General features: G+C 42.8%; 3 protein-coding genes across 7 annotated transcripts; 2 read left to right on the top strand and 1 right to left on the bottom strand.

Annotated features, from left to right (window-relative positions):
• Window positions 1–51709: 51709 nt before the first annotated feature.
• Window positions 51710–55391, bottom strand: LOC120027955 (suppressor of cytokine signaling 6-like). 2 transcript variants are annotated; one of them, XM_038973049.1, is made up of 2 exons: window positions 55061–55391; window positions 51710–53817 (listed from the first exon to the last, which is right to left on the bottom strand). In XM_038973049.1, exon 2 carries the CDS (start codon window positions 53792–53794, stop codon window positions 51953–51955), a length of 1842 nt encoding a protein of 613 aa, XP_038828977.1. In that variant the 5' UTR covers window positions 53795–53817; window positions 55061–55391; the 3' UTR covers window positions 51710–51952. The 2 variants fall into 2 exon arrangements, with proteins under 2 accessions (XP_038828977.1, XP_038828978.1); XM_038973050.1 differs by lacking the exon at window positions 55061–55391 and adding an exon at window positions 53904–54782.
• A 13256-nt stretch (window positions 55392–68647) lies between these two features.
• Window positions 68648–130143, top strand: LOC120027804 (rotatin-like). Its single transcript, XM_038972844.1, has 49 exons — window positions 68648–68783; window positions 69105–69292; window positions 69694–69889; window positions 70511–70597; window positions 76036–76126; window positions 76217–76331; window positions 80962–81112; window positions 81616–81790; window positions 81885–82075; window positions 82192–82307; window positions 82945–83112; window positions 83194–83406; window positions 83666–83778; window positions 84086–84212; window positions 84383–84508; window positions 84799–84915; window positions 85435–85574; window positions 88535–88706; window positions 91164–91263; window positions 91671–91759; window positions 91861–91978; window positions 92390–92486; window positions 92597–92662; window positions 92821–93012; window positions 98969–99211; window positions 100328–100472; window positions 106376–106551; window positions 107700–107919; window positions 109089–109217; window positions 110177–110287; window positions 110924–111082; window positions 111370–111447; window positions 111834–112023; window positions 112256–112350; window positions 113797–113890; window positions 114202–114403; window positions 114571–114658; window positions 114952–115102; window positions 115469–115606; window positions 116089–116294; window positions 116625–116730; window positions 118313–118404; window positions 118591–118668; window positions 119088–119214; window positions 128243–128427; window positions 128717–129023; window positions 129478–129581; window positions 129676–129745; window positions 129874–130143. Exons 1-49 carry the CDS (start codon window positions 68753–68755, stop codon window positions 129951–129953), a joined length of 6753 nt encoding a protein of 2250 aa, XP_038828772.1. The 5' UTR covers window positions 68648–68752; the 3' UTR covers window positions 129954–130143.
• A 627-nt stretch (window positions 130144–130770) lies between these two features.
• Window positions 130771–142302, top strand: cd226 (CD226 molecule). 4 transcript variants are annotated; one of them, XM_038972859.1, is made up of 6 exons: window positions 130771–130967; window positions 132147–132503; window positions 137405–137785; window positions 139825–139924; window positions 140727–140781; window positions 140940–141997. In XM_038972859.1, the coding sequence occupies exons 1-6, from the start codon at window positions 130901–130903 to the stop codon at window positions 141048–141050; spliced, it is 1071 nt and encodes a 356-aa protein (XP_038828787.1). In that variant the 5' UTR covers window positions 130771–130900; the 3' UTR covers window positions 141051–141997. The 4 variants fall into 4 exon arrangements, with proteins under 4 accessions (XP_038828787.1, XP_038828788.1, XP_038828789.1 ...); XM_038972860.1 differs by having other exon boundaries at window positions 132147–132515; window positions 141757–141997; XM_038972861.1 differs by having other exon boundaries at window positions 130772–130967; window positions 132147–132515; window positions 141682–141997.
• The last annotated feature ends 1877 nt before the right edge of the window (window positions 142303–144179 follow it).

Raw genomic sequence — 144179 nt, 5'->3', positions numbered from 1 at the left:
TCATATATGATACCAGCTGTTTGTTTAAATCAGGTACCTGGGATCCAGGTTTTATTTGGGTGTGCTCAAACTATTCGGTAAATAGCTTCAAATGCAAGAAGAGTAGCTGGGATCCATGCTTGTGTTCTAGAATAAAATCCAATAGATAAGGGGATAACATAACATACTAAGCCAGATGTTATATTCCGCGTGTGTTTTTTCGGGTTTGGGTTATTTTATTTATTGCTGCTGTGCTAATCTGTCTGGGCAAGGCATCCGGAGACAGCCATCTCTCTCTGAGCTGGAGATTAATTGAGGGGTTCCTTCTCACACAGACAGACAGACACAGACACAGACAGAGAGAGAGAGAGAGAGGGAGAGAGACAGAGAGAGACAGAGAGAGACATAGAGAGACAGAGAGAGAGAGAGAGAGAGAGAGAGAGAGAGAGAGAGAGAGAGAGAGAGAGAAATGGGGTTTAACAGAGCACAGCAAAAGCTTTCCCTGTTTCATGAACAAAATACATAAACCAAGACACCCATTCCTTTAATAATATTTCAAGATACATGCTTCACTTTTTTGCGAAATTAAGCCCGTTTTTTCATTACTTTATTTTTTTTTTTACTTGCAGCCTTGGCAGAATTTTGCTAACGGAATTATGGAGCAATTTGCTGTGTCTTTGATGTGGTAAATATGAGGCCCTGCTGAAGAGTATATAAACTAGAGGGAGGAAGCAGCAGCGATCAAGGTTGTTATACTGTACTGATGCAAGCAGACACAGCACAGTGGCAGATGCAGCCTAAACACACAGTGAGAGACAGATATAGAAATAGAGGGAGAGAGAGAGACAGAGAGAGAGACAGAGAGACAGAGAGACAGAGAGAGAGAGAGAAAGAGAGAGAGAGAGAGAAAGAGAGAGAGAGAGAGAGAGACAGAGAGAGAGACAGAGAGAGAGACAGAGAGACAGAGAGAGAGAGAGAGAGAGAGAGAGAGACAGAGAGAGAGAGAGACAGAGAGAGAGACAGAGAGAGAGACAGAGAGAGAGACAGAGAGAGAGAGAGAGAGAGAGAGAGAGAGAGAGAGAGAGAGAGAGAGAGAGAGAGAGAGAGAGAGAGAGAGAGAGAGAGAGAGAGATGGATGATAGAGAGGATGATACTTTGGCTGTTGAGCTTTCCATGTTGAAAACTGCTTAGTCCAGAGCAGGATCCTCATAGGGCCGATTGTACCGCTGTGGATAGAAACATGATGACTATTCTGCAGGAGAGAGAGAATGAGGGGGATGCTGACTCTGTAACCTCCGGAAGAGGACAGGAAAACATGGGGATGAGGGGGGAAGGCTGTGGGGGGTCATAGACATGATAATGAAGGGAAGAAATGAAGAACATTTATCTGCAGGGAGATGAGATCTCTAAGAGGGTGAGATTAGAGTGTTAGTTTGCTTTCCTCACACCTCTATCTATTCCTTATTAGTCCCATGTTTGTTTGTGTATGTGTAGGCGAGGCTTGCATATACAGTTGAAGTCGGAAGTTTACATACACTTATGTTGGAGTCATTAAAACTCGTTTTTCAACCACTCCACAAATTTCTCGTTAACAAACTATAGTTTTGGCAAGTCGGTTAGGACATCTACTTTGTGCATGACACAAGTATTTTTTCCAACAATTTTTTACAGACAGATTATTTCACTTATAATTCACTGTATCATAATTCCAGTGGGTCAGAAGTTTACATACACTAAATTGACTGTGCCTTTAAACAGCTTGGAAAATTCCAGAACATGGCTTTAAAAGCTTCTGAATAGGCTAATTGACATCCAACAATGCCACTGTTTATAATGTTTACATACCCTACATACCCTACATTACTCATCTCATATGTATATACTGTTCTCTATACCATCTACTGCATCTTGCCTATGCCGCACGGCCATCGCTCATCCATATATTTATATGTACATATTCTTATTCATTCCTTTACACTTGTGTGTATAAGGTATTTTTTGTGAAATTGTTAGATTACTTGTTAGATATTACTGCATGGTCGGAACTAGAAGCACAAGCATTTCACTACACTCACATTAACATCTGCTAACCATGTGTATGTGACCTATAAAATTTGTTTTGATTTGAGATCATTTGAGTCAAATTAAGGTGTACCTGTGGATGTATTTCAAGGCCTACCTTCAAACTCAGTGCCTCTTCGCTTGACATCATGGGAAAATCTAAAGAAATCAGCCAAGACCTCAGAAATAAATTGTGGACCTCCACAAGTCTGGTTCATCCTTGGGAGCAATTTCCAAATGCCTGAAGGTACCACGTTCATCTGTACAAACAATAGTACACAAGTATAAACACCATGGGACCACGCAGCCGTCATACCACTCAGGAAGGAGTCTCTCCTAGAGATTAACATACTTTGGTGCGAAAAGTGCAAATCAATCCCAGAACAACAGCAAAGGACCTTGTGAAGATGCTGGAGGAAACAGGTACAAAAGTATCTATATCCACAGTAAAACGAGTCCTATATCGACATAACCTGAAAGGCAGCTCAGCAAGGATGAAGCCACTGCTCCAAAACCACCATAAAAAACTGACTACAGTTTGCAACTGCACATGTGGACAAAGATCGTACTTTCTGGAGAAATGTCCTCTGGTCTGATGAAACAAAAATAGAACTGTTTGGCCATAATGACCATCGTTATCTTTGGAGGAAAAAGGGGGAGGCTTGCAAGCCGAAGAACACCATCCCAACCGTGAACCACGCGGTTGGCAGCATCATGTTGTGGGGGTGCTTTGCTGCAGGAGGGACTGATGCACTTCACAAAATAGATGGCATCATGAGGGAGGAAAATTATGTGGATATATTGAAGCAACGTCTCAAAACATCAGTCAGGAAGATAAACCTTGGTCGCAAATGGGTCTTCCAAATGGACAATGACCCCAAGCATACTTCCAAAGTTGTGGCAAAATGGCTTAAGGACAACAAAGTCAAGGTATTGGAGTGGCCATCGCAAAGCCCTGGCCTCAATCCTATAGAAAATGTGTAGGCAGAACTGAAAAAGCGTGTGTGAGCAAGGAGGCCTACAAACCTGACTCAGTTACACCAGCTCTGTCAGGAGGAATAGGCCAAATTCATCCAATTTATTGTGGGAAGCTTGTGGAAGGCTACCCGAAATGTTTGACCCAAGTTAAACAATTAAAGGCAATGCTACCAAATACTAATTGAGTGTATGTAAACTTCTGACCCACTGGGAATGTGATGAAAGAAATCAAAGCTGAAATAAATTATTCTGTCTATTATTCTGACATTTCACATTCTTAAAATAAAGTGGTGATCCTAACTGACCTATAACAGGGAATTTTTACTTGGATTAAATGTCAGGAATTGTGAAAAACTGAGTTTATATGTATTTGGCTAAGGTGTATGTAAACGTCCGACTTCAACTGTGCCAACTACATTTTTTTCACTCAAACACGTTTTTCCTGTCATTGCAATTCTCTTGTGTTGTTGGTTTCAGAGTTTTGGGTTTTGTCATCCAATCTGGGTATTGTGTTCGGATGCATTGAGTTTGGTTTCCTGCTGTTTGTGGATCAATAGGCTATAGCGCAGCTACATTGGGGAGTTCCTTCTTTGGTATGGGTGACACAGCTTGGCGGTAGTTTGGAATTAAATCAGGGAGGTTGGTGGTGGAGGGAGAGGGGGGGGGAGATGATGAAGAGTATCAATCATTCTGTCCCTGGTGTGAAGTTATTTGTGGGTGGACAGAATCAGCAATATGAAAGTTCACTTGTTTTCACCACAAAGGGATTTGTGGGTGAATTTAGTTTCCCCACGTTTCCAGGCCTTTGGACAGATGAGACTTAACCAGGTGAGGAAGAAGAAAAAGAAGCTGGTGTCAAAAAAACAAACTCCAAAGTGCCTCTGTGCTAGTTGGGCTGTTGTTGTTTTGCACTGAGCATTATTACTAAAACCCCAGAGAGACCTACCTGCTCTCCTCATCACAGCGACTACGGATTGCCGTGTCAAATCTGTCTTATAGCTGCTGTTATGCATTATTGTTTTCTGGCGATCGGGACTTCTGAAACTGGACACCTTCCCTCGTCACGTGACCTGTTGTAATTGCTTCACCAATTCAGGAACAAACCTGCGTCCTCTTTCCTCTCTTTCCTCCTCTTTCTCAACTGTTCTTTCAGTTCATTTTTTGGTATGTGAGAGGGATCACCCAATTCCCTCCAGAAGAGATGTGATAACATTACTGTAGAATTGCCCTCGCTGCTGTCTCGGCATTAGAGACACTGGTGAAATAAGATTTTTTAAGTGAGACTGATTGAGCCCAGGTGGGCAGGAATCTTGGTGTGTCAGAGTCATTTAGCCAGGGATAGACTCATAACTCTTCAATCAGATGGATGTGTACAGGAAGAGGAGAGCTGAGGGGCGATACCTGACATTGTGGCTCTCTTCCTCCACTTAGAGTGGGTGGCAGGTACTACAACCAGGTGGATGGTGGGCGGGGCTAGGGGGGAGGGTCTGACCTATATCAAGGTGAGGTAATCATTATATTTCTAACCAACAAGAGAAAACTAGTGATGGCTCACACATAATGAAACATTTATTAGTAGAAATTACAGTGACTCCCACCTCACAGCAATCGGATCATCTGTACGGCTTAGCAGTTTTATGTAGATGCATAGCACGGATGCAAATTCATACGTCTCTTCAATTTAGAAGGAGAAAAAAGCAAAGACAATTTGCATATATTTTCCATAACACATACATTATCCCAGATAATCGCCCAGGCACCCTAGCTCATTCCCCGGTGGAACTCCTGTAACTAAGAGAAGCACACGTACAGCCAATGGTTATTCATTATACTGGTTCCAGGTCTTATGTAACAGATCACAGTATCATCAACCTAGAACTAAGACGTTTACATTTTGATGGAATCTAAGTGCAGAAACCTCTGGCCTTTCACCAGGTGGTAAAATCACACTAATGACACTACGGTTATTTTATTTATGAAAATACATTTCAGGACAGAGAAATCTTACCAATTGATAACCTCAGATTTTTTGGGGTTATCAACTAAAATAGCAATAGACCATACCAATGTAATAGCATTGTTCTTACCTTTCAGTACAGCATAGTTACAGTGTTAGTGAGCTGAGTTAGCTGGAAAATATGTGAGAAAAGAGATCTATCGGAAGATAGATGGATCTACAGACAGAGTGAACTAGACAAACAGACAGGCAGATAACCATACTTTCTATGGAATGTAAATATCTCATGCATAGAGACGCCCAAGCACCCTTATGAAGATGAAACGTTGTGGATATGCATTAATGATGACTGAAGACCGTAGGTTTACCTATGACATGATCATTATGGATGAGACTTGGTGGTTTTTAATAACAACCTACTGTTTCACTCTATTGTACATCTTCATGTGATTGGTGCATTTCCTTTATACAGTCATATAAATAACTCCATCATTATGTGCCAGATAATGTATCAGAGATGAGGGGAGGGGCAAAGAGAAAGAACGAGAGAGGCAAAAGGAGCGAGAAGTATAGAGATAAAGCGAGCGGTTAGAGAGAGAGCCTAAGAGAGATAGAGGTGGAAATAACGGTAAAGATCAAGGAGTGACAGAAAAAGACAGAAACAGATGGAGAGAGAAAGAGAGAATGACAAAAATAAGCAGCTAGAGACAGAGAAAGAGAGATAGACAGAGAGAGAGAGAGAGAAAGAGAGAGAGAGAGAGAGAGAGAGAGTAGATGGTAGAGAGAGCGAGAGAGAGAGGCAGACAGAGAAAGAGAGTAGATGGGAGAGAGAGAGAGATAAAGAAAGCGAGAGAGAGAGTAGTTGGTAGAGAGAGAGAGAGATAGAGAAGAGGGTAGAGCGAGCGAGAGAGAGATCGATAGATCAAATATACAGACCACAAATTGTAATTGGCTATACTCAAACTCTTCAACATTATCCTCACTACAGGTATTTTCCCCGATATTTGGAACCAAGGTTTGATCACACCAATCTATAAAAATGTGCAGTATCATAAATAGCAGACTACGTACATAATTTCTTTATGTACACAACTTCCTAAGCAGAAGCCAGTTGGATTTTTTAAATTATCGTACAACAGACCACATTTACACCTTCCACACTCTAATTGACAAACAAGTAAACCAGAACAAAGGCAACATCTACCCCTGTTTTGTAGACTTCAAGAAAGCATTTGATTCAATTTGGCACAAAGCACTTTTTAGAAAGTGGTATTGGAGGGAAAACATATGACGTTATTAAATCAATGTACACTAAAAACCAATGTGCGGGTAAGATTTGCAACAAGCAAACAGACTTCTTCTCTCAGGGATGTGGAGTGAAACAGGGCTGCCCAATAAGTCCAACACTATTTAACATCTACCTTAATGAATTTGCAAAAACATTAGAAGAATTGGCAGCACCTGGTCTCACCCTACACAACGCTGAAATCAAGTGTCTGATGTAAAGTAGATGACCTGGTGCTGCTGTCTCCTACTAAGAAGGGGTTACAGCAGCATCTAGATCATCTGCACAGGTTCTGTCAGACCTGAGCTCTCACCGTTAAACAAACAAAAAGTATATAATGATATTCCCAAAAAGATCAGGAATGAGAAATATAAATTATATTTGGACATAGTTCTATTAGAACACACTAAAAACTTAACGTATCTAGGACTAACTGTCAGCAACACAGGTAACTTTGACATGGCTGTGAATGAGCTGAGAGACAAAGCAAGCAGAGCATTATATGCCATTAAATGAAAATTTGAATCTGGCTCAAAATGTTCCAATCAGTTATAGAACCAATTGCTCTATATGGCACTCTCTAATAATGAATGTACCAAATGGGACAAACATCCAGCAGAAATACTGCATGCAGAGTTTTGCCAGACTGTCTTGCAAGTGCAGAGAAAACCTCCAGATAACGCATGTAGAGCAGAATTGGGACAAAACCCCTTCCTTATTCAAATAGAAAAAAGAGCCATCGCATTTTACAACCATCTAAAAACAAGTGACCCCAAAACATTCCATCACACAGCTCTACAATGTCAAAAATCCCCTCAGCCAGGTGATTCTGAGGCTCAGTTCACTAACCCAAACCAACCTCATAGAGCCTCAAAACATCACTCAGAAAATCTGGCCCAAACAAATCGTCACAAAGCAAAAAGAAAAATATATCACCTATTGGAAAGACACCACACAAAAAATCTGAGAGACCTTCCCTGCTATTTGGCTCTAAACATACAGTAACATGGTGGCAGACTATCTGACCACTGTGACTGATAGAAAACTGAGGAAAACACTGTTTAGGTACAGACTCAGTGAGCACAGTCTGACTATAGAGACCGGTCGTCACAGGCAAACCTGGCTGCCCAGAGAGGACAGGCTGTGCTCACTCTGCTCCAGGGGAGAGGTAGAGACAGAGCTGCATTTCCTATTACACTGTGACAAATACTCAGACCTAAGATAATATTTCTTTCCCAAAATTATCATTCAGTACAAAGAATTTGAAACTATAAAAGATGAAGAAAAAATCAAATGTGCAGTTTTGGCAGCCAAATACGTGTCCTCCTGTTACAACCTGAGGGACGGCCAGTGAAAAGTGCAATGTAATGTCAATATTCTTTCATACCATGCCATGTGGCTTCTCAGTCATGTGGAGACTGGTCTACTACTATTGCTTTAATGTATTATTATTCTCATTAATATTTTTGTTGGTCCCACCATTTTTGTTATATGTATACTTTGACAATGTAAGCAATTTAACTTGCCATGTCAATAAAGTCTATTGAATTGAATTGAAATTGACAGAGAGAGAGTAGATGGTAGAGAGAGAGAGAGAGAGAGAGAGAGAGAGAGAGAGAGAGAGAGAGAGAGAGAGAGAGAGAGAGAGAGAGAGAGAGAGAGAGAGAGAGAGAGAGAGAGAGAGAGAATGATAGAGAGAGGATGATAGAGAGAGAGAGAAACAGAGCAGCTTTACGTGATGGTTTCCTCTCAGCACGATGTGTCTCTCTCTGCCAGCCCACTCTACCACAGATCAATCATTACATAGACTAATAATCAAATACACAGAATTGGCCGCATTGTATATCAGTCCTCTAGAGCTACTTTTGTGTGTGAAGAGTGAGTGTGTGTGTGTGTGTGTGTGTGTGTGTGTGTGTGTGTGTGTGTGTGTGTGTGTGTGTGTGTGTGTGTGTGTGTGTGTGTGTGTGTGTGTGTGTGTGTGTGTGTGTGTGTGTGTGTGTGTGTGTGTGTGTCTGTGCGTATGTCTGTGTGTTTAAAGTGTGAAGCGGGGACTGGCACAGAGCACCGAGACACTCGAGTAGAGCGAGGGATGGATGGGGAGCAGGGCTGACACGCTGAGGGGCGATGAGTAGGGTGGACTCAGCTTGCAGAGGGGCCTGGCATGGACCATGTGTGTGTGTGTGTGTGTGTCTGCGAGGAGGCACGACTCGAGCTCTCCTCAAAAGTAGTTGGCCCTCATCGGATCAGATTTCACCGTGCCAGATGCAAATGAGCTCCAGTGAGCGTGTGCAAACTCATCTGGCTGTCCCCGCATCCAGCGAAGAGGTGTCATAATATTACAGCTGATAAAACCTTCTGCTTCTCTGTCCTCCTCTCTTTGAGAAAAGCGCACAGCAGACGTACGCACAGAAGGAATACATCTGGATGGTATTCGCTTTAATGTAAATGACAGCTGTCTGTTATATTCCTTTGGAGATAAAGCTGAAGTGCTCAGGGCAAGTTCTCCATCCATTCAGCTGGTAATAGTAAGAGACATCAAGGTGAGCTCTGTACGAGGCTACGTTTCTGGTCTAAGAATAAGCATCTGAAGAATGTAATGGAAATATCACTCAAATTGTACATATATAATATGATGACGAATATACATGGACTTAGTAGGCCCTGATGAACAGTTGTAAAGGAAAAATATAGCTCTGTATGCAGTTATCTTTACCCTTATATTTGTATGAATCCAGGGTTTTGTAAATGCAGTGCACTTCCAAGTCACAACACATCTGTGGATCCTCCATGTACAGTATGAAGACTGATCCATGGATTCCTCTGCCTGTAAATGCCTGATATAATTCCTATATACGGAGACAAGCATCCATAATTGATCTGATGAAAATACTTCCCATAGGCACCAACCACTGCATTGTGAAAAGATCTGTTCTTAACATCTACTGTGTGTTATGCATTGACCCCTTTCTCTGTTTCAAATAAACAGTAAAAGATTGGAAATTCTACCCTCTGACACAGAGCACAGTGTATATGTGAAATAAGCCACACACACACAAACAACACACAGATCAGTACTCTAAAGGCTTCTAAACCAACATCACCACAATCAAACAGCGTTGTGGTAGAGGCTGGGGCAATAGTCAGTAGAAAAATGGCCTGACTAACTGAAAGCCAAACCCTCACAGCCCTCTGGGACCGTCCCTTTTGTACACAGAGCGTGCCGAGTGCTCTGTATTTACAGAGAAAAATCTAATTCTACAAACGACGCGGAGGCTCCTCGAACACCGCTGTCGCCTCCTTGTGAGTGCGAAGCATGGTGGCGAATATGGGAGGAACAGCTTGGCTGCATCCCACAGGAGCAGACCTGACGACTATCTGCATCTGGAGCTGAGAATTGTCATTTTAAAATATTCCGAAAGGGCTCTTATGAGAAACACTCTCCCTGAGGCAGAGGTAGGCCCTGCCTGCAGCCAGCATCAACACAACCGCAATAGCACTGGGCTAGGCTGGGAGGATGCTATGGTGTGTGTGTGTGTGTGTGTGTGTGTGTGTGTGTGTGTGTGTGCGTGCGTGCGTGCGTGCGTGCGTGCGTGCGTGCGTGCGTGCGTGCGTGCGTGCGTGTGTGTGCGTGTGCGGGGTGGAAATGTTCATGGCCGTTCAAAGTCTACATACTATAGCAAAATTTGAATGTTTATTAGAAATATTGGAGGCGTGAACTCAGGCCCGGCGTCAGGATAAAGTGACTAAGGTGGCAGTTGAAATCGGTGAGGGGGCACAATTTTGCGGGGTTCTTGCATTAAACTTCCATTAAATTCTGTTTATATCACTCTATACCACAATAAACATAAAGTTCAAATGCAGAGACTCCCAGACCATTGAGTGCTGCTTTTTGAAGTGGTTGCGAAATCTGTAAATCTGTAACCAATTTCCGCTTCGCTGTATCAGCACAATGGACAGCACCCTACACAGTAAAGCAAGGCCTATTTGACAATGAATATAGGCTACAAGATAGATAGGGTAATTCACCCTATTAAAAACAGCCTATGTGAATGCAGTTGGATACAATTAGTTTTTCTTTCCATGGTGCAGTGCATTTCAAATGCTCCTTGCTTGATGATGCCTAGCGAATAATTTGGTTCTGTCGATAGCATGCTTCCAGTTAGAATATCCGCCTTGGGTGATGGCCTTGTCTGCGTTAGCATTGGACCCAATGCAGACCTTTCAACATGGGAACTAAAATGCCGCATCTGCAGTAACCGAGTATTCCAGCCACTCTCTTCCTATGAACAGGTTGCTATTAAATGAACGTTTTTGGACAAAAAAACTAGTAAAAGGTTCTAGGCTAACCTGGGCTGGCTCCTCTGTTCCAAGATCTTCAGGAACAGGGGGTAGAGGGGGCTGTGGAGCCATTATCCTGGCTGCACTTTTGGAAGGGTGGTGGGCTCTTCAAGTGGAGCTAGCTGGAACTCGGCAGCATCATCGCTGTTGGACTTGGCGGCAGCCTCAGTGGTTTTATTTCTGATATCCGTCGTGGCAGTGGTAGCTGGTTAGCGCTAAATAGGCTAATAACACATTTTACAGATAGCTAAGAAGCTAACTAACGTCTGTACAGGTGGGGTGTGGGGCAGAGTTGAGTGAAACAGCTTCAACTGTAAACTTGATTGACCCCTTATAAATGTAAATTAAATATTACAGACATATCTCGTTATTCATGTAGCCTACCATGTTGTTCACGTAGCCTACCACAGATGAGCTGCTTTTTTCCCCTGCTTTTTATTGAAACAAAGAAGTCATACCTAACCGCCCAGTGGCTTTCCATCACAGGAGGTTGGTGGCACCTTAATTGGGGAGGACGGGCTCGTGGTAATGGCTGGAGCGGAATCAGTGGAATGATATCAAATATATCAAACACATGGTTTGATGCCTTTCCATTGGCTCCGTTCCAGCCATTATTATGAGCCGTCCTCGCCTCAGCAGCCTCCACTGCTTTCCATAGCCCCACTACACATAAACACACACACACTCCACGGTGCGCTCTGTTCATGGTACTGATACAGCACAGTGGAGTTCCAGAGCATGCTCCAACCGGTCACTCAATCATTTAAACTTTTTTGCTATTTTTATAAATGGACATAAAACTGAAACTGAGGGTGCACAAGTTTCAACTGAGTGGGCTAAGCCCCCTTTTGCTCCTTCGTGGAGCCGGGCCCACATGCGCTTCGTTATAAATATCCTCTTAAATATGCTCTTCATGGGATATACGATAAAGTAATCCTTCTAACCCCCCCCCCCCTTAAAAGAGTTAGATGCACTATTGTAAAGTGGTTGTTCCACTGGATATCATAAGGTGAATGCACCAATTTGTAAGTCGCTCTGGATAAGAGCGTCTGCTAAATGACTTAAATGTAAATGTAAATATACAGTGCCTTCGGAAAGTATTCAGAGCCCTTGACTTTTTCCACATTTTGTTACATTACAACCTTATTCTTTTTTTAAATCCTCAGCAATCTACACACAATACCCCAGAATGACAAAGCAAAAAAAGTTTGTAGAAATTTTAGCAAATGTATGCTAAAATTTTAGGTGCCTTTGCCAAAAGGTGCCTTTGCCAGTAGATTGGCCACCGGGGGTTGATGACAGGCCCAGTCCAGTTTCAGTGGAAGAGAGCATTGAGGTTGATGACAGGCCCAAACCAGTTTCAGTGGAAGAGAGAGTCAGGCAAGGCCAGGATGCCAGACCAACTTTTGATTATTTCAAGAGACCCAAGTCAGATGACCTAAAAACATTTTTTTTGTTTTCACCCTATGCAAAAGATGCCACCAATAGATGCCACCAATAGATGCCACCAATAGATGCCACCAATAGATGCCACCAATAGGAAATGGCTGTCATACAATGAAGAAAGTCATGCGTTATACTGTTCAATTTGTATGGCATTTGCGAAGCCTACTGACAGCAGTATTTTTATGAGTGGAATGACGGATTGGAAACATGTTCACCAAAGGGTAGAAGAGCATGAGAAGAGCAACATGCACAGAAGTAGTGCAGAGGCATACATTTTAAGGTCCTCCAAAGCAGACATTCAAATTCTGCTCAGCGGCAGTCAGGTGTCTGCACACAGAGACCAGGGTCTCTATGTTTAAGTACTCCTCACACTATCAGCCATACACCGACAGGCCAAAATGAAGACAACTGTTTGAGTGAAGGCAAGAGGATTTACTGAGGCTCTTCTCCAGTATGAGACGATACTGACAGCTCAAATATTTCTTTGGATATTTGAGAACAAGTCACCACTGTCCAAATACCTGCAGACAAGTGGGATGGACATTCTGTCTGCCCATTGAATGGTTGTGGCTACACTACAAACCCTAAAAAGCATGTCAAGAGACTTTGACAACATTAAGGCAGCTACAGACACATTTGTTCAGTTTGCAAATAAGAAGATCAAAGAACAGGACGAGGACACAGAGCTGGAGGAGGTGGAAACCTCTCTGCCACAGAAAAGGGCAAGAAATAAGAAAATCATGTCTGGAGAGATGGCTCAAGATGAAGCTTGGACAGAGGCAGAGAGCCTATAAAGTTCAAGTCCACAATCAAATTATGGACACAGTCACAGATAGTATCCACAGGCGATTTCTTTCTCATGGCACTCTATATGCTGACCTAGCCCTTCTGGACCGTAGAACCTTCTCCCAAATAGCATCCAATGGTCTTCCCTAGACAGCCCTTCAAGAGCTCAGCAAATGTTTGCTTCGATTTGATAGCCGAGTTGACAATTTGCAATTTGCAGTGTGAGCTGAGGAGCCTCGCTGTACAGTGGAAAAGACTGAAAAGTTCAGGATTGGAGGAATACATGACCAGGACAGTGGAAGATGGTCCTGATGGTAATGAAGATCAGGTGAAAATGAAGAATAAATGCTGCTCATCCTGCAAAGAATGTCCACTGTGTTGTTACCAGATGCTGAGACGGTACAACCTGCTGACTGATGCAGACCATACCCTTGGCCTTGGATACAAGTTCCTCCTCACCCTCTCAGTTACCCAGGTAGCTTGTGAGCAAAGTTTCTCTACCTTAAAGTATATCAAGAGCAGACTCAGGAGCACTCTCTCACAGAACACCTAGAGGCCTTCATGCTGATGGCCACCGAGAAGGACATCCTAATGGTCCTGGATACTGACATGGTTACTGAGAAGGACATCCTAATTGCCCTGGATACTGACATGGTTACTGAGAAGGACATCCTAATGACCTTGGATACTGACATGGTTACTGAGAAGGACATCCTAATTGCCCTGGATACTGACATGGTTACTGAGAAGGACATCCTAATTGCCCTGGATACTGACATGGTTACTGAGAAGGACATCCTAATGACCTTGGATACTGACATGGTTACTGAGAAGGACATCCTAATGACCTTGGATACTGACATGGTTACTGAGAAGGACATCATAATGGCCCTGGATACTGACATGGTTACTGAGAAGGACATCCTAATGGCCCTGGATACTGACATGGTTACTGAGAAGGACATCATAATGGCCCTGGATACTGACATGGTTACTGAGAAGGACATCATAATGGCCCTGGATACTGACATGGTTACTGAGAAGGACATCATAATGGCCCTGGATACTGACATGGTTACTGAGAAGGACATCATAATGGCCCTGGATACTGACATGGTTACTGAGAAGGACATCATAATGGCCCTGGATACTGACATGGTTACTGAGAAGGACATCATAATGGCCCTGGATACTGACATGGTTACTGAGAAGGACATCATAATGGCCCTGGATACTGACATGGTTACTGAGAAGGACATCATAATGGCCCTGGATACTGACATGGTTACTGAGAAGGACATCATAATGGCCCTGGATACTGACATGGTTACTGAGAAGGACATCATAATGGCCCTGGATACTGACATAATGATCCATAGAATTGCAGAGAAAAGCTTTTGAGAAAATTGTTCCTCCAATCAGGTAGTTGTGACATATTTCCTATAACTTGCTTACCATTATTTGACTCCTACATTTCTAATGTCCCTTTTTCCTGTCTGTAATATTACTGTCCAATACTTTGACAGAGTGAAGCCAGCCAGCTGAACCTGAGCAGCAGTTAGACAGTTGTATGTCTCAGTGAGTATTGTGGATATTTTAGAATCTCTTTTTCACTCTAGGCTTCATGTGATGTGAGGTAGTTCAATCATGACAAATTCAGTGTCTGTTCTGTAGAAGTTTTATAGCAATGTGCAGCGTTTGTGTGTGTGTTCTGCAGCCTTTTTAAAGTAGTACTGCAATAGTGATCAATGGTTGTGATGTAGCTAGGTAGTTGTATTAGGGGCTGGCCGTGTGTGTACGTGCGTGCATTAGTAGGGCGGCTGTGGTGGAGTATACAGGGGCCGAATGTTTTTCAGCGGCAGGGACTGGGAGACTAGTCAGGATCGAGGCAAAGATGAACGGAGTAAAGTACAGAGAGATCCTCAGACTAGGGTGAAGGTTCACCTTCCAACAGGACAACGACCCTAAGCACACAGCCAAGACAGTGCAGGAGTGGTTTCGGGATAAGTCTCTGAATGTTCTTGAGTGGCCCAGCCAGAGACCTGAAAATATCTGTGCAGTAATGCTTCCCATCCAACCTGACAGAGCTTGAGAGCATGTCTAGAGAAGAATGGGAGAAACTCCCCAAATACAGGTGTGCTAAGCTTGTGGCGCCATACCCAAGAATCAAATCAAATAAAATAAATGTTATATATAGCCCTGCTTACATCAGCTGATATCTCAAAGTGCTGTACAGAAACCCAGCCTAAAACCCCAAACAGCAAGAAGACTCGAGGCTCTAATCGCTGCCAAAGGTGCTTCAACAAAGTACTGAGTAAAGGGTCTGAATACTTATGTAAATATAATATTTAAGTTTTTTTAAATACAAAAATCTAAAAACCTGTTTTTGCTTTGTCATTATCGGGTATTGTGTATAGATTGATGAGGGGAAAGAACAATTGAAGCAATTTTAGAATAAGGCTGTAACGTAACAAAATGTGGACAAAGTCAAGGGGTCAGAAGACTTTCCGAATGCACTGTACATGCATAATGTGATCCATGAGTGTGGAAAACTTTTGCATTTCCCCTGTTCATAACTGTTATTTCCATTTTCTGAAGAGGTTGTTTACCCTTTGGGAGATTGAAACATGTACAGTTAAAGGGGCAATCTGCCTTTCAAACAATAACAAAGCAAACACCCAACCACTGTTATTGGTAAGCAGCTGAAAGATGGGGTTGGAAAAATGAAATCATTATCAAATTCCTAGAGAGAGCTATGGATGCAAGGACTGACCATCCATGATATCAAAATGATAGTTTCAACCATGTTTAAAGGCTATACATTGTTTGTTTACATTTATATTGTTTACAAACCATGGAGTTAAACATGCTTATATTTGGGGTTCTGGTGGGGATCCAACAGTTGAAATAACTTCATGAGGCATTTCTAAGTTATATTCTTCAAGAATAAATTGGTATTTAAAATTCATTTAAAAGTCTAAAAATGGATGTAGCAAACGCAGACTGCTCCTTTCAGTGGGATGTTTCCACTGTAGTATATCATCGTGGCTAAATGTCCTTGTCTGCAACAGCTATTGTAGATAAAGAGAGAGTACAGCCTTGCCAGACAACGTTTCCAATTAGTGATGGTATTGAACACAGTGTTTGCTTCCAGCAGTAGTACAAAATATAGGGCTGTCAGTTAATCAATGAACTCAAGTTAACTTTTTGTAATTTTAGTGCACTCATTTATTTTTTCACGATTAATCGCATTTTCTGAAAGCATTCAAAATACACTGCAAACATCCAAAATACATCAGCTACACAGCTAAAGACAACAATGTGATGTCAAAACAAGTTGAAACTGAGGTTAAAGAAAGCCTGCTTCATCAATCTACCTGATTTTGCTTACAGTTACTCAGGACAAAATCAAGACGTCAACATTATTGTAATGCTTTGTGAATAAAAAATCCTAAATTAGAGCACATTATGATTTTGCGATGAATTGTGATTAATCACAGCAAATCCCGCGATTAACTCAATTACCTTTTTTACCAGCCCTAAAACAATCTTCTGTTTTCTTCTCCAAATGGCTTGTGCTAATATGACAACAGCAGAAAAACCGAACAAATCTCAAAGCAAGTGGCATAGATCCAATGGAAGGAGGGATAATTAGCAAACAAATGAATGGTGATATAAACTGAAAAGCAAAATCACACTTCCAATCCAATGACATGTATATTTATAACCAGAAGGATAAATTATAAATGTGCCAATACGCTGGTACTAAATTACCACGTACAACCAAAACCCCGACCTCTTTTTCATCGTTATCGCACAGGAATTAAACGTGTGTTTCAGGCAGACTGGGTGAAGTGAAAACACAACACTGGAGCTGTTACATATTCCTCCCCATGGGAATAAGATATGTGCACTAACGATGCGGAACTTGCAAATATTCCTGATACTGAGGCAAAGCTACTGAGCTACTGTGGCAGTGTCAATTAGCAGGCTATGCTGCTTTAACCTGTCAACAGGATATCTGAGCTGCCTTTTATCAACGAGAACACTGACTGCCTATCTGAGTGTGAGAGGAGGCATCATATTTAATCATGTGCTGGTACTGGTGGGGTTGGTGGGTTTTTGTGTGGGGGTTTTTGGTGGCAGAGTAAAAATATGTCCGGGCTGCGCAGCCATGCCGCCCGCCATGCAAAGTCCCCAGACAGCCTGGCGTGCTGTGTTGTGTACTGCAGATTAACAAAGGGAAAAAGGGAAGTCAAGACTGTGACACTGAGGTAAAATGAACAAGGGGACACAATAGCATTGCCAAAAAACTATACACAGGAGGGATATGAAAGTAGTGAGTCTGCATTCTGGATTAAGAGATGGAGAAAGGGGAGTGGAAGAAAAAAAAACGTGGTGAGCTGGTCACATTTGGAAACGCTTTCCTATTTCTAACTTCTCTGCCATATAATTTTGCTAAATCCTACTAAGAACAGAGTGATGCTCGGGTGGCCCTATCCTTTCAGACAGTTGAGGATGACAGCAAATCAGTGCTCTTTGAAGTCTGGAATTAGTCATCGACTCACTGTTTAGAATTTCTAACTGTAGATTATGTCAAAAGAACAGTTGAGGCAATGACGCAGCTAATGATTTCCATTTATGAAAATCAATTGTTGTCATTTTGTGACCTTGGGACTATAAGGTTATATCTGACATTTTGGTCAAAAATGTGTTATTTACAAAGTGTTGCTCTTTAGGTGGTCCTTTACATGCAAGATGAGTCCGATTTCTTTGTAAGTAAAGTTACGATGAAAAACAAAATCTGAACGTTCTATCTGTGCGCACACCTTTTAACTTGGTGTTATAGGGTTCTAAATGATTTAAACCAGGATCGCCTGGAAGCAGTTTGGCTGGATATATTATTACCAAAGAGAAAACCAATCTGTGTAGGGGCTCTGTATAGACCTCCAGACCAGAGTGACTTTCATGAGATCCTTGAAAATGTGTGTACTGCCTACTGTGACTTTCTAAACGCTAAAGTAATTCTACTGGGTTATGTAAATACTCATGTATTGAAGATGAGCTGCCCCCTGTATAAGGCCTTGTCAAACATTTGTTTGACTCACTTGATAAATGAGCCCACAAGAATCTGTGACACAAGTCAGACTGCCATTGATCTCATTATGGTACCAGATAATCACAAGATATTCCAAAGTTGTGTCATTGCATATGGAATTAGTGACCATTTCTTAATACAATGCACTAGGAAAGTGAAAACGAACAGGTAAACTGTCACAATACCATCAGGACCAGATCCCTCAAATACTATGACAAAGAACAATTGAATGAACTGCTAGGACAGGTAGACTGGTCCAATGTTATGGATAGTGAGGGTGTGGATAGAGCATAGGAACTCTTCCAAGGTAGATTTCTCAGTACTGTGGACAAGCTGGCACCCTTAAGTAATGAGGATCAGACAAAGGACAGAACCCTGGATCAGTAGGGAAATCCTTACTTCCATCACCATGAGAAACGATGCTCTAAAATAGGTCAAAAATACCAGATTCCTCCAACATGGAAAGATACCACAAGAGTTGAAACATGCTAGACGTGTTCCTTTAAACAAAAAAGGAAGCAAAGTTGAACAAGGGAACTAGAGACCAGTGTCAATCTTGAGTGTCTTGTCAAATGTTTTAGAAAGAGCACTCCATGAACAGATCACAAAGTACAATGATGACCATAACATTTTATGTAATATGACCTTCAGTCCGGTTTTAGGCAGTCTTATTCTACCAACACTTTTTTACTACATTCGATAGATTGTATCAAGCAAGAAATTGACAAGGGCAACTTCTGTGGAATGGTTATGCTTGACATACAAAAAGCATTTGATACTGTGAACCATGATATTTTGTTGTACAAACTGATAGCAATTGGTTTACTTTTTCTTTTAATTCACTAAATTCCTAAAGAAAATAATGTAAAAACATAAAAATGGTGCGGTCTGCTTTGCATAATATAAGGAATTTTAAATAATATATACTTTAAATTACATTTACTCTTGATAATTAAGTACATTTAGAACCAAATACTTTTAGACTTTTACTCAAGTAGTATTTTACTGGGTGACTTTCACTTTTACTTGAGTAACTTTCTATTTCGGTATCTATACTTTTACCTAAGTATGACAATTGGGTACTTTTTCCACCACTGCAAACACACCAGAGCCAGTGTTGCAAATATCAGACCGCTGCGCTATAGAACCATGGCTGGAAAAAATGATTTCCTTAGCACTGGTGCAGAGGAATGGAATGGTGTACCAAACCGTTTAAAATCCATCACTATACTAAGGAGTTTTAAGATAAACCTTAAGAAATTGTTTATGGGAAAAATGCCTTAAAACTGCACAGGCTTAGAGAAAGTATAATTATTTTCATTGAACGTTATATGGTAATCTATTTTATTCCTTTTATGGTTATTGAGTCACAAAAGAGGAAGACATCACAAAAACAGTTCTGAGATCTCTGACTTGAAAAATACTAATTATCTCAGAACTTTACATTTTGCAGATAGAACCTTATAGTCCCACGTCCTTGATTATTCATATATTAGGTTCTGGTACCCTTTTTAAATTAGATTTTTTTCACCACTTTTTCAGAAGAATGACCATAAGTTCTTTATGGTAAAAACAAATAAATACAGGTACCTTAGAGCATATATAGCCCTTTCCTGCAGTGAATGACCAAATGCGGCCTATTTGACCTCATGGAAAGGGAAAGGGAAAAGGGGATAGCTAGTCAGTTGTACAACTGAATGCTTTCAACTGAAATGTGTCTTCCGCATATCAAAATCAAATCAAATCAAATTTTATTGGTCACATATACATGGTTAGCAGATGTTATTACGAGTGTAGTGAAATGCTTGTGCTTCTAGTTCCGACAGTGCAAGTAACAAGTATTCTAACAATTCCACAACAAATACCTAAAACACACAAATCTAAGTAAGGAATGGAATAAGAATATATAAATATAAATATATGTAAGAGCAATGTCAGAGCAATGTCAGAGCGGCATAGGCTAAGATGCAATAGATAGTATAGAATACAGTATATAGATATGAGATGAGTGATGCAAGATTTGTAAACATTATTAAAGTGGCATTATTAAAGTGACTAGTGTTCCATTTATTAAAGTGGCAAATGGTTACAAGTCTGTATGTAGGCAGCAGCCTCTCTGTGCTAGTGATGGCGTTTTAACAGTCTGATGGCCTTGAGATAGAAGCTGTTTTTCAGTCTCTTGGTCCCAGCTTTGACCTCGCCTTCTGGTCCCAGTACTGACCTCGCCTTCTGGATGGTAATAGGGTGAACAGGCAGTGGCTCGGGTGGTTGTTGTCATTGATGATCTTTTTGGCCTTCCTGTGACATTGGGTGCTGTTGGTGTCCTGGAGGGCAGGTAGTTTGCCCCTGGTGATGCGTTGTGGAGAGCCCTGCGGTCCTCTGGAGAGGCCTGCGGTTGTGGGCAGTGCAGTTGCCGTACCAGGCGATGATACAGCCCACCAGGATGCACTCAATTGTGCATTTGAAAAAAAATTCAGAGTTTTAGGTGACAAGCCAAATTTCTTCAGCCTCCTGAGGTTGAAGAGGCGCTGTTGCGCCTTCTTCACCACGCTGGCTGTGTGGGTGGACCATTTCAGTTGTCAGTGATATGTACGCCGAGGAACTTAAAACTTTCCACCTTCTCCACTGCTGTCCCGTCAATGTGGATAGGGGGGTGCTCTCTCTGCTGTTTCCTGAAGTCCACGATTATCTCCTTTGTTTTGTTGACATTGAGTGAGAGGTTTATTTCCTGACACCACACTCCGAGAGCCCACACCTCCTCCCTGTAGGCTGTCTCGTCATTGTTGGTAATCAAGCCTATTACTGTTGTGTCCTCTGCAAACTTGATGATTGAGTTGGAGGCGTGCATGGCCACGCAGTCATGGGTGAACAGGGAGTACAGGAGGGGCTGAGCACGCACCCTTGTGGGGCCCCAGTGTTGAGGATCAGCGAAGTGAAGATGTTGTTTCCTACCCTCACCACCTGGGGGCGGCTCGTCAGGAAGTCCAGGACCCAATTGCACAGGGCGGGGCTGAGACCCACGGCCTCAAGCTTAATGATGAGCTCTGACATGGTACAGATGTCTTCTTTCTTTAAGCCCATAACTATGTGTGTGAGTTGTATACTTTAGTTTCAAAGTAGATTTGTTTAAGACTACCAAGAATCACTCTGTGTAACCCTGATCTAGCCCACTGCAGTTAAAGGTTAAGGCCCATAGGAGAGGCATTGCTGTTGTTGTCTTGTTCTATATCAATGCGAAAACCTCCATGGAAGGGGTATATCACAAAAATGACAGACTTACCATATTTTATTGATAACTAAGTAGTTTACTGACTTTTGGTGTCAGAGACCAGAAAAAAATATCAGTTTACTTACCCAGAGAGAAGCTTTAGAAATATGGCTAGTTATTTAGGATACAGTGTATTTGTCATTTTAGGGAACTATTGCTTTAACAAGTGTGTGATGAGCATGAATTCATATATTTGATGATGTGATTAGAAGAAGTAAGCGTACTGTCTTTATTTAATCATTAAAAGTCTGTACTTTTCCATTTAAATAATTGTAACATTCTATGCCAGATAGAATCTTAAGGCTGAACCTACACAGACCCGTTCTGTCTCCTAGAGATGAACGTACTTTGGTGTGCGAAAACTACATATCAATCCCAGAACAACAGCAAAGGACCTTGTGAAGATGTAGAGGAAATAGGTGCAAAAGTATCTATATCCACAGTAAAACGAGTCCTATATCAACATAACCTGAAAGGCCGCTCAGCAAGGAAGAAGCCACTGCTCCAAAACCGCCATAAAAAAGCCAGACTATGGTTTGCAACTGCACATGGGGACAAAGATCGTACCTTTTGGAGAAATGTCCTCTGGTCTGATGAAACAAAAATAGAACTGTTTGGCCATAATGACCATCGTTATGTTTGGAGGAAAAGGGGGAGGCTTGCAAGCCGAAGAACACCATCCCAACCGTGAAGCGTGGGGGTGGCAGCATCATGTTGTGGGGGTGCTTTGCTGCAGGAGGGACTGGTGCACTTCACAAAATAGATGGCATCATGAGGGAGGAAAATTATGTGGATATATTGAAGCAACATCTCAAGACATCAGTCAGGAAGTTAAAGCTTGGTCGCAAATGGGTCTTCCAAATGGACAATGACCCCACGTATACTTCTAAAGTTGTGGCAAAATGGCTTATGGACAACAAAGTCAAGGTATTGGAGTGGCCACCACAAGGCCCTGAACTCAATCCTATAGAAAATGTGTGGGCAGAACTGAAAAAGCATGTGCGTGCAAGGAGGCCGATAAACCTGACTCAGTTATACCAGCTCTGTCAGGAGGAATGGGCCAAAATTCACCCAACTTATTGTGGGAAGCTTGTGGAAGGCTACCCAAAACGTTTGACCCAAGTTAAACAATTTAAAGGCAATGCTACCAAATACTAATTGCGTGTATGTAAACTTCTGACCCACTGGGAATGTGATGAATGAAATCAAAGCTGAAATAAATCCTTCTCTCTACTATTATTCTGACATTTCACGTTCTTAAAATAAAGTGGTGATCCTAACTGACGTAAAACAGGGAATTTTTACTCTGATTAAATGTCAGGAATTGTGAAAAACTGAGTTTAAATGTATTTGGCTAAGGTGTATGTAAACTTCCGACTTCAACTGTAGGTAAACACAGGAGTCCGCATGATGTAAACATCCAGAAGGTCTTCAGTACGGTGCACCTAGTATCATGCTGGTAAGATGGCAGGTGTGTGTTCCGGAAATAAAGGTATCACCAGCTTGTTTGTCCAGGTGTTGGCTGTCCGCCAGGGTGTTACCATGCATATGTCACACACACACACAAACACACACACGCATGCACAAACACACACAAACACACAAGCCAAGCCACGAGCTGTACATAGAGGTGTTGAATTTATCAAGGGGGAAAATCCCCAACACGTTTGAGACTAATCTTACATTTCCCAGTGATAAGGACGAATGGGATGACACATCTTTAGCATTACTTTACTCACTCTTATATTTCCCAATCTCATAAACCCTCCCACCAGGCTGCCGGCTGCCAGAGGATCAAACAGACACAACTTGTTGGCCAGCTGGTACCATCGAGAGCACCGTGGATTACTCTGTCACCCTACAGTGTACCTCCGTAGGGTGAGTGACGTAGAGGAGGTCAGAGAATTAGTAATGATATGAATATGCAAGCTGAAGAGCAGTTGTAACACCGTTGGGGAAGATAGGAAGGGATTCCGTTTTGTAAGTTTACATTGTTTTGAGGGTTCCGATCCACCATCTTGGAAATCAACACAACTCCTGGTTGGAAACATTGAACTCAGTGTATAATCAGTTCTACTTTTACATTTGACCACAGAACTCCACAGTATTGACATCAGAACTCCAGATGATTTAAACCACTCAGCCCAAATTTGCTTTTCAATACCCTAGTGTAGCCCACCATCCTTATCTCTGGTAATAATTCAGTATGAGATTACAGTAACTCTTGCCAAGCTGCGCCTCTTGTCTATAATTAGGTCACTATTTTGTCTCCCCGTGGAGCCCGATGTCATTTGGATATTTATGGGTATGTATTTCCTGCTACCTTGGGCTGTGTTTGTTTGCCTGCCTCTCTCTCTGGGCGTCTGTCACAGCACCTGGAAGTGGAAGAATAGGAAAGCAGGGCTGGTGCATATCATTACACACCTGCAAAGGCCCCTCATACACTAGGGCGGATGGAACTTGTGGAAGAGGAGAGGAAGGAGGAAGAGGAGAGACAGAAAGAATGTGAGTGTAATATTTACTATACATTATTTATTGTTTATTTCACTTTTGTTTATTATCTATTTCACTTGCTTTGGCAATGTAAACATATCCTGCTTTTCACTTGCTTTGGCAATGTAAACAATGTAACATATGCAAAATTAAGGCAGTTATAAATGTAAAAAAACATTACAATACATTCATAACAGATTTCACAACATATTAAGTGTGTGCCCTCGGGCCTCTACTACCATTTATCTATAACACAAAGTCCATGTGTACATACAGTTGAAGTCTGAAGTTTACATACACTTAGGTTGGAGTCATCAAAACTCGTTTTTCAACCACTCCACAAATTTCTTGTTCACAAACTATAGTTTTGGCAAGTCGGTTAGGACATCTACTTTGTGCATGTCATTTTTCCAACAATTGTTTACAGACTATTACTTCACTTATAATTCACTGTAGCATAATTCCAGTGGGTCAGAAGTTTACATACACTAAATTGACTGTGCCTTTAAACAGCTTGGGAAATTCCAGAAAATGATGTCATGGGTTTAGACGCTTCTGATAGGCTAATTGGCTAATTTGAGTCAATTGGAGGTGTACCTGTGGATGTATTTCAAGGCCTACCTTCAAATTCAGTGCCTCTTTGCTTGACATCGTGGGAAAATCAAAAGAAATCAGCCAAGACCTCAGGAAAATTGTAGACCTCCACAAGTCTGGCTCATCTTTGGGAGCAATTTCCAAATGCCTGAAGGTACCACGTTCATCTGTACAAACAATAGTACGCAAGTATAAACACCATGGGACCACGCAGCCATCATACCACTCAGGAAGGAGATGCGTTCTGTCTCCTAGAGATGAAAGTACTTTTGTGCAAAAAGTGCAAATCAATCCCAGATCAACAGCAAAGGACCTTGTGAAGATGCTGGAGGAAACAGGTACAAAAGTATCTATATCCACAGTAAAAGGAGTCCTATATTGACATAACCTGAAAGGCCGCTCAGCCGTCATAAAAAAAGCCAGACTACGGTTTGCAACTGCACATGGGGACAAAGATCGTACTTTTTGGAGAAATGTCCTCTGGTCTGATGAAACAAAAATAGAACTGTTAGGCCATATTGACCATCATTGGGGTTGAAAGAAATAGTGGGAGGTTTGCTAGCCGAAGAACACCATCCCGACCGTGAAGCACGGGGATGGCAGCATCATGTTGTGGGGGTGCTTTGCTGCAGGAGGGACTGGTGCACTTCACAAAATAGATGGCATCATGAGGGAGGAAAATTATGTGGATATATTGAAGACATCAGTCAGGAAGTTAAAGCTTGGTCGCAAATGGGTCTTCCAAATGGACAATGACCCCAAGCATACTTCCAAAGTTGTGGCAAAATGGCTTAAGGACAACAAAGTCAAAGTATTGAAGTGGCCATCACAAGGCCCTGACCTCAATCCTATAGAAAATGTGTGGGCATAACTGAAAAAGCATGTGTGAGCAAGGAGGCCTACAAACCTGACTCAGTTACACCAGCTCTGTCAGGAGGAATGGGCCAAAATTCACCCAATTTTTGTGCGAAGCTTGTGGAAGGCTACCCAAAACGTTTGACCCAAGTTAAACAATTTAAAGGCAATGCTACCAAATACCAATTGAGTGTATGTAAACTTCTGACCCACTGGGAATGTGATGAAAGAAATAAAAGCTGAAATAAATAATTCTCTCAACTATTATTATGACATTTCACATTCTTAAAATAAAGTGGTGATCCTAACTGACCTAAGACAGGGAATTTTTACTAGGATTAAATGTCAGGAATTGTGAAAAACCGAGTGTAAATGTATTTGGCTAAGGTGTCTGCAAACTTCCGACATCAACTGTATGTGTATAGTGTGTATGTTATCGTGTGTTTGTATGCGTGTCTATGTTTGTGTTGCTTCACAGTCCCCGCTGTTCCATAAGGTGTATTTTTTATCTGTTTTTTAAATCACATTTTACTGCTGGCATGAGTTACTTGATGTGGAATAGAGTTCCATGTAGTCATGGCTTTATGAAGTACTTTATGCTGTCACGTCCTGACCATAGTTCTTATGTGTGTTGCTTGTTTTAGTGTTGGTCAGGACGTGAGCTGGGTGGGCATTCTATGTTGTGTGTCTAGTTTGTCTGTTTCTGTGTTCAGCCTAATATGGTTCTCAATCAGAGGCAGCTGTCAATCGTTGTCCCTGATTGAGAATCATATATAGGTGGCTTGTTTTGTGTTGGGGATTGTGGGTGGTTGTCTTCTGTCTTTGTGTTCTGTACCAGATAGGACTGTTTTCGGTTTTCACATTTATTGTTTTGTTGTTTGTAGTGTTCACATTTTCTTTATTAAATTATGTTGAACACTAGCCGCGCTGCGTTTTGGTCCTCTCCTTCATCCCAGGAAGAAAACCATTACGTATGCCTCCCATAGTCTGTTCTGGACTTGGGGACTGTGAAGAGACCTCTGGTGGCATATCTTGTGGGGTATGCATAGGTGTCGGAGCTGTGTGCCAGTAGTTCAAACAGACAGCTCTTTGCATTCAACATGTCAATACCTCTCACAAATAGAGGCTGAACAGTAGTCCAGGTGCGACAAAACTAGGGCCTCTAGGACATGCCTTCTTGATAGTGATGTTAAGAATGCAGAGCAGCGCTTTATTATAGACAGACTTCTCCCCATCCTAGCTACTGTTGTATTAATATGTTTTGACCATCACAGTTTACAATCCAGGGTTACTCCAAGCAGTTTAGTCTCCTCAACTTGCTCAATTTCATTATTCATAAGATTTAGTTGAGGTTTAGGGTTTATTGAATGATTTGTCCCAAATACAATGCTTTTAGTTTTTGAAATATTTAGGACTAACTTATTCCTTGCCACCCATTCTGAAGCTAACTGCAGCTCTTTGTTAAGTATTGCTGTAATTTCAGTCGCTGTGGTAGCTGACGTGTATAGTGTTGAGTCATCCGCATACATAGACACACTGGCTTTACTCAAGGCCAGTGACATGTCATTAGTAAAGATTGAAAAAAGTAAGGGACCTAGACAGCTGCCCTGGGGAATTCCTGATTCTACCTGCATTTTGTTGGAGAGGCTTCCATTAAAGAACAATATGTGTTCTGTTGGACAGGTAACTCTTTATCCACATTATAGCAGGGGGTGTAAAGCCATAACATATACGTTTCTTCAGCAACAGACTATGATATATAATGTCGAAAGCCGCACTGAAGTCGAACAAAACAGCCCCCAAAATCTTTTAATCATCTCTCAGCCAATCATCAGTCATTTGTGTAAGTGCTGTGCTTCTTGAATGACCTTCCCTATAAGCGTGCTGAATGTCTGTTGTCAATTTGTTTAGCATTGTATCTGGTCAAACACCATTTTCTCCCAAAGTTTACTAAGGGTTGGTAACCGGCTGATTGGTTGGCTATTTGAGCCAATTAAGGGGGCTTTACTATTCTTAGGTAGGGGAATAACTTTTGCTTCCCTCCAGGCCTGAGGGCACACACTTTTTAGTAGGCTTACATTGAAGATATGGCCTATAGGAGTGGCAATATCATCCGCTATTATCCTCAGTAATTTTCCATCCAAGTTGTCAGACCCCGGTGGCTTGTCGTTGTTGATAGACAACAATCGTTCTTTCACCTATTCCACAAATACTTTACGGATTTCAAAATTACAATGCTTGTCTTTCATAATTTGGTCAGATATACTTGGATGTGTAGTGTCAGCATTTGTTGCTGGCATGTCATGCCTAAGTTTGTTAATATTGGCAATGAAAATATCATTAACTTCTTTGGGCTGCAAGCCCGAAGCCGGGCACAATATGACAACAGCCACTTCAAGTGCAGGGCGCGAAATTCAAAATATATTTTTTTGAAATATTTAACTTTCACACATTAACAAGTCCAATACAGCATATGAAAGATAAACATCTTGTGAATCCAGCCGACATGTCCGATTTTTAAAATGTTTTACAGCGAAAACACCACATATATTTATGTTAGCTCACCACCAAATACAAAAAAGGACAGACATTTTTCACAGCACAGGTAGCATGCACAAAGCCAACCTAACTAACCAAGAACCAACCAAACTAACCAAGAAACAACTTCATCAGATGACAGTCTTATAACATGTTATACAATAAATCTATGTTTTGTTCGAAAAATGTGCATATTTGAGGTATAAATCAGTTTTACATTGCAGCTACCATCACAGCTACCGTCACAAATAGGACCGAAGCAGCCAGAGTAATTACAGACACCAACGTCAAATACCTAAATACTCATCATAAAACATTTCTGAAAAATACATGGTGTACAGCAAATGAAAGACAGGCATCTTGTGATTCCAGCCAATATTTCCGATTTCTTAAGTGTTTTACAGCGAAAACACAATATAGCATTATATTAGCTTACCACAATAGCCAGAAACACAAGCCATTCCCCAGCAGCAAAAGTTAGCGATCGTAACAAACCAGCAAAAGATATATAATTTTTGACTAACCTTGATAAGCTTCATCAGATGACAGTCCTATAACATCAGGTTATACATACACTTATGTTTTGTTCGAAAATGTGCATATTTAGAGCTGAAATCAGTGGTTATACATTGTGCTAACGTAGCATCTTTTTCCCACAACGTCTGGATATTTTTCTGACACCCACATATTCTGACCAAATAACTATTCATAAACATTACTAAAAAATACATGTTGTATAGGAAATGATAGATACACTAGTTCTTAATGCAATCGCCGTGTTAGAATTCTAAAAATAACTTCATTACGACATCCAGCTTAGTTATAGCGAGAGAGTGCCCAAACTCTGGGCGCAAACTACTAGTACAACATGTTCGACAGATATATGAAATAGCATCATAAAATGGGTCCTACTTTTGACGATCTTCCATCAGAATGTTGTACAAGGGGTCCTTTGTCCAGAACAATCGTTGTTTGGATTTAGAATGTCCTCTTCTCCAGTCAATTAGCACGGAAAGCTAGCAAAGTGGCGCAAAGCTCTCCTTCCTGAACAAAGGCACACAACGCAACACGCCTAACGTCCCGAATAAATTTCAATAATCTAATAAAACTATATTGAAAAAACATACTTTACGATGATATTGTCACATGTATCAAATAAAATCAAAGCCGGAGATAGTAGTCGTCTATAACGACAGGTCCCTTGACGCGCTCTCCAGAAAACAGGAAACTGGTGACACGTCATACAAAGAGCTTTTATTCGACCCCAGATCAAGTTATTCACTCCATTTCTTCTCTCACTGCCTGTCGACATCTAGTGGAAGACGTATGAAGTGCATGTATTCTAATAAATATCAAGGACATTTATAGGCAGGCCCTAGAACAGAGCATCGATTTCAGATTTTCCACTTCCTGTCAGGAAGTTTGCTGCAAAAGGAGTTCTGTTTTACTCACAGATATAATTCAAACGGTTTTAGAAACTAGAGAGTGTTTTCTATCCAATAGTAATAATAATATGCATATTGTACGAGCAAGAATTGAGTACGAGGCCGTTTGAAATGGGCACCTTTTATCCGGCTACTCAATACTGCCCCTGCAGCCATAAGAAGTTAAAGTAGTTGGCAATATCAGTGGGTTTTGTGATGAATGAGCCATCTAATTCAATGAATGATTGAGCACAGTTTTCCTTTTTGCCCAAAATTTCATTTAAAGTGCTCCAAAGCTTTTTACTATCATACTTTATGTAATTTATCTTTGTTTCATAGTGTAGTTTATTTTTATTTTTATTCAGTTTAGTCACATGATTTATCAGTTTGCTGTATGTTTGCCAATCAGTTGTACAGCCAGACCTATTTGCCATCTCTTTTGCCTCATCCCTTCAACCACACAATTTTTTAAATTTACTACCCAGAAATCCTTGTAAAGCAAAAAAACTGGTCACAATTTGCATTGTACGTAGCATTGCCATTAGTGACAGCACAAACCAGACACCGTCCTGATTGTTGATGATGGTTAAACCTCCTCATACCCCATTCTCTTTTGAAGCTGAGGTACCTACTGACCTGCAAGTGCATTTGAGAGTCGAACAATGAGAGTGAATAGCTTCTGATATTATCCAGGTGCATTTACTGAGAAGAAAGCCCCCTAAACTGCTGCCGTGCTCATGAAAGGAGTCTGCCTATTTAAGAAGGGACAGGCAAGAGGAGTGCACTGAACATCGTATTATAGGACATTTCTATTTCTAAAAAGTGTGCTTTTGTGCTTAATATGCACACAATCTACATTACTCGGAACGCTTTCACTTAAAAGATGTATGGGGAGGAGGGTTGTCAGTCATGATTCAATGGAAGTTATTTCTCTCCAGAGAAGAATAAAAATTCATGGAATTGCTCTGGCTTGTGTCAGAAGGCTATCATTTTGATGCCCATTCAACCAGAATAAGAGATCTCACTGTTGAAATATGTATATAATTGTCTTCGCTAATATGCTACGTCTGGTTCCCTTTCACACGGTTAGCATTTGTCTAATGGTAGGAACAGGCATTTAAGTTGACATAAATGTTCTGTCTAGTAAATGTGAGCATTAATACAGCTCAGTGAGAATAAACACATTTAGAACAAGCCAATTACATTAACACTATGTAAATGCGGTTTAAACCTGTTCTGAATGTCACTAACACAGAGTGGCTAATCCCACAATAAACCTCCCAATTAAACAGCTCTTACTCTGTTGGCTTTGTTTGACTCATTCTCATAAATATATCCATCAGCTCAGTAGAGGGGAGACTTCTTTATTTATATATCTTTTCATCTTTAATTGATCTTATTTATATAGAGTTTTTAAATACCACCCGCTTGTCTGTTCTACATTTCTCCCTTGTCTCCTCGGCTCTCCGGCATGGCTGATGACAATTCTTTACCTCTGTGATTCATAGATCCGGATGCTGTACATATTGAACATTTCTGTCTGTGTTCTGAATGGGGGGTTTGTAGAAGGACGTCTGACAGAGAGTTATATTACCCCAGATGGCAAAATCTACTCTTGGTGAAGCTGACTGGGGAGCTGCTGAGAAATTATGCAGGTTGGAAATCAAATGTGTATGCAGAAGTATAAAATTAAAAAAATCTATAAAAATCTAGGCCTACTGAACTTCCATAGACTACTGATTGTAGTTCAAAGTGGATTCCTTTCAAAAGTACAAGTTATAACATTATAAGAGGATTGAGCTGGTTTTGATGTGTTTAAAATTACAGGTTTTTAAGGACTGTCAAACCGAGAGAATAGCAGACTGAGTGGATTGAATATGATTTTATAGTATGAGCGCTCATGGATAAACCTAAACTACAGCCGCCATCCATAGTTCAATTCTTTCAACACCTTTGAATTCCATATTTTATCTCTAAATTCCAGAATATACCTTTCAGTTTCAGAATCCCTCACACAGACAAACTGCTCACACCATCCAAGTTAGATAGCGCAATACAGCTTGCCAAGGAGCTGAGTTCATATTCAATCAAATCTCACACATAGACAGAGAAAACGATCTCAGAAGCTGTTCATGTTTAGTGTGGAGAGAGCCGTGAACTGAAAAGTATTACTTTTCAGGTATCTAAAAAAAACTGGTACAATCCAAAACAGACACTGTTGAGGATGTCTTTGCCATATTTGCAAGTCATTGTGTCCAGACTCTGTCTCTAATCCAAATTATATATTTTTGTTGTTGCATTTATTTATTTATTTCACATAATTCAGTTTTAGAGCCAAATTGAGGAGTTAACAGAAGGAAAACATCACTTGCTTAACAGGGCCATCTAGGGGCAGTACAAAGCATTGCAGCTGAGAACAGTGAGCTGTTTATCTCAGTAGAAATTGTACTCTATCAAGAGAGATGGAAAGAACATGATTGGTTTCGAGTTAGAGAAAGGCTTTTCAGACCCCAAGGTCATAATAATGATCATCATTACTCATTCTCTACAGGGTGAACATAGTCAGTTAATCATCTTCTCTTTTATTGTGATCATTTTAACAACAGACCCATGCAACAGATTCCTAAATGGTTCTACAATTGCAAGTGCACACTAAATGTGTGTGCCCGCTTATTTGCTAGACCCTCAAAGACACTGGAAGCAGGCTAGTACATTTATCAGAGTACCTATTTTACTCAACTTGAATCAGCCCCTATAAGACAGTAGGTGGTCTTGATTATGATTCAAGAGACCACTGTGACCTGCACAATGAACAAAGGCTCTCAGGTGAAGAGGGCTGAAGGGCTCTAAAGCTGATGGAATTGAACAGAATGTAGATTTGTTAGAGTAGCTTGTTTTCCATCCATTGTTCAATCTTTTATTTTCATTGAAGAACAACAGGCATTTTCATCAACATTTTTGCGTGCTGTTAGTACACAACATTAATGACAGACCCCCAACCCTGTTGGTTGATGCAGTATTTTTTCTCTCTCTCTCATTCTTGAACTGAAGTTAAACCATCCACAGCGTCTTTAAGGCGCTTGACAGTTTGTGAGATGAATAAATAAAGCGACAATTTTTTTTATCCAGCGCGTCATCCCTGCAGTCCCACGACAGCTGTGGATATTTAACCATTATCCTCAAACAGAATTATTTCAGTTCTGCTCTAGCCTGCTCCCAATCTTCATTACTATTGCATGGCCCACGGCCACTTCTACTCATCAAGAAGAGCATTATATTATTTACTAACTGGTAACAATTGTATGGGGCACTGGTATTACAGGACCGGAGATGCCATAAAAAACATAAAACGCTGAATAATGGATGAAAACGTTATTTACATGTTCCTTCTTTCCATACATACATTTGAAGGCTTCTCCCTTCTTGCACTACATTAAAGGTATGTATTTAAAGAGGCAGTTCTCATCTTTCAGTTGTTTTAGAAGAATGGGAGTAGACAGGTCTAGGACAGCATGCTCGGCGCTCGACTTGTCTTCCCTGTGCTGGAGAGACATAAAGACAAAGACAATAGACATTAGGCACAGGAACAAGAACAGCACAGAATGAGCTGAGCTGTGCCCTAAACACGTGGATTTCCATGCAGTGATTACAGGAGAAAAATGAACTGACTCTACAGGAGCTTATGAAAGTTTAGCTCCCAGACAAGCAACTAGTCATGGGATGCTAAGCCAATGTTTTCTTTAGAAACAATATGGCTTAGTTACTACTTTGATTTTCAGTTGATACCAAGCTACATTGGGCACGACAAACACAGATGGCGCCGGAGAAGATGGCTGCCGTTTTATGGGATCTTAACCAACTGTGCTATTTTGTTTGTTTTTTCGTGTTGTTTGTAACTTATTTTGTACAGAATGTTGCTGCTACCATCTCTTATGACCGAAAAGAGCTTCTGGATCAGAACAGCGATTACTCACCTTGAACTGGACGAAGAATTTATCTTTAATGAGCCCTCATCCCCGTCATTTGCAGGAAAAAGAGACATAAAAGATTTTGCGGAAGGAGATCGGGGTGCCTTGTGAGGATCCGCTGACGATTGGCTAAACTGTCGTTCCCATCTGTACTATTAGCCAACGTACAATCGCTAGATAATAAATTGGACGAACTAAAAGCACGTATATCCTACCAATGTTTCACAGAGTCGTGGCTGAACAGCGACATGAATAACATACAGCTGGCGGGTTATACACTGTATGGCAGGATAGAACAGTAAGACAAGGGGTGGCGGTCTATGTATAGATGGTGCACGATATCTAAGGAAGTCTCAAGGTTTTGCTCGCCTGAGGTAGAGTATCTCATGATAAGCTGTAGACCACACTATCTACCTAGAGAGTTTTCATCTGTATTTTTCGTAGCTGTCTACGTACCACCACAGACCGATGCTGGCACTAAGACCGCACTCAATGAGCTGTATACCGCCATAAGCAAACAGGAAAACATCCAGAGGCGGCGCTCCTAGTACCCGGGGACTTTAATGTAGGGAAACTTAAATCCGTTTTACTTCATTTCCACCAGCATGTTAAATGTGCAACGAGAGGGAAAAAACTCTAGACCAGCTTTACTCTACACACAGAGACGTGTACAAAGCTCTCCCTCGCCCTCCATTTGGCAAATCTGACCATAATTCTATCCTCCTGACTTCTGCTTACAAGCAGAAATTAAAGCAGGATGCACCAGTGACTCGGTAAATAAAAAAGTGGTCAGATGAAGCAGATGCTAAGCTACAGGACTGTTTTGCTAGCACAGACTGGAATATGTTCCGGGATTCTTCCGATGGCATTGAGGAGTACACCACGTCAGTCACTGGCTTCATCAATAAGTGCATCGATTAAGTCGTGCCCACAGTGACTGTACGTACATACCCCAACCAGAAGCCATGGATTACAGGCAACATCCGCACTGAGCTAAAGGGTAGAGCTGCCGCTTTCAAGGAGCACGACTCTAACCCGGAAGCTCATAAGAAATCACACTATGCCCTCCGACGAACCATCAAACAGGCAAAGCATCAATACAGGACTAAGATCGAATCGTACTACACTGGCTCCGACACTCGTCGGACGTGGCAGGGCTTGCAAATTATTACAAACTACAAAGGGAAGCACAGCCGAGAGCTGCCCAGTGACACAAGTCTACCAGACAAGCTAAATTCCTTCTATGCTCGCTTTGAGGCAAGTAACACTGAAACATGTATGAGAGCATCAGCTGTTCTGGATGACAGTGTGATCACGTTCTCCACAGTCGATGTGAGTAAGACCTTTAAACAGGTCAAAATTCACAAGGCCACAGGGCCAGACGGATTACCAGGATGTGTACTCCAAGCATGCGCTGACCAACTGGCATGCGTCTTCACTGACATTTTCAACCTCTCCCTGTTTGAGTCTGTAATACCAACATGTTTCAAGCAGACCTCCATAGTCCCTGTGCCCAAGAACAATAAGGTAACCTGCCTAAATGATTACCGACCCGTAGCACTCACATCTGTAGACATGGCTCACAAGGCTGGTCATGGCTCACATCAACACCATTATCCCAGAAACCCTAGACCCACTCCAATTTGCATACCGCCCCAACAGATCCAACAGATCCACTCCACACTGCCCTTCCACACCTGGACAAAAGGAACACTTATGTGAGAATGCTAATCATTGACTACAGCTCAGCATTCAACAACATAGTGCCCTCAAAGCTCATCACTAAGCTAAGATCTCTGGGGCTAAACACCACCCTCTGCAACTGGATCCTGGACTTCCTGATGGGCCACCCACAGGTGGTAAGGGTAGGTAACAACACGTCCGCCACATTGATCCTCAACACGGGGGCCCCTCAGGGGTGCGTGCTCAGTCCCCTCCTGTACACCCTGTTCACTCATGACTGCACAGCCAGGCACAAGTCCAACACCATCATTAAGTTTTCCAATGACACAACATTGGTAGCCCTGATCACCAACAACGACGAGACAGCATATAGGGAGGAGGTTAGAGACCTGGCCGTGTGGTCCCAGAACAACAACCTCTCCCTCAACGTGATCAAGACTAAGGAGATGATTGTGGACTACAGGAAAAGGAGGACTGAGCATGCCCCCATTCTCATCGACGGGGCTGTAGTGGAGCAGGTTGAGAGCATCAAGTTCCTTGGTGTCCACATCACCAACAAACTAACATGGTCCAAGCACACCAAGACAGTCGTGAAGAGGGCACAACAAAACATATTCCCCCGCAGGAGACTGAAAATATTTGGCATGGGTCCTCAGATCCTCAAAAGGTTCTACAGCTGCACCATCGAGAGCATCCTGACTGGTTGCATTACTGCCTGGTACGGCAACTGCTCGGCCTCCGACCACAATGCACTACAGAGGGTTGTGCGTACGGCCCAGTACATCACTGGGGCCAAGCTTCCTGCCATCCAGGACCTCTATACCAGGCGGTGTCAGAGGACGGCCCTACAAATTGTCAACAACTCCAGCCACCCTAGTAATAGACTGTTCTCTCTGCTAACGCACGGCAAGTGGTGTCTAGTCCTAGGTCCAAGAGTCTAGGTCCTTCTAAGCAGCTAAGCCATAAGACTAATGGACATCTAATCAAATGGCCACCCAGACTATTTCCATTGCCCCCCCCCCCCCTCTTTTTACACTGTTGCTACTCTCTGTTATTATCTATGTATAAGTCACTTTAATACCTCTACCTACATGTATATATTATCTCAATTACCTCGACTAACCGGTGCCCCGCACATTGACTCTGAGATACATGTGTGCTGAGGTACAAACAACCATCACATCAACACAAAACGATAGCAGAACTCAAGCGTGCCAACAAATGTCATGTTTCTCCATGTATTTAGGATGCAGAGCAGTGCAGCATCAGGGAACATGTCTCCCTCACTATTCCCTGGCTCTGGTTCCAGTCTGGATGGTACAGTGGCTGATGGCCTCCCCTCCAGCCCTACTTTCAACCCCTGCCCATGTGTACTCGCTCCCATTTACATCACGGTTGGAGACGGGTGCACTTCCTCTAAACTTCCCCATCATATGGGAGAGTCATTGTGAACAGAAAGACCATAAATAAACAGCAGCTACAACTTTCTATGGATAATATTGTAAATAGAACACACTGGAATCGAGCCATTAACACACCATCATGCAACCAAAGTGTCAGGCCAAGATGTGAACTTTTTTGAAAAGGGCATACGTAATCATTTGGCGGTGCAAGCAGAGGATGGAAAATGAATCTTATATTCCAACAGCTTTTAATCATATAAGTACGTCTAAACATAATTTAAGACCAAGAACAAGAGCTTTATACAGTATTCTCTCTGCAGACTATGTCAGCTTTCCCTACATTACAACTTACTATGGATAGACATTTATAAAAAGGAACAGCACTATGCCAAGAATGCCTATTGGGAAACACTGAGTCACCTACTCCGGCATCATAGGTATTTTGGGAAAAGTTCAAGAAAATCTCCAAGCTATAATAGCCGTCTGACTCTGAAAAGAACAGAGAAAGAGAGGAACGAGGGGAGAGAAGCTTGGAACTCATGCCCCTCAGTCTTAAATCAAATCACCAGCTAACAAATCGAATCAGTCAGCTAAAATATGAACACACACTTAGCCGTTTAAGAGAGTTTTCAAGATGTAACACTAAAGTGCAGTGTCGGTGACAATGTTATCAAGGTGTAAGACGAACGTTTGTTCTCTTAGCTGTTAATTGTCAGCGAGCTAGGCTGTCATCTATGAGCAGTGTCGGTTTGAATGCTAACGAGCTTGTCATGGTGCCACCAACCCTGAGGACTGACAAACAGCTGTTTGAGAAGCTCTCATGCCCTTGAGTACTATGCTATATGTGCAAGTATGGCATACAGAGGAAGGAGTAATGTTGAGTATGTGTCAGGGAGAAGGTAATGTATCAATGTACAGTAGATAAGATTTAGATTTAGATGTATGTATGAAAGAGGGGAAGGGTTTTATTTTAAACTGTTGGTGTTTGATGTTTTGAGACGTTTCAAGCACTATGAAAAGTATTCCATACAACAAATAACTCAGGTAATAGAACTGTAAAACTGAAATGCAAAATAGCAGGCTTATATGGAAAGAGCAATGGAATTAAAGACCTTAATGTTGTCTGTAACTCTGTAAAGCCATTTGTCAACATGGCTGAGAATCCAGCGAGACGTGTGGGGGTCAAACATGTTTACATGTCTTGATGTTACCAGTCTTACCCCAGAGACACACGTGGCACAGTTAACATACTTATCTCTTTCCCAGTGGTGTGCATATCAAATTAAACCAGCCCATAGCAGTGAATTTGTGATTTAAAGAAAAAAGACAGATTAAACTCTCAACACCAAATCAGAGATGATGAATACGATTTCCCTTCATGAAAGTGCCCTCTCCTGTCACGGCGAATAATAGCACAGGAGTAATTACTAGACTACCATTATATACTTCAAATAAAACACATCTGAGGGATAAAATTAGGCTTCCACACATGCACACAGTACATGTGGACATGGCAAAACATTTGCAGGCCTGATTCACACCACACTACAGAAGCCTTTTCTGCCAGGCTTATAGCTAATGACAACACACAAGTCTGTGAACCACACTATGACAGCTACAGTACCAAAGCAACAGACTGGGACACAGCGTGATAACCATGGGGCACATCACTATGGCTCACAATGGAGGCACATTTTTCAGGCACGCTGCCTGGTTGCATGGCTGCTGGCTGGCTGTTGTCTATTGAGAGATCCCCTGATCATCCAAGCGCCAGAGGGCCTCGACAGTCAGCACGGCAGCAGGCTGAGAGCCCAGGCAAGGAAAGGTGCAGCTACAGTACCAGATTACACTATAGTGTAGTATCTGGATTGCCAAGGAGGAGTGTGGAACATGGAACGTGGAACTTGGAATGCGGCAGGGAAACGGATGCATGTTGCGACTGAGGGCGGGACCGGAGGTGCGATGCAGCACGGTACTTCTCTGCTGTGGTGTGAAAGCTTTGTTGGTTAATTGCCATGCGACATATTGGATGTGGGATCGGGAGGGAGGGAAGAGGGAGGGAAGAGGGAGGGGTAGGGGCCTCTGGAATGCCAGCAGTTCAAAGTGTGAGCGATGAGGGGGCAATTCAATCAAAGCACAAAGCCATGGCACTTTGGCCCAAGCTCAAAAACAGATTGGAAGCAGACATTAATAATACATTTTCCACTTTTGACTCGAGTTTATACAATCACATCTTGTCTGTTGCTGTAGTTGTTTGTTGCGCAGGTTAGAAGTAGACTTACTATGTAGTGTTGTGTGTGAAATGATGTATTATTAGAGACAGACTGAGACAGTGACAGCCCTAGGTGGATGGGTGTTAAAAAGACAAAGATGCATAGTTATGACTGCAGGGCAAAGATAGCTCTGTATCGCATTGAACTCCTTGTTACTTTCCATGCAAAGAACATTGTAGTGCACATTTCAGTATTGAGACTGGGGATCCCATTCTAAAGGTACAGCAACACACAGAACATCCTCAGTGGACTATCTCTCCTCTCTGCTCTCCCCCAGACCTGTAGGGAGCAACCTCCTCGCCACACATGACAAACTAACACCTGTACCTATTTCATCTCCCGATCCTCTCCATGCATCTTGGACCGCTGAAGGGCGGTGAGGCTACCTAGGAGCTCCTTGAAGGATGGGGGAGAGTTCTCTGTTCAAAACACTCCCCATCTATTTCCTGCGCCACCTGTTCCTCCATACCTCCCCCTCCCCCCACCACCCCATCCGTCTGCGTGAGGGATGGGCAGACTGCTGAGGGAGGAGAGAATGTTGTCACTGTCATGGAGATAGGGAGGGAGGGATAGAGAGAAAGAGATAAGGGAATGCGAGGATAGAGCGTGAAAGAAAGAGTTTGAGGAGAGAGAGAGAGAGAGAGAGAGAGAGAGAGAGAGAGAGAGAGAGAGAGAGAGAGAGAGAGAGAGAGAGAGAGAGAGAGAGAGAGAGAGAGAGAGAGAGAGAGAGAGAAAGAGAGAGAGAGAGAGAGAGAAAAGAGAGAGAGAGAGAAAAGAAAGAGGTGGAGAGTGAGATAGGGAAGGAGAGATAGGGGTAGAGGAGGAGAGGGGTAGTTTCCCGGATACCTGGTGACTCTCAGGTTCCAGATGCCAGTAGTTTTAATGATGCAATTATGGTTGTCGTTCTATGACTCCCACTGGCCCTGGCTCTGCCCCTATTGAAATTACACTGGCACACTCCACCCCTTACCCCCGCGGCCCTGTAACATAATTCAGACAATAATGCATGTGCATATGCATCCCATATTTTATGTAATGAGACATACAGGACTCTAAGTACCAGCTACATAGCTGATCATGTCTTACACATCTCAGGTGCTGCGTGCACTGCTCAGTGCTTCGTGAATACTCCTCCCCATCATAACGACTTTAGCATGTTCCCTGTTGTCCACTCCTGATCGCTCTGATGATAGGGAGAGAAACCTCTGATCAATCAAACAGCAAACTGTGATGGGTGTGTTTTCCTCCTCTCTCCTAAGACAGTGGAGCGGCTGCCATCTGGCAGGGAAAGCTACCGGTAGTAAACATAACCCAGTGCCTGGTGACAGAGGCTGCTAGTGGGTTGGATATATTATATGTAGCCTAAAATCTAGCAGCCTTTTGACTCGTGAGGTTGGAATGATGGAAAGGTATTGGAACATGACCCTGGATATAAACCAACTTGGGGACATTTGTGGAAACTTCACATACACAGCGGATGAGTCAAATACACAATGCGCAAACAGCTGAACTTGTCCAACTTAACATCATAAAATCAGCTATAAAATCATTCATCAATCATGTAAAGCGATGCAAACAAGTCCTTGATTCAAAGGAGGCCTGTGTAATCACCAAAGCAGTCCCTTCTTCTAACCGAGCTAATTGAAGTTCAGAGTCACGGCTAATACATGATGGATGGTAGAGGAGCGGAGCAGGCCTCGCTCGCCTGGTGGTGGGGTGGCATGGGACTGGCTGGCATGAGATCACAAGCATTAATAGAGCTGGACCTTTCACTCTGCCAGTCTGCCTGCCGCTCAAAGACATCTGTTGCCAGCAGGTATCCCCCTCCATCCTTCAGCTTCATCATGCCCAGGCCAGGCGTACCACCAACGCGAGCTGGCGCCAGCACCTCCTGCCCTGGCATGTCCATTTAAAGAGCCTATATATATGTTTGCTGGCTAATTCGAGCTGTCTTCATCAGGCATGTTTGCTGGTGACAAATGGGTGCGCCACGCAGCGCGGCAGATGGCCCGGTCCCATCATCAATCTGAGGAGACAGACTGGTGATGGATGGATCCTCCGGTGTAAACAGTCTTTAACTAAGAACCACACAGAGAAGGAATTTGCACGGCGACGAGCACCTTTAGTTGCAACAAAGTCTGGGATATCAGTGCAGGGAACAAATTACGCAAGCAATAGGATTAGGAGCTTGAAGTTTTGATTCTATGAGTGAAGGAAATTTGTCCCGGTTTCAGTTCAGTTTAAATTGAATGAGAGAAATGCCTGACAAAGTGCAGCTAGATCTCTTATCAAGTTGTTTTGTACTTGTTGGTCTGAGTTGTGCTTTTCGAATGATCGCTGAAACAGCAGAGGTAATACATTTTCAAATACCAGACAAATGTCAGCATTCCATCACTCAAATCAGGGATTCTGGAGAGTATAAAATAACACTGGGTAAGTACTGCTATTCAGAACTGGTGGAGAGAACTTATTCCTGATACTGACTGCTAAAGTCAAAAATAAACATTTTGGAAACAGAGAAGACGGGTGGGAGGGAAGGAGAAAAAAGAAAAAAGGAGAGATGAGTCCTTTCATGATGGAGGCATCTCACTATGACATGCGACCACCAGTGTCTGCTATGAATAAATCATAAAGGCTCGGCATGGCGGGCGGGAGTAAACATTGGTGCATCTTTTACCTCTGAAGCTCGGAGAGGCCTGTCAAAGGCTGCAGTTAACAAGACTGTACCTCCTCATCACCATGCAGACTGTGTAAGAGCTGATCTGAGATCGAAACTTGACACCATTACACCGCACCTCCTACTCCTCCTCCCACTCCTCCTCCCTTTCTCTCAATCACACTGACTCTCCCTTTTCTCTCCCCACCACCTCCACGATGGCTCCCTCCTATCATCCTTGCGCCTTCCAACTACCTGTTCCCCCACCTCCTACTCCTTGAACTACCACAGCCGCTACACTGGTCCCACCCTTCTGGAAAAAATACTATTTATTTAACACATTTTTAGAGCAAAATGAATGCTAGTCTTAGAGCGCATCAGATATGTAAAAAACAAGGGATAAATAAAATGTCCCTCCGCAAATGTTCACGAAACAGCAAGGCATTACTGCCCTCCTGACCTCAGTGAAGACCGAATGCGGTCAGCAGGGCAAAAAGACACTACTGCTCTAGGGTAATGCAAGATCAGTAGGAACAAAATTGGTAAATGTTCAGGCAATGCCTCCTCAGAATATAAATATTATTTCCCGTTTCATGCTTACTGAACACGACCCAGAACTCACTCTGTGCATCAGAACAGGAGACGCATGTTTGTGTGAAAAGTGCTGACTTCTCCCCAAACTGCTCTATTTGGACAAAAGTGTTTTTTTTGGACTTATGGATGATTCACTGTTATGGGGGAAGTTGGATAGAATAGAGTGTTTGAGAAAATAAGTAAAAAAGAAAGAAGTCCCGTCAGAAAAGAGGAGGAATAGGATCTTACCATAGAAAGAGAAGTCTTTGGGTGTGTTGGTAAATTCAAACTGGAGTGCCAGAGTGTGCTCTGGGTATTTGTAATTTCAGAGCGGTCAGATTGTTCATTCATAAATTCAGAGCATTTCGCTCTAGGTGCATTCAGAGCGCACAATGGACGCTCTGGCCGAGGAGTAGGGTTGATCCGAGCGTTCTGACCTCACAACGGCAGTCAAGCACTCAAGCTAGCTGGCTAACGTTTGCTAGCTATTTCCAGATACAAATGAGAGAACAGCTCACTCTGACCAGTTTACTCCCCCTGGCAGAGCTGGTTAGGCTGTTTTCATGTTATCCAGAGCGTTGGTGACTGTAAATGTGCTGCTGGCATCAATTTAATTGCCCTTTTTTGCCGATGTTTACTGACACCAGCCATATTAAACGGGTGTTGAACGTTCATATATTCTGCGCTCTGGCACACTCAGATGAGAGTGCTCTGAAAACAGAGTAGATAGAACGAGTAAATTTACGAACGCACCCTTTGTTTTGCCCTTCAGGCTTTAATAGGTTAGAATTAGAGCAGGGTTCCCCAACTGGACGAATTTGGCCCACGGGTGATTTTATTTGGCCTCCCAAGTTTTCTGAGCAAAATATATTTTTTTTTATTGTTCTACATAGGACTGTAAAAACACCAGCAAATCAGCTCCAAATGATTTTAATTTTGGATATCTGTTCCAAAGTATTCCCACGCATTATAGAGATATGTGATCGTACATAAATGTTTGAAATGATGTTTTAGTCAAATATATCTGTTTGTGCTTCTTGCTGTCTACAAATTATTTGGTACTATGTTCCAGCCCTCTGACCATCCGCACAAGAAAAAAAATTAAAATCAGCCCGCAGCTGAATCAAATATAGTTGATGATCCCGGAATTAGAGGCGTTAAAAGAAGAAACACACCAGAAAGACAAATGGCTGAACGTAGCGAGTGTTGATCACCTGCTCAACATTAGAATCGTTGGGAAATTAACTGAAATTGAGGGACGATGTTCTGTGGTCAGAGGCAATATAAGCAGCGGTTGGCCGTCCTAAGTAAACTCGACTGTCAGTTGTGTTCTCTTCAAAAATTGGAAACAAATGGAGGGAAAAACCTTACCACAGATTCGGAATATAGTTTTTATTTACAATTTATAAATCGGCAGATACAAAAACTTCTTGAACTGTATCCAAAATGTGCAATTAATCTATTGATTTTTTTCCACAAAAGAAAGAAAATACAAGAGTAAAAAAAAAATACTTTGGAAAATTTGACAATTAACAAAATGTAAACTGAAGTGATGTCTTTTTTCTGGTGAGTATTTACTAATAGCTACGAATTATGTTTTAACAGACTATAGTTGTTCACAAATTGCAAATCTACTTTGTTCTCCCAAAATGATAACCAGTCATTATGTGTACATACATTTAAATGGCAACATTCTATTTCCCCATAGCTTAATACAAGGCAATCATATTCATGAAGCAGCACAAATGTGTATAACACATTAAAGAAATAAGGGTTTTTGAATTGTACCAAAGAGGTTTGTGATAGGAGAGGGGATAAAACTGGTATTTACCAAATATATCATTGTAAACAATCACCTTCATTTGCAGAGATGTGCAACATCAACAAATATAAAATGGGTGAAGCTTGATAACGAATTCAAAATACTTCAGCAGTTTAAACAAGCGTCAACCTCTAAAAATCACCCATAAGAAGGAAATAACTCAGAATAATAATGAACAAAATAAATCCCAGGATGCTGAAGGACTAGAGAAGATCACAGCAGAGAAACACCCATAACATCTCAGTGAGTGTTTATCCAATTGGGGACCTGTTTTTCTGGATCGGCTACAATAATGGCAGATAAAAAACAATTATAAGTACATTGTAGTCAAACAATTAACATCTTCATTTCACATTTAAGTTTGCTTCAATCTGACACATTCTAGTTGTCTTCATGCCTCCATAATCTAGCAATATTCTTTGAATATGACGCTGGTGTCTCACCCTTTGTAACCCATAGACACAACACAACAGATGAGTTCAATTCATGTGCTCTTGTGACAAACCTTACGTTGGACTGTTGTGACATTTTTCAATGTTGCCATTCGAGTGACGACATTAGTTAGGGGAAACAATTGAGAGTTACCCGTGAACAGTATGTAATGTCTTAGTATGGTGAAAACCATGCAAAAAAATATGTCTTTGTCTTTGAGCAAGTGTAGATTACTTTGTTTTAGATGGTTCAAAAGATGTTGCATTGCTAAAACAAGCATACAGCCATTACCCTGGTGTAACCTCTTAGTATGTGGCACAGACTGTTAGAAACAATAAGTAACTCCCTACTAGTTCCCAAAATGACAAAAGTTGATAAGTCACAGAAAATGAATTAAGAAAACACAGGTCATCCAGCTGATGATAGTGATAACTGAGTACAACAATCCCTCCACACACAATTGACACATTACCTACATCCTTAATCCATTTCAAAAGCAATAAAATGCCAATTAGTCTTTATGCAACACTTTTTTAAACATGCAAAAACCATCCAGTGATCCAATCTAACCTATGAGTGTCCAGGTGTAATGGTAAGCACCTTAGATACCAACAGATATTTACTAACTAGGCATAGACAATACACAAGTGACTACCAAAGACGTCTGAGATCATTTTCCAAATACTTTAAGGACACGGATATCAAAAAAGACACTTTGACATATGTAAAACTGTGACTCCCTGTCAAAGTATATGTTATAGAGCACTTGTGTAGTATACTGTGTGCTTTTCCCCTTTGTTCCAATACAAACAGCCTGGCAAGACTGTGAATATGTAAGTTAACATTGTTCTGTGGAGGGGGCATTGACAATAAGTATGACACTGGATACATTTTTAAATGTCAAACTGTAAAACTGCCATGAGTGTGAGACAGACAGCATGGCAATGGCAATCAGTGACATCACTCATGCAAATCATAGGGCAAACCACACACAAAAGCCTCGATCTCATTCTCTATCGAGCAGGACATTACTGTGCCATTACGGAGTTGGGAATTCTGTCATGTACCTCTGACCTGGCTCCCTCCCAAATATGAGGAAGGGGCTCCAATATTAACCTATTCTGGCATTTCCCAAAATCCCTCAGCCTAAGCTTATTCCTTTCACCAGGGTCCAGCTCATATGTTGACACAAAAAGGCTCCAGAACAGCATTTAGACACTTTCTATAAAAATAAATGGGTCAGCTGGGCAAAACGTCTTGTGTTTCCTCAATTTGCTTACTGATAAATGCTGCTGTAAAAACAACTATGTATTTGTGACTTTCCCTTTTTACTTGTAGTTATACTTCCCTCTCCTGTGCACTGTGATAAGGTCTAAGTCTCTACAGTCTACTGTATTTAACAGTTCAAAAGTAGTTCCTGCACGCAGAGCCAAGCATATTGTACTGAACATGACACGTTCAATTGTCCTAATGCAGCTTTTGTGACAGACTCCTAATAGGGAAGCATTTAAATGTTTATCTTCAGGTTAATTATTCATTACTTACTGGTATTTGCATTTTAAAAGCCATCATACTGCTGCATAAATATTAAGTAGAAGTGCATGGCGACATATAAACTAGCATTTATCTATCCTAACTAGGGATGCACAATATATCGGTGAACATATCGGAATCGGCCGATATCAGCTAAAAATGCTAACATCGGTATTGGCCGATGTCTAGTTTAACGCCCGATGTGCAAAACCAATGTCAAAGCTGACGTGCATACCTATATAACGAAGGTACATGACATAATGACGCCACGTACATTTTTTGCACTATACATGCAACACAGCGTTCCTAAACTAGCCCAGAATGTCTGCTGTGTGGATCAACAAGTCAAGCAGTCAACAAGTCAAGCAGTCATTTGAAAGAGTAACAAAATTTCAGCGAGACAACTCAAAGGCGAAATCAATTAAAGCCAAGATAATGAAATTCATTGCCCTTGACAATCAACCGTTCTCTGTCGTGGGTGATGTTGACTTTCGCCGACTGGTCGAGCACCGGTTAACACTACCAAGTGCGCTATTTTTCCGATGTTGCCCTACCGGAGTTACACAGTAATATCTTCACTGCTATTAGCTTCAAGACATACATACTATGGAACGCCGTTTGGGTCTTTGCGTCTCAAAAAATATGCAGTAGCACTGTGAAAGCTGTACAAAAAAGTCAGCAAACAAGCAAACACCAGCCACGATTGATGTTTTTACAATACCGCGTTGGTAATAAAGCCTCATTTGTTCGACCGCAACTTCTGGGGTAGCTAGCTTTAGCTTGGTACCTAGCTAGCACCAATACCACCAGGCTCAAAACAATGACCAGTAGAAACTGCAGTCATTCTCATTATTCTTAGCAATGATTTAGGAATACTTGTGAGTAAGTATTAGCTAGGATGCCACTTGTTGTTCGCCTATTGAAATTGAACCTCAGTTCCTGAAAATAAATAGCTAGCCAGCTACTTAACCCTGTTGCCCAAAGCTAACGTTATAAGCAGCCAGCTAGCTTCATCTGGCTAGTGAAGCTCGACTGGACCGGGTTATGTGTTGTGAAGCTAGCCACAATAAGGATTATGCACAAGTGGAATTTGCAGTTTGCCTTCAAAATAAAAGTATGTCATTGACAGTGATGCAAATGAATACAAATAGTAGAATTATGCCATACTATTATTTTAAAGGCTAACCGCAAAGTCAACTATTGTGACTAATCTTTATTGTGGCTAGCTTCACATAGATGGGTCCGACCACCATTAATCAAATAGGGTTATTTTAGATGATGACACCTACCTATATAGTTAGCTAACTATAGCTACTGAAACAGATGTCGTTTTGCTATGTTTTTGGGGAAGAACATTGTTTGCATCCATGAGATGGCTAGCTTTTTTTTAAATGACCAGCACTGTAGGTGCGCGAATCAACTTTACCAGCATCATAACATACGTATCGATGAATCGTTATGACATATGAAATACGAGTGATAGTGTAATCAATGTGTAATAACTATGTAGAAAATGTATGAACGCATTAAATTATTATGTGACGTGCAGTCATATTCAGGTCCTGATTGGTAAACAAACTTATTTGACACATCAAATAGTATATTTTTTGACACGCAAAGACCCAAATGGCGTTCCATAGAAATCCTGGTTGAGAATGAAAGGAATGAACAAATTAACAATGAAACAGCACATGAAGTAAGTGAAAGAAATAGGTTTTGATTACGTTTTACTGGTAATAGGGACATACAGTGGGGAGAACAAGTATTTGACACACTGCCGATTTTGCAGGTTTTCCTACTTACAAAGCATGTAGAGGTCTGTCATTTTTATCATAGGTACACTTCAACTGTGAGACGGAATCAAAAAAATCCAGAAAATCACATTGTATGATTTTTAAGTAATTAATTTGCATTTTATTGCATGACATAAGTATTTGATCACCTACCAACCAGTAAGAATTCCAGCTCTCACAGACCTGTTAGTTTTTCTTTAAGAAGCCCTCCTGTTCTCCACTCATTACCTGTATTAACTGCACCTGTTTGAACTCGTTACCTGTATAAAAGACACCTGTACACACACTCAATCAAACAGACTCCAACCTCTCCACAATGGCCAAGACCAGAGAGCTGTGTAAGGACATCAGGGATAAAATTGTAGACCTGCACAAGGCTGGGATGCGCTACAGGACAATAGGCAAGCAGCTTGGTGAGAAGGCAACAACTGTTGGCGCAATTATTAGAAAATGGAAGAAGTTCAAGATGACGGTCAATCACCCTCGGTCTGGGGCTCCATGCAAAATCTCACCTCGTGGGGCATCAATGATCATGAGGAAGGTGAGGGATCAGCCCAGAACTACACGGCAGGACTTGGTCAATGACCTGAAGAGAGCTGGGACCACAGTCTCAAAGAAAACCATTAGTAACACACTACGCCGTCATGGATTAAAATCCTGCAGCGCACGCAAGGTCCCCCTGCTCAAGCCAGCGCATGTCCAGGCCCGTCTGAAGTTTGCCAATGACCATCTGGATGATCCAGAGGAGGAATGGGAGAAGGTCATGTGGTCTGATGAGACAAAAATAGAGCTTTTTGGTCTAAACTCCACTCACCGTGTTTGGAGGAAGAAGAAGGATGAGTACAACCCCAAGAACACCATCCCAACCGTGAAGGATGGAGGTGGAAACATCATTCTTTGGGGATGCTTTTCTGCAAAGGGGACAGGACGACTGCACCGTATTGAGGGGAGGATGGATGGGGCCATGTATCGCGAGATCTTGGCCAACAACCTCCTTCCCTCAGTAAGAGCATTGAAGATGGGTCGTGGCTGGGTCTTCCAGCATGACAACGACCCGAAAACACACAGCCAGGGCAACTAAGGAGTGGCTCCGTAAGAAGCATCTCAAGGTCCTGGAGTGGCCTAGCCAGTCTCCAGACCTGAACCCAATAGAAAATCTTTGGAGGGAGCTGAAAGTCCGTATTGCCCAGCGACAGCCCCGAAACCTGAAGGATCTGGAGAAGGTCTGTATGGAGGAGTGGGCCAAAATCCCTGCTGCAGTGTGTGCAAACCTGGTCAAGAACTAGAGGAAACGTATGATCTCTGTAATTGCAAACAAAGGTTTCTGTACCAAATATTAAGTTCTGCTTTTCTGATGTATCAAATACTTATGTCATGCAATAAAATGCAAATTAATTACTTAAAAATCATACAATGTGATTTTCTGCATTTTTGTTTTAGATTCCGTCTCTCACAGTTGAAGTGTACCTATGATAAAAATTACAGACCTCTACATTTTGTAAGTAGGAAAACCTGCAAAATCGGCAGTGTAACAAATACTTGTTCTCCCCACTGTACGTAAATGCCAACAAAATAACTTTTTGGTCAGTGTGGTGTGTGTGGGTAACCTTAATTTAATTAGGCAAGTCAGTTAAGAACAAATTCTTATTTACAATGACGGCCTACCCCGGCCAAACCCAGACGACGTGGGACTCGCAATATGGGACTCGCAATAACAGCCGGATGTGATACAGCCTGGATTCGAACCAGGGACTGTAGTGACACCTCTTGCACAGAGATGCAGTGCCTTAGACAGCTGCGCCCGTGTGTGTGTGTGTTAACTATTTAATTGTACTAGAATGCTTAAAAAGGCAGCAAAAATTTGAAATATCGGTATCAGTGTTTTTTTGTTAACTTTTTATGGCTGCAGGGGCAGTATTGAGTAGCTCTGTTTAAGGTGCCCATTTCAAACGGCCTCGTACTCAATTCTTGCTCGTACAATATGCATATTATTGTTATTATTGGATAGAAAACACTCTCTAGTTTCTATAGCCGTTTGAATTATGTCTCTGAGTGGAACAGAACTCATTCTACAGCACTTTTCCTGATATGGAGTGAGATTTCAGAAATCTTGGCCCCTGCTCCCAGGTCAGTTCATAAGTCCCTGTGAAGGCTATGACGCTACAAACACTGCCTACGCCTTCCTCTAGATGTCAGTAAGAGGTGACAATTTGAATGGAGTCGATTGCGCAATCAGGGCCTGTATAAAACGCCAAAGACCGGATGTACCGTTCTTTTCCTGCTGCGCCTGACGCACGATGTACGTTGGACCTGCTCTCTTTCCAAGCTTGGGTTTAGCCAGTAATATTTCGCCGGTCATGTTTTTACTCGTTATAGGTGTTAAAGACATCATAAGGTAGTTAATTTAAACCGTTTTATAGCAATTTATATCCGTTTAGTGCGATTTTGAGGCAATTCTTGGTGATGCACTTTGAAGCGCCGGGCACGTTTCCAGTACCGGTCGAACGTTAGTGGGCATTTCGACGGACAAGAGGACATCTTTCGACCAAAAGAAGATTAGACCCAAGAAAGGATACATTGCCCAAGATTCTGATGGAAGATCACCTCATAGTAAGAAATATTTAAGATGATAAATCGTTGTTCTGTCGAAAAATTTTAAACGCATATTCCGCCATTTTCTTTGGTATAGCTTCGCTTGGCGAACCCTGTATTGCACAGTAAGGATAATTTTAGAAATGTAATTCAGCGATTGCATTAAGAACTAATTTGTCTTTCGATAGCTGTCCAACTTATATTTTTTTAGTCAAGTTTATGAATAGTTAATCATGAGACAAGATCACTGTCAAATATGGCGCCCGACATTTTCAGGCTAGTTTTGCTAGTTTTGTCATTGTATAACCACGGTTTTTTGTGGCTAAATATGCACATTTTCGAACAAACTCTATATGTATGTTGTAATATGATGTTACAGGAGTGTCATCGGAAGAATTCTGAGAAGGTTAGTGAAAAAATTAATATTTTGGCGATGATTACGTTATCGCTCTCTTTGGCTAGAATCAATGCTCTGGTAACGTTTGCACATGTGGTATGCTAATATAACGATTTATTGTGTTTTCGCTGTAAAACACTTAGAACATCTGAAATATTGTCTGAATTCACAAGATCTGTGTCTTTCCATTGCTGTGAGCTGTGTATTTTTAAGAAATGTTTTATGATTAGTAATTAGGTAATACACGTTGCTCTGTGTATTTATTCTAGTCGAGTTGTGATGGTGGGTGCAATTGTAAACTATGATTTCTACCTGAAATATGCACATTTTTCTAACAAAACCTATCCTATACAATAAATATGTTATCAGACTGTCATCTGATGAGGTTTTTTCTTGGTTAGTGGCTATCAATATCTTTATTTGGCCGAATTGGTGATAGCTACTGGTGGAGAGAAAAAATGGTGGACAAAGAAAAATGGTGTCTTTTGCTAACGTGGTTAGCTAATAGATTTACATATTTTGTCTTCCCTGTAAAACATTTTAAAAATCTGAAATGGTGGCTTTATTCACAAGATCTGTATCTTTCATTTGGTGTCTTGGACTTGTGATTTAATGATATTTAGATGCTACTATTTAATTGTGACGCTATGCTAGCGATGCTAATCAGTGTGGGGGGGGTGGGGGATGTTGTCATAGGTGTACCGACCTCGGGCTTGCAGCCATAAGGAAAATATCAGATATCGGTATCGGCCAAAAATGTCATATCGGTGCATCACTAATCCTAACAGTACCTTTATAATGGGCGGGATGAAATAGTCTAGGCTACATGCACCCACACAAAGCTTATGTTTCTTATTAGCCCTAGCAGTTGTCATTAACCAACTTGATGGATGGCAAATAAAAAAAGGTTGAATTCACCCTGTGAAATTGAGAAATTAAGAGGACAAAAACATTGCTAAAAAATACTTTTGGCCTCTGCATTGCATTACTGCAGTGCTTCTACTTTAGTTTGTTTAAGACGCCGAAGATATGCCCCACTGCGTTGTTGTTGGATATCTTTCAAGTAAATGTTTAAATGAAGAGTCAAAAGGATCACGCCCTATAATCAGCCCATATATTTCTTTCATTTCATTCACTGCAGCCTTTTAAGATGTCAAACCTAAGCCAGTTAAGTGAAACCTTATTTTAAAATCTGTAAATTTGAGCCAGAAAGCTAAATATTGATGTTATTCAGAAGGCTGAACTTGCCATTCTAGCGTTTCCAGTCTTCTACAGCAACTGGAGAGAGAAATAACTCCATATCTCACTGTTGATAAAGTATGTTTTCTTAAATGATGCTTTGTACTTCTGTGACAGATTCGTATACAATATTCTATGATAGATCTCTGGAGGTTTGGCCAGAAACTGAGTCTGAGCGACGACGACTTAACCCTTTAACTGTGGAATTGGACACGGAGAAACATCACTTGGGGCAAATCTGAACTGGCTCACTATTCCCAATTTATTGCACTACTTATAGCCAGTGTTTTTGGTAGAAGTACTGCACAACATACGGAATAGGGTTCCATTTTGGACACGTCCCTGGGCAAAAACAAAGAGCCAATGAAACCCAATCGATCTTCTCTAAACGATGGATGTCTGTAAACCTTTGTTAAATCTCTTAAACTGAACCCAAAAGTGCAAGTTGCTACCATTGTCTGTCCCATCTCATGTCAGTGTCAACCATGTCAGTAGTGCTTCTCCTGCAGGTAGTCTTTCATCTTGTTGGGCAAAGGCAGGTTCTGAATCAGGTCAATCCTGGTGTACTGTCTGATCACGAATCGACACAGGTACTGCAGGGAGCGCACTTGCATAAAACGAGACACGGGATTGGTCAGCCTGACAGGATAGGTGGCGGACCCTGGTAAGCGAGATCTAGAATAACAGAAGGCTCCATTCTCCGAATCTTTTATGGAGTATTCTATCAGGTCTACGATGGACGTGTGTCCCTCCACGTCGGGTTGCTCGTAGAAGCTGAAGCGTCCGTTGGAGTGTTCGATGCGGGTGTGGAGGGTCTTGGTCTGGGAGCGGAAACTAAGGCTGAGGAGGTACCTGTCGTCCGAGCTGTCCCTGACCAGGAACGAGCCGTCAGGCAGGTTGACCAGCTTCTCCTCAGCCTCCCAGCGTGTGATGGGCCCCCAGTACCAACCCTGCCTGGCTAGCTTCTTCAGCTCCTCGGTCAGGCTGGTCACAACCATGGGTCCGCTGCTCTGGACTGAGTCATACACCAGGCTCACGCCCGGAGCCGAGTTGGGGTCAAAGTTTAAGTGGTGCCTCACCCGCTCCGCCACGTGGCTGTACGCACCACTGAACCTGGAGCAAGTCCGGGGGATCTCATTGCTGGGTAGCAAGGGCAGGAGGGGAGAGAGGGGGGGAGGAGGGGGGTGTTGATGGGCATCGACCCTGTCCCTGGAGCTCTGGAGCATCACGCCGTTAGAGCCGATGAGGAGGCCGTTCACAGACTCCATGAAGAGGTCCGCTGGCAGGTTCAGGTTCATACTCACCAGATCCTGGTCTTCCTGACTCTGCTGGTCAGCGTGGAGAGAGCTACTGTCCGCCTCAGTCGCCACCTCCATAGGCAGGGACCCGTCCAGGCAGAAGGAGTGGGAGACAGAGTGGGACCCCTCTGGGTACATTCCCTCCTCTAAAGGCATGGTGTACTGGATGTAGTCCTGCGGCGTGCAGCCCAAGACTACAGGCACGTGTTCGTCAATGTTCAGGTGCAGCTGGTCACCGTTTTGGGGCTGCTGGAGGTTCTTCAGGGACTCTGCCTGCTCCTGGAGGTTCTTCACGGCCTGCTCCTGAAAGATGCCCTCCATCTGGAAGTCCTGGTGGTGGAAATCCTTCCGCACACCATTCAGGTTGGGGCTGGGGCTCGGAGAGTGGACCATGGCTTTAACTTTCACCTCCATCTTGATGCAGGCTTCGTCTGAGTTCACAGGCCGCAGGGGCCAGGGAGAGGGGCTGTAATGGTGGCTGCGGAGGGATGCCGATCGTAATGGCCGCTGGGCCTTGACCTCGTTGAAGCTGATGGGCACAGAGGAGGAGGAGAAGGTATCGTCATCATCAACTGACCCCATGGCTGTGGAGCCCCCTTTGACTTTGGCCTTCTGCTTGGCCGACAGCCTCCTCTTCAGAGAACCCATCAGACTCTCGCTCTTAGAGCGGCCCTTGTTGTGTCCCGCCTTCTCCTCTTCTTCAACTCCTCCACCACCACCTCCAAGGTCGCAGCCCGCCAGCTCTTTGGTGTAGCAGCCCCTGAAAAGAGAGTCCTCCTTGGAGAAGTCGACCGCTGGCGAGGGCTGATGGAGCATGACAAAATCCCCCCCTCCTTCTTCCTTGCCCTTGTTGATGTTGAGGGACTTGCAGATGGTCTTAAGGCTGATTTTCTTCATTCTGAACGGCCCTCCTTGGCAGGGGAAGGGCGTGGGACATGAGACTGGGACGGGATGGCTGCTCTCCTCCTGGGGTCCTGATGAAGGTGCTGCTATCCACAGAGTCCTCCCATCAGGCTGGAGACAGCTGGTCATATACACTGCACAGCACTCATCCCCTGGGAGGAAACACAAATAAATAAAAACATACCTGCACAGTTTTTTACAATCTGTTTTTAATAAAGTCATTTAGGTGTGAGTTTACCTTATCAAATAAGTGTTTATATCCTTCTTGGATGGGACATTGTGCCTACATCTCCTGTACCTACATTGCATTTGTAAACAATATCCTCATTTGATGAGATGCAGATAATCCTTGTACAACATATGCATGCCTTTACAGACGTTTCAAGACACACCCGGACTTACTGATAAACTTACTCTTATTAGAAACGGCAAATAAACTGTACAAAGTGATTACCATTGCATGACTAGAATAGCTGACTCAGTTGGACTAATGTTATTGCAGTTTTTCCCTTGCTGTAGAAATACTGTTGAATATTATAGCAATATTGTTTGTACATTTCAATTGAAATCCATTCATTTGTACGTAAAACAATGTCTCATAATTGCACCATAACATTAGTGTCTTTAGCAGTAATTTTTTCAGAAAAGTATTCAGCAGTTGTGCATCTGGTGCCTTTACACATCACGTGTAGTGTTCAAACTATTATTGGCAGATTATTATGAGCAGATTTTAAAAAATGAAATGGTGTTAAACTAGCGAGAATATTAACAGAATTGATGCTCATAGCTAGTTAGCTATGTTATAGACACTAGTCATTGCAACAACAAAAAATAAACAAAACCTCCTGCTAATTGATTCCTAAGTTTCTAGCTAACCTTAAAATGTCATGTTTTTACAATAAATATTGGTCATCCAAACAATCACACCTGATAAATAATACGTATTTTCATTACTAATGACTAATTTGCCAAATTGTCTGTTTTGCTAAACTGCCTGGTTTTGTCTGTGCCAGCTGCTAAATTACGAATGGTAGCCAGTTAGTTAGCTAGCTAACACGTTAGCTACAAAGCTAATAGACCTGGCCAACTGGGCCTACAGTCTTTGGTTGCTGGCAATCTAACGTTAGTTAGCTATTTTTCACGTTAAATCGTTAAGAAAGTAACCATAACGGTCTAAATTAATCATAGATATCCCAAATACTATGACAGTTTCACATTGACAGCTAAATATCAATGTAGTAAAGGTTAGACGGTAATGTCATTGTGTTGACACAGAAACTGAATGTAGACAGCTGTCTGGTCAACTAAGTTAGCTAGCTAACTTGGCTGCCTAGCTACATGCATTAGTTATGAGTCAACGAAACAATCTGTAATATTGTTTAGTTGGGTACTTACTTCGTTAGATTACCACGAATGCAGATGGTAATGTACACTTGAATTGGGTTTTACCGAAATTTAAAAATGTATTTTAGAAGATAGAACTGAGCAAGCTACTTAGCTTAGCAAGTCAGCGAGCTAGCTTAGCAGTCACAAGCATATCGTGGAAGGAGCTACCGTATCTAGCATGCAAAACAAAATAAAAGTGCGTTGGAATGGTTCCCCGTTTTATCTATGGCTGTTTATATGCTGTATTGTAATTTTTCAACAACAATCTATTTTTTTCTGTCTTTTCTAATACTTTCTGACGGACTCTTCCTCTCTCCCTTGCATTTGTTGCTTGTTGAATTGTAGGAGAGCAGGCTGAGAAATACAGCGAATCACATCCAGGTTTGAAACCATTTCTAAAATTCCCTCAGGACATAGCTGCTGGAGAAAGGGTCACAGAATGTTGTGTCTGTAATAAAAAAATAATGCCATTCTGTAGGCTTACACATTGCCCAGACCAATGAATACAGAATGTACTCCCTGTATATAGCTCCATTCTTGTGAGATAATGTTACAATTAATGTTAGAATTAATGAATTCACTATCTTGTTAAAGCTATTGGTTGCACCTCTCTCATGTATCAAGTTCTGTATCTTCTGCATACTTTATAATCTGCCTGGTGGTAGTTTGATTAATGCTATATTTTAATTGATAACTGCTGCAGAATTTAGAAGCACTCATAACATGACCCCATATTTGTCCGGGGGGCACATTTTAAAAATCAGACACTCATGAAGAAGAACTTGGGCGAGAAACCCAATATTGCTAATGCAGTTACCGTCTCTTTTACAGAGAAATCAGAACCTCAGACAATGTGCAACCAGCCACCTTTAGCAAGTATCTCATCAATATTCAGAGCAGTGTAAGGCTTAGAAATGGAAATTGAGAGAATGTGAATAAACTATTTATGCTCTTTCGGACAGAAAGGAGGGATGAAAATTATGTTTTGAGACCAGTGTTATTTTTGTACAGCATGCAATCAAACACTAAACTTTAGAAATGCACAGTCGTTTTAGGCACAAAGTTGCCCCTTTCACACACACACAATGACAGCACTGTCTTCTGAGGGGAGCAGAGGCTCAAAGCTCAGCTTGGCGCACCATATGAACTCAGCAGTCAAGCGTTCACTGAATTCAGTTTGTGTTTGTGCACAGGGGTTGAACATTATTTTTCTGGAGATGTTATTCGATATTTAAACTGAAAAGCATCATCCAAGTTCGGTGGACTTTTCCAAAGTAGTGTAGTGCATTAACGTGAGCTCTTTCTTACACACACACACACACATTATTGTTTTACTATCTTTGTGGGGACCCCAAACAATTGATTCCCAATCAAAAGCCTATTTTCCCTGAAGTTAACCCTAACCCTTAACCCTAACCTTATCCCAAAACACCTAAGTCCTAACCCTAAACCTAACCCCTAAACCTCAAATCCAATCAAATTGTATTTATCACATGCGCCGAATAAAACTAGTGTAGACTTTACAGTGAAATGCTTGCTTACGAACCTTTCCCAATGATGCAGGGTAAAAAAAAAATATAATAATAAAGAGGAATAAAATAAAATACACAAGAATGGAGCTATATACAGGGAGTACCAGTACCAGATCAATATGCAGAGGTATGAGGTACACTATATATACAAAAGTATGTGGACACCCCTTCAAATTAGTGGATTCGGCTATTTCAGCCATACCCATTGCTGACAAGTGTATAAAATCGAGTGCACAGCTATGCAATCTCCATAGACAAACATTGGCAGTAGGATGGCCTTACTGAAGAGCTCAGTGACTTTCAACTTGGCACCCTCATAGGATGCTACCTTTCCAACAAGTCAGTTTGTCAAATTTCTGCCCTGATAGAGCTGCCCCGGTCAACTGTAAGCGCTGTTATTGTGAAGTGTAAACGTCTAGGAGCAGCAACGGCTCAGCTGCAAAGTGGTAGACCACACAAGCTCAGAACAGGACCGCAGAGTGCTGAATCGCGTAGTGCGTAAAAAACACATGTCCTTGGTTGCAACACTCACTATCACGTTCCAAACTTCCTCTGGAAGCAACGTCAGCACAAGAACTGTTCGTCGGAGCTTCATGAAATGGGTTTCCATGGCAGAGCAGCCGCACACAAGCCTAAGATCACCATGCGCAATGCCAAGCGTCGATTGGAGTGGTGTAAAGCTCGCTGACATTGGACTCTGGAGCAGTGGAAACATGTTCTCCTTAGTAATGAATCACACTTCCCCATCTGGCAGTCCGACGGACGAATCTGGGTTTGGGGGATGCCAGGAAAATACCTGCCTGAATGCATAGTGCCAACTGTACAGTTTGGTGGAGGAGGAATAATGGTATGGGGCTGTTTTTCATGGTTCGGGCTAGGCCCTTAGTTTCAGTGAAGGAAAATCTTAACGCTTCAGCATACAGTGACATTCTAGACGATTCTGTGCTTCCAACTTTGTGGGAAAGGCCCTTTCCTGTTTCAGCATGACAATGACCCGCCCACAAAGCGAGGTCCATACAGAAATGGTTTGTCCAGATCAGTGTGGAAGAACTTGACTGACCTGCACAGAGCCCTGACCTCAACCCCATTGAACACCTTTGGGATGAATTGGAACGCCGACTGAGATCCAGGCCTAATCACCCAACATCAGTGCCGACCTCACTAATGCTCTTGTGGCTGAAACGAAGCAAGTCCCACAGCAATGTTTCAACATCTAGTGGAAAGCCTTCCCAGAAGAGTGGAGGCTGTTATAGCAGCAAAGTGGGGAATGCCCATGATTTTGGAATGAGACGTTCGACGAGCAGGTGTCCACATACCTTTGTTAATGTATGTACGTATGTACATGAAGGCAGGGTAAAGTGACTAGGCATAAGGATAGATAGGGATGGCAGGTAGCCTAGCGGTAAAGAGCATTGGGCCAGTAACTGAAAGGTTCTGGTTTGAATCCCCAAGCTGACTAGGTGAAAAATCTGGCATTGTGCTCTTGAGCACGGCACTTAACCCTAATTGCTCCTGTAATTCGCTCTGGATAAGAGTGTTGATTAAAAAATGTAATAAGAGTAAAATAAAGAACAGTGTTTTTATGTGTGGGGGATTTGTGTGTGTAGGGTCAGTGCAGATAGTTTGGGTACCATTCATTGGCTGTCTAGCTATTTACAGTCTATGGCCCTAATTGTAACCATAAACCTAAGCTTAAAAGGGTCCCCACAAGGATTGTAAAACCAAAATCACACACACACACACAGAGACACATACACACACACTAGAGAAAAAAAAGCATTGAAAATGTCATATAATATTTTTTTTTGTTAGGGTTGACTGTTTGGTTCTATTGCCTGTTGCGTTCACCTCTACCATTCTGTTTGGTTTTTTCAGGCTCTCAGAAGGCACATCATAAGCCCATTCAAATGCCAAGCCCTAAAGGATGTTACAACTTGTCATAATAATTTCCATGCCAATATTATGATTCCATTTTCTGTTACCCGACAAACTGACTCTATTGATTTTCCTTAAAGCAGTGTTACTTGGCAAATTATTCTAGTAAGAGCATCCTAATTTGTATTCTGGAAAAAACATACTATTGGGCTGTCCAATCTTTCCAAACTGTGTTCTGAGTTACTTTGTATCGGAGCTACCAGCTAAAACTTGAACTCTGAAATTATTCATTGGTTGCCTAATTAGTGTCAGCATTGTTTTAAAGTGGCTCTAATTGTGTTTACTGCTGCTGGCCTAATTTGGACCATACACTGTGTGTTATATTTTGTTTTTTCGGCACTGTTAAACTGTCAAGCTCATAGAAGGTATGCCATGGCAGACCTGCTTAGGGGACTGCTGTGTGCAGACAGGCCCTATGCAAACACACTAATTACTGAACCCTATTAGGGCTGATCAAGCTGCCTAAGCTTTATATGGGCAGAGAGGGAGGTGTGTGTGTGTGTGTGTGTGTGTGTGTGTGTGTGTGTGTGTGTGTGTGTGTGTGTGTGTGTGTGTGTGTGTGTGTGTGTGTGTGTGTGTGTGTGTGTGTGTGTGTGTGTGTGTGTGTGTGTGTGTGTGTGTGTGTGAGCAAAAGCCAAGGACACTGGCAGTAGCAGACGAGAGTGCAATGTTTTTACAAGCCAAATTAGACCTGACAAACAAAGTTTTTCTCTAGTGATGGGCTATTTACTTCATGGCAGAATGAGTAAATATGTTGCTATGAGCCAAAAAGTAGAGTGTTACATTTATTCCAGAGAAATCAATCAGTTTTTTAAAATGATTTATGTTATAACTGGGTCAAAAGGTAGTCTTTTGTATCAAATTAATTCTGAAGATATCAATAAATGATGTTACCACTATCATAATTTGATGAGAAATTAAAAATCAACAGGATTATTGGCTGAATAGCACTGCAGGGTACCAGGTAAAGGGGCGTAGGGGGAATTTTCATGTCTACTACAAGCGATACAAGATCAATATTTCTGCAGGATTTGAATTTATGTATAGGCACAAGAAGTGAAAAAGAAAATGTCAAGTCGAAACATTCGACAACCAGGGAAACCTGTCTTTTAATGAGATACTTCTACACAGGGGGCAGGTTCTTGTTCCTTTTCTCCTCTTAATTCCAAATGAAAGCTGTATCAGCCATAAATTATTTGCTCAATATGTCTGTGGCATCCTTCAGCTTTACTCAGTCCTTCGACTTGACTGCTCCGCCGAGGGGGTTTGTTGGAGGTCCCAAGGTGCCCACCTTCATATCCTCGACACTTTGCAGCAGAGCAGAAGATGGGTACAGCAGGCATGTCAAGCAGTGACAGAGCCGATGGGACCACTTGGGTTTTTGTTTCAGAAATTACTGAAGAATAACACAGGGGTTCGATTGTGCACAATGCCGGTGCCTGCCCCCACTCCCTCTCTTCTCTTCTCTTCTCTGATGGATCCTGCAAAGGTCACACTATAATCGTCCCTTACAGAAACAAATTGAATTAATGAAAGCCCTCTCTCTCTCTCCCTCCTCTCTCTCGGCAGCTAGGGACATTTATGGAATGGTTAATGTTTACCTTTTTAGGCTTACTTCTTGGTCTATAGAACCATTTATGTTTTTCCAGCCGACGAGAGCAGTTCTGCTGGTTGTTTGGGATTCAGAGGGTGATCCTGGGCTAAATCAGTCCTTCAAGTCGCCCCAGCTCTCCTCTGGGATAAGTTGTAAGAGGTCTTGGAGGATTGTGCATTAATTACACTTTCAACAGCTGTATCCACACTGCATGTAATGAGTCAGCTATAGTAAGACAGGAGCTGAATGTAAATATGGCCAGTGAAGAAAAAGGGGATGAAAATATCATCCATGTTTCCTTATAAGCTTGTAACACACACTAGTCAGAGTGAGATATCTCTTGAAGCATGACTGTCACAACGTATTATTAATTGTAGACCTAACACTTGGTTTCCTATTGCCATATGTTTAATTACAATTCTGATGTTCAGATTAATGTGCCGAATTAATACAGGCCCAAGCATTACACAATTTGCCCTCATACTCAAAACTCCCAAAACAGAATATTTTCCCAACATTATATTGTATTGGCTTTAGGATGTGTACAGTATGTGTAGGGCTACGTATTACTGTATGTGTTTATTCTATTTGCATATCCCCAAGAGTTTGTGTACATAGCTCTATCAGCAAGACAATATTGTAACCACCAAGTCAACATGAGTTGACAACAGCTGGAGGCAAAAACTTGTGCAAAGCAACACATCACAGCTTTTGGTTTCTCATTGGTTCTTGGAATGAAGCCATAAGTTTCCTGACGGGTAAAACTGAACGTTTTTTAAATGTTCGGAGAACAAACATTTTTAGGTTGCAGGGAGGTTATGAGAATGTTTTACTGTAGCTCCCAGAATGTTTTCCTTGAAGGTAATTAAATAACATTCTGAGAACATTCTCTAAATGTTGTGAAAATACTCACTAAGTTAATGGGTTATATTTAGGGTAATGTTGTACAGCTTTGTCATTCTATTTTGTACATTAAAATCATCATATTTTATAATTTTATATATTTTACATGTTCTGAAAATTCCATGAAATCCTTGAATATTTCCAAAATTCCAGTAGTTTACTGGTAAACTTCTGAAAGTTACCTGTAACATACCCTTCCTTTGCAACCCTATATACTACACTTTGATGAGCCGACACATCAAAAGCATGTCCGCTCAGTGCTACATGTGAACACAAAACAAACATGTCCACCTTTTCATCACATAGACTTCACGCCTGTCATGTTTATGGTTAAGGCTTAACCTGATGCCTACACCAGATGGGAACGGGAGTCTACCATCAAAGGGTTACCCACCTGTCTTTGTAATTTGGCCTGTATCTATATAGTGTCACATATCCATAGCCTGAGGTTATTGAGCTTCAGTCAGTCAGTCATGACCGATAACCAATCTCTGTAGTGGGCTACATTGCCAACTGCTGGAGGGTGTTCTAGAGCTGCTGCAGTATCTCTTGTTGTTGGAATCTGGAGAGTCTGTAAATAGATAAACGTATGTAGCCTATACATTAGAGGCAACCATATGGTCATGGTTTCATAGAGCTTGGTGAGATTGTGGTTGTCCTTCCAACAACATTCTGGAACTCGTGCAGGGGGACTCGTGCAGGACAGTTGCTTGGCTTCGAAACATTCTCAGCACATTTAAGGAACTTGTAAAAAAACATTTATTTTCTTGGTATTTCATTACTTTAACTGAATTCTTCTTAAAAATTCAAACATGGTTACATTTAATTAATTTGGTACAGTTCTAGGAAGGTTCTCCAAGTGGTTTGGCATTGGGAATGTTCTCAAAAAGTTCAGAAAACTTTCCATAAAAAACAAGAAACCTTTAGTAACGTTCAGAGAACGTTCTAAGGAGGTTATTTAGAAAAATATACATTCCATTCTCAGCATCAACAAAACACTATCTTCTGTCTTGTTAAGTGTGTTCTGGGGTGTTGGCAGTGCCCACTAATTGGCCACACCTGATCTTAATGAGTGCTTGTTACTTTTGAAATGGGCTCTATTTGAATAGACTAAAATGAACAGCTTTGTATGAGTTAAAAAAACATGGCATGCTAGCTTCATCCTGGATGGCACAGTGGACTAATTCCATGGATAAAGAACAGAAGATCATAGGTTTGAATGTCAATGACGCCTTGTCACAATAAAAAAGAAATGTGTTTCCTTATTTATTATTATTTACCTTTATTTAACTAGGCAAGTCAGTTAAGAACAAATTCTTATTTTCAATGACGGCTTAGGAACAGTGGGTTAACTGCCTTGTTCAGGGGCAGAATGACAGATTTGTACCTTGCAACCTTTCGGTTACTAATCCAACGCTCTAACCACTAGGCTACGCTGCCGCTCCTTGATTAATGCCTAAGCAAATTAATTTCCATGTGTCTTATCTGTGCTTGGAATTCAAAACAGTTAACCCAAACTAAGCTAGCAGTGTTATTAAAAGTCTTATTGAAACATGTTCTCAGAACATTATTTAATTACCTTCAAATAACCTATAATTTCCATTCTCAGAATGTTAATAAAACCTCCCAGGAAAACCTTTAGGTTCTCAGAACCTCCCTGCAACCTAACGTTCAAAAACCTTTCCATTTTAGCGGCCAGGAAACGTATGGCTTTGTTACCAGAATCAATGGGAAACCAAAAATGTACGTTCCCACAACTTCCAAGAAACGAAATGTGCTAGCTGGGTTTGTTCACATAAAAAATGTGAAACCAAAAACATATGTTCCCAAAACTTCCAAGGAACCAAATGTGTTAGCTGGGCAGATTCAAATTACACATTTACTCTGAGGGATGCCCTGATATGGACCAATGCTGATACCAACCATGCCACAGTAATTGTACGGTAGCTTAAATGCGAAGGAAATCTACCTGAAATGGGTAATGTAAAAAGTACAGTAAAAAGCCAGACCGACAACCATTGGAAAACTGAACACACAAATCACTGCACATGTCTCAATCTGTTAAGAGCCAAATGCGACTGATTGTACATCAGGCTGTGGGGGAATGAGTCAGCAGACTTTAACATTAAGGACCAAAAGGGGGGTGATCACAACCACGAGACACAGTGAGAGACAGGGCAGATGACTCACACAACGGCACTGTTCTCATTTATTTGAAGTGACGTTTTGCTCCCTGCACTACTAATGTGAATGACTGATCTAAGAGACACAGACAGGCTGCAAAACAGGGGAAGGTGCGCAAGGTGAAACATTGAAACACCAGCCTCAGTCATCACAGACAACACACAGTCTGGCTATTTTACATCCAGATAAAGAGAACCCCCCTCTCTTCTGGGTGAAGAAACCCCCTCAAAATACTTTCACCATCATGTCCTTTGAAATATCTTAGAGCTGAGGTATTGAACATCAGTTAAGTGTAAACATATTGTGTGTTTGAAGCTCCTGCAGCATCTACTCTCAACTGTCTTTATGCTGATGGATTGGATGTTTTCTTTCAACAGTTGGACTGACATGGACTGAAGAGACTGTTGAGACTGTTGAGTGTCTAGGTTTCAAGGATCCCCAGTAGAATGTGGATTGATAGAACAGGTTTTCACCACAACAACAACTACTATAGAGAGAAGGCTTGGGAAACAAAATTGGAGACACTTCAGCCAAGTCAAAAAGAGAAAGTAGGGCCTAGATCTTCTGTTCTGTGTAAGAAGATCACATAAAAATTAAAATGCACTTTCAAAAGCACTCAGAACCCTGTAGGTTTCTCAAGTATTATATTGTGATTATATTATTATCACGTCAAATTATCATTATGCTAAGTTTTTAATTATCACCCTCCTGATTGATCAAATATCCGCATCATCTCTCAAGTGTGAGATCTCGAGCAATTGGATTTATACAGACAGCACAGCTAAGAAATTAGGCCTACATTTGTTTGGAGAGGCTGCGCACATCTACTTTGATTCTTTGGCAAACTGATGATGTTGGATATGAGATTAATTGAATGACAAGATCATTTGGGGGGTCTTAAAACTTCACTATGTGGCATAAATGAAAAATGGTTTCTCTGATTTTGAAATGCTTCTTTAAATATTGACCATCCTTGGTCAGAGGACTATCTTTACATTTCAAGACTGTGTTTACATTTCTAATGCACATGAGAGTAAAAGTATGACCCTCATTTTTTTAATTTAACCTTTTAACCCTCATTAAGATGTCAAAGGAGTATTGATGGAATGGACATTTACATTTTTATCTGGCGAAAGACCAGTGTAGAAATACTGCTCATTAACCATTTTACCAGAAAGGATGAGATGTGGACATATTCATTTTTTTAAAGTTATGAAAGAATAACAATTCCTAACCCCAATGATGATAGGCTTACATGTATGATAGAACTATACCACCATATGAAGAAAAGGACCTAGGCTATAGGTCTATAATTGAACAGACCTGCAATGCCAGCATTAAATTGAAGTGTGAATACATAACTTAGAATGACAGTTTTGTTATTTGAATTAATCAATACACCATTTCCTTTGGGATTCCCAAAATATCAGATTTTGCTGTGTATGCAAACACATCAGCTTGGTCATGGAAAATGTGCACACAAACACACACTGACAAGCTATAAGAACCCCTCAATCATTCCAGACTGGAGATGTATAATTGACCCAGGGGTGGACTTAGTGATTTGGAGGGCCCAGGCAGAGGCCAGCATGAGCCCCCCCCTCCACATTTTTTTATGGGATTTATATGAAAAGACATGCAATTTAACAGAACAAATGTGCCATTTATGTGCCATGAACACAACCATTCATGATGTTTATCTGATTGTCAATCACGTTAATTCAAAAATAATTAAAGCACCGCCAACTTTCCTTCAATTCCCAAGCCCCTCCAGAGATTGAAAAGGTTAGGCATTGGCCCTCAAATCCTCAAAAAGTTATAGAGCTGCACCACTGAGAGCATCTTGACTGGTTGCATCACTGCTTGGTATGGCAACAGCACCGCCCTCGACCGCTACAGAGGGTGGTGCGGACAGCCCAGTACATCACTGGGGTCGAGCTCCCTGCCATCCAGGACCTCTATATCAGGCGGTGTGAAAGGAAGGCCTGGAAAATCTTTAAAGACTCCAGCCACCCAAGCCATACACTGTTCTCTCTGCTTCAGCACGGCAGGCGGTACCAGTGCATCAAGTCTGACACCAACAGGCTCCTGAACAGCTTCTATCCCCAAGCCATATCACTGCTAAATATACTGAACAAAAATATAAACGTAACATGGAACAATTTCAAAGATTTTACTGAGTCACAGCTCATATAAGGAAATCAGAAATCAGTCAATCAGTCAATAAATTCATTAGGCCCTAATATATGTATTTCACATGGCTGGGAATACAGATATGCATCTGTTGGTCACAGATACTTTAAAAAAGGTAGGGGCGTGGATAATAAAATGAATGGAATAAAATAAAATGGATCAGTCTATATTTGGTGTGACCACCAAATACTGTGCGCAACACATCTCCGTCGCATAAAGTTGATCAGGCTGTTGATTGTGGCCTGTCTTACTCCCCTTCAATGGCTGTGCAAAGTTGCTGGATATTGGCGGGAACTGGAACATGCTGTCGTACAGGTGTATCCAGAGCATCCCAAACATGCTCAATGGGTGACAGTTCTGATGAGTATGCAGGCCATGGAAGAACTGGGACATTTTCAGCTTTCAGGAATTGTGTACAGATCATTGCGACATGGGGCAGTGCATTATCATGCTGAAACATGAGGTGATGGCGGCGGATGAATGGCACGACAATGGGCCTCAGGATCTCGTTGTGGTATCTTAGTGCATTCCAATTGCCATCGATAAAATGCAATTATGTTTGTTGTTCGTAGCTTATGCCTGCCCATACCCTAACCCCACCCCCACCAACGCTGATCAGCAAATCACTCGCCCACATGGCGCTATACATGTGGTCTGCGTTGTGAGGCTGGTTGGACTTACTGCCAAATTCTCAAAAACGACGTTGGAGGCGACTTATGGTTGAGAGATTAACATTAAATTCTCTGGCAACAGCTCTGGCAGACATTCTGGCAGTCATCATGCCAATTGCACACACCCTCAAAACTTGTGGCATTGTGTTGTGTGACAAAACAGCACATTTTAATGGCCTTTTATTGTCTCCAGCACAAGGTGCACCTGTGTAATGAACAGGCTGTTAAATCAGCTTCTTTAAATGCTACATCTGTGAGGTGGATGGATTATCTTGGCAAAGGAGAAATGCTCACTAAAGGGATGTAAACACATTTTGAGAGAAATAAGGTTTTTGTGCATAAGGAGAATTTCTGGGAACTTTTATTTCAGCTAATGAAACATGGGACCAACACTTTACATGCCACGTTTATATTTTTGTTCAGTGTAGTTAACAGAATGGCTATACAGACAGTCTCTATGCACACTCACACACAATGACACTCCAACAGATATTTATACTGACTCTACACACACTGACAATCATCATTACCCTGCTGCTACTCTATTTTTCATATACCCTGATGACTAGTCACCTTACCCCAATACACAGATAACTCTATCACTCCAGTATCCCTGCACATTTTAAATATGGTATTGGAACTGACCCTGTAGATAGCTTCTTATTTTCTCGTGTTCTTATTTCTTGTTTATATTTACTGTGCTTTTGTTCCACCTTATGTTTTTTTGTGCTACATTGATATTGATCACTTCATTGTTGGGTTTGGAGCTTACAAGAAAGGCATTTCACTGTACTTGTGCACGTGACATTAAAACTTTAAACTTGAAGGGGCTGAAACTATCTCACCGGAGAAAGCATCCGAGCGAGCATAACAGCGACTATATGTAGCCCATGTATCTGATGCTGTCAGGCCAAAAACAGTAGGACATGTTATCATCTTTTTGGCCAGACAGCATCTGATACATGGGCTACACGTACATGTCCTTTGCCTATTATCAGCAGCACCTGTCTTTTTACTAAAGACATGCGTATTGTATCCCCCTAGAGTGTAAGGGCCTGGGGCTGGGTTTGTACTAAGCTAACATCTGGAATTATTTTCAGATCCTTTAGCCATTTTATTTAGGACCCCTGTAGGTATAACAATTATTGGATGAAACAATAAATGTACTGCTTTTGGCCCATAGAAACACAATGAATAACAGATTCATAAATGGAAAAACAGACAGTCCCATTTTTCCCCCTAAAATAAGTATGTTTTGAAGTGTCTGTCCTATATCTGAGGGATATAAGAAAGCTCGGGAAAATAAATATATATTTTTACCGTGGAATATACCTTTTACATCCATTCATTTTTCTGCCCGGTACCGGGTTACCTTCAGAAGAGTCCCGTGACACTTGTGTTCGTGAGAGTCTCATCTTTCCATAGAGGAGTCATATTAGCGTGGTAGCCCAAACTACTCGGACTACTACAGACTTTTTGTAAAATACCAATTTTCTGGAATTCTCCTGGTCTAACAAACACAGCTGTAGCTCGGCCACCCACTGTAGGCCGACATTGCCGGATGCGATGGATTTAAATGCCAATGCAAAAAAAATGATATCTCAAGCACAGATTTGGATGTTTTAATTTTTTTATTTATTATGTATTTATTATGCCTCAAGCGGAGCATGCAGAGAAATTATTATTATTATTTTTGTTTAATTATGCCCAGCTCATGAGGCTCCTTGATGATGTGAGGCCAGAGGCAATTGCCTCTCTGCCTAATGGTAAGGCCACCATTGAATTGACCTTGACTTGAGAAGCACAGGAGAGCTGTTCAAACTTACCTTTCTTGATAGCTGGTTGGATTTCAAAGATGTGAAGAAGGCATTCAGCTGGTTTGCCCCTTAGGGCCACCTTAAGCAACTTGGATCACAGTGGAAGTTAACTTGATAAAACTGCTTCTTTATTGTTAAAAGTAAAACCAACGCATTTCGTTCCTTGGCCTTCATCCGATTTGAAATTATAGATGGAAAAATGTTAGAGGTTTATTATACATTTCAGATTGGCCCTCTATAAACTCAGCAGGGACCAGTCACGGGAATATAAAACAGCATGGTGTGATTGGTTAAATAAGTAGCAGATTATGAGGAAGGGCAGAAATTGAAACATGTTGGTTACACTATCCTCCAAGAGTTGCTGAATGACATTCACCTTTACTTCGGTTTGCTCCTCAATTCTTGCACCTGTCCTTGGTTAGAGAGCGAAGTAGCAGCATCAGTTCTCTTCCCTTTGCATGGATTTCAATTTTAAGTGAAGTTGATAACTAAAAAGAGCACATGGTTATCAGATATGTTTAAATCGTAGTTAGAGTCATGGTATTTAAATGTTTCAAAACGTCTAAATTAAAACTCAAAATGCAAATAACGCGATTGAACTATATATAAATGCTCAGTCGATGTAGGAAGAACAAAAAAACGTATGTTGCTAAATACAAATTTCATACAAGTTGGTTCATTGAATGCACCCCATGTTTCCATACCAGGAAGTGTGTGACGTTGGCGCGCTCGTTGAAAGCAAACCCCGGGCAGACGTACAACGATGTTAACGTTAGTAGACAGACATTTAACGACTGAAAATAAATATATAGCTGCCCTTTGTTGTCACGTTTTATTTTTGTTGCAAAACACACGGGTTGCAGCCATCGGTCATGGAGTTATCTCCGCTTATAAAGAAGATTGGTAAGTCAAATAACGTTACTGTACCCAACTAACTACAAAAGTTGCTTGGTTGTGTCGCTGTTATTTTTGTTGTTAGCTAACGTTAGCTAATATGCCTTGATGCCATTCTTCTTGATAGTGCTGGATAGTGCTAACAACAGTCAGTAGTTGTTGCTACTAATGCACATTCATCCAATATCTAGCTAACTACATTTTATTTTATATTGAGGGAAAATACCAAGCTAGATAACGTTAGCTAACCACTAGTTAGCTTAGTTAGCTGACTAACGGTAAACTCAACTCCACGATTTACCTACTTCACGGTGGTCTTGTTTTCAACAGGTCACTCCTTGGCAGAGATCAGAGTCCGAGCATTGAAGAGCATAATTTGTAAGCTAGACCACTCTCTCCTCTCTGTCTCTGACCTGGTCCAGGAGAAGATGCTGTTTGTTTACCTGCTGGAGTGGTTTAACTTCCCCGAGGTGCCAATGCAAGAGGAGGTCCTGCAGCTGATCAGTACTCTGTCCAAGGTACCAAAACTGGTCCTCATGACCACAACCTAGTCTGATAACTAGCTAAACTAGAGTACATACTGATGCTATTATGATTGATTAGCCTTTGACAAGCAACCTGTTGCATCCTTGCATCTTACAAAAATGATTAGAACATATTGTAACGACCCTGCGTTTATGAGCGCGGAAATCGACTCTGCCGCTGGAGCATGCTTTTGCGGCACAGTCGATAGCGCGCAGGACTTCGGGCTAGAAGGTCGAGGGTTCGAGACCTGCTCCCTGCTGTTTCATTACAATATATAGGGAGAGTAATGTCATGTTGAATCAATTTAACATGTTTTTAAAGTATACCTGTGGACTGCATGTCTGTATAAACTGCTCTTTAGGAACACATGTATTATGTATTTTTGTCTTCATAGCACCCTACTGCAGCCCAGATGCTGAGAGATGTCGGGGCAGTGGAGTTCCTCACCCAACTCTCCCCCAACGTAGAGCCATGGTTACGGGCCATCATCGACGGCATCTTCGACCTGCTGTTTCAGCTTCCAGAGCTACTTCCTGCTTGTCCAAACATCTATTCTAATATACACCAGTTACAGAACACCACTACTGCAGGTATGTATCAAAGAGATGGAATTATAGAATTAGAATGAATAGAATGGTTGTCCCCATTCAAGTCAATGATGGCATAATGGGTGGAATGGCAGCCATTATGAGTGTACAACACAATTCTAATATCCCATAACTTTGCAAATATGGGACCAGCGTTGCTAGTTAGCAACGGCGCTAGTGGTTATCAATGGCACTGGTCCCATGCATTTGTTTAGTTTCTAAATCAGCCACATGGAATCATTACATTGTCTTAACCTGTATTTTTTTCATCCTAGACCCATGCCTGGACGTAACAGCAGGAAGTGTACCCTTCAATCTGTGCTGTGATTTGTTAGAGTCAACTCAACTGACATCCCAAAAAATACATTCCATTGCATGAGGCACATCAGTTAGCATAATTTGAATGAACATTCTACATTACCATGGCAATCCCGCATCAGTTAATAGAACATTCCAAATTACCATGGAAATTATCGTATTGCGAGTGCACCCTTGAGTTTACCAGTCAAATTGCTAGAGTTAGAGCTTCCAAGCCCGTTCTATTCATTCTATTTCTATGGATAGAATATTATATGCAGTGTTTTTAAGTAATGGTTTTATGCTGATATTATGCTGCTGTTGTAGTTCCCCTAGAAGAGGACTCTCCAGCGGTGGGCTATTTCCAGACAAAGAGGCCGAGTCACATTGATGTTCCACCACAGAGGATAGCAGGTATTTTACCTCATCCATATACAGTTATGCAAACTTGTCGCTTTTCGGGGATATTCACCATTTTAATCTCAAAATAGGCCATCCATGTGAATCGTGTAGATCTGAATAAAAACATTTTTTTTTGGTGGGTCTGATTCTCATATGGAAATCATTGACTGTGCACAGAATGCATCAGTACGGGTCCTACAAAAATAATATCAAACAAAGAGTTTTGAGCGTGATGTCAGATAGGTCATATCAGAGTAAGTGTTTCGTAGGCAGGCTCTGTCATCTCTCTACGCCACAAGCTAGGGGGCTGTGCACACTGTGATACGTTTTTTACAAGCGCACAGGCATATAAATTGGTCGGATTTACCAGAACGTCTACTAAAGTTTGACTTTGCCCTCGTGTTTCTTAGCTATTTACATCGTTTTGTTCACACGCTAGTTTTTTTTCCAATGTTAGTTTGCCCTTTATGCAACTGCTGTCATCTGAGATTCTCCACTGTTACCATAGCAACCTCACACCCTTAAATGGGCAGCTGAACATTTGTCTCACCTAAGTGACTCATATTTCAGGGTACATTGCACTCCAAAAACCTTTTATTCATGAACTCCTTGCAAAAAAATGTCAGCGTAAAGCCCTGTATTGTACAGTGTTTATGTACATGAGTTATTGTATTTTAATACTTTTAACACTGAAAGCACCTAGCAATGTAATAGAAATGTGAGACAGGATTTGTGTTTTTGCTTTGATTTTTGCACCTCTATAAAGAAAAACTTGTCGGGTGCTTTCAGTGTTTGCAGGTGCATTGCAGACTGATGTATTCCTGTCTGGGGAGGCTGAGATTATTATTACGTGTCATGAAAAAACTTAAAGCTAGACCAAAGAACCCAACTCCAACCTACCCCAGGACACTATTTTCAAATGTGTATTATGTATTTTTTTATTCTCTGAAAATAATCAAATGTTTTAGCATTTCACATGGATTTTTCTTGTGTTTCCGCAAATAAGTAATATGCTTGCATTTTTCATCTGATTGGTAATAGCCTACATTTTTTCTATCAATTATGTTATTTGGTTAAAAGGATTCGTTACAAATTTATATTACATTGCTATTCGTTCCAAGATGGCGTAGCAGTCGGACATCTGTTTTGTCCCGTCCCATGCATATATTATTTTCTTTGTATATATTTCTATATTTTTAATCTCAATTTCCATCTACGGACTGAACATACTCTCCTGCAACCCGCCTCACCCAATGTGGTACGGATCTGCTATTTTTTTACACTTTAGAACCGGAACCCCTATCAGCAGCTAGTAGTCAGTTAGCCACTGCTAGCAGTCATCACTGTTAACTCGGACATCAGCCAGCCTCAGCCCGGTCAATTCCTGCCAGTCTGCACAGCGCGATATCATCCCAGAGCATATCGGACTGCTTTTTCTCTACCACATTTCCGGATTCCTACCGCAAGCTCTGAACCTTTACACCAGATCATCGCAGCTAGCTATCCGAGTGCCTACTGGCTAACGTCTCTGTCCTGAAGCAAGCACCAGTTAGCCTGGAGCTAGCCTGGAGATAGGCCCATCTCCCGGCTAGCAAAAGAGGTCCATCAGCCAATTCTTGGGCTACAATACCTATTTTGCCAATTGGCCTGGACCCTTTTACTGCCGACACGGAGCCCCCCCGATCCATCACAACTGGTCTGTCGACGTAACCGTCCGAGGGGGTTTCAACAGGCTCTTCCGTTGCGACGTCCCCTGGAGTCCCATTTGCTAGCCTCGGCCCGCTAGCTGTCTGAATCGCCTAGCTACTCACTGGACCCTATGATCACTCGGCTACACATGCCTCTCCCTAATGTCAATATGCCTTGTCTATTGCTGTTTTGAGCCTCCAGCCCTGCTCAATATGCCTTAGCTAGCCCTTTTGTTCCACCCCCCACACATGCGGTGACCTCACCTGGCTTAAATGGTGCTTCTAGAGACAAAACCTCTCTCATCGTCACTCAATGCCTAGGTTTACCTCCACTGTACTCACATCCTACCATACCCTTGTCTGTACATTATACCTTGAATCTATTCTTCCGCGCCCAGAAACCTGCTCCTTTTACTCTGTTCCGAACGCAATAGACGACCAGTTCTTATAGCCTTTAGCCGTGCCCTTATCCTCCTCCTCCTCTGTTCCTCTGGTGATGTAGAGGTTAACCCAGGCCCTGCAGCGCCTAGCTCCACTCCCATTCCCCAGGCACTCTCATTTGTTGAATTCTGTAACCGTAAAAGCCTTAGTTTCATGCATGTTAACATTAGAAGCCTCCCTAAGTTTGTTTTATTCACTGCTTTAGCACACTCTGCCAACCCGGATGTCCTAGCCTTGTCTGAATCCTGGCTTAGAAAGGCCACCAAAAATCCTGCCATTTCCATCCCTAACTATAACATTTTCCGACAAGATAGAACTGCCAAAGGGGGCGGAGTTACAATCTACTGCAGAGATAGCCTGCAGAGTTCTGTCATACTATCCAGGTCTGTGCCCGAGCTTCTACTTTTAAAAATCCACCTTTCCAGAAACAAGTCTCTCACCGTTGCCGCTTGTTATAGACTCCCTTCAGCCCCCAGCTGTGCCCTGGACACCATATGTGAATTGATTGCCCTCCATCTATCTTCAGAGTTTGTTCTCTTAGGTGACCTTAACTGGGACATGCTTAACACCCCGGCCATCCTACAATCTAAGCTAGATGCCCTCAATCTCACACAAATGATCAAGGAACCTTAAAGGTACAACCCTAAATCCGTAACCATGGGCACCCTCTTAGATATCATCCTGACCAACTTGCCCTCTAAATACACCTCTGCTGCGTTCAACCAGGATCTCAGTGATCATTGCCTCATTGCCTGCGTGCGTAATGGGTCCGCGGTCAAACAACCACCCCTCATCACTGTCAAATGCTCCCTAAAACACTCCACCGAGCAGGCCTTTCTAATCGACCTGGTATCCTGGAAGGATATTGACCTCATCCCGTCACTGGAGGATGCCTGGTTGCTCTATAAAAGTGTTTTCCTCACCATCTTAAGGTGAGGAAATGCCCCATTCAAAAAATGCAGAGCTAAGAACAGATATAGCCCTTGGTTCACCCCAGACTTGACTGCCCTTGACCAGCACAATAACATCCTGTGGCGTTCTGCATTAGCATCGAATAGCCCCCGTGATATGCAACTTCTCAGGGAAGTCAGGAACCAATATACTCAGTCAGTTAGGAAAGCTAAGGCTAGCTTTTTCAAACAGAGATTTGGATCCTGTAGCACTAATTCCAAAAAGTTTTGGGACACTGTAAAGACCATGGAAAATAAGAGCAGCTGCCCACTGCACCGAGGCGAGGTAATACTGTCACCATCGATAAATCTACGATAATCGATCATTTCAATAAGCATTTTTCTACAGCTGGCCATGTTATTCACCTGGCTACCCCTACCCCGGCCAACAGCTCAGCACCCCCTGCAGCAACTTGCCCAAGCCCCCCCCCCCGCTTCTCCTTCACCCAAATCCAGATAACTGATGTTCTGAAAGAGCTGCAAAATCTGGATCCCTACAAATCAGCTGGGCTACACAATCTGGACCCTCTCTTTCTAAAATGATCTGCCGAAATTGTTGCAACCCTTATTACGAGCCTGTTCAACCTCTTTCGTATCGTCTGAGATCCCCAAAGATTGGAAAGCTGCCATGGTCATCCCCCTCTTCAAAGGGGAAGACACTAGACCATAACTGTTATAGACCTGTATCCATCCTGCCCTGCCTTTCTAAAATCTTCGAAAGCCAAGTTAGCAAACAGATCACCGACCATTTCGAATCCCACCGTACCTTCTCCACTATGCAATCTTGTTACCGAGCTGGTCATGGGTGCACCTCAGCCACGCTCAAGGTCCTAAACGATATCATAACCGCCATCGATAAAAGACAGTACTGTGCTGCCGTCTTCATCGACCTGGCCAAGGCTTTTGACTCTGTCAATCAACGCATTCTTATCGGCAGACTCAACAGCCTTGGCTTCTCAAATGACTGCCTCGCCTGGTTCACCAACTACTTCTCAGATAGAGTTTAGTGTGTAAAATCGGAGGGCCTGTTGTCCGGACCTCTGGCAGTCTCTATGTGGGTGCCACAGGGTTCAATTCTCGGGCCGACTCTTTTCTCTGTATATATCAGTGATGTTCTCTTGCTGCTGGTGATTCTCTGATCCACCTCTACGCAGACGACACCATTCTGTATACTTCTGGCCCTTCTTTGGACACTGTGCTATCAAACCTCCAAACGAGCTTCAGTGCCATACAACACTCCTTCCGTGGCCTCCAACTGCTTTTAAATGCTAGTAAAACTAAGTGCCTGCTTTTCAACCGATTGCTACCAGCCCGCCCGTCCACCATCACTACTCTGGACGGTTCTGACTTAGAATATGTGGACAACTACAAATACCTAGGTGTCTGTTTAGACTGTAAACTCTCACATAAAGCATCTCCAATCCAAAATGAAATCTAGAATCGGCTTCCTATTTCGGAACAAAGCATCCTTCACTCATGCTGCCAAACATACCCTCGTAATACTGACTATCCTATCGATCCTTGACTTTAGCAATGTCATTTACAAAATAGCCTCCAACACTCTACTCAGCAAACTGGATGTAGTCCATCACAGTGCCATCTGTTTTGTCACCAAAGCCCCATATACTACCCACCACTGCTCTCGTTGGCTGGCCCTCACTACATTTTCGTTGCCAAACCCACTGGCTCCAGGTCATCTTTAAGTCTATGCTAGGTAAAGCCCCGCCTTATCTCAGCTCACTGGTCACCATAGCAACACCCACCCGAGCACGCGCTCCAGCAGGTATATTCTAGCAGGTATATTTCACTGGTCATCCCCAAAGCCAACACTTCCTTTGGCTGCCTTTCCTTCTAGTTCTCTGCTGCCAATGACTGGAACGAATTGCAAAAATCACTGAAGCTGGAGTCTTTTTTCTCCCCCTCTAACTTTAAGCATCAGTTGTCAGAGTAGCTTCCTGATCGCTGTACCTGTACACAGCCAATCTGTAAATAGCACACACAACTACCTAATCCTCATATTGTTACTTATCCTCTTGCTCTTTTGCACCCCATTATCTCTACTTACACATCTTCATCTGCACATCTATCACTCCAGTGTTGGAAATTCTAATTATTTTGCCTCTATGGCCTGTTTTTTTCCTTACCGCCCTACTCTTCTACATTTGCACACACTGTACATAGATTTTTCTATTGTGTTATTGACTGTATATTTGCTTACGTGGAACTCTGTGCTATTGTTTTTGTCGCAGTGCTTTGCTTTATCTTGGCCGGTTCGCAGTTGTCAATGAGGACTTGTTCTCAACTGGCCTACCTGGTTAAATAAAGGTAAAAAATGTAATTAAATTAGCCAATTTCTGATGTCTTTTTGCAGTGAATAACTCCGTTAGATGTCTGAAGTTTTCTACATTTCCCTGGTTGGCTTTGACCACAACAGACCAACACATATTGTCATCTAATGAGAGGTAGGTCTCATCAGAACTTTAAATATAGTTGTTTAACTATGTTTATGTCATTGGAATGAGCTACATTATCTACTTTCTTTTTTTTACCAGTTCTCTAAGGAGTAACAACCACAACTTGGTGAGGACCACGTGTGAGCTCCTACGTGACGTCATCATGCAGGACTTCCCGGCTGAGATATTTCTCCAGCGTCCCAGTATCGTGCAGGCAAGATACTTTATAAGTTTTCATTTGTGGTAAGAGAGAACACTCAGTTCTCCTGTCCTTTTCCAGTATGGCCAAATAGTGCCAACCAGATGACCAGCCACCACCCGTGGCCTGGGCCTTCACAGAGTCAATAGGAGCTACTAGATGGATTGAATCACTGGTATTTAGAGCCATGACATCATTAGCTAGCGACAGAAGGCAGTGAATCTGAACAGGAGACAAATGCCAACTCCAATAACTGAATTCTAGGTTGTCTTTTATTTAGTGTTGTGTTATTTACAGCTCCTACTGTATATCAGCCTTTTGTTTCTGGGCCTTTTGTTTCTGAGCTGGAAGTGTTCAATCGGTACAATCACTCTTTCATGAATGGTTATAAACTGGACCGTTTATCATTGCTGTTCTGTGGTATAATGCCATTGAAGGAGAGCATCTGAACGCACTTACGTGCCTTAAACCTGACTTAAAGCTGAAATCCGCATAAGGTGACACCACGCCACTGTTCGCCCCAGCACATTTGTTATTATTTTAGTTTTGTTGATGAAACAGAGGAGAAGAGCAGCCAGAATTGAAAAATATATATATATTTTCCTGGCACCACACTCCCAGAGCCCTCATCTCCTCCCTGTAGGCTGTCTCATCATTGTTGGTAATCAGCCTACTACTGTTGTGTTGTCTGCAAACTTGATGATTGAGTTGGAGGCGTGCGTGGTCACACAGTCATGGGTGAACAGGGAGTACAGGAGGTGGCTGAGCATGCACCCTTGTGGGGCCCCAGTGTTGAGGATCAGCGAAGTGGAGGTGTTGTTTCCTACCTTCACCACCTGGGGGCGGTTCATCAGGAAGTCCAGGACCAAGTTGCACAGGGCCGGGTTCAGACCCAGGGCCTCGAACTTAATGATGAGCTTGGCGGGTACCAAGTCCATATTATGGCAAGAACAGCTCAAATAAGCAAAGAGAAACAACAGTCCATCATTACTTTAAGACATGAAGGTCAGTCAATCCAGAAAATGTCAAGAACTTTGAAAGTTTCTTCAAGTGCAGTTGCAAAAACCATCAAGCGCTATGATGAAACTGGCACTCATGAGGACCACCACAGGAAAGGAAGACCCAGAGTTACCTCTGCTGCAGAGGATAAGTTCATTAGAGTTACTAGTTTCAGAAATTGCAGCCCAAATAAATGCTTCACAGAATTCAAGTAACACACACATCTCAACGTCAACTGTTCAGAGGAGACTGTGAATCAGGCCTTCATGGTCGAATTGCAGCAAACAAACCACTACTAAAGGACACCAATAATAATAAGAGACTTACTTGGGCCAAGAAACACGAGCAATGTACACTAGACCTGTGGAAATCTGTCCTTTGGTCTGATGAGTTCAAATTTGAGATTTTTGGTTCCAACCGCAGGGCGTTAGTGAGAAGCAGAGTAGGTGAACAAATTAACTCGGCATGTGTGGTTCCCACTGTGAAGCATGGAGGAGGAGGTGTGATGGTGTGGGGGTGCATTGCTGGTGGCACTGTTGGTGATTTTATTTAGAATTCAAGGCACACTTAACCAGCATGGCTAACACAGCATTCTGCAGCGATACACCATCCCATCTGGTTTGCACTTAGTGGGACTATAATCAGTTTTTCTACAGGTCAATGACCCACCACACCTCCAGACTGTAAGGGCTAAAGCAGCCAACAAGTGCTCAGCATATGTGGCAACCTCTTCAAGACTGTTGGAAAAGCATTCCAGGTGAAGCTGGTTGAGAGAATGCCAAGAGTGTGCAAAACTGTAATCAAGGCAAAGGGTGGCTACTTTGAAGAATCTAAAATATATTTTGATTTTACACTTTTTGGTTACTACATGATTCCATATGTGTTATTTCATAGTTTTGATGTCTTTACTGAGTAGGTGTGTCCAAACTTTTGACTGGTACTGTGTGTGTGTGTGTGTGTGTGTGTGTGTGTGTGTGTGTGTGTATTAGTGTATTAGTGTATTCAGAACCCTTCCCTTTCTCCACCTTTTTGTTACGTTACAGCCTTATTCTAAAATGGATTAAATAAAAAATATTCCTCATCAATTTATACACGATACCCCATAATGACAAAGCAAAATCAGGTTTTTAGACATTTTTGCACATTTATTAAAATTGAAAAACAGATGCCTTATTTACATAAATATTCAGACCTTTTGCTAGGAGACTAGAAATTGAGCTCAGGTGCATCTTGTTTCCATTGATCATCCTTGAGATGTTTCTACAACTTGATTGGAGTCCACCTGTGGAAATTAAATTGATTGAACATGATTTATAAAGGCACACACCTGTCTATATAAGGGCCAACAGTTGACAGTGCATTGTCCGAGCAAAAACAAAGCCATGAGGTCGAAGGAATTATCCGTAGAGCTCTGAGACAGGATTGTGTTATGGCACAGACCTGGGGAAGGGTGAAAAAAAAAATTCAGCATTGAAGGTCCCCAAGAGCACAGTGGCCTCCTCATTCTTAAATGGAAGAAGTTTGCTCAGTTTGGTGATCCAATCGGGGGACAAGGGCCTTGGTCAGGGAGGTGACCAAGAATCTGATGGTCACTCTGACAGAGCTCCAGAGGTCCTCTGGAGATGGGAGAACCTTCCAGATGGACAACCATCTCTGCAGCACTCCACCAATCAGGCCTTTATGGTAGAATGGCCAGACGAAAGCCACCTAAAGACTCTCAGACCATGATAAACAAGATTCTCTGGTCTGATGAAACCCAGATTGAACATTTTGACCTGAATGCCAGTCCTTACGTCTGGAGTAAACCTGCCACCATCCCTACAGTAAAACATGGTTGAGGCAGCATCATGCTGTGGGGATGTTTTTCAGCGGCAGGGACTGGGAGACTAGTCAGGATCGAGGGAAAGATGAACGGAGCAAAGTACAGAGATCCTTGATGAAACTTGCTCGAGTGCTCAGGACCCCAGACTGGGGAGAAGGTTCATCTTCTAACAGGACAATGACCCTAAGCACACAGCCAAGACAATGCAGGAGTGGCTTCAGGACAAGTCTCTGAATGTTCTTGAGTGGCCCAACCAGAGCCCGGACTTAAACCAAATCGAACATATCTGGAGAGACCTGAAAATAGCTGTGCAGTGACACTCCCCATCCAACCTGACAGAGCTTGAGAGGATCTGCAAAGAAGAATGGAAGAAACTCCCCAAGTATAGGTGTGGCAAGGTTGTAGCGTCAATTTTAATTTATTTTTATTTCACCTTTTTTTAACCAGGTAGGCCAGTTGAGAACAAGTTCTCATTTACAACTGCGACCTGGCCAAGATAAAGCAAAGCAGTGCGACACAAACAACACAGTTACACATGGGATAAACAAACGTACAGTCAATAACACAATAGAAAAATCTATATACAGTGTGTGCAAATGTAGTAAGATTAGGGAGGTAAGGCAATAAACGGGCCATAGTGGCAAAATAATTACAATGTAGCAATTAAACACTGGAGTGATAGATGTGCAGAAGATGAATGTGCAAGTAGAGCTACTGGGGTGCAAAAGAGCAAAATAATTTAACAATATGGGGATGAGGTAGTTGGGTGGGCTATTTGGAGATGGGCTATGTACAGGTGCAATGATCGGTAAGCTGCTCTGACAGCTGATGCTTAAAGTTAGTGAGGGAGATATGTCTCCAGCTTTTGATTTTTGCAATTCGTTCCAGTCATTGGCAGCAGAGAACTGGAAGGAAAGGCGGTCAAACGAGGAGTTGGCTTTGGGCGTGACCAGTGAAATACCTGCTGGAGCGCGTGCTACGGGTGGGTGCTGCTATGGTGACCAGTGAGCTGAGATAAGGCGGGGCTTTACCTAGCAAAGACTTATAGATGACCTGGAGCCAGTGGGTTTTGGTGACAAATCTGAAGCGAGGGCCAGCCAACGAGAGCATACAGGTCCCAGTGGTGGGTAGTATATGGGGCTTTGGTGACAAAATGGATAGCACTGTGATGGACTACATCCAATTTGCTGAGTAGAGTGTTGGAGCCTATTTTGTAAATGACATCGCCGAAGTCAAGGATCGGTAGGATAGTCAGTTTTACGAGGGTATGTTTGGCAGCATGAGTGAAGGATGCTTTGTTGCGAAATAGGAAACCATTCTAGATTTAATTTTGGATTGGAGATGCTTAATGTGAGTCTGGAAGGAGAGTTTACAGTCAAATTAGACACCTAGAATATGTGGACAACTACAAATACCTAAGTCATACCCAAGAGGACTTGAGGCTGTAATTGCTGCCAAAGGTGCAACAAAGTACTGAGTCTGAATACTTATGTAAATGTAATATTTTAAAAAATATATTTTTTTATATTTAAAAAAAATTCTAAACACCTGTTTTTGCTTTGTCATTATGAGGTATTGTGTGTAGTTTGAGGGGTAAACGTATTTAATACATTTTAGAATAAGGCTGTAAAGCAAAAAAAAATGGAAAAAGTCAAGGGGTCTGAATACTTTCCGAATGCAGTGTATATTTTTGCGGATCCCCTGCAATTACCTTTGTGGACTCCTAGGGGGTCAACTTTATCCTACTCCGTCTTAGGTACTCTGTTTTAATGTAAGTTTGACCATATAACTGATCCTTATTCTCTGATTTTTCCCGTGTTCCAGAACCTCCTGTCCATCCTGAGGCTGACTCCAGGTGAGAGTGAGGCGGGCTACCTGAGACTGCAGGCAGTGGCCTGTCTACAGCAGCTGTGTGTGGGGCTGAGGAGGAGACTTCGTTTCCACAGAGACCCCAGCTTCTACTCCGCAAAGCAAGGTTGGATTACATCTGGATTATTTAATTTTTATTTAATCAGGATGTCTAAAAGAGTTAAGAATATAATTTTCAAGGCCGAGATGGCTTTATAGTTATTACGCCTATGCGGATTTACTTTCACTACTTGGCACAGATTTAGTTGAGTGTGTGATTCAGTTGACATACCAATTATCACTTGGCAGCTAAATTTAATTTCTGCTCAGACATTGTGTCCTGCTGGGTCCCATGTGTCTGAGTAACTCTCAGATAAGAGTGCATCTCACTTATGAAGAACTCTCTTGTTATTTTTCATATCTAACTTCATTGCGCCAGGTCCTGTTTGTAGTCTAATTCTCTTTGATCAGACCTAATCCTTTCCTACGGATCCCATGGTACTTATCTAAGAGTAGAGGTTTTCTACTCCGGTGTCTTAATCATTATTGTTATGCAGCAAAGGCAAATTCTAGGCAACTAATGATGATGATTATTTTCTCCTTCCCTCCGTCTTGCGTTCTCCTCCGTAGACCCAGTGTCCCAGAACTCGTCACTGTCTTACTCCCAGGAGGTGCATGGGGGGGGGGCCCAGCGCTCCCTGGCCTCGTCCCCAGGAGGAGAGTGCTTTCCTCGGCCCTCTGTGGTGGGGCGTAACGGCCAAAGGCCCAGAGGGGACGGCCAAGATGGGGATGCTGCCTCCAACAGGTCTGTGTCTGTTGGTGTGGTTGTTGGTGTTATTTTTACAGTCAGTCCGGACATTTCTAATTGACTAATTTTTTTACCGCTTGCCTCTCAGCAGCAGTAGCTCTCAGAGAGGTGGAGCTGCCGCTCAGGCCTCCAGGCAGACCGCCCCCTCGCCTGCAGACGCAGCCCAACTAGAGCTGCCTGATCTGGGGGTGGAGGACGTCCTCGAACTGCAGCTCCAGCAGCTCAGCCTGGCCCAGTTTACTGTGGCCACCATGGAGCATGCCATACCACTGCTCAGGACAGGTAGGAGTGAGAGATTTTCTTGCCTGTGTGTTTGAACAATGTGTGTTCTCTCTCTCCGACTATGTGAAGATTTTTCAGCCAACATTATTAATTAACAAAAGTGTTATCTCCCCCAGACGGCGTGCGTGTGTTCCGGGGTGTGTGTGAGCTGCTGTGTGAGGCGGTGGTCCTGCTGAGAGACGGTGTGTGTGATCTGGTCTGGGACGACACCAGCCTGGTGGGGATGGAGCTGGCAAGTCACAACACCCCGCAGTATTAATATCTGAATACTTACTGATCCACTGACACTAGCTAGCAGACATTAGCTAGCAGACTCGCAGTGAAGATAAGCAGAGCACAAATGTACTTATATATTACACATTTGCCACAGTGAGTGTATAATGAACATGATGTCATTCTGCAACATGCATGAAAAGTGACACTTTTCAGATTTTTCCTCTGCTGTGTGTGTGCTGGAGGTTACTGAACAGTAAATAGTTAGAATCCTGTACTGTTCTTTGGGTCACAACATACTCATACAGATTTGACCATGTAGAGTCATTTGTTATTTGTATCCTGTTAAGAGTGCCTGCTTCTCTGTAAGGAGATGTATACTCTTGTCAAGCCAAGGCCCTCTCTTGTCCTCCTCTCCCCCAGCTGGTTTAATAGGACCCCGAGCAGCCCAGGGTCCAAGCTGTTTTGTCATCTTTAGCTGGAGAATAGCTTGCTGTGTCACTGCCAGGCTTCTTCAGGGCTCCCCTAAGACTGTTTATTCTGGCCTGGGTTTCTGCTGCCCTCTGCTGGTGTCTGTGCTGTTCTTGGCTTGCGTTTTACAGGGAGAGGGTTCATGATTGATGATTGATTATGATTTGTGTTTGTGTTGTTTTCAGAGGGAGAAGCTGAAGATTACCATGGAGACACTGGGTGACATCATGACCTATCATGAGAGCTGTTCCTCAGACTGTCCTGAGAGTTCATTGGTCCAGCACAGACTGGCCTACGTAGCCACTGCCGTCTTCACCATCAGACTGCTGCAGACCATCCTGCCCCTGGAGAAGGTGTCTTTGTTATTTTTTGTCACAGTACTTTTTGAGCTGCATGACTAACCCTAACCAAACAGATACGTTTCTCCTCTCCAGGCCAGTGGTCATCTCCCGGAGAGTGCTGTGGCAGTCCTCTTGTCTCTGTGTCTGGACCGGCCCTTCAGCTTGGCCTATCCCAGCATGGCGGAGGCTGCGGTGGCCTACCTGGAGCAGGTGAACCCTGAAGGCCATGACCTCTACAGGAGGACCAGCCGTGCTGCTCTCTGGATGGAGTCCACCTGCATGTTCCTTAAGGAGACGCAGCAACAGGTACTGAGATAGACGAGGCTCGTTTGGAAAGGAGTAGTAGGTGCTCAACCAACGTAATACCAGGTGCAACCAAAAACCATGAGAGGATCTGGAAGGAATAGGTGTGATTCTCCTGGAAGAGGAGGATCGTTTGTAAAATAGTAAGATATGGGTGTTTTTGCTGGAAGATAATGTAGATATTACAAAAAAGACTGAGCTTACATGTTTTACTGTTGCACCTGAGTACAATGTTAAGGAGTTTGTCTCTATTCCTCCACAGGGAGATAAGAACTGGCTTGAGTTACTGGAGCTGGCAGACCAGGCCATAGATGGCCTTCCATACCACCAACACCTAACCATTGTCAAGGAGTGCATCCACATCTGCTCCTACTTGTAAGTTATCTATTACTACTACTACCTCTATTTATGGTAGAGTGAGAAGTCCCCTTTCTGTAAGATAAATACTGCTCATAACTAATTCCATGAATGGATTCATTGTATTTATTTTCCTACTGTGTTATTGACTTGTTTATTGTTTACTCCATGTGTAACTCTGTGTTGTTGTCTGTTCACACTGCTATGCTTTATCTTGGCCAGGTCGCAGTTGTAAATGAGAACTTGTTCTCAACTAGCCTACCTGGTTAAATAAAAAAATAAAAAATTCATTAACACATTGTCTTATTTGTGGTTGTATCATCAGGTGGAAGTTTGAGCAGGCCAGTCCGCTGCTCCAGACAGAGAGCCAGAGGGTTCTACTGAAGCTTCTGACCCATCCCCTCCTCCCTGTGAAGACTGAGACCTACACCTGCACTCTCAATGTAGTCAAGGTGAGGTCAACCCATAGAGATCTATTCAATACGGTCGGTAATCTGGTAATGCTGGCACTTAACAGATGTTTGGTAGGACAACGATATCATAACATTGCTAATGCTTTTGACCTCTCACCTCTTCATGCGAGGTCATCTGGTAAGCATGTTGTTCACTTTTGACCCCTTAGGAGTGTCTTGGGGTTCAGAATGTGGTCAAGCCCGTGTCGTCAGTCTGTAGTGGGGTTAATTTCCTCCTTCACCCCAAAGTCCTCTACCAGATCAGTGCATTTGGACTCCAGGACCCAATTGGGAAGGTAGTATGTGCACACGCATGTGTTGTTTAGTGACAAATCAATCTGCTTCTCAAGGGTTTGTCTAAGGTCATATAAAATGTTGACAATGTGTAGATGTTGCTCTAGACATATAGCACTGAACCACTTTTTTGGGTCATTTTTTGGGTCATTAAGGTCATTATTGCAAAACACAATTTATTCTCAATGGCTAAATGAAGGATAAATGGACAAGAAACAGTTGGCTGGCTTGTGGAAGAGATGTATTGTTATACTGCCTGCTGTGGGTTCAGGAGTTGATGTGTGATCTATAGGTAAACTCTGCTGCCAAGGATATTCTGCTCTTCCTGCTGAAGTGCCCATTAATGATGACAGCATCAACATGGGACAGGTTCAACCAGGCACTTTACCCAGTCATCCCCATATTACAGGTACTCTACACACACCACACACACTCAATGTTTGGCATACATTGGTTATACACATTGAGTGCTCATGAAGTGAAATACAATTTTTACCTTTTTATGTAGTACTTTGGAAGGGAAAATGCCTTAGTGGAATTGCACTTTTTCAGAAAATAACAATCATAGTGAAACGTCTTGCATCCTTCTGAGTACAGTGCACCATATGGAGCTGCTGCCAAGCAATATTTAGTTATCTGCTCATTTGCATATTCTGTGATATTGTAACAGTTTTTACCAAAAAAACCAAGCTTTTTATTAAACGTTGGTGTTTGAAGCAACTGAAATCCAGACAATTGAACCTGAATATGCATGGGCTCTTGACAAGGTCGTCAAGTTTGATTTAATTTGCAGCCTTTCGTCTCTGAGACTGTCACGTCAGTAGAAACCAGATGAAACATTCTCTAATCACGGTGATGCATATTTATTTACTGTTGTGCTCAGCTGGAATTCCCAGACCTTACCGTGTGTGTGTGTGTGTGTGTGTAGAGTTACGCAGGCACAGAGGATGCGCTGGGAAACTGTGTTCTTCTGATAAGTGAAGTGTCAAACGAGGTGAGAGACGGCGTGTTTCCAAACACAGCCAAGTTGAGAGCTGCGCTACGACTACTCTTCACTAAGGAGCCGGAGTAAGTGAGCGTGTCTGTGTAGTAGGGAACTGTTTCTCTGTGTTTGTGTGTGGTAGGGCTGCACGATTAATCCCATTTTAATCGAAATTGCAGTATTGAAATTTGCATTTAGCCGTCTAACTTCCATTTTTTTTTACTTTTGATTTTTTCCTCGACTTGACAGAGTTTTCTCTCCATCTCTCCTCTTTTGGCCGTTTCCCAACCCCACACGAAGCCCTCCCCCCTGTCACTCAAGCATGCAGTTCCTTGAACTCGAGATTCTCTAAGTGCATTGACCAAATAACAGCATGCAGTCAAATGATTTTTCCAAACAAGAACGACGCAGCTTTCCACTTTGCATCTACATATTTTACTAGTTAGTTGTTGTGCCCCAAAAAAACGTGAGTTAGCCCTTAATGCTAATCGCTAGCTAGCTAGCTGGCTAACTAACTCCGCTGAGATTTGGCAAATCTTGCTTGCAAACTTTTGCTCTAATACAGGGCGGTACCAGTGGTGGAGCACATCAGCATTGTTTGTGGAATGTGCCTATTTCAATCTAATTAGGGTCTCATGGAAAACAACACTTTGGTTCCTACTTTGTCACAACCATCTCCTCCCTTGTCTTGCCAAACAAAACTGCATTCCAAGTGCCCGTTGTATTCCACCCATACATTTAGAATTATTATTCTATTTCTATGATTCCAACAGTTTAACCTAGACGATTTCTATGTGTGTGTGTGCGTGCACGCCAGAGTATTTGAGCGGTTGGAAATCACGCTCATCGCTCATGGAGTGGTGCTTGTGCACTGAAAGACTGCCACTCCAAATTCGCTCCATTCATTAAAGTCACAGTTTAACCAAAACCCATCTATTTTTGTGATGACATGGACTTACCATAAGGGTTTTAAGTATTGAAACCAAACCATATGATTTGAATGAAAAGTATTTGAATAAACATGAAAAGGTGAATGTAAGAATCACACATTTCAAATAGGCTACATGTTATATTAAACAGCATATAAACACTCTAAATAGGTCAGGAGCCAGACAGGGAGCCTAAGAAGGAACGGAAATAAATTATTTTGGCTATGTTCTTTCAATTATTTCATGGCTATAGCCTTCAAAGAAATACATTTTGAAGCATTTGCGAGTTTGACCCAATAGGCTGGTAGGGACATAAAGCACTCAGCATTTAAACAACATTTCATTGTATTAAATCATTATAGTCTATAAATTGTGCAAATAGGCTGTGACTTACTTAGAATTAAATTCAAATTAAATGAAAAATGACTTATTAGTGCCTTTGAATTCATTTTGAGAAACATACGTTTTGGCCAGTCTATGGCTTCAGGCTCAGGCGATGGTGCCTGGAGTGCAGGCCAGCAGCGGAGAATATCTTCTTCACAGAGCCACCGGGGATGTTAAACACCCTTTTGGCCCCTCTTGCCAGGCTGGGCAGAGATGCAGAGTTGTTTTATTTTTCTATAGGTAGGCCTAAAGGTTTGTAAGCAAAATAACCCAATCAAAGCGGAAAGCTCCTTGAACGTGGGAATATGCCAGGCCTTATTGTGCCAAAATCAATTATGGCCTATAGATAATATAACAAAAAATGAACGAAATGTTTAAGAGCAGATTTTTTGGTTCATAAATACTTTGCTACAGTGACACACTCAGTTATCTACCCACCTCGTTCTTTTCTTTTAACGTGCGCGTAGTAAGTACTCCATCATGCTTTTGGGATACGTGTCTTTTCAGATTCCACAATGATTATTTAGTTGTGGACACTACATCATCGCACTCCCTCTCTTGGTCGTCATCTTTGTAAGTCACCTTGATTTTGCACCTGTGTGTTTTATCAGTTTCTTTATGAAAATATTTAGTGAACTCCATGACAATAGCTAAAGCAAGGGGCTACAGCAGCACACAAGTAGACTACAAATGCGTGTTGGGCCTGGCATCCCCTGAGCTGGTGAAGTGAGCGCTCCAGCTCTTAGCTCCGGTCCTAGCTCCGGTCCAGCTCCGCTCACATACTCTGGTGCACGTGTGCATGTGAGGAAAAAGGGAAATTTGTTTGAGTGTGTGTCTTTACTTTTTGAAGCTGTCAACTGAATTTGACATTGACTCTCGAGGGCGTTGTAAAACCAGACAACTGTCTCAGTGTTTAGCTATTCTGCTTTCCAACACTGTGTGTTGATGTTGATGGGCATATTACTCCTGTCACTTGTTATAAGCTGATGGACTCATCAACTCTGTCTCTGGCTGGGGGCTCTTTGTAATGGTTGTGGAAAACAGCCATCTTCTTCACACAGTCCCTGTCTGTCTATACTGCTGTTGTATGAATATGTATATTTACTCTCTTTATTGTGCTGTGTACTCAGTTAGCTCCTCAGTGTTGTATGGAGGATGTATTAGTTGTATATGAAAGTCCTGTATCTTTGACTGATTCATAGACACAGAAAGAACAGAGAGAGAAAAGACAGAGATTGATTATTTGAATGCTTGATCAGATTTTCCCCTCTATGCATTTAGCAGCATTTAACTGCTGATTTTGTTCAAATGTTTGATGGCATACGAACACGGCATAAGCCATGGGAAAATGTGGAGAATAGCAGGAAACTAGCTTTAAAACTCCACATTTTCTCTCAGCCCCTGACAAAATGTGTAGAATAGCAGGAAACTAGCTTTAAAACTCCACATTTTCTCTCAGCCCCTGACAAAATGTGTAGAATAGCAGGAAACTAGCTTTAAAACTCCACATTTTCTCTTAGCCCCTGACAAAATGTATAGAATTATAGGAAATTAGCTTTGAAACTGCCATTTTTCTCTCAGCCCCATGGCAAAATATGTATAATTTAAGGAAATTACTTTGCCGCTGCTAAATAAAATCCCAGGTAAAACACTGTTGCTATATCGATTAATTAATAGGTTGATTGATTGATGACCTACAGTCCCATACCTCTGAGTATTTGGTGTGATTGCAGGGTCCGAGCTGCAGCAGTCCAACACCTTCTTCCCCACCTGACCAGTGTAGAGGGGGCTACTACAGTCAGACCAACCCTGGAGGGTCCTGTCCTCTCCTCTCTCCCCTCCCTCTTCTGTCTCAACAATGCACTGGACATCAACCTGGACAGCAGCGACAAGTCCTTCCTCAAGGTATGGGTAGACGGGCAGCGACATACAGACAACGTTGGCCTTTTATCCCGATGCAAGTAAAGAGGTATAGTTATGTGACAGAGTGCAGAGTGTACACTACACGACTTTCAAAATCTTAACATCGCTCAGCCTCTCACATTAAACTACCGTCTTTCATGTATTTTTTTTGTCTTGCCAACGTAGTGGTGCGCACACTAAACGATCTGGCGCAGACAGGGGGTCATACACAACATTATTCACTTGCTCGTGAGGATTCTCCATACCACCACATTGTCTCACCAAAACAGTGTGATGTGATTCGATCAGGCAGTGCCCAGATAGGGCTCTACCTGTGCAGACCGAATGCCATTTTGCCCTTCCAGTCTCCAAAGGGCCCTTTTGTGTGATTTCCGCCAAAATTATACAAAAAAGTACGGAAGAAAGTGTCATTGTTGTTCGGAACCCACTGCCTGCAAGTCGTCGTCAAGTTCGCCACCACCTACCCCGTCCATTGTTTGAGCCTGTTGATCTGCCCTGTACCTAGCTTGCGCGCTCCCGGTTGTGCCTATTTCCCAGTCTGCCCTGTACGGATATTGCATGTGCCCAGTATGGAAACATGCATGGCTTGAGAGTTGCGGTCACTGGTCGTGTATGTGTAGCTATCTACCTAGTTTAAATATCAACAGTACTGCCACAGCAGCATAACATTTGATTAACACTTGATGACACTTGATTTAGCCTATATCATCAGTATTTTGGTCTGGTTGGCTGATATGCACAGCAGAGAGAGGCAGAAAGACATAAAGAGGTAAATCGGAATCAATCAAATAAATCTAACTATCAGATTTAAATCAATCAACATCAATGATCAGCTGATAGCCCACCCTCTTTTCCGATGTCATTCATGTCTTTAGGCGGCACTGCAACTACTTTTTGTCATGTAGTGCATGTGGACAACTGCTCGTCAAACATCTCATTCCAAAATCATTGGCATTAATATGGAGTTGGTCCACCCCTATGCTGCTATAACAGCCTCCACTAGATGTTGGAACATTGCTGCGGGGACTTGCTTCCATTCAGCCACAAGAGCATTAGTGAGGTCGGGTACTGATGTTGGGTGATTAGGCCTGGCTCGCAGTCGGCGTTCCCATTTATCCCAAAGGTGTTCGATGGGGTTGAGGTCAGGGCTCTGTGCAGGCCAGTCAAGTTACAACAGCCGAATACAACAGGTGTAGTAGACCTTACTGTGAAATGCTTACTTACAAGCACTAGATTTAAAAGATTTGCTAAATAAAATAAAAAGTAACACAATAAAATAACAATAACGAGGCTATATACAGGGGGTACCGGTACCGAGTCAGTGTGCGGGGGGGGTACAGGTTAGTCGAGGTAATTTGTACATGTAGGTAGGGGTGAAGTGACTGTGCATAAACTATGCATATAGTGTAGCTAGTTTACAATTTGTGATGATGAGTGAGTGTTGTTGTGTGGCAAAGATGCGCTAGGCTGGTCTCTCTCCAAGAATGTCCGCTGACCCCCGCCAATTCATGTGCACTCATTGTTTCTTTATATCAATTGGCTGTTAATGCTGATCAATTCCCGTATGTATCACATATATATTTAGTCTTGATGTTATCATTAATCTCCTCAATTCACCAAGTAATCTACAATGTTTGGTTGCGGTCATTTCTGTTCATTCAGACAATATATTATTACATTCACACCATTCTCGTTCTCAAAGTGGAAACGTTGTTTGGAGAGCTAAAAAACTGTAACACATATGATCAAGAAGCTTTGGTTTATTTCATTCTATTTATTTACCAGTTTTGTCGATTTCTTCATTGTCTTTATTTGTGTGTGGTTTCTCTGTCTTGCTGTTTCAAGTGCGTACATGTACCTGACCTGCGCTCCACATAGGTGTGGCTTCAAGGTCCCTATTTTACATGTTGCATAAATAAATAGGCCCATGCTAAAAAATATCTATGTTTTTGCTACAGAGGCATTTGGTGTGTTATGAATTTTGAGATATTCATTTTATTTTTGAGCACATGCCCCCTGTGCATGGCCCTGGATTAGATTGTTAATGTAGCTAGAACGAGCTGTGGCTCTAAGCAGGCTCTTTAGCAAGCTCATTGGCTATTTGCTGATCACATTCTTAAAACTTGTCATTGCAAATCTCACACTACAAGAGCATTGCAGATTTTGTGCCGATATAATCAAGTATGTTTGAAAATATCGGTACGTCTGGGACTACTCAAAGACGGGATCAGTAGCCCTCCGATGGCGTGTCTGACTCGCTCACATCAAACGAGCGTCGGTGACGTCCGCTCCCCCCGAGTAGGCAACGACATGGGGATTTTTCTTTCCGATCTCAAAAGAAAAACATGTCTGGGCCCACTAAATCGGGGCCAAATCATGTAGTGTACCACTGGGTTAAATTGTTCTTACTGTTAGTTGTTTATTTCTTTATAACCATAGGTGGAGTCAGTGGAGAAGCTGTTCAGCATCTTGACCTCTGACACTGTTGACCTGACCCTCAGGAGGTCAGCAGCAGAACAACTGGCTGTCGTCCTACAGGGTGATGTAGCGCTTCATATCCTCCACACAATGCTTTTAGGATTAGCAAGGGATATGTAGACAAAAAAATATTTTTGGGGAAAAGGGCATAACACTAGACATAACTCTCCTAAGCTTTGTTAGCGTTGACCTAGAACATCAAAATGGTTTGCAAAGAAAATAAAGTTGAGGTAAATATAAACGTTTTGTGCGAATAGTCACGCAAAGAAAAGCTTGCTGTGTTTTTGCAAAGGCGTATGCTTCTACCCACCACCATATGTTTAGGATAAATAATGGAAGTAACTTGAGAAAGGAAAAATATGCAAATTCCATGTATTCTTAGGGTCTAGCATTGTTAGGCAGACAACACTTCATTTGTATTATTGATAGGCCTATTAAGTTATTACTTTCAATCTATTTTCTCCACAGAAACAGCAATGCACCCAGTGTTGAAGAGTCTTGGTGTAACAGATAAAGTGATCTGCTTCATCACAGAGAGTGTGAACGACCACAGGAAGGTGAAAAGACCTCGCAGATCAGCTTGCATATGAATGTGTATGTTTGTCTATGTTTGCTGTGTTAACACGTGTGTGTGTGTGTGTGTGTGTTCTTCACCCAGAGCATGGACTGCCTGTTGGAGCCGTGTGTGTGTATTCTGAGAAAGCTGGTGTATGCAGACCCCTCCCTGAGGCATCTTCTGGCTGAGAAGAACCCCCTCCTCATCACTCTGCTCAGGGGTACGTTCCCAACACAACTCATTTAGCAACCATCACAGTCCAACGCTATCACACTGCTCTGAGTGACGTTCACACACAACTCATTCACTCGGGCACAGCTAAACTCATTTCGTTGCCCAGCTGAGGGATAAGTTTGCATTACAACTCAGCGAGTAACGTTTGAACAGTTTAACACTGCCCTGAGGTTAATTCACATCACAACTCATTCAATTTAGGCATTACGTTGTACAGTTTTAGAGGTATGTTCACAGGACCTAGACGTTCACATTGGTAAACACATTCTGTTGCACCTCTCAAAGGCCTTCACAAGGTTAAACAATCACATAGCTAAACCCTCACTGGAATCAACTGAGTGTACGTTCACCACCGCTAATCACTGAACGTTTTCTAATTGTTTGTTTATCCTGTTAGCTTCATTGCTTGTCAAGGAGAACAAAGGGGATGTTCGTGAGGCGGCTGTGTTGATGTGTCTGCTGCTCTTTGATGAGATTGCCACAGTAGAAGTGTGGTATGTGTTCTTCCCGCTCTCATCTGAATTAATTTGTTTGCTTTTGATTTTAGCACTATTTCCTACAGAGCAAAGATGTGGTAAAGCATTTTATTGTTTTACCTAATCAGGTCGGAAAATTCCAGCTCCGACGTGGCTCTCTCACCATTCTCTCTCCCTGTGTCCGTCATACGAAGGTAATGAAGTAGCCTAACTTTATTGATAGTCACCAATATTTACTTTTTATATTGATGTCAGTCTGTCTATTTACATATGAATGGTGTTATATCTAGTAACTACATGCTCTACCCTCCTCTCTCTCCCCCTCCTCACTCCCCCTCCTCTCCCTCCCTAGGTACAGCCTACCGTTCCAGGCCGCGTCCCACCATGCGGTGAGCCCCTACTGCTCCGTCCTGCCCCCCTACTCTGACCTCCTCTCCCTGACCCCCGCTAAGGAGACCCTGCAGCTGGCCTGGAACACCGCATGGCATTCTGGGATAGATAACCTCTTGGAGGAGCTCCGTGGGATCCGCAGTGATGTCGCCGAGTAAGTGATGTCACACCTTATGTACCTTGGATGTCAAGTTTGTTTTTGTTGACCTTCATTTTACCAAGGACGTTAATTGAGATTGTTCACTAGCTACAATGATTACTAGAACGTTCTGGGGAAGAGTTGCAGACTTTTTCCTTTGGACTGCTAAAGAGCTGAGGCGTCTGATCCATCAGTCTTCATTTTTGTCATGTAACCTAATGCAGACCACAGACGAGGAAGCCTCACCGTTCCTGTTTTAACTTAACTAATCACACCAGAGGTATACAACAAACAATGGATCAATTCAGGTGTCACTATCATGCACAAAACTATCACTGTCTTAATGCAGACTGGCATCAAAGTAAATTATAAAGAAAATTATAAAGAAATCAGAAAGGAAAAGGCCGCACACTGCTGCTCATGCTCTCAGGTGATATTTATAACAACGTTTCGACCCTAAGGTCTTCATCAGGCATCCATATCCCAGGTGGGGGTGGAAGGTCCTATATATAGAGGCAGTACTCAGTGACATCACATCCTGAAACAGGAGGTAAAAAATGTATAACATAGGTTCACAATATTTACATTCGATGTCAAAATATATGATCATACACAAGGAATGTGATCAATATTTACAGTAATATATAGTTGAAGTCGGAAGTTTACATACACCTTAGCCAAATACATTTAAACTCAGTTTTTCACAATTCCTGACATTTAATCCTAGTAAAAATTCCCTGTTTTAGGTCAGTTAGGATCACCACTTTTATTTTAAGAATGTGAAGCATTTAATAATAGTAGAGAGAATGATTTATTTCAGCTTTTATTTCTTTCATCACATTCCCAGTGGGTCAGAAGTTTACATACACTCAATTAGTATTTGGTAGCATTGCCTTTAAATTGTTTAACTTGGGTCAAACGTTTCGGGTAGCCTTCCACAAAATGTTGGGTGAATTTTGGCCCATTCCTCCTGACAGAGCTGGTGTAACTGAGTCAAGTTTGTAGGCGTCCTTGCTCGCACATGCTTTTTCAGTTCTGCCCACACATTTTCGATAGGATTGAGGTCAGGGCTTTGTGATGGCCACTCCAATACCTTGACTTTGTTGTCCTTAAGCCATTTTGTCACAACTTTGGAAGTATGCTAGGGGTCATCGTCCATTTGGAAGACCCGTTTGCGACCAAGCTTTAACTTCCTGACTGATGTCTTGAGATGTTGCTTCAATATATCCACATAGTTTTCCCCCTCATGATGGCATCTATTTTGTGAAGTGCATCAGTCCCTCCTGCAGCAAAGCACCCCCACAACATGATGCTGCCACCCCCGTGCTTCACGGTTGGGATGGTGTTCTTTGGCTTGCAAGCATCCCCCTTTTTCCTCCAAACATAACGATGGTCATTATGGCCAAACAGTTCTATTTTTGTTTCATCAGACCAGAGGACATTTCTCCAAAAAGTGCAATCTTTGTCCCCATGTGCAGTTGCAAACCGTAGTCAGTTTTTTTAATGACGGTTTTGGAGCAGTGGCTTCTTCCTTGCTGAGCGGCCTTTCAGGTTATGTCGATATAGGACTTGTTTTACTGTGGATATAGATACTTTTGTACCTGTTTCCTCCAGCATCTTCACAAGGTCCTTTGCTGTTGTTCTGGGATTGATTTGCACTTTTCACACCAAAGTACATTCATCTCTAGGAGACAGAACGCGTCTCCTTCCTGAGCGGTTTGACGGCTGTGTGGTCCCATGGCGTTTATACTTGTGTACTAATGTTTGTACAGATGAACGTGGTACCTTCAGGCATTTGGAAATTGCTCCCAAGGATGAACCAGACTTGTGGAGGTCTACCATTTTTTTCTGAGGTCTTGGCTGATTTCTTTTGATTTTCCCATGATGTCAAGCAAAGAGGCACTGGGTTTGAAGGTAGGCCTTGAAATACATCCACAGGTACACCCCCAATTGACTCAAATCATGTCAATTAGCCTATCAGAAGCTTCTAAAGCCAGGACATTTTCTGGAATTTTCCAAGCTGTTTAAAGGCACAGTCAACTTACATGCTGACCAGACCGGACACGTTGCGTGCGCGAGCGTCACAAAATACATTTAGAAATCCATGTTATTCAATTATTGCACCCACACTGCTCGCGCGCGCCAACGAGCGTCTGCGTTGCCAAGGGCTAAAATAGAAGTACTTCCTATTTCTGATGCAGATCGTGCTGAAAGTCCTGCCTCTCCCATCTCCTCATTGGTTTATAGAAGCAGGTACCCACGTGCCATCTCCTCATTGGTTATACCCACGTGGGTGATTGAAAGACGAACTTTGTTGCCGGTTGTTGTGGTAATACAATGAAAGTTAAGATGCCAATCACCATATAAGTTCAAAGTTGAAAAAGCCTGGAAGGAGAAGAGATGACTAGAAACGATTCGGGTTGGCCGTTTTATGTGTGGATTAATTGTCGGAGTAGAGGTCCTTGTGCATTTCAGGTAAAATAACAACTCAATGTTTATTTCCCAGGACAAATTAGCTAGCAACAGCAAGCTAGCTAAATAGGACAAATTAAAGTTAGCTAGCAAGTGCAAGCTAACTAGCTAAATTGCCATACATGTTTAATGCTTTTCGACCTGTCCCCAAATGAATGTCATTGGTTCAGAGTTTGTTTTGATATTTTAACCTGTGTGTCGTGATCGCGTTTGGTGTGGAGGGGCAAAATACATTTCTGCACGATAGTGCACGATGGTGCACGCCCGCAGCCGGTTTGGGTTTAGTATATGTAAATTTCTGACCCACTGGAATTGTGATACAGTGAATTATGAGTGAAGTAATCTGTCTGTCAAATGACTTGTGTCATGCACAAAGTAGATGACCTAACCGACTTGCCAAGACTATAGTTTGTTAACAAGAAATTTGTGGAGTGGTTGAAAGACGAGTTTTGATGACTCCAACCTAAGTGTATGTAAACTTCCGACTTCAACTGTATATATACACAGAATATTAAATTAGGTTAAAAAACACTCATTTGGACATATACCCAGCTCATTAGCATTCTCTAATCAAACAAAATCACATCCTCATCTAAAGTGGAACAACACATGGCACAGACCCAGATTAAGGCTTAGTCCTGGACTAAACAGCAAGGCTGAAAGGGTTTTTGAACCCAGGAGTATGTGCGTGTATGTTTATTCACATTTTTATTTAGATGAACCTTTGCGTCTTCGTCTGGTTAGAAAATATTCTGAGTACTACAGTTCTTTTTCAATGTAATGTCAAGGTGCTTCATGTAGATACTGTAGCTAGCTTGAATCAGTCAGTCCTGAGGGGTATCCTACGAAGAAAGCTAGATCTACTCAGAGTTTTCTAAAGCTAACTAGCTTCAGTTATCTTCACATTCCTTCTCAGTCTTTATCCGTACATCAACAGTGGATATTACTCGTCCCCCTGCCGTTAACTCTAGCTGGCTGGTAACTGTGCGTGCATGTCACACAAGGCTAGTCCAACACCGAACTCATCATTGAGACATTGCTGAAACTTCAATCCATGGGTAAGTCAGTCACACTTTAATTTGTGCTGAAATCAAAATTTAAAGAAAAGTTATTTTGCAAATTCAGTAGGCTCTTGTGTGAAATAGGCTTCTAAAAGTGCCGCCTTGATTTTATTGCTTATCGTTAATGCCGTCTTTGGTGTGCTTATCAATATACAAGCACCTTTTCCCTCCACTCCTATCAATACTTTTGCATGACTAAATAGTCCTCAGAGCATGCCCGGACTAGCTGGCTGGTGTGTTTACGGACATTTTCAATCGCTCCCTATCCCAGTCTGTTGTCCCCACATGCTTCAAGATGGCCACCATTGTTCCTGTACCCAAGAAAGCAAAGATAACTGAACAAAATGACTACCGCCCTGTAGCACTCACTTCCCACTTCTGTTTGCATTCCGCCCCAACAGGTCCACAGATGACGCAATCGCCATCACACTGCACACTGCCTTATCCCATCTGGGCAAAAGGAATACCTATGTAAGAATGCTGTTCGTTGACTATAGCTCAGCATTCAACACCATAGTGCCCTCCAAGCTCATCAGGAGGCCCTGGGTCTCAACCCCGCCCTGTGCAATTGGGTCCTGGACTTTCTGACGGGCTGCCCCCAGGTGGTGAAGGTAGGAAACAACATCTTCGCTGACCCTCGACACAATGGTGCATGTTCAGCCCCCTCCTGTACTCCTGTTCACCCACGACCGCGTGGCCACGCACGCCTCCAACTCAATCATCAAGTTTGCAGACGACACAACAGCCGTGGGCTTGATTACCAGCAACGACGAGACAGCCTACAGGGAGGAGGTGAGGGCCCTCGGAGTGTGGTGTCAGGAAAACAACCTCTTACTCAACGTCAACAAATCAAAGGAGATGATCGTGGACTTCGGGAAACAGCAGAGGGAGTACACATCACAGACAAACTGAAATGGTCCACTCACACAGACAGTGTGGTGAAAAAGGCGCAACAGTGCCTCTTCAACCTCAGGAGGCTGAAGAAATTTGGTTTGTCAGGGCTTTGGGCTTTGGACAAACTTTTACAGATTCACAATCGAGAGCATCCCGTCAGGCTGTATCGTAGCCTGGTACGGCAAATGCACCGCCCTCAACCGCAAGGTACAGGTACACCAAAGCTGGGACCAAGAGACTGAAAAACAGCTTGTTGTTCAGCTTCTTCAGACTGCTAAACAGCAATCACTAACTCAGAGAGGCTGCTGCCTACATTGAGACCCAATCACTGGCCACTTTAATAAATGGATTACTAGTCACTTTATACAATGCACTCTAAATAAGGCCACTTTAATAATGTTTACATATCTTACATTACTCATATCACATGTAAATACTGTATTTTATACCATCTATTGCACCTTGTATATGCCGCTCAGCCATCGCTCATCCATATACTTACATGTACATATTCTCATTCACCCCTTTAGATTTGTGTGTATTAGGTAGTTGTTGGGGAATTGTTAGATATTACTGTACTGTCAGAACTAGAAGCACAAGCATTTCGCTACACTTGCATTAACATCTGCTAACCATGTGTAAGTGATAAATAAAATTAGATTTTTAAGAATAAAAGAATGTTAGGACTACATTGCGTGAAGTTTAAAATGCATTCTGTCGTTATGTGTAATGTTATATATTTTAACATTACTATGTTTTAACACCCCAAAATACTTTTGATTAATAAAATATTGAATCAGTCGTCTTCCTCAAATGATGGGGATGATGACGCAATCTTTGCAAGAGAGAGGGAATCTGATTAAATTAATTCAGAGCAGGTGAAGTTAGCCGTGAGAGAGCCCGCCCTGGAGCAGGTTAGTTCTGAAGGATTCGTTGCCATAGAAATGTATCAGGCTAAAAGGTGAGCCACTTTTGTATGACCGGTTAGCCCGAGTTGAACTCAAAGTTGATCAAAGTTAACTTGCTAACTCCTCAGACCTGCTTCGTAGGCTACTCCTCTGGTTCTCAGGTGTAAACTAGGCTGCCACACAGCCTTTTAGTGATGAGTCATGCAGAACTACCCACAATCCCCTGCTGTCCCAGACACAGGAAGTGTGGAGTGACAAGGCACGTCTGGAAGACGGCTCATCAAAAGTCCCTGGGAACAGAATTAGGAAGGCACCGTGCTGCCTGGGTGATTGGGCTCTTATGTGACACCCCTGTCACCGTAGAAATACAACTTCTGATCCAACTCAGAATCAGAACGACTCAATTATTACACGCCACATTCTTCTCTCCCCTTCGACTCTTTCCCAGGTGGTTTCTTAACGGGAATGTGTTCACTCATTCTCATCACAGCCAAAAAGATAAGGTCAAGATAACATAACTAGACCTGAGTTGTTCCTGGTCCGGTCACATGCACAAGATGAGTACTATATTGACCCTAAAGGGGAACTTTGATTGCTTGCAGAAAAAATAACAAATACTGTCTTGTTTTCCTCTAGTTTCCACAGTGATCTGAGCCTGTCAGGGTCACAGGTTCTGTCGTTACGGGCAACGCACCTCCCCAGCGGCCTTCAGGACTGCGTCCAGGACATCGTCATGGCAGCAGGCCATGCCTCTGTGACCTCTGCACTCTCCAGGCTCCGCCTCCACCTGCTGATTGACAGGATGGCCATCACAGGCACTCACACACACAGCTGCAGGGACACTCTCCGTTCCCTCACCTGGCAGCCCGCCATAGCAAGGTACACACACACACACACACTAGAAGACCATCTATATTGATGCAACAATTTCAAAGATTTTACTGAGTTACAGTTCATATAAGGAATTCAGTCAATTGAAATAAATTCATTAGGCCCTCATGTATGGATTTCACATGACTGGGAATACAGATATGCATCTGTTGGTCACAGATACATAAAAAAAAAAGTAGGGGCGTGGATCAGAAACCAGTCAGTATCTTGTGTGACCATAGTTTGCTTCATGCAGTGCAACACATCTTCTTCACATAGTTGATCAGGCTGTTGATTGTGGAATGTTGTCCCACTCCTCTTCAATGGCTGTGCGAAGTTGCTGGATATTGGCGGGAACTGTAACACGCTGTCGATCCAGAGCATCCCAAACATGCTCAATGGGTGGCATGCCTGGTGAATATGTAGGCCATGGAAGAACTGGGACATTTTCAGCTTCTAGTAATTGTGTACAGATCATTGCAACATGGGTCCATGCATTATCATGCTGAAACATGAGGTGATGGTGGTCTGCGGATGTGAGGCCGGTTGAACGTACTGCCAAATTCTCTAAAATGGTTGAGAAATTAACATTAAATTCTCTAGCCACAGCTCTGGTGGTCCTTTCTGCAGTCAGCATGTCAGTTACACGCTCCCTTAAAACTTGAGACATCTGTGGCATTGTGTTGTGTGCACATTTTAGAGTGGTCTTTTTTTTTTTTCAGCACAAGGTGCACCTGTGTAATGATCATGCCGTTTAATCAGCTTCTTGATATGCCACACCAGTCCAGGTGGATGGATAATCTTGGCAAAGGAGAAATGCTCACTAACAGGGACGTAAACAAATTTGTGCACAAGATTTAAGAGAAATAAGCTTTTTGTGCTTATGGAAAATTTATGGGATCTTTTTATTCCAGCTCATCAAACATGGGACCAACACTTGTTGCGTTTTATATTTTTCTTCAGTATAATTATGCAATAAATGAATCCTTTATTTTGTATTATTCAATGCTGCACTTTCAGCAGCTTTACTGTACTCATCAATTCTACAGGTCAGTTGTATGTCCACCAAAATTCAAGATATCATCCATATTCTCCATTATTCTGTCTCCCTCTCTCTGTCTGTAGGTTTGTGCAGGTGCGTCCAGCGTGTGTGGAGGATGAGAGGTTGCTGGTGGACGTTATAGCGTTCCTGAGAGCCTACTTCAAACAGAGCCATTTAGAGTCCGAGGACAAGGACCTCCGCTGGATACTGGAGCTACTCCTCAAACAGGTCAGCACTAGGACCAGGAGGTCCCCAGGTTTGCTTTCCTCATCTCCTAGATCCTTGTCCACTTTGCTTCATTCCCTTTCTTTAGTCTCATCTCCATCTTTTACATTGATCTGAACCCAGGTTAGGTGAAAGCAGTATGATAAGTCTATTGGGAAAATGCCCTCAACCTATCTTCTCAGGGTTTGTCCTCTGTGATATCGCTTTAACCTCTAACCTTTCATCTAGGCCTTATCCTATGTGTCGTCATAAAGGAGATGAGGGAATAGGGACTATAATAGGAAAACTGGTCTAGTGTATCAACATTACTCAGTAAATCTGACTTCATCTCCTTTCTTGTATTAACCCATGTTGGGAACCATTAGATTGGGCACACTCCCCCTCTTCTCCCCTAAAACTGTAGGGTGAGTGGGTGCTTGCATGTGTGTGTGCCAGCGATCCATTTACGCTTTCCTGTCCTCCCCAAACACAGAGATGTGTAGTTATCAAAGTAGAGCCTGTATAAATCACACACTGTCAAAGGACAAAGGCATTAATATCACATTACAACCCCAAAATAGAGTACCAGGACCCACAACATAGATGATTTCCACAGCTGTTAAGAAACTCTCAGTTATTTCTTAGCTACAGGAGCTACATCAGATCTAATGTGTCTCACCTTGCCTGCTTCATCATAAGTATGGGAATTATATATTTTTTGACTGTTTGAGTACCCGCATGGGCTGAACTGAAAAAACATATGTGCGCATTAATTTATATGCCAACAGTGCCCAACAATGCCAAATTAATCATACCGATAACAAATCCTAATTGCTAAATTGCCTCAATAAAAAACAATTTCCATTTAAGATGAATTTATTGAAACCATAATATCAACTGTTTAAATTATATCACATTTATTTATAAAGCCCTTTTTACATCAGCAGATGTCAAAAAGGGCTTATACAGAAACCCAGGCTAAAACCCCAAACAGCAAGCAATGCGATTTAGAAGCACAGGGGCTAGGAAAAACTCCCTAGAAAGGCAGGGAAAGGAAGAAACGTAGAGAGGAACAAGGCTCTGGGGGGTGACCAGTCCTCTTCTGGCTGTGCCGGGTGGAGATTATAGGAGTACATGGCTATTAAGGCCAGATTGTTTTTCAAGATGTTCAAACATTCATAGATGACCAGCAGGGTGAAATAATAATCACAATGTTTCTAGAGGTTACAACAGTTCAGTACCTCAGGAATACATCAGTTGGCTTTTCATGGTTAGCATTCAGAGGTCGAGAAAGCAGGTGTGGGGGAGAGAGAGAGAGTCGGGAACAGCAGGTCCGGGACAAGGTAGCAAGTCCGGTGAATAGTTCAGGGTTCCATAGCCGCAGGCAGAACAGTTGAACCTGGAGCAGCAGCACGACCAGGTGGACTGGGGACAGCCAGGAGTCATCAGGCCAGGTTGTCCTGAGTCATGGTCCTAGGGCTCCTAGGGTCCTAGGGCAGAGAGAGAATTAGAGGGAGCATACTTAAATGTACACAGGACACCAGATAAGACAGGAGAATTACACCAGATATAACAGACTGACCCTAGCCCCCTGGCACATAGCCTCCAGTATGCTGCAATAGTCTGAGACGGGGGACACTGTGACAGAACTGAGGGGGGACACACTGTGACAGGGCCAACCAGGCAGGATATAACCCCACCCACTTTGCCAAAGCACAGCCCCCACACCACTAGAGGAATATCAACAGACCACCAACTTACTACCCTGAGACAAGGCTGAGTATAGCCCACGAAGATCTCCTCCACCGCATGAGCCCGAGAACACAATCTTCAGTAAGGCAGTAACCTCAGCAGTGATGCTTGCTTGTAGAAGCCTATGTATGGCTGTGCAATGACACAGCCTTGTTTTGTTAATTTTGCAGACAAAATGCTCTTATTTCCCGAGCCATTATCACAATCAAGACTAGGGTTGCAAAGGGTTGGACATTTTTCGGTAAATTTCCCAATTTTGGGGGGAAATTTTCATTGGGAAGTTAAGCCCTGAAATTTGGGGAATTTTGCTTAAATTCATCAAAAAGGTTAGCTTATAACTTATAACGGTGACCTTTTTTTTGTGGGATACACTTAAGGTAATTCTAGGTCTTGTGGCATATTTTGGTTAAACTATCCCCAATTCAATGGAATTGCAACCCTCTGCGTGCACAGTGCATTCTTCCATCACATGTACAATCCACTCTTCCATCACATGTACAGCTGATTCTCAAGATCTTGCACGCTAATGAGATGCTATTGAGCCCACTCTACTACACTGTCTGAGCAAAGGACTACATGCTTTCTGGTAAGTTTTGATTACAACACTGGGTGGGGTGAATACATTTTATATGACATGCATGATTTTTTGTTAACTAGTAAATAGTAGCCTACAGCAAAGTGTTTTTAAATCATTTCTAACCTGTTAACAAATTCTGCTATTTCGTTTTTGCTACCATGTGGCTTTTAGCTTGCTTGAGCCTGCTAACTGAGGAGTGTTAATTCACCTGTTTCCATACATGTTTCATTTTAGAACATTTATCTTACAAATGAGTTGTTTAATCTAACTGCTTAACTATTTATCTGTACATGGAATTGTATTTATTTATTTTTTCCAATTTTTTTTCTAATCTTTACAGGAAAATGCCACGGACACTATCTGATGTGTGGAGACATTTCACTGAAGCTAATGTAGAAGGAAAAGCTGTGTACATTTGCAAATACTATTGCCTCCATAAGGCAATCAAACAAGCTAAGCGTCAGTATAGAGACAAAGTTTAGAGTCGCAATTCAACGGCTCCAACACGAGAGGTATGTGGCAGGGTCTACAGTCATTCACGGACTATAAAAGGAAAACCAGCCCCATCGCAGACCAGGATGTCTTGCTCCCAGACAGACTAAACAACTTTGCTCGCTTTGAGGACAACACAGTGCCATTGACACGGCCTGCTACCTAAACCTGCGGACTCTTCTTCACTGCAGCCGACGTGAGAAAAACATTTAAACGTGTCAACCCTTGCAAGGCTGCAGGCCCAGACGGCATCCCCAGCAACGTCCTCAGAGCATGCGCAGACCAGCTGGCTGGTGTGTTTACGGACATATTCAATCAATCCTTTTCCCAGTCTGCTGTCCCCACATGCTTCAAGAGGGCCACCATTGTTCCTGTTCCCAAGAAAGCTAAGGTAACTGAGCTAAATGACTACCGCCCCGTAGTACTCACTTCCGTCATCATGAAGTGCTTTGAGAGACTAGTCAACGACCATATCACCTCCACCCTACCTGACACCCTAGACCCACTCCAATTTGCTTACCGCCCCAATAGGTCCACAGACGACGCAATCGCAATCACACTGCACAATGCCCTAACCCATCTAGACAGGAATACCTATATGAGAATGCTGTTCATCGACTACAGCTCAGCATTTAACACCATAGTACCCTCCAAACTCGTCATCAAGCTCGAGACCCTGGGTCTCGACCCCGCCCTGTGCAACTGGGTCCTGAACTTCCTGACGGGCCGCCCCCAGGTGGTGAGGGTAGGTAACAACATCTCCACCCCACTGATCCTCAACACTGAGGCCCCAAAAGGGTGCGTTCTCAGCCCTACTCCCTGTTCACCCACGACTGCGTGGCCATGCACGCCTCCAACTCAATCATCAAGTTTGCAGACAACACTACAGTGGTAGGCTTGATTACCAACAACGACGAGACGGCCTACAGGGAGGATGTGAGGGCCCTCGGAGTAAGTCGCTCTGGATAAGTCGCTCTGGATAAGAGCGTCTGCTAAATGACTTAAATGGAGTGTGGTGTCAGGAAAATAACCTCACACTCAACGTCAACAAAACAAAGGAGATGATTGTGGACTTCAGGAAACAGCAGAGGGAGCACCCCCCTATCCACATCGACGGGACAGTAGTGGAGAGGGTAGAAAGTTTTAAGTTCCTCAGCGTACACATCACGGACAAACTGAAATGGTCCAACCACACAGACAGCGTGGTGAAGAAGGCGCAGCAGCGCCTCTTCAACCTCAGGAGGCTGAAGATATTCGGCATCTTGCACATTTGGAACAGTTTTTCTGAAAGCGTGCTAATTTGAAACAGGGCTTAGTTTGGCGCGTTTTAAAGAAAAAAATGTTCAGTGTTACATACCAAAATCTGTCTCTTCTATGTAGGCCTGAAAACGTTGGATTTTCTGCCTTTTCTTTGGCTTTTTCTAAATGGATGAACAATTCCACATTGAACACTGCATGCTGATGAATTACGGCCACGACATACAGTACCAGTCAAAAGTTTGGACACACCTACTCAAGGGTTTTTCTTTCTTCTACATTGTAGAATAATAGTGAAGACATCAAAACTATGAAATAAAACATATGGAATCATGTAGTAACCAAAAAAGTGTTAAACAAATGAAAATATATTTTAGATTCTTAAAAGTAGCCACCTTTTGCCTTGATGACAGCTTTGCACACACTTGATTCCATATGTGTTATTTCATAGTTTTGATGTCTTCACTATTATTCTACAATGTAGAAAATAGTACAAATAAAAACAAAACCTGGAATGAGTACGTGTCCAAACTTTTGACTGGTACTATATGTTTTGTAAGTAAGGCTTAATGATTCTGATGAAAATACTCTTTGTCTTTATTAAACTGTTTTTGGATATTTTCAGTGTGGAACCTGTGTATGTTTAGAGGGGTTATAGCATAGGATAACAAATTCTAAATGGCTAGTAGTTCGCAAAGTATCCTATGCGGTAAAATAGACGGGACACAATTATTTTTTCCTACTTCAATCATCCAGTCAATTTAGAATCTATGATAAAATTGTTGGCATTTGGCAAGGAATGTAGCTTGTGTATCCCATCATTTATTTCTGTAGGCCTAATGGGATCTTGTGTGCAAACGCAGCATGTGTGTCTAGAGGGAGCAGTCGGAACGCAATTGAGTGAGTGAGACACAGAGGGGAAAGGGAATTTAGTGAAGAACTGTGTGATGCTTGCCTTGGTAAATGTGTTTGGTTGTGTCCTGAAAATGCACATGTACTAATGGAACACTAGAGTCAAAGCAAATGAATGTTGCCTTCAAGACACATTTTCATTTTTTCGGGGACAAGCCCCAAAGCACATTTCTCCAAATACTTTTAGTATGTTTTTATTTATTTATTTTATTATATTTTACCCTGCACCTATCACCATGAAACTCAATGAGAAAATGATACATATTCATTCTGAATACCTTAATTATACTGAACAAATATATAAATGCAACATTCAACGATTTCAAATTTTTTACTGAGTTATGGTTCATACTGTAAATGGAAATCAGTCAATTGAAATAAATTCATTAGGCCCTAATCTATGGGTTTCACATGACTGGGCAGGGGCGCAGCTATGGGTGGGTGGCTTATGGTAGCTCTGTTGGACATTCCTGCAGTCAGCATGCCAATTGCACGCTCCTTCAAATCTTGAGACGTCTGTGGCATTGTGTTATTTGACAAAACTGCAAATTGTAGAGTGGCCTTTTATTGTCAGCAGCACAAGGCGCATCTGTGTAATGATCATGCTGTTTAATCAGCTTCTTGATATGCCACACCTGTCAGATGGATGGATTATCTTGGCAAAGGAAAAATGCTCACTAACAGGGATGTAAAGAAATTTGTGCACAAAATTTGAGAGAAATAATATTTTTGTGCATATGGAACATTTCTGGGATCTTTTATTTCAGCTCCTGAAACATAGGACCAACACTTTACGTTTATATTTTTGTTCACTGTAGTTTAGATTGTAGTTAGTTTATAATGCGTGAGGAGTTGTATACAAGTTGGGCTTTCTTGGATGAAGTAATGAGACAGTTCAACCTGCAGCATTACCTGCGTGTGTATGTGTTCCATGCAGGAGACCAACTCACTGCTGGACCTGCTGCTCGGCGAGGAGTCGCAGACACACACTGCGAGTCAGGGAGAGACGGAGGAACTAGTAGAACTGAGGGCCCAGATCAACCAGAGACTACAGAGAGAACTGACAGGGTTCATCAACACATTACTGCACCGCCTCACACACACCACCGACAGGTACAGTAGAAACACTCCCCCTCTCTCTCTTTTCCTCTAACTGATAAGGCTACCACCTCCAAATGCCAGCCTCTGTACCTCTGGTGTTTATTTGTTAGAGTATAGAGTCATTTGTATGCAAAGCCTGTTCCGTATCGCTCAGGAAAACTGCCTGTAGGCATTTTCTACTTAACACACACACATATACACACACACACACATGCAGTACACACACACGCACCGAAATACAGCTACAACACAGAGCTACAAATGTAACTAAGACAAACAGGGTAGGCATCTCCCCCACAGTTATTATTTTCTAGTGTATCTGACTGAACAAACTGTTTGTCATGACTGCTGGTTTAACTGTTGTGTAGAAATAGCTCATTCTAGCATGGTGAGCTATACTGATAAATGATTACACAAGTGTGTTTTATCACATTGCTATTAAACTACTGTACTCTTCTCATCTTCCTTAGTCAGAAGTGCCTAGGGCCATGGAAGCAGCACCGATGACTTTTCACCGCTAGCTAGCGAGCTTCCCCTGACAGTAGAATATTTACTGTGTCCCTATGAATAAAAGAAATGTCTCCTCATAAAACATAAATTAAAGAATGATCATTTTTGCCTTTTGGTGTGTGTGAGAGAATGTGCACGTACGTGGCATTATTGACACTGCCTGTGGAGCTTGATTAATGTTTAATACCATGAAATTATAGAAGAGGCTGAACAAAGCTTATGACTGCAGTGGGATGCATTTTTTATATTCTGTGTGGTGATATTCATATCCGTATCCATGAGGCTAAGAACAAGCATTTCGCTACACTACAAACTTTTTGCTACACTCGCAATAACATCTGCTAACCATGTGTGTATGTGACCAATACCATTTGATTTGATGTTACTTTCAGTAGAAGGAGCTTGATGTTTTCCTTGATGTTAGTTGTTGGTTATTGATGGCAATATTTGTCTCTGCCCACCTTCCTCTCACACCATCTTCCTCCCATTTAACTTTCACTCCTCTCTCTCTCCTTCCTTCTTTCTTTGTCTGTTTTACCCTCTACTCCTCTTTTTACTCATCTCCCTCCCCTGCATCTCCCTCCCTCCCACCCTGCGTCTCCTCTCTCTCACCCTGCATCTCCTCTCTCTCTCTCTCTCTCCCCCAACAGGTTTTGCTTGGCGCTGGCAGGGCCCTTCGAGAGCCAGCTGGCAGTGCGGTTTCTCCAGTGCCTGCGGGTGTCAGACGCCCCACGCTTCTACGGCCTCCCGAGTCTGGAGAGGAATCTGCTGGGCATGGTCAGCCTCACGGCCCAGCCTGGCTGGAGCTCACACTGTCCCACCATGGAGCCCCAGTCTCTCTGCACCAAGTACCTCGGTGGACTACTGGAGGTGTGTGTGATGGGTGCAGAAGGGAGTGTGTGACGTGCTCTTTTCTCTCCTAGCAGCTTGGGCCAGAAGGAGTCTGTGGCCTCCACAAATTAGTCAAAGTGAAAATTACCTGTAAAATGTGTTATTTGTAGTGAAATATCAGCCCTCTAGAAATAATGAGGAAGAAAATACCTTTTGTAATTAACTCACACTACAACCTGCTCCTGAACATGAATAAATATACAGACTACAACACGGTAAATTGTTGATGAGAAATCATCCCAGCTGGTTCCATCTGGTTCTACCCATAGCCAAGAACAGCAGAGCACTGTCCTGTTCATATAAGCAAAGTAGTGGTCAGTGTAGCTTAGTTCACCATGAGAACACACAGCACGGCACAACCTAGTTTGGCATTTCCTGGGACAGTCTAAAAAAACAGCACAGCTCACAACAGCCTTAGTACAAACTAACCTGACACAGATGATTCCAAGTTTTGACCTCTCACCCCGCCTCCCCCACCCCACACCTGTGTTTCCCTCACCCTTGACTCCCCCATACCTCACCCCCTGTCTCTCCCAGTGCTCTATGGCCCTTAGGGTGCTTTTCATCTGGCCTTGGCCTCTCTCACTCACCTCTCTGTTTGCAGGCTAATCAAAGCTAAGGTCCCAGCTGCATTTAAGACTCATTTAGATGCACTGAATAAAACCTTTGAATTAATGAACACAGACTGTTGATTGCATCCCTGGCCTCAGTGCCCTGTTCCCTTCTAGTCCCGAGCAGGGTTTGGGTCATGAGTAAAAATTAGAATTGGAATTTCGGGTTACTTCCTGATTTTACTTAATTAGTAATACTGTTGAGATATTGTTGTCCTTCCCCTAGCATCGGCTCTGAATGGGTTTCGTATTGGGCAGGGCTCTACAGTGCAACCATTTTATCCGCATACAGTATGTGCTTAAATATTTTGCTGTGCAACTTGGAATTCTTATTTAGGAGCACCAGTGCATGTATAAAAATGAAAGATTCTAGATTTATTATAAAAATATTTAGCCTTGTGCTCCTAAATTTCGATGTGTGTGCCTAGATTTCTCAACTTCTCAAAAGCACGCACGTGCCCCTTTTTTATAGAAGCTCAGCGTAGAACCCTGTTGGGAATGAGTAGTTGTAATGTTGACCCTTGTGTCATCCTCTAGGTGATCTCGTCGTTCTACGTGGAGTGGGGGGGTAACTCCATGTCCTTCATGGGGAAAGGAGTCACCAAGAATGCTGTCATCTGTCTGCTTCACTTGTCCCATGAGATGATGGCCCAGAACAAGGACAAGGTCAGCCACCCAGCCAGAACTGTACTGATTGCCTTTCTACACTAAAGGCAAAGAAGATTTGGGAAATGTATACTGAACAATAATATAAACGCGACATGCAACAATTTAAAAGATTTTACTGAGTTACAGTTCATAGAAGGAAATCAGTCAATTGAAATAAATAAATTAGACCCTAATTTATAGATTTCACATGACTGGGCAATGGGCGCAGCCATGGGTGGGCCTGGGAGATCATAGGCCCAACCACTGGGGAGCCAGGCCCAGCTAATCAGAATTAGGTTTTCCACACAAAAGGGATTTATTAGATAGAAATATTCTTCAGCCGATCCCGCAGGTGAAGAAGCCAGATGCGGAGTCCTGGGCTGTCATGGTTACGTGTGGTCTGCGGTTGTGAGGCTGGTTGGACGTACTGCCAAATTCTCTAAAATGTCATTGGAGGCGGCTTATGATAGAGAAATGAACTTTCAATTCTCTGGCAACAGCTCTGTTGGACATTCCTGCAGTCAGCATGCCAATTGCACACTCCCTCAAAACTTGACATTGTGTTGTGTGACGAAGCTGCACATTTTAGTGGTCTTTTATTGTCCCCAGCACCAGGTGCACCTGTGTAATGATTATACTGTTTAATCAGCTTCTTGATATGCCACACCTGTCAGATAGATGGATTATCTTGGCAAAGCAGAAATGCTCACTATCAGGGATGTAAACAAATTTGTGCACAACATTTTTGAGAAATAAGCTTTTTGTGCGTATGGAAAATCTCTGAGATCTTTTATGTCAGCTCCTGAAACATGGGACTAAGATTTTACATGTTGTGTTTATATTTTTGTTTAGTATAGTAGTAGAGTAAATGTGTTAATGTGTGCTTCCTGCATGGAGATGTTTCTCCTTTTGTTTGTGCATCAGTCTGGATTTCTGGAGATATGACTATTCTCTGTTTTTGTGTTTATCTATTTCAGGACTTCATTTCCCAGTGGTCTTTGGGTCAGGAGGCGGGGTCTGATGACCCCAGTGGGTCACAGCTGGGTCTGGCCTGGCTCATACCTCTGTGGGTGGACAGAGACCCGGAGGTAACACACACACACACACTCAATGACTGTCAACTTGTATAAGAACAAGCAAGAAAAATGAAATGTGAGAGTAAGAAGTACAAGTTATTATTTCATGGAAACTGTTTGTCAAATTCTGTCTGGAGTTGTGGAGAGACATTCAGGCAAAAGTTTGTATTGCTTCTCTCTGTTCCAAAGTTTCTGTTATTAAACCGGTGCTTCTTCCTAGACTTTCTGAGGGACACCGTTCACAAGCATTGACAATGAAAAGCAAAGGGCAATTTCTTCTCTTTCTCTCTCTATCTGTAAGTTCTCTCTATAAGTAAATGTGAAAAAATTCCCTTGACAAGTAGGATCTTTTTCTGTGTGGATCACAGCAAATGCCAGAGTGACAGTGAAAATATCCAAGACATTTCTGGAACAGTGTCTTTGTGACTTTGGGGACACCAGGGGTGTCAGACAGGTACCTTTTTTAAATCTATCTGCTGTTGTATTCACACCCAAACCCTTGGCTCTCTGTCTTTTTCTCTCTCTGTCTTTTTCTTTCTCCTCGCTCTCCGCTTTTCCCTTCCCACCACTCTTTTAACCCTCCCCTCCTCTCTCACACCCCTCTCCCCCCTGCTGCCCTATCCCACTTTCCTTCCATCCCTTCTCCAGGTGAGGTTTGCCAGCCTGGGTGTGGGCTCTGCCCTGTCCTCTGTGCCCAGTGGATGCCAGTCTCTGAGTAGCAGCTGTCAGAATATCAGTGGAGGTCTGTGGGGAACCCTGCTCAACATCCTCCTGGACCAGCAAGAGAGCACCATGGTCCGCAGAGAGGTACTGGACACCTACACCTGTTCGCTAACCACTAAGCCATAGAGAGAGTTTGGGCATTGTGGTTTAAAGCAGAATGCATAATAATGCTCTTAGCATGCCACGGCAGCCATGGTGGCACCTTCTGGGCATATTGACCAATAACCGTTCCAGACAATGCATTTGTAAAACAGACATAGGAACACTTTACTCCATCAACAAGTTTAAAGTAAAGTCCTTGCAGTACCAGCTAAGTACATCTAGATGGCAGTGTTGTTGATGTTCTTGTCTCATCCTCTGTGTTTCTCAAGGCGGTGTTTATCCTCCAGAACCTACTGGTGATGCCCATGCCTGCCACAGCTGACCAGGTCACCGACTCTACCTGGCAGGTCAGTGGCATTTGGTTATGTTTTGTTGTGGTATGTTGTCTTAGTTATCCTGGTATTGACATACTGTAGGTTAATTCATGGGCTCCCAAGTGGTGCAGTGGTCTAAGGCACTGCATCTCAGTGGTAGAGGTGTCACTACAGACCTTGGTTCGATTCCAGGCTGTATCACTTGGGGCCGTTATTGGGAGTCCCATAGGGTGGCGCACAATTGGCCCAGCGTCGTCCAGGTTTGGCCGGGGTAGGCAGTCATTTTAAAGAAGAATTTGTTCTTAACTGACATGCCTAGTTAAATAAAGGTTAAATAAAAAAATCTAGTTACATAGTAATTACCATGTTTTCATCTCTCCCTCTCCTCTACTCCCTCTCTCTCCTCCCTCTCTCCATAGAGTCCGTGTGTCCATGATGAGTCTTCAGGTGTATGTCTGGTGGGTCTCCAAGCCCTACAGGCTCTGCTCTACCACTGTCAGTTCTTCCAGCACACTGCCCTCATGGCCACAGCCTGCTACAGAGGCAGGTACACCTTCGACCTGCAACCCTCAGCCAGGGACCCCGGCCCTCAGGACAGCACCACTGAAGGTCCTGGGACTGCACCTGTCCATTCTTCTGTCAGTCTGTCTAGCCATTAGGTTGTTCATTCAGTGATTCAGTTATGTGTCTGTGGTTCACAGAGTAGATCTGAAATCAAGTGTTATTATGGTAAACAGGCAAAGTATTTTATTTATTTATCAGGAAATTGGCCTGTAGCCTCTTTTTTTTTTTTCTTGCATGATGTTGTTTGTGATGATGCCCTCCCTGTCTGTCTGTTTAGATGCGGATGACTCCCTGAGGTTGTGGAGACCTCCTAAAGGAGTCCCAGTGAATCCTAGCAGGGCCTCTGGCTCCCTGTCCACCTCCAGCACTCTGGTGAGTAAAGTACTGCAGGTCTGGTGGCTCAAGGCCCATTCATAGACTGTAATCCTCTTAGGTTGCAGCTTAAGACTGGGTCCACTTGACCACTAGAAACAATTCAAATCAAATGTTATTTGTAACATGCGCCGAATACAACCGGTGTAGACCTTACTGTGAAATGCTTACTTACAAGCCCTAAACCAACAATATAGTTCAAGAAATAGAGGTAAGAAAATATTTATTAAATAAACAAAAGTAATTTTTTAAATAAAAATGATATACAGGGGATACCGGTACCGAGTCAATGTGCGGGGGTACAGACAAGTCGAGGTAATTTGTACATGTAGGTAGGGGTGAAGTGACTATGGATAGATAATAAACAGTGACTAGCAGCAGTGTAAAAACAAAAGGGGGGTCAATGTAAATAGTCCAGGTGGCCATTCGCTGTGTTATGGCTTGGGGGTAGAAGCTATTAAGGAGCCTTTTGGTACCGCTTGCCATGCGGTAAGCAGAAAGAACAGTCTATGACTTGGGTGGCTGGAGTCTTTGACAACTTTTTGGGCCTTCCTCTGACACTGCCTAGTGTATATCTCCTGGATAGCAGGAAGCTTGGCCCCTGTGATGTGCTGGGCCGTACGCACTACCTCTGTAGCCCCTTACGGTCAGATGCCGAGCATTTGCCATACCAGGCGGTGATACAACCGGTCAGGATGCTCTCGATGGTGCAGCTGTAGAACTTTTTGAGGATCTGGGGACCCATGCCAAATCTTTTCAGTCTCCTGAGGAGGAAAGGGTGTTGTCGTGGCCACTTCACGACGGTCTTGGTGTGTTTGTACCATGATAGTTTGTTGGCGATGTGGACACCAAGGAAACTTGAAACTCTCGACCCGCTCCACTACAGCCCCGTCGACGATCAGCTCCTTTGTCTTGCTGACATTGAGGGAGAGGTTGTTGTCCTGACACCACAGTGCCAGGTCTCTGACCACAGTGCCAGGTCTCCCTATAGGCCGTCTCATCGTTGTCGGTGATCAGGCCTACCACTGTTGTGTCGTCAGCAAATGTAATGATGGTGTTGGAGTCGTGCTTGGCCACGCAGTCGGGGGTGAACAGGGAGTACAGGATGGGACTAAGCACGCACCCCTGAGGGGCCCCCGTGTTGAGGATCAGCATGGCAGATGTGTTGTTACCTACCCTTACCACCTGGGGGCGGCCCGTCAGGAAGTCCAGGATCCAGTTGCAGAGGGAGATGTTTAGTCCCAGGGTCCTTAGCTTAGTGATGAGCTTTGTGGGCACTATTGTGTTGAACGCTGAACTGTAGTCAATGAACAGCATTCTCACATAGGTGTTCCTTTTGTCCAACCGGGAAAGTGCAGTGTGGACGGCGATTGAGATTGCATCAACTGTGGATCTGTGATTTAAACACATTGTCTTATTGAAGTGTTTTTTTTTTGTCTTAAACAGATCATACCTGGAGGCTCAAGGCTTCAATCCCCTGTGCCCACTTCTCTCAATGCTACTGCACAAGATACACCCGCTAGCAGACTGATTGCTCAAGGTGTGTGTGTGTGTGTGTTTGTATATATAGTGTAGGTAAATGTGAACAGGTTTCATATACAGATCTCATGTAGCACCAAACCAATTAAGAGTCAGAGTTAAAGGAACCATCTCATGCACAGTTCTTCATATCAAGACCAACCATGACAGTGAATTTATATATACAGACTATGCCTCTACACACACCAATTTTTGGTATGGTACATGTTTCGACCCCTATCTGTCCCGTCCATCTTTGCTCCTCTTTCCTGTATTGTAGGTCAGTGACACAGACAGCAATGTTAATATCTGCTCCCCTATTTTACTCTGCAGGTCAGAGTGACACAGACACCATTGACTCTGTCCTCTCCCAGGACTCCAGACTGGCTGACCCCGCTCCTGACCCCACCTGTGTCATTGTGACCCCAGACCTTTTATCAGCACTCTGCGGCCTCCTGGCCAACCTGTTAGCCGTGCTACCGGAGTTCACCCTCTCAGCCCTCACACACAGCCAGCTCTTCCAATCACTGGCCAGGTCAGAGGTCAAATAAACACTATCGCACTAGTCTCACTATCCCAATTCCTGGCCAAATCAAATACAGTCTTTGGAGCACTGGACATCCACAATACAATTTACAGAGCTGAAATTGTCCTGTCTGAAGGGATGGACTTAAACCCGTTTCTGTTTCCTGTGTGTTCTAGTTTGGTGGACGCAGCAGCCATAGAGAGATGTCTGGGTGAGCTGAAGACTAACACACTACCAGGAGACCAGGAGGACATTAAACGGCAGGTAACTGGGTTACATCATTTAGTACCAATGAATGCTTCAACATAAGATTCACATGATCTCTATACAGCATGTTGTTGTGGTGAGAGCAGCACAGGTGTAGTAGGGTAGAGGCCCATGAGAATCCTATACCCTGTGGTTGAGATGGTGGCAGTTTGGAGAGTGATATGAAAGGGGTGATTTCATGCTTTCACTTGGTAGGAAATATTTTGTTTTCACATCTACCCACTGATTTTGCTCCACACTGCTTCAAGATGTGTGTACATATCAATTTGTTTGTGTGTCTCGTCCCCCAGGTCCTGACCCTGCTCAAGTTCCTGTCCAGCTTCTCTAAGTTCCTGAAGTCATGTTTCATTCTGAGCTCAGATCTGATTGGTCAGATGGACTTCCTGAAACCGCTACTGGCCAATCTCTTCACTGTCCTCACACTTGATACCAAGGACTTGGGTAAGAATCTCGCTTTTGGGATAGGAATGATTCTCAACCTAACCATAGACACAACATATGTGTACTGTCACCATTGACTGGACATCATGGTTACAACCGCTATAATACCATTCTTATGGCAGGCAGCCTTACATGGCATTGAAAGTCAGACCACTTTCCAGCTGAATGTATCATAATGAAGTGGTGTTCAGTGTTCTGTCATAATCTGAAGTCATAATTAAAAGTGTATAAGATCCCCAATGGAAGCTTGTAATAATCTATTCACACCTTTTGTTGGTATCTTGTTTAATGAAGGCCTCTTCAGCTTCTCAGCTCGTACTCCGATCTCCGGTGTGTGTGTGTGTGTGTGTTTTCTGGACCTCTCAGGCGATGGTACCCGTGGTGCTGTGTGTGTTTGCTGGACAGACGTGTTGATGCTTCTGGCTACTGTGGTGAGGCGGGATGGCTCTGCAGCCTACCAATCTCTCTCTGCTGCACTAGGGAGATGCTGGAACACATTCACAGGTATACATATACAGCTACTGACTGTGTACTGGACATATGCTAGGACCTCAGGGAGCATGCAGTACATCCATCGTTCCTCCTCATCATCTTCCTCTGTGTCTAATGGGGCTGCAGGGAAATCTGATGATCCCTGTGAAAGATTAATGCTGTGTGTGTGTATTTGTGATTGATTACATTGTGTGTTATGTAGACAGAAATGCCTGAGGTGTGAATGAGTCACACTGTCTGTGTAAAGAGATTTCAGGATTTGGTTTTACTGGGCTGCAGGATGTTGATTCATTCATACAAAAGTAAAATATCCACTAACCCATTTCATCCATCCTCTCTGTGTGTGTGTGTGTGTGTGTGTGTGTGTGTGTGTGTGTGTGTGTGTGTGTGTGTGTGTGTGTGTGTGTGTGTGTGTGTGTGTGTGTGTGTGTGTGTGTGTGCATACGCATCCAGTATGTGTGTTAATCTGCGTCTGTATCTGTGCCTACCTCCAGCCACGTTGTCAGTGTGTGTGGACCAGTCGTTCAGTGACCCTCCCCTCCATGCTGCGGTACTACAGTTCCTGTGTGTCGTCCTGTCTGAGGAGGCCAAGAGACGACCCCTAGAGGTCACCACCCTGAACCCGGACCTCCAGCTGACCCCTCTGTCTGAGGCCCTGAACGGCGCCTCCGGTGGACAGCTCTGTGAACTATTGCTGGAGGTAACAGAACCTGACTTGCGCGTGCACACACACACACACACACACACTTTGATTGGTCTAAAGGGGTAGTTAACCCTGCTTCTGGAGTGCAGCAGGCACTTCATGTTGTTGATTTAACCATTCTGGAAGACCTGGTGTGTTGCATTTAGGCAATCACTGTACTGATCAATTAGCTGAGTTGGGCAGGTGTGGTGCCTTGCTGGAGCAAAGAACAGGGTTCCCTACCACTGGTCTAGAGCACTGGGATATTAGATGGATTAACATGTTGTCAATACTCTGGAAGTTTAGGTCAGGTTTTGCATCACCTGTTGCATTGTTTTGTGTTGTCAGAGTTTTGAGAAGCGTGCGTTCCAGGACCCAGTGAAGAAGAAGACAGCTAAAGCCCTCATGGCTCTACTGGCCTGCAGTTCCACTGCTCAGAACCACGCTGCTAAAGGTACTGGAACACACTGCTCAGAACCATGCTGCTAAAGGTACTGGAACACACTAGTCAGAACCACGCTGCTAAAGGTACTGGAACACACTGCTCAGAACCATGCTGCTAAAGGTACTGGAACACACTAGTCAGAACCACGCTGCTAAAGGTACTGGAACACACTGCTCAGAACCATGCTGCTAAAGGTACTGGAACACACTAGTCAGAACCACGCTGCTAAAGGTACTGGAACACTGCTCAGAACCACGCTGCCAAAGGTACTGGAACACACTGCTCAGAACCATGCTGCTAAAGGTACTGGAACACACTAGTCAGAACCACGCTGCTAAAGGTACTGGAACACTGCTCAGAACCATGCTGCTAAAGGTACTGGAACACACTGCTCAGAACCATGCTGCCAAAGGTACTGGAACACACTGCTCAGAACCATGCTGCTAAAGGTACTGGAACACACTGCTCAGAACCATGCTGCCAAAGGTACTGGAACACTGCTCAGAACCATGCTGCTAAAGGTACTGGAACACTGCTCAGAACCATGCTGCTAAAGGTACTGGAACACACTGCTCAGAACCATGCTGCCAAAGGTACTGGAACACACTGCTCAGAACCATGCTGCCAAAGGTACTGGAACACACTGCTCAGAACCACGCTGCTAAAGGTACTGGAACACTGCTCAGAACCATGCTGCTAAAGGTACTGGAACACACTGCTCAGAACCATGCTGCCAAAGGTACTGGAACACACTGCTCAGAACCATGCTGCTAAAGGTACAGGAACACACTAGTCAGAACCACGCTGCTAAAGGTACTGGAACACTGCTCAGAACCATGCTGCTAAAGGTACTGGAACACACTGGTCAGAACCATGCTGCTAAAGGTACTGGAACACTGCTCAGAACCATGCTGCTAAAGGTACTGGAACACACTGGTCAGGACCATGCTGCTAAAGGTACTGGAACACTCTGGTCAGAACCATGCTGCTAAAGGTACTGGAACACACTGCTCAGAACCATGCTGCTAAAGGTACTGGAACACACTGCTCAGAACCATGCTGCTAAAGGTACTGGAACACACTGCTCAGAACCATGCTGCTAAAGGTACTGGAACACACTGGTCAGAACCATGCTGCTAAAGGTACTGGAACACACTGGTCAGAACCACGCTGCTAAAGGTACTGGAACACACTGCTCAGAACCACACTGCTAAAGGTACTGGAACACACTGCTCAGAACCATGCTGCTAAAGGTACTGGAACACACTGGTCAGAACCACGCTGCTAAAGGTACTGGAACACACTGCTCAGAACCACGCTGCTAAAGGTACTGGAACACACTAGTCAGAACCACGCTGCTTGAGGTACTGGAACACACTAGTCAGAACCACGCTGCTAAAGGTACTGGAACACACTGGTCAGTAGAGCTCATTTACAGTAGGATGGGAGTAATACTCTAGCCTCTACCAAGAGGTCTGTGCTTTTATGCAACAAGAGGCAGTGAACAAACGCGCCCTGGTCCGGCTACTATACCCTAGGAGTTATGTTATGATTGACCGCTCTCTCTCACTGTCTCTGTGTCTGTGTGTAGCTGGTTTGATTGACAGCTGTGTGGAGCAGATGAAACTGATGCACAGCCACCTCCACATGGAGTCAGTCAGACCTGGCAGAGGAAGGAGGAAGGTGAGCCTTTATACACTAAACACACTAAACAACATGTTTTCATTGTCTCAGCCTTCAGATGATGTGTGCTGTGTTGGTATAGGCTATTGGGTGATCTTGACTGATAATGTGTCTAAGATGGAGACGGTGCTCTCTGTTATTGGTTAGAGTGGATCATTTAACAAGTTGCATCTTCTCCCCCACCAGGAGGAGAGCTATATGAAGGAAATAAAGATGTCTCTGGAAATCCTCAGGAACAGTCTTTACCAGAACAGCCAATCCAAAGTGAGAACCCTGCCGTTTTAATCCGCTCCTGATAGGGTTTTAATGAAAGCCATTCTACTGGTGCTGACTGTGTCTGGAATGAGATTTGGCCCTAACGATTATGACTCTGTTGAGGTCTGAATGTTTTTATCCTCTTAAACGTCAATGTAGAATGATTGGCTATATTGGCTGCTCTAAATGTCATAGACAGTAATTGCAGCATCCACTCAGCAGTAGTTATATTGGGATGGGAAAGGCCCTTCATGTATTTCTGGACTTTATACTTTACATCCTTGTGTGTTTCTATGTGCTTGGTTAGCAGAGTGTGTTGACAATCACTTAACTTATGAGTGTGTCGTACTGTCAATCAGCATGTGTTCATAATATTACATCCAGAAATTATCCAATCGGGTGGATATTGTGTGTGTGTTTCTCCTCAGGCTGTGGCCACTGACTGTCGATTGGCTGCTGTGCTGCACGCCCTTTGGCCTTGGTTCTTATTGGATGATGCTGCTATGGAGTCGGTCCTGGAATTGTTGTGTGTCTACACAGCCAACTGTACCACAGGTGTGTGTGTGTGTGTGTGTGTGTGTGTGTGTGTGTGTGTGTGTGTGTGTGTGTGTGTGTGTGTGTGTGTGTGTGTGTGTGTGTGTGTGTGTGTGTGTGTGTGTGTGTGTGTGTGTGTGTGTGTGTGTGTGTGTGTGTGTGTGTTGTTCAGTGCCTGGCCCGTGCCTTCCATTCCCCCAGTCTGTGGTCAGGGATCTGACTGAGTCATGCACTCTCACACACACTGAGACCCATTGTCTCTCCTGAAGACCATTTACACACACTTTGTTCCACTGTATATGCCTAGCGCCAGCCACGAGCCTGCCGGCCACAATAGGAACACTGTCAGTGTGCTAGAGCAGGCTGCATTAAATCATTACTATGAGTACAGTATTCTAGGCTGTGGACCAGCGGGTTATTCACAAGGGAATCGCAGTGCATCACTCTGTCTCCTGAGGCATTGATATTCTAGTCTGTGTGAGAGAAACAGAGGTATGCTGTGAAACGCAGGCTACACAAGTTACAGCAAAATGGAGAAAGAAGCGCTGTAAAGAGTAGAGGAAGTTTACCTTTGATAAAGGGCTACAACTGTTTCCTTTCATGTTCTCTAAATATGGGTGTTTGTAGAGTGGCAGTTAGATTTAGAAGCTAGGGGGTTAATATGGGTGTTTGTAGAGCGCCGATTAGATTTAGAAGCTAGGGGGTTAATATGGGTGTTTGTAGAGCGCCGATTAGATTTAGAAGCTAGGGGGTTAATATGGGTGTTTGTAGAGTGGCAGTTAGATTTAGAAGCTAGGGGGTTAATATGGGTGTTTGTAGAGTGGCAGTTAGATTTAGAAGCTAGGGGGTTAATATGGGTGTCTGTAGAGTGGCAGTTAGATTTAGAAGCTAGGGGGTTAATATGGGTGTCTGTAGAGTGGCAGTTAGATTTAGAAGCTAGGGGGTTAATATGGGTGTCTGTAGAGTGGCAGTTAGATTTAGAAGCTAGGGGGTTAATATGGGTGTCTGTAGAGTGGCAGTTAGATTTAGAAGCTAGGGGGTTAATATGGGTGTTTGTAGATCGCCGATTAGATTTAGAAGCTAGGGGGTTAATATGGGTGTCTGTAGAGCCCTAGACACTGCGTCTCTGAAGTCATGGAAAGTGAACCTTTGAGCAGAGAGTGACAATGCTGTTTGTTTTGTACCTGTGATTGTCTCTGAGATGCCACCTTTGAAGTGTGTGTGTGTGTGTGTGTGTGTGTGTGTTTTGCTCTACAGCCACGCTTAAGCTCCCGCTGTGAAGCAATACCAATCAGTCATGTCGAGCCCAGCGTTTCCTAAAGGTTAGCCTAACAGCAGGTGTGTGTTCAGACTGCATGACGCCGGCCTTTAAATTATACCTACAATACTGGCTTTCACAGACTTCAAAACAATCTCAACACAATATTCTCACTTTAATGAAGCCTGATGAAGAACATTTTGAGTTGTGAATGCTGCACTATTTGAGAAAATGTACATGAATGTACAAAAATTTAAACGCAATATGTGACAATTTCAAAGATTTGAATGCGTTACAGTTCATATAAGGAAATCAGTCAGTTTAAATACATAAATTAGGCACTAATCTATGGATTTCACATGACTGGGCACGGGCGCAGCCATGGGTGGGCCTGGGAGGGCATAGGCCCACCCACTTGGGAGCCAGGCCCAGCTAATCAAAAAAAAAAAAATCCCCACAAAAGAGCTTTATTACAGACAGAAAACCCCTCAGACGATCTCTGCAGGTGAAGAAGCCGGATGTGAATGTCCCGGGCTGGCGTGGTTACACATGGTCTGCGGTTCTGAGGCCGGTTGGACTTACTGACAAATTCTCTAAAACGATGTTGGAGACTGCTTATGGCAGCTAAATGAACCTTCAATTCTCTGGCAAAAGCTCAGGTGGACATTACTGCAGTCATCATGCTAATTGCATGCTCCCTCAAAACTTCTATGGTATTGTGTTGTGTGACAAAACGGAACATTTTAGTGGCCTTTTATTGTCCCCAGCTCAAGGTGCACCTGTGTATTGGCCATGCTGTTTAATCAGCTTATTGATATGCCACACTTGTCAGGTGGATGGATTATCTTGGCAAAGGAGAAATGCTCATTTATATAGCTCTTTCAGCAGCTGAAAGTGTGTGGAACCAGTGTGTTCCAGCAGCTGAATTTATTGAAACCATAATATCAACTGTTTAAATTATATCAAATCACATTTATTTATAAAGCCCTTTTTACATCAGCAGATGTCACAAAGTGCTAATACAGAAACCCAGACTAAAACCCCAAACAGCAAGCAATGCAGATGTAGAAGCACAGTGGCTAGGAAAAACATCCTTGAAAGGCAGGAACCTAGGATGAAACCTAGACGGGAACCAGGCTCTGAGGGGTGGCCAGTCCTATTTTGGCTGTCATGTGGAAATAAGGCTACATGACCATTAATGCAAGATCGTTCTTCAAGATGTTCAAATGTTCATAGATGACCAGCACCCTCTACAACATTGGTTGTGCAACAGGTCAGCACCTCAGGAGTAAATGTCAGTTGGCTTTTCGTAGCTGAGTATTCAGTGGCCGAGAGAGGGAGAGTTGAAAACAGCAGGTCCGGGACAAGGTAGGCCGTCCGGTGAACAGGTTCCATAGCCGCAGACAGAACAGTTGACAGTGGAGCAGCAGCACGACCAGGTGGACTGGGGACAGCCAGGAGTCATCAGGCCAGGTAGTCCTGAGGCATGGCCCTAGGGCTCAGGTCCTCTGGGAGGGAGAGAGAATTAGCATACTTAAGTTCACACTGGACACCAGATAAGACAAGAGAATTTCACCAGATAGGACAGACTGACCCTAGTCCCCCTGGCACATAGACAATTGCAGCATAGATATTGGAGGCTGAGACAGGGGAGGGTCGGGGAACACTGGCCATGTTCAACGATACCCCCGGACAGGGCCAGGCAGGATATAACCCCACCCACTTTGCCAAAGCACAGCCCCCACACCACTAGAGGGATATCAACAGACCACCAACTTACTACCCTGAGACAAGGCTGAGTATAGCCCACGAAGATCTCCTCCATCGCACGAGCCCAAGGGGGCGCAAGACCGGACAGGAAGATCACGTCAGTGACTCAACCCACTCAAGTCGTGTGTAGCACAAAAAGCCTGGCACGATGTGAAGCACCCCTCCTAGGGACGGTATGGAAGAGAACTAGTAAGCCAGTGACTCAGCCTCCGTAATAGGGTCAGAGGCATACAATCCATACAATCCAAGTGGAGAAAGGTGAGCCAGCCAGGCAAAGACAGCAAGGGCGGTTCGTCACTCCAGTGCCTTGCCGTTTGCTTTCGCGCCCCTGGGCCAGACTACACTCAATCATAGAACCTACTTAGGAGATGAGTCTTCAGTAAAGACTTAAGTTTAGACTGAGTCTGCGTCTCTCACATGGATAGGCAGACCATTTCATAAAAATGTACTTCTATAGGACAAAGCCCTGCCTCTAGCTGTTTGCTTAGAAATTCTGGGGTCAATAAGGAGGCCTGCATTTTTGGACCGTAGCGTAAGTGTATGTACGGCAGGACCAAATCGGAGAGATAGTTAGGAGCAAGTCCACATAATGCTTTGTAGGTTAGCAGTAAAACCTTGAAATCAGCCCAGGCTTAACAGGATACCCGTGTGGAGAGGCTAGCACTGGAGTAATATGATTAAATCTAGCAGCTGTATTTAGCACTAACTGAAGTTAATTTAGTGATATATCTGGGTAGCCGGAGAGTAGTGCATTGCGGTAGTCTAATCTAGAAGTGACAAAAGCATTGATTAGATTTTTTTGCAATGTTACGAAGATGGAAAAAAGGCGGCATTGAAATTTTCTTGATATGTTCATTAAAGAGAGATCAGGGTCCAGAGTAACGCCAAGGTCCTTCAGTTTTCTTTGAGGCGACTGTACAACCATCAAGACTAATTGTCAGATCAAACAGCAGATCTCTTTGTTTCTTGGGACCTAGAACTAGCACCTCTGTTTTGTCTGAGTTTAAAAGTGAAAAATTGCCTGTGAAAAATGTCTGAAACACAGGCTTCCAGGGTAAGCAATTTTGGGGCTTCACCATGTTTTATCAATGTACAGCTGTGTATTGTCCGTATAGCCGTGAAAGTTGAAATTGTGTTTCCGAATGACATCACCAAGAGGTAGAATATATAGTCAAAACAAAAATGGAACCTTGAGGAACACCAACACTTACAATTGATTTGTCAGAGGACAAAACATCCGCAGAGACTAACTGATATCTTTCCGACAGATAAGATCTAAACCATGCAAGAACTTGGTTTAGATCGGTACTAAGGTTTAGGAGCATGAGGACAGATGCAGAGCCTTGGTCTGACTCCATTAAAAGGTAATTTACCAACTTCACAAGGGCAGTCTCAGTGCTATGATGGGGTCTAAAACAAGACTGGAGAGTTTTGTATACATTATTTATCTTCAGGAAGGCAGTGAGTTGCTGCGAGTTACAGCTTTTTCCAAAAATGTTTCGAGGCCGATGAGTAAAACATTTTTTTTTTAATAATCGGTCAAGGTTTGCCGTTTTTAGGAGAGGCTTTATTATTGCCGCTTTTAGTGAGTTTGGTCCACATCCGGAGGATAGGGAGCTGTTTATTATGTTCAACATAGTAGGGCCAAGCACAGGAAGTAGCTCCTTCAGTAGTTTAGTTGGTATAGGGTCCAGTTGGCAGCTAGAAGGTTTAGAAGCCATGACTATTTTTGTGTCGAGAGATACAGGATTAAAACACTTTAGTGTCTCCATTTATCCTAGGTCCTGGCAGTTCTGTGCAGACTCAGGACAACTGAGTTTTGGAGAAATGTGCAGATTCAAAGAGGAGTCCGTAATTTGCTTTCTAATGATCATGATCTTTTTGTTGAAGTTCATGAATTCATAACTGCTGAAGTGACGGCCATCCTCTCTTGGGGAATGCTGCTTTTTATTGATTTTGGATTGTGTTTTTATCCTCCTCAATTAGGATGGAAAAGTAGGTTGGTCGGGTAGCAGTGAGGGCTCTTCGATATTGCATGGTACTGTCTTTCCAAGCTAGTCGGAAGATTTCCAGCTTTGTGGAGCGTCATTTCCGTTCCAATTTTCTGGAAGCTTGCTTCAGGGCTTGGGTATTTTCTGTATACCAGGAGCTGATTTCTTGCGACAAATGTTTTTTGTTTTTAGAGGTGCAATGCGACTGCATCTACGGTATTACGCAAGGTTAAATTTAGATCCTCTAAAAAGTTAGGTGGTTAACTGAATTTTGTACTCTGATGTCCTTGTGTAGGTGGAGGAGTCTGGAAGGGCATCTAGGAATCTTTGGGTTGTCCGAGAATTAATAGCGCAGCTTTTGATAATCTTGGTTGGCGTTTGAGCAGATTTATTTAACGTTATACAATGGTGTTCCGATAGTCCAGGATTATGAGGAAAAATATTTTGATCCACAATATTTATTCCATGAGATAAAATTAGATTGGGGTATGACTGTGGCAATGCGCGGGATCGAAGACATGTTGGACAAAACCCACTGAGTCAATGATGGCTCCGAAAGCCTTTTGGAGTGCGTCTGTGGTCTTTTTCATGTGAATATTGAAGTCACCAAAAATGTGAATTATCTGCCATGACAACAAGGTCCGATAGAAGTTCAGGGAACTCGGTGAGGAACGCTGTATATGGCCCAGGAGGTCTGTAAACAGTAGCTATAAAAAGTAATTGAGTAGGCTGCAAAGATTTCATGACTACAAGCTCAAAAGAAGAAAATGCAGTCTTATTTATTTAAATTGTTTATGCTGTCGTAAATGTTAACAACACCTCCGCCTTTGCGGGATGCGTGGGGGTTATGGTCACTAGTGTAACCAGGAGGAGAGGCCTTATTTAACACAGAAAATGAATCGGGCTTGAGCCAGGTTTCAGTCAGACCAATCACATCAAGACTATGATCAGTGGTTAGTTCATTGACTCTGACTGCCTTGGAAGTGAGGGATCTAACATTAAGTAGTACTATTTTGAGATGTGAGATATTATCACAATCTCTTTCAATAATGACAGGAATGGAGGTCCATTCCTGTCATGTACAGAAAACTCATTTGTTTTTGAGAAATACGCTTTTTGTCCGTATGGAACATTTCTGGGATCTTTTATTTCAGCTCAGTAAACAACACTTTACATGATGCGTTTATATTTTTTTTCAGTATAGATTCGATTATTTGTCTTTTCTAAAAACATTCATTTTTCACTTTCAGACTGGGCTGTAGATAAACAGACTCCAAAACGATTTTAGATGCAATGTTCTTAGTTCAGCGAAGCCTGATGAAGACAATTTAAAGTTGTGAATGCTACACAATTTTTGTGAAATGTTATTATTTTGTCAAAAAGACATGCATTTTCGTTGATCTGGGTACTCCAACTAGGCTGTAGATATAGGCCTATACAACCCCTATAACCCATCGTCAGGCAACCAGCCCTACTCCTTGTGAGACTCTACTTTGACCGACACACCTTGTTAATACGGAAGAAATACTACAGGATCTATCAGGCCTCTCACCTATCTATCAGGCCTCGCATCACAACCTCTTACCTATCTATCAGGCCTCGCATCACAACCTCTGACCTATTTAGCAGGCCTCGCATCACAACCTCTTACCTATCTATCAGGCCTCGCATCACAACCTCTGACCTATTTAGCAGGCCTCGCATCACAACCTCTCACCTATCTAGCAGGCCTCGCATCACAACCTCTCACCTATCTAGCAGGCCTCGCATCACAACCTCTCACCTATCTAGCAGGCCTCGCATCACAACCTCTCACCTATCTATCAGACCTCTCATCACAACCTCTCACCTATCTATCAGGCCTCTCATCACAACCTCTCACCTATCACATCCTCTCATCATAACCTCTCACCTATCATATCCTGCCTCTCATCACAACCTTTCACCTATCATATCCTGCCTCGCATCACAACTTCTCACCTATCTATCAGTTTTCTCATCACAACCTCTCACCTATCCTGTCCTGCCTCTCATCACAACCTCTCACCTATCTATCAGGCCTCTCATCACAACCTTTCATCACAACCTCTCACCTATGCTATCCTGCCTCTCATCACAACCTCTCACCTATCTATCAGGCCTCTCATCACAACCTTTCATCACAACCTCTCACCTATCCTATCCTGCCTCTCATCACAACCTCTCACCTATCATATCAGGCCTCTCATCACAACCTCTCATCACAACCTCTCGCCTATCAGGCCTCTCATCACAACCTCTCGCCTATCAGGCCTCTCATCACAACCTCTCGCCTATCTATCAGGCCTCACATCACAACCTCTCACCTATCTATCAGGCCTCTCATCACAACCTTTCATCACAACCTCTCACCTATCCTATCCTGCCTCTCATCACAACCTCTCACCTATCTATCAGGCCTCTCATCACAACCTTTCATCACAACCTCTCACCTATCCTATCCTGCCTCTCATCACAACCTCTCACCTATCATATCAGGCCTCTCATCACAACCTCTCATCACAACCTCTCGCCTATCAGGCCTCTCATCACAACCTCTCGCCTATCAGGCCTCTCATCACAACCTCTCGCCTATCATATCCTGCCTCGCATCACAACCTCTCACCTATCATATCCTGCCTCGCATCACAACCTCTCACCTATCATATCCTGCCTCTCATCACATCCTCTCACCTATCATATCCTGCCTCTCATCACAACCTCTCACCTATCCTATCCTGCCTCTCATCACAACCTCTCACCTATCCTATCCTGCCTCTCATCACAACCTCTCACCTATCTATCCGTTTTCTCATCACAACCTCTGACCTATCCTGTCCTGCCTCTCATCACAACCTCTCACCTATCTATCAGGCCTCTCATCACAACCTTTCATCACAACCTCTCACCTATCCTATCCTGCCTCTCATCACAACCTCTCACCTATCTATCAGGCCTCTCATCACAACCTCTCACCTATCATATCAGGCCTCTCATCACAACCTCTCGCCTATCAGGCCTCTCATCACAACCTCTCACCTATCATATCAGGCCTCTCATCACAACCTCTCGCCTATCAGGCCTCTCATCACAACCTCTCGCCTATCATATCCTGCCTCGCATCACAACCTCTCACCTATCATATCCTGCCTCGCATCACAACCTCTCACCTATCATATCCTGCCTCTCATCACATCCTCTCACCTATCATATCCTGCCTCTCATCACAACCTCTCACCTATCCTATCCTGCCTCTCATCACAACCTCTCACCTATCTATCAGGCCTCTCATCACAACCTCTCACCTATCTATCCGTTTTCTCATCACAACCTCTGACCTATCCTGTCCTGCCTCTCATCACAACCTCTCACCTATCTATCAGGCCTCTCATCACAACCTTTCATCACAACCTCTCACCTATCCTATCCTGCCTCTCATCACAACCTCTCACCTATCTATCAGGCCTCTCATCACAACCTCTCACCTATCATATCAGGCCTCTCATCACAACCTCTCGCCTATCAGGCCTCACATCACAACCTCTCGCCTATCAGGCCTCTCATCACAACCTCTCGCCTATCAGGCCTCTCATCACAACCTCTCGCCTATCATATCCTGCCTCGCATCACAACCTCTCACCTATCATATCCTGCCTCGCATCACAACCTCTCACCTATCATATCCTGCCTCGCATCACAACCTCTCACCTATCATATCCTGCCTCTCATCACATCCTCTCACCTATCATATCCTGCCTCTCATCACATCCTCTCACCTATCATATCCTGCCTCTCATCACATCCTCTCACCTATCATATCCTGCTTCTCATCACATCCTCTCACCTATCATATCCTGCCTCTCATCACAACCTCTCACCTATCATATCCTGACTCTCATCACAACCTCTCACCTATCATATCCTGCCTCTACACCTGTCTGTCAGTGTCAACAGTACTCTTATTTTTCTTGCTTTGCTACTTTTTCCTTTCCTTTCTCTCCTCTCCCTCCAGCTTGTAGCTCTCTGTGTTGTGGTTTGGCCTCTGGCCCCCGAGGGCCCCCAGGTGGCTCCCTGATGCACTGTGTCATGAAGCTGGCCTCTGGGGTTGCCCCCGACAACAGCCTTGTCCAGCAGCTGGCCTTCTCCCTGCTGGCCAACCTGGCCATCAACAAGGACTGCAAAGGAGTCCTGCACAAGGTAATGTACTACATTATTACCCCTAATACATTACCCTTACACCCCTTACCACATTGTCACCAAACCTGGCCCTGCAGAAGGTAATATGATTGGAGACGGTGTCAATGTGACTACTGGTTAAAAACGTGTCTTTACTGTAAATACTGTAAGTTGAGTCTTTTTGCACTCTGCGGTTTCGGTAACCTTTTAACAAAGCTCTCGATTTCAGATGTCTTTCTCAGTTTCAATCAAAACCTGGCTGAATCTCATTTTTCTCTCTCCCTCTCCCTGGTTGTCACTCTCCCTCCAGAGTAACTTCCTGCAGCCGTTTCTGTCCCTGCCTGTCCCTAAACCAGGCAGTAAGACGGGGGCCGTGGGGCTGTTGGGCCTGTGGCTGAGGCTGCTCCTGAGTGTCTCCTTCGGTGAGGACGGCCAGCTGAGTGTCCTGAGGCTGACTGGAGCCCTGGACCTCCTTGCTGACCTGGCCGCTACGCAGCCCCAACGCCAGCGTCACTATAGCAATGGGAGCAGGCCCATCACCACGACGGACAATGCCCTCCTCATCCTCCACAATGTCTGTTTCAGCTCTGCCAACAAACCCAAAGTACTGGCCAACGGTAGGGATGGAACACATGGATGTTTTTATCAGAGAGAGAGACAGGGAGAGATGTTGAGAAATGGTTTCTGTGTTTAAATTGCCCTATTCCTACCCTTGCATCACGTTTAAGGTTTTCACAAAATGTAATCTGATGACAACTTAGGGGGGCTTCTTTGAATTCAGATTTGTTCTTTCCAGTGGAAAGCTTTGGCTTCCTGTATGCATGTGTGAATGTAAAAGGTGGGTGTTTGAAATGAAATGGAAGCTGTTAGGTCTTCTCTTTTGATACTTTGTGCTGAACTGAAACAGGAAACGATCTGAAACAGGATGTGTGAACAGAAGTGGTCTTTGTTTCACCATCACACCCTGTCAAACTCGCTTATCTTTGCTAATGATGTGTCATTTTATGAATGAGAAATGTTTTATTTTCAGGAATAATACTATGTCCAACATGATTATATGTCCCTGTCCAGATAAGGCCATGAGGGTGCTGGTGTCCTGTCTAGACAGTAAAGAGGCTGAGGTTTGCTCTATAGGGGCCTCGGCACTATGGGCCCTGCTCCACAACTACCAGAAGGTACACACACACACACATCATTTTTAGAATCATAAGAGCTAATTTATATGAAGTACAGCTGTCTCTAACCTGCCGTTGTGATTCCTCACCTAAGGCCAAGACCACTTTGAAGTGTCCCTCTGTCAGACTCAGGGTGCATGAAGCCTATAAAGTTGCTAAGAAAGGTAAACTTCTCACCTTTTAGTCCAGACACTGAATGTGCTGAAAATGTTTGTGTCACAGTCCTGTTGTTATTGTGCTCTATTGCCTCAATTTGTGTGTGTCTGTGTGTGTGCCTATCTTTTTTTGTCAGATGCAGAGAAAAATCCTGACATCATGAACACCTACCTGTTGAAGTGCCTTGAGAACTTAATTCAGCTGCTGAATACCTGACTGACACATTGATGCAATCTGACAGAATGTAGACACCTTGAAACCTTATTTATATTTGAAGTGAATATATGTGTGCAAACTTGATACAAGTAGATATCGTTTTTAATGTCCCTACATCTTTTCTATGATCTGTGATGTTTTTGTATGTTTTGTACATATTTTGGGGATTGAATCATAAATTAAAGTAAATAATGATGGAAGAAAAAGAGTGTCTGACTTTTATGCTTACAACACAAGATAATGTAATGTTTCAGAATGACGTTCTGAACCTGATACCTTATAAGACAACTCCAAGATATAGCCTTGAATAAGTACAATGATACCATTTCCTCTAAATGAGGCCCGTGTAGGAAAGGCTGTCATTTTCAGATAGCGAAACAGTGGTGGAACTGTGGCTGTAAAAGGGAGATGTCACCTCTGGTCGTGTCAACCCCAACACCACATTTCAGTCAAACACACAGCTAACCAGAGCTACTGCAGAATTACACACCGAAAGTAGTGCTACACACAATATTTCCCCGTATCTAAATAGATATTCTATAATTACTAGTCTATAGTTTACAATAAACCACTGGAACACACAGCACCTCTCTGTAGTAGCCTGATAGCATAAGCTAGCAGGACTAAGCTTTCCACTAACCCTGCATATAAAGTGTCCCTCTGTGTAGAATGAGATAACAAAGGGTTAGCTTGGAGTGTCCCCCCCTGGCCCCTCCCATGGACTAAAGTGTATGTTTCTGTCCCAAAAGGCAATGTATTCCCTACATAGTGCACTACTTTTGACCAGACCCCTTTGGGTCAAAGGTAGTGCACTAAATAGGGAATAGGTTTCCATTTGGGATGTAATCTTTCTCTGTAGCGCGAGAGACAGCTAGTAGGAAGTGCAGCCCTGTTGCCTCTCCACTCATCTCATCAATGCAGCTTTCATTCTGCCTCAGAGGGCCAAGATGGAGGCTGTACAAAAGGACCACTGGTACTTCATGGTACTCCTCATCTTTCTCTCCAGTCTCAAAGGTATGTGAATGTCACTTTTATTATTTTAACGAGTAATGTTGATCAGGGAAATATATATATTTTTTGTATACTTGTACACTATGAATTATAAAGCAGAACATTGAAAGTTGTTGGTTTAGCTAGGTAGGCTATTTGTTGTCTTACGTTTGGTAAACATTTAAGTTTACTGCTGTTAAAAGTCTCACCATAAAACATTATTACTGAAATATTCACCCAGATGGGTTTTAGTATTTATTTCGTTGCTTGAAGATAGCATACCATGAGCTGTTAGGATTAAAACTACAAAGGCTGATTCTCTTTGACTTCTCATTGCCCTTATTCTCTGCATGTTTCCATAACAATCAGACTGTGTTCAGACATTCTCTCTTCAACTCTTAATTAGGAGACTACAGGAACACCAACCATCTCATCAGCTTCTCAAACGTCCCTTTACTCTTACACACCCAGGACAGAGTCCATGTTAATGAGTTAGTCTTTAGATGGGCAACGCTCCCTTGTTGCCTTAACAGGACTAATACAGTGAAAAGACACTTCTTCTAAACCTGTCAGACTAGCTATCTCTCCAAGGGATAGTTTTTTAAAAATCGGTTGTCTAGATGGAAGTCTGATCGACTGATTTGTTTGATCATCAGCTATTGCCATTCCTGTTGATTTGTGTGGGCTAATATTCTCCAAATTAGTGATACCCAGGGGAGAGACTCTAAAGAGGGAAATGTATTTGATGACTGCTTCATCTTCAGTTGGAGCATCTGACTACGTGATGAAGGTTCTTTTTACAGGCTTTTCATTCTGCTCTATGCATCATTTCCATGTCATAATTCCTGTGATTAACTATGTACCTAGGGCTGCAACTCCATATAACATTTTTATTTTTATTTTTTACATTTTATTAATTTAGCAGACACTCTTGTCCAGAGCAACTTACAGTAGTGCATACATTTTTCTGCTGGTCCCCTGTGGGAATCAAACCCCCAACCCTGGCGTTGCAAGTGCCATGCTCTACCAACTGAGCCACACGGGATGCAGTTAATCTGATTACCAAATAAAAATAAACTGGAGATAACCTTAGGTCAGAATGGTTATTGAGAATTACTAATATTCCTGATGAACTGACCAGGTAAAATTAGATAAATGTAATACTGTACACATGTATGAAAACATGCCCTCTGCCATGTCCAGTTTCTGTGCAGCAGAGAGATGGTGTTACCACGGTGAAGCTTAAGGAGGGGATGGTTCTAGAGTGTGTGTGTCCTTGGGAAGGGAACCTCAGCATGGTCTCCTGGACCAAACTGATCCGGTTTGAGAAGGCCCCTGTCGCTGTGTATCACCCTGAGTACGGAGTGTCCATCTCCCAGTACTACCAGACCAGGATCCAGTTCCGGAAGACCATTCCCATGGATGGCAGTATCACCATCAGTAAGGTCACCCAGGAGGACGCAGGGCTCTACCACTGCTCTGTTCAAACCTTTCCTAAAGGATCCTGGGCCAGAGACATAAGGGTGGAGGTGGAGGACACTGTAGAAGAGGATGATGCAGGTAGTGAAGCAGGTACTGTCTAGGACTTCTTGTGTATTTTCAGTTAGAATATGTTGTCTACAATAATTGAGTTTGATTAGTACCAAATACTTTGACTGATAATGGGGATTGTTTTCATCAATCCCAGAGTGTTATTACCATGCCCATGCACCTTTTATCGATGTCTATTTTCTTATGTACTGTAACAAATCATTTTGACAGTAACCTTCCAAAAAGTATTTCCTTCATAAAGCTTTTTAATTTCCATTTGTACTAGGAAACTAAATGTTTGTTTCTTGGGCTTCTGGAAAGTGACTGAAAAAGTGCACCTGGTCCTGAAAAAGAATTAACTGATTGAAGGTATAAGGGGGAAATCGGCAAACAAATGGCGTGGTCAAGGCTACGACGGTGCCAGTGCAATGAGTGGAGGTTACTCAAGTGATCAAACGTGCATATCAGACCGAGAGCCTGTTTCCTATGTATGCCTAGTTCTTTGAGTTTTAGTTTAGAAAACGATCTCTCAGAAGCAGCGGCAGCTACGGGGATGGTAAAAACGGCTTGATTGCCATAGCAACATCAGTGAAACTGGGAAGGTGGGAAGAGTGCTTCAAATAAAGCAGTTCTGCAACATCTTTAATTGAGCCTCTAATTCTCCATAATTCCCGGTCTCAACACTTTATGGAAATAGTTTAACTGTATATGAAACTCTGGGGACAGGTCGTTTGGACACTGAACAGCCAATACATTGGCAGATGCAAACATATTATCTATAGCTGATAAGAGTTATTGAGGGTTTCAAAAATATATATATAAAAAATGTGATTTTCGTTCATAGTGGTGAACCGGCGTTTGAGTTGTGTGGTTGCAACATCAACAGTCCCTTATCTCTGGTATAACTTGGCATGCATAATTTAAGACTAAGTTAAAATTGTGTGCAGCTCAATGGACAGGTAATGCACAATGTCTCAGGAATGTCGGTTGACAATAAGTCGGGCACACAACCTGGACATACAGGTCGTGGTGAAAACATTTGCACACAGGAGACGAGGGGAGTCTCAAATTGGATTTAATTTGATTTAGGACTAATTTAATCTAACTTGAAAATTGCAGCCCATTTGTGTAGGCTATTAGCCAGAGTTCAAAAATAGATGCCTGAATTTATCCTCAAGCCAACTACTTTTTTCCTCACTGTTTGGCTATTTGATGTCATTTTAAAAATACAATTTATAACGTTTATAAATAACACCTAAATCGCAGCTAAAGATAGTATATATAGCTATAAAATAGTACACTGCATAACTAAACAATCCCTAGTAAACTAGTGATTTTAGCGGGGACTGACAGTATTATAAGGCACTAACACAACAACTTTCAGTCCAAGCTGGGAGAGAGCACGACGACGGCTCATGTCATGAAGGTTCCGGGAGCCTATACAAGACAGCTTTGCATATATACACTGCTCAAAAAAATAAAGGGAACACTTAAACAACACAATGTAACTCCAAGTCAATCACACTTCTGTGAAATCAAACTGTCCACTTAGGAAGCAACACTGATTGACAATATACTTCACATGCTGTTGTGCAAATGGAATAGACAAAAGGTGGAAATTTATAGGCAATTAGCAAGACACCCCCAATAAAGGAGTGGTTCTGCAGGTGGTGACCAAAGACCACTTCTCAGTTCCTATGCTTCCTGGCTGATGTTTTGGTCACTTTTGAATGCTGGCGGTGCTTTCACTCTAGTGGTAGCATGAGACGGAGTCTACAACCCACACAAGTGGCTCAGGTAGTGCAGCTCATCCAGGATGGCACATCAATGTGAGCTGTGGCAAGAAGGTTTGCTGTGTCTGTCAGCGTAGTGTCCAGAGCATAGAGGCGCTACCAGGAGACAGGCCAGTACATCAGGAGACGTGGAGGAGGCCGTAGGAGGGCAACAACCCAGCAGCAGGACCGCTACCTCCGCCTTTGTGCAAGGAGGAGCACTGCCAGAGCCCTGCAAAATGACCTCCAGCAGGCCACAAAGAAATCAGCCAAGACCTCAGAAAAAAATGTACACCTCCACAAGTCTGGTTCATCCTTGGGAGCAATTTCCAAACGCCTGAAGGTACCACGTTCATCTGTACAAACAATAGTACGCAAGTATAAACACCATGGGACCACGCAGCTGTCATACCGCTCAGGAAGGAGACGCGTTCTGTCTCCTAGAGATGAACGTTCTTTGGTGTGAAAAGTGCAAATCAATCCCAGAACAACAGCAAAGGACCTTGTGAAGATGCTGGAGGAAACAGATACAAAAGTATCTATATCCACAGTAAAACGAGTCCTATATCGACATAACCTGAAAGAAATGTGCTCTGGTCTGATGAAACAAAAATAGAACTGTTTGGCCATAATGACCATCGTTATGTTTGGAGGAAAAAGGGGGATGCTTGCAAGCCGAAAACACCATCCCAACCGTGAAGCACAGGGGTTGCAGCATCATGTTGTGCGGGTGCTTTGCTGCAGGAGGGACTGGTGCACTTCACAAAATAGATAGCATAATGAGGAGGAAAATAATTTGGATATATTGAAGCAACATCTCAAGACATCAGTCAGGAAGTTAAAGCTTGGTCGCAAATGGGTCTTCCAAATGGACAATGACCCCAAGCAAACTTCCAAAGTTGTGGCATAATGGCTTAAGGACATCAAAGTCAAGGTATTGGAGTGGCCATCACAAAGCCCTGACCTCAATCCTATAGAAAACTTGTGGCCAGAACTGAAAAGGTGTGTGTGAGCAAACCTGACTCAGTTACATCAGCTCTGTCAGGAGGAATGGGCCAAAATTCACCCAACTTTTTGTGGGAAGCTTGTGGAAGGCTACTCGAAACGTTTGACCCAAGTTAAACAATTTAAAGGCAATGCTACCAAATACTAATTGTGTGTATGTAAACTTCTGACCCACTGGGAATGTGATGAAAGAAATAAAAGCTGAAATAAATCATTCTCTCTGCTATTATTCTGAAATTTCACATTCTTAAAATAAAGTGGTTATCCTAACTGACCTAAAACATGTAATTTTTACTTGGATTAAATGTCAGGAATTGTGAAAAACTGAGTTTAAATGTATTTGGCTAAGGTGTATGTAAACCCCAGGCTGCAACTGTATAAATCAAATTGATAGCTGGTTAGTATTCCGTTGTATCGAAAATGTATTGGAGAGTTTGCACTGTTTGATTTTCCAACTTGAATTATTGAAAAGGTAATTACATTGTTGTCAGTGGTCTAATATGGCTTTGTGAAATGTTAGGCTTAATTTGAGAAAATGACGACCAAATAGGCCTACCAATAAACATTAGCTAAAGCAAAGCTATGTCCGAACGCCGACCTTGTGTGGGGCCCAGAGAAACTGCTTTATGCCAGTGTGTTTGGATTGATCATGTCACTACATATACACTACATGACCAAAGGTATGTGGACAACATTCGAAAATGATGGGCATTAATATGGAGTTGGTCCCCCCTTTGCTATAACAGCCTCCACTCTTCTAGAGAAGGCTTTCCACTAGATGTTGGAACATTGCTGCGGGGACTTGCTTCCATTCAGCAATGAGCATTACTGATGTCGGCACTGATGTTGGGCGATTAGACCTGGCTCGCAGTCAGCGTTCCAATTAATTTCAAAGGTCTTCGATGGGGTTGAGATCAGGGCCCTGTGCAGGCCAGTCAAGTACTTCCACACCGATCTCGACAAACAATTTTTACAAATATTTTTTAATAATTTTTTACCCAAATTTCGATCTTGTCTCATTGCTGCAATGGGCTCGGGAGGCTAATGCGTCCTCGGAAATGTGACTCGCCAAACCGCGCTTCTTAACACCCGCCTGCTTAACCAGGAAGCCAGCCGCACCATTGTGTCGGAGGAAACACTGTTCACCTGACGCCCGGACCACCACAAGGAGTCACTAGAGCACGATGAGCCAAGTAAAGCACGCCCCGGCCAAACCATCTCCTAACCCAGACGACGCTGGGCCAATTGTGCACAGCCCTATGGGTCTCCAGGTCACGACCCGTTGTGATACAGCCCAGGATCGAACCCGGGTCTGTAGTGACGCCTGTAGTACTGCGATGCAGTACTGCTGCGCCACTCGGGAGGCCCTCGACAAACCATTTCTGTATGGATCTCGCTTTGTGCACGAGGGCATTGTCATGCTGAAACAGGAAAGGGCCTTCCCCAAACTGTTGCCACAAAGTTGGAAGCACAGAATCGTCTAGAATGTCATTGTATGCTGTAGCGTTATAATTTCCCTTCACTGGAACTAAAGGGCCGAGCCCGAACAATGAAAAACAGACACAGACCATTATTCCTCCTCCACCAAACTTTACAGTTGGCACTATGCATTCGGGCAGGTATTCTCCTGGCATCCCCCAAACCCAGATTCGTCCATTGGACTGCCAGATGAAGCATGATTTATTACTCCAGAGAACGAGTTTCAACTGCTCCAGAGTCCAAAGGCTGCGAGTTTACATCTCTCCAGCCGACGGTTGGCATTGCATATGGTGATCCTAGGCTTGTGTGTGGCTGCTCGGCGGTTGAGCTGTTGTTGCTCCTAGACGTTTCATCTTCACAATAACAGCACTTACAGTTGACCAGGGCAGCTCTAGCAGGGCAGAAATTTGACGAACGGAAATTTGACGAACGGCATCCTATGACAGTGGCACGTTGAAAGTCACAGAGCTCTTCAGTAAGGCCATTCTACTGCCGATGTTTGTCTATGGAGATTGCATGGCTGTGTGCATGATTTTTTACACCTGTCAGCAACGGGTGTGGCTGAAATAGCTGAATCCACTCATTTGAAGTTGTGTCCACATACTTTTGTATATACGGTAATGTGAATTTTCTCAGCATTTTCTGCCTTTGTTTTGTAATTTCCCTGGATCACAGATGGAGATACTAACATCCACACCAGAGAACCTGAGCCTGAGGTAATCCAAGCAGACACTGAACTCATCGCAGAGAGGAGCGACAACCTGACTATCAGCTGCAACCACGAACACAACGGGACCGTGTATGATGTCACAGTCGAGAAGCTAGACCATGGTAGCGCCAGTGGCGTGGGCATCATGGCGAAGTGTCGGCTGGAGAATGGTGGTCTGTTTGGAGTAGACTACACACACAGGGGGATAGTGAACTGTTCAGATAGACTGGACACACGTCTGCAGCTCAATGATGTGGGCGAGGAAGATGGAGGGTTATATAGATGTCTCTTCAATACGGACGCTGGGGTACAGACCACCACTGTGCTGCTGACTGTACTTAGCCCAGGTAAGAGGTCAGAGTTAAAACATTACCAGACTAATTGTAACCAGCGAAGGTATTTTCAGACAACTTAATTACTAATACACAGTGGTGTAAAAAGTACTCAGTCATACTTGAGTAAAAATACTCGTAAAAGTAAAGATACCTTAAAAGAAAATGACTCAAGTGAAAGTCACCCAGTAAAATACTACTTGAGTAAAAGTCTAAAAATATTTGGTTTTAAATAGACTTAAGTATCAAAAGTAAGTGGATTTGCTAAAATATACTTAAGTATCCAAAGTAAAGGTAAAAACCATTTCAAACTTTATTTTTTTTGATGGATAGCTAGGGGCACACTCCAACACTCAGACATAATTTAATTTATTGAGTCCGCCAGATCAGAGGCAGTAGGGATGACCAGGGATGTTCTTTTGATAAGTGTGTGAATTGGACCATTTTCCTGTCAACATGTAACAAGTACTTTTGGTTGACAGGGAAAATGTATGGAGTAAAAATTACATTAATTTCTTTAGGAATGTAGTGAAGAAAAAGTAAAATAGTAAAGTAATGTACAGATACTTAAGTAGTACTTTAAAGTATTTTTACCACTGTGTGATGGCTATGAGAGTGTAATGAAATTAGAATATCCAGACAGGTAACTGTGGCAAAGTCATGTATAACTTTAAAAACCATCAACAGTTTGATCTGCACCATTCGGAGATGAACTGAAAGCCAGTTCAGTTCCCTGAAGTGATTAGGACCAATGTGCATCCTAGGGCTGAGCTTGAGTATAATAATCCCTAATACAGTGAAGTACAGTATTTCAGTGCACCGAGACCTTGAAAGCCTGGGTAGACCAGTCCCTTGTGAAAGCAACCTCATATTTCCATGACAATGATGATCTACACTGAACAAGAATATAATCGCAACATGTAAAGTGCTGCTCCCATGTTCATAAACTGGAATAAAAGATACCAGCAATGTTCCAAATGCACAAAAATATTATTTTTCAAAACTGTTTTCTTTAGAAATTTGTTTACATACCTGTTAGTGAACATTTTATCCAGATAATTCATCCATCTGACAGGTGGGGCATATTGAGAATCTGATTAAATAGCATGATCATTACACAGGTGCACCTTGTGCTAGGGACAAAAGGCCACTCTAAAATGGCAAGTTTTGTCACGCAGATGTCTCAAGATTTGAGGGAGTGTGCAATTGGTGTGCTGACTGCAGGAATGTCCACCAGAGCTGTTGCCAGAGAAATGAACATTAATTTCTCTACCATAAGCCACCTCCAATGCCTCACAACCGCAGGCCACGTGTATGGCATTGTGTGGGCGAGTAGTTTGCTGATGTCAACGTTGTGAACAGAGTGCCCCATGGTGTCGGTGGCGTTATGGTATGGGCAGGCATAAGCTAAGGACAACAAACACAATTGTATTTATCAATGGCATTTTGAATGCACAGAAATACTGTGATGAGATCCTGAGGCCCATTTTTTTTTTAAGTATCTGTGACCAATCTGTATTCCAAGCCATGTGAAATCCATAGATTAGGGCCTAATGAATTTATTTCAATTTACTGATTTCCTCATATGAACTGTAATTCAGAAAAATCTTGGAAATTGTTGCATGTTGCGTTTATATTTTTGTTCAGCATAGATCAAGATGCAGCATAGAGACAAGGTGTTAATTAGGCTGTGTATACACATGCAACTGCTAACAATGACATCATACACACAGTGAGTGACATAGTGACACAGGATGTGGCGAAGGCCGTTAGCGGTTTGGTACAGGTGCAAAACTGAATTACTCATATTCTCTAGATGAGTGGTGTGTTTAAGGAGAGAGGGAGGTGTTTAGATAAGTGGTAAGCAAACTATTTCTACCCAGATGTTTCTACCCGGTCTTTAAGACACAACGGGTAAAGAAATTACACACATCAGTCAGGACCTACCATTTTGGAAACACAGGTTAACATACAACTGTCTAATGTCCTCTTTTCTCCCTCCCTTTCTCCCTCCATTCTCTCTTTCCTCCCTCCTTTTCTCCCTCCATTCCCAGTTGAATTCAGCCTGTCTGAGTATCTAATCTACATTGGAGGGGGAGTGTCAGGACTCCTGCTGCTGCTCTCTGTCATTGTAATACTGGTTGTGTGGCAAAGGTAGAGTTGACTTTCTACACTCTTTCTTCACGCAGGGACAATTTACAGTTATATTTACTTTTAGCCTAGGTAAACTTATTCAGTGGACACACATGGATGAACACTTTATTTGCAGAAGGCCCCTTTGTACCGATTGCCCCTTTACACTGTCACACTTTATTTGGATGTGATCTGTATGTGATAAATGTAAAAGTTCCACATATTCTTACTGGTAAAATACCTCTCACAGACCATGCATTAGTCATCCCAGTTAGAGGTAAATAGGCTACTGGAGATAGGTACTCATTTGTTAGAGAATAAACTTTTTGCTGTGAAATTCCATTTCCCCAACCTTCCTTCACTCCCTCCGTCCCTCCCCTGCACCATATATCTGAAAGGCGGGCCACCGCTCACACTGAGTTTTACTCAGAGAGTGCACTTTCATTTTGCTTTCTTAACGAAAAGTGTAGGTGCTGTACTTCCAGTAGAGTGTGGGCTTTAGGAGTGTACAGTATGTGTGTGTGGGAGGGGGGGATATATGATGAGTTAACTAATACATCCTGGCTCCTCAGAGTTCACTCATAAAAATGCACAGTCCATCTTCTGTGTTATTTCATAGTTTTGATGTCTTCACTATTATTCTACAATGTAGAACATAGTAAAAATAAAGAAAAACCTTTGAATGAGTAGGTGTTCTAAAACTTTTGACCGGTAGTGTAAATATGGTTGTATGCTTCTGGACCAAAATAACCAGCTATTCTACCTGTCTCTCTGCTTGTCTGTCTCTCTGACTCTCTATCTGTCTCTCTGTCTGTCTCTTCAGAAAGAAGAAGATGAGAGCGAAGTACATAACCAAACTGCATCCAGCTCAGAGACAGGTAAGAATATAACATTATATCTTGTCATTTCCTAATCATGTGGATACTAATAAAATAGCACTATATCTTGTTTCCATGTATCAGTCAGTGCTTTTCCATAAATGTGGCACATCTCTAACATATCTCTAATACAGCTCTAATGTCTAATGTCTTTGTAGTCCTGCAACGACTATGAGAACGTTCCTGTGTATGACAGGAAGGGGACCAATCAGAGAGGAGATAGCCCAGTGTACGGCAACATACGTTCACACACTAAAAGGAAGAGATAGGGAGAAGTACTGTGTTACAGACCCCTGTCTGACCCCTATCATGCTTTAACAGTGGCACAGCCACAGTCTCCCCATTGAAACATTCATGAATATGATATTCAACCGCTTATAGTGGTCAAAGACTGTGGGACAGAATCATTCATATAACTGTAAAGTAGGCCTACTTATGTATCAGTCTGACTTACACTTTGTTTGCTCTCAATCTATGCAACTCTGTGTAATCCCTTGAAACATTGACAGTTTGTTTAGATATACATTTGCCACTAATAATATGTAAAACACTAATTTTGTATAATATATTGTTGAATGCTTTACATGTAGTAATACCGCCCCATAACAAACTGTTATTAAAAGCCTCCCAGCTCCATTCAAATCCTTAGTTGTCCCTAACTCAATCGTGTGACAATGAACAAACCAATCATGCTGTTCCATCCCCTGGGAATGCTGTGTTTTCCTGTTGTAGTTACGTAGATTGGGTCCTGTAGGTTCTTATGGAATGCTGTAATGTTATGTTATCATGGAATCGTTCACATGTTAATTCAGCAAAATGATGATAGTCAATGGAAACATACTGTACTATTGTATTTTGTCGATATCTAAGCCATAGATGAAATATTTCTTCTCTTTCTAGCTGTAGAATCTAGATGAATGCTGTGATTAGAAATTCTTCTGACACTGTTGGACAAAAATGCAATTCTATTCCTAGCTGAGAATAAAATGGAGGTCTTGGGAATGAAAGATGTCTGGGCTCTCAGCAAGAAGAGGAAGAGGAGGATGCAAAAAATGAAAGAATAATGGACAATTTACATTCGGAATACAGGGTTTTAGTCTTGTTAATTTATTAAGCCTAATTGTCTGCGTCGGTACAATAGGTGCTGATACTGTGTTTCTCTGTGACTTTAATGACCCCATGTGGACTAAATAAAACCTACTCTACTGTGACATGAGTTGGTCTCTTCTGGGAGTGTTTGGCCGGGATTCAATCAAAGGTGTGTTGTAAACAAGGGCATTGCACTTTACTTTTGAAGGTAATTTACGCATGTGCCAGACATCCGCAGCGCTTGCCGTGAATGTGATCTCCACGAATGTCTGGAACATTGACTTTTAAAGCATTTTGCAATGTGCTTCTCTACAATGCACTTTTGTTTGAATCCCTGCCATAGCAACTGCATTTAGCCCTGTTGCATGTTGGTTAAATCGGCACAGAAATGTATTGTCATAAAAAATAAAATAAAACATCTTTATACCTTGACAACATGTACATTCAATTTATTCTCTTTCATCAAAAAAACATTACATATATACATTTAGTGAGTGAACAATGTAATCCTACACTCAATGTATTAAAAAGTGCTATTAACAAATATTATGACAAAGTAACAAAACACAAAAGCATGTAGTGTGTGACTATTTAGACACAAACATCAAACTAACATTGAGGTGGTACTGTAGGAACATTACCATTGTATAACGTACAGTGGTGTTAAGTAATTTAAGTAAAAATACTTTAAAGTACTACTTAAGTCTGTTTTTTGGGGGGTAAATTTACTTTTACAACTTTTACTTTTACTTCACTACAGTCCTTAAGAAAATACAGTACTCTTTAATCCATACTAGTTACCTGACACCCAAAAGTACTCGTTATATTTTGAATGCTTAGCAGGACAGGAAAATGGTCCATTTCACACACTTATCAAGAGAACATCTCTACTGCCTCTTATCTGGCGGACTCACTAAACACACATGCTTAGTTTGTAAATTATGTTGGAGTGTTGGAGTGTGCCCCTGGCTATCCATACATTTAAAAAACAAGAAAATTATGCAGTCTGGTTTGCTTAATATAAGGAATTTGAAATGATTTATACTTTTACTTTTTATACTTATGTAAATTTTAGCAATTACATTTACTCTTGATACTTAAGTATATTTAAAACCAAATACTTTTGGACTTTTACTAAAGTAGAATTTTACTGGGTGACTTTCACTTTTGAGAAATGTTCTATTAAGATATCTTTACTTTTACTCAAGTATGACTATGGGCACTTTTCCCACCACTGGTAATGTAGTACCATTGAAGACAGAAAACGTCTATTTCTATACTATATTCAAACAAGATGTGGCTGACATAAACAGTGTGAGAAAGAAATGTAAAGTGGAAAACAACAAATAATTAATGTCACAGAACTACCTGGTACTACTTTCTCTCCCTACCACAACTGTATAAACACTCATCACAAACAAAATGGAACTACTTTCTCCCTTTACAGTTGTGTAAAATAGTAGAGATGGATTAATTACATTAAACACAGGTGTGCAGTAGTGAGTTTCACCCAGTTATCATTGTATCAGATAGATACTGAGAACCTTTTGTAGAAGGGCACTTTCTTTGTTAATCCAACCCATGTTCAGGTTAAATTGATTCACTTATAATATACAGTAATTAAACAAACAGCAAATTGTGTGTAACTGTGAGATCTAAACATATGATATTCATGGATATTATTTTATACTGTGCCCTGGATGTTTCTGGGATTCCATATAAACATATCTACCTCTATGAAAATAAATATTCAAACTTTGACCAAAATAATTCACACAACAAAGAAAGGAAGTAGCTCAAAAGGATAACAGTGTTTGGACTGATTTGCTCATCCATATACCTCAATAAACTGATTGTCTTTTCTTGTGAACATTGACTTTGTGTTCTTACGATCTGTGAATTTGTGGACACTATCATTTCTCAGATAATGACAGACGACAAGTCTTTTTTTGTTTAAATCGACAAGACTATTTTCAGAATGTCTTGCACCTAAGAGGAGCTGAGGGCGTAGATATACTAGAATAATGACAGACACGGACCCGGGCCAGAGATTAAGCCTGTGGGTGTCTGGTACAGTAGTGTCACACTCTGCAGTCTGCATGCGTCAGAAGGCACTTCGTACTGTGGCTGGAGGACAGGGCGAGAGGTCTGGGAAACATCAATAGTCAGACCAAGCATGGTCACTGTCTGAGTGCTCCACACAGAAATAAACTGCTTGTTCACAAGGGTCAGCCTTAAATAGGCTATAGTCTATACTGTAGGTCCTAGTCAAGTTGGACTTAGCCTACAGGTGCTAGTCAGATTTGTTA

The sequence above is a fragment of the Salvelinus namaycush genome, chromosome 33 (assembly GCF_016432855.1).
Source record: "Salvelinus namaycush isolate Seneca chromosome 33, SaNama_1.0, whole genome shotgun sequence".
Taxonomy (NCBI): Eukaryota; Metazoa; Chordata; class Actinopteri; order Salmoniformes; family Salmonidae; genus Salvelinus; species Salvelinus namaycush.
Note: the sequence above shows the minus strand (reverse complement) of the source record. Positions and strands in the feature narration are given on the sequence as shown.

Excerpts from the sequence above, each read along its gene's own strand:
- cd226 (XM_038972858.1), top strand. The coding sequence starts at position 130,901 with ATGGAGGCTGTACAAAAGGACCACTGGTACTTCATGGTACTCCTCATC. Across the intron at positions 132,516-137,404 it reads TGATGCAGGTAGTGAAGCAG|ATGGAGATACTAACATCCAC; the intron begins GTACTGTCTAGG and ends CCTGGATCACAG. Across the intron at positions 140,782-140,939 it reads TGCATCCAGCTCAGAGACAG|TCCTGCAACGACTATGAGAA; the intron begins GTAAGAATATAA and ends ATGTCTTTGTAG.
- LOC120027804 (XM_038972844.1), top strand. The coding sequence starts at position 68,753 with ATGGAGTTATCTCCGCTTATAAAGAAGATTG. Across the intron at positions 99,212-100,327 it reads TGGCAGCCCGCCATAGCAAG|GTTTGTGCAGGTGCGTCCAG; the intron begins GTACACACACAC and ends CTCTGTCTGTAG. Across the intron at positions 109,218-110,176 it reads TGGCCCAGAACAAGGACAAG|GACTTCATTTCCCAGTGGTC; the intron begins GTCAGCCACCCA and ends TATCTATTTCAG.
- LOC120027955 (XM_038973049.1), bottom strand. The coding sequence starts at position 53,794 with ATGACCAGCTGTCTCCAGCCTGATGGGAGGACTCTGTGGATAGCAGCA.